General features: G+C 44.6%; 6 protein-coding genes across 7 annotated transcripts; 4 read left to right on the forward strand and 2 right to left on the reverse strand.

Moving 5' to 3' along the window:
* Nucleotides 1-240: 240 nt before the first annotated feature.
* On the forward strand, nt 241-12,791 carry LOC118687567 (embryonic protein UVS.2-like). The gene is made up of 11 exons (XM_054515246.1): nt 241-309; nt 464-488; nt 1,379-1,516; nt 2,769-2,886; nt 3,436-3,614; nt 7,222-7,303; nt 8,213-8,340; nt 10,049-10,164; nt 10,568-10,793; nt 11,876-11,994; nt 12,561-12,791. The coding sequence occupies exons 1-11, from the start codon at nt 241-243 to the stop codon at nt 12,789-12,791; spliced, it is 1,431 nt and encodes a 476-aa protein (XP_054371221.1).
* Nucleotides 12,792-17,123: 4,332 nt separating this feature from the next.
* On the forward strand, nt 17,124-31,508 carry ZFYVE19 (zinc finger FYVE-type containing 19). The gene is made up of 11 exons (XM_036384155.2): nt 17,124-17,308; nt 17,863-17,984; nt 20,443-20,496; nt 20,998-21,158; nt 22,371-22,516; nt 23,380-23,494; nt 24,041-24,250; nt 24,744-24,823; nt 25,507-25,617; nt 27,020-27,162; nt 28,572-31,508. Exons 1-11 carry the CDS (start codon nt 17,255-17,257, stop codon nt 28,642-28,644), a joined length of 1,269 nt encoding a protein of 422 aa, XP_036240048.1. The 5' UTR covers nt 17,124-17,254; the 3' UTR covers nt 28,645-31,508.
* A 2,332-nt stretch (nt 31,509-33,840) lies between these two features.
* On the reverse strand, nt 33,841-40,600 carry PPP1R14D (protein phosphatase 1 regulatory inhibitor subunit 14D). The gene is given in 5 exon segments (XM_036384157.2): nt 33,841-33,999; nt 36,006-36,038; nt 36,224-36,292; nt 36,294-36,320; nt 40,418-40,600. Coding segments are annotated over 5 exon segments (381 nt in total). The 3' UTR covers nt 33,841-33,930.
* Nucleotides 40,601-49,304: 8,704 nt separating this feature from the next.
* On the forward strand, nt 49,305-67,853 carry SPINT1 (serine peptidase inhibitor, Kunitz type 1). Of its 2 annotated transcripts, XM_036384836.1 has the most exons (11): nt 49,305-49,397; nt 49,543-50,029; nt 57,548-57,699; nt 59,093-59,231; nt 60,323-60,493; nt 61,171-61,197; nt 62,113-62,238; nt 63,132-63,182; nt 63,989-64,159; nt 64,825-64,881; nt 65,909-67,853. In XM_036384836.1, the coding sequence occupies exons 2-11, from the start codon at nt 49,600-49,602 to the stop codon at nt 66,103-66,105; spliced, it is 1,521 nt and encodes a 506-aa protein (XP_036240729.1). In that variant the 5' UTR covers nt 49,305-49,397; nt 49,543-49,599; the 3' UTR covers nt 66,106-67,853. The 2 variants fall into 2 exon arrangements, with proteins under 2 accessions (XP_036240729.1, XP_036240730.1); XM_036384837.1 differs by lacking the exons at nt 63,132-63,182; nt 63,989-64,159; nt 64,825-64,881 and having other exon boundaries at nt 49,570-50,029.
* A 20,601-nt stretch (nt 67,854-88,454) lies between these two features.
* RHOV (ras homolog family member V) lies at nt 88,455-92,653 on the reverse strand. Its single transcript, XM_036384367.2, has 3 exons — nt 92,458-92,653; nt 89,218-89,276; nt 88,455-88,895 (listed from the first exon to the last, which is right to left on the reverse strand). The coding sequence occupies exons 1-3, from the start codon at nt 92,651-92,653 to the stop codon at nt 88,455-88,457; spliced, it is 696 nt and encodes a 231-aa protein (XP_036240260.1).
* Nucleotides 92,654-101,842: 9,189 nt separating this feature from the next.
* Nucleotides 101,843-111,126, forward strand: VPS18 (VPS18 core subunit of CORVET and HOPS complexes). Its single transcript, XM_036384463.2, has 5 exons — nt 101,843-101,952; nt 104,870-105,011; nt 105,199-105,290; nt 105,986-107,856; nt 108,571-111,126. The coding sequence occupies exons 1-5, from the start codon at nt 101,862-101,864 to the stop codon at nt 109,297-109,299; spliced, it is 2,925 nt and encodes a 974-aa protein (XP_036240356.1). The 5' UTR covers nt 101,843-101,861; the 3' UTR covers nt 109,300-111,126.
* Nucleotides 111,127-141,389: the final 30,263 nt, after the last annotated feature.

Genomic DNA, 141,389 nt, shown 5'->3' on the forward strand with positions numbered 1-141,389 from the left:
TTTTCTTTCCTATTGCTCCACTTCCTCTGTTTTCTAAAGATAAATAAGAAATGAGAGCCTGGAAATTCTCTTGAGAGGTCCTGCAGCTTGTTTGTTTTGTGAAAATACTTCTTGTTATCTAATTTTGTTACGCTTGTTAACAACAGCAGCAGCTTTCCCATAAAACTTGCCCTAAGTAAACTAGCCACAATTTTGAGAACTGAGCTGCAGAGCAGAGAAGTTCATCTTGTAAATTTGAAGATGAAGTACTTTCTTCTGCCAACTCATTTAGCATTTCTCTGTAGCTTTGCACTAAGTAAACCTGTCCAGGTGTGTCCCTGCTCTGAGATGTTGAGAATTCATGTTGCTGCTGCTCTATCTTAAAATTAATTAGAAGCTCTTACTGCTGTGAATCTACTTGATACAAGTTTTCTGCTATGGAGATGAGCATGTACTAAAATATATGTACAATATTTTTTTCCAGATAACTACAAGAAAGAATGACTTAGGTAAGTTTGATTATAATTATTATATAAATTACTACAAGTTTTGGTGGAGCTACATCTGTATACTTCAATGTCATGATTTGGTATATTTTTCTCTTTGAAAATGTTTTGGGTTTTTTTTTCCATCATCAGTGGAAGGCAATTCACAGAACTCAAATGTATTTTAAAGTCACATTCATTGTGATTTTTTTATGCTGTTGTGATAAAGAAATTATGAAGAGTTATTGAACAATTGCTACATGAAATGTTCTTTTCTGTTTGTAGCTCTAGCAAATCAGAGTATTTTTCAGCTTGTTTTCTATCTTATGTGATATATGCTACTTTCCTGTCTGCTATACCCAAAACTTCTGTAATTTTTTTGCTTAATAACAGATAGCTTTTGTCTGTGAGAAATGTATTCCCAGTATTTTAGAGTCAGAACTGAGGAGCACATTACAATGTCTTATGTCAAATCCACAGTTAACGACATTAATAACTTGCATACATTCAATATGCATGATAAAAAGATTAATTTATTTAATAGTAATGTATTATAAATCCTGTTTTTGCAGAGGTCAGTTATGATTTTTCTTTAAATCCACAAGCTCTAGCGAAGAGGACAATGACTTATAACACTTAGCATTCCCCTCTGAAAGCTCCCAAAGCTTCTTAAGCTAAAGTTTATTTAGTCACAACTTTGATCACAGCTGCACTATGACATTATATTAATACTGAACTTTTCTATCCAGGAAGCAAGGCATACCTAACCAGTCTTAGCATACTAATCCTTCCTCACATTATTAGGAAATGAGCTCCAGTGAAAGGAATTTCCAAAGATGCAAAATCTCTCCCTTTCTGCACATGTATTTGCCTTCTCAGTGCCTTGTATGTTCTTTATTTTCTGCTCCTGCCAGGTAGTGAAATAGCCGTGTATGAAGGAGACATCCTCCTGAGAAGAGGGAGACGCAGTGCAATTAACTGTGAGAGTTGTTTGTGGCCCAAGTCACAAGATGGACTGGTCAAGGTTCCAGTTAACATATCTTCTGATTTCTGTGAGTGTATGCAAATGGATGCTCTAAAGTTAGCCTTGACTTTCCAGTCCCTTACTCTCTGTTACTTTGTTTTGTTGGCATGCACCAAAAGCAACCTTTGCACAAGTGAGAATTTATTGACGTGTCTCTTTTTCTATCCTGTTAGCCACATGGAAATTTGGCCAAGACTTCAAACAGATCACACTAAAATATGTGGCTACTTGGGTCAATAGTAATTAATTGTTATTTCAAATATTAGTTTGCTCCTGTTAGCCACAATGCACTTTGATATTTAACAAGTACATTAGATGAGGCATAATTTGTCCACATTATTAATGTATTTTTGTCAAAATCACCACTAGGAACATGTTTCTTTCATGCTATAATTTTCTTTTAAATCTCTCATAGAAATATTCCCACACTAGAACTCCTGTAGAGGCAAAAATGGAGCAAAAATCCTTTGTTGATTCCCTCTAGTCAGTCAATAGCTCTGTCCTATGCAAAAAGCTGCAGGAGTGAATTCCATACAGACCCTTCTTCAAAGAGCTTCCCTTGAGAGAAAATGGCATGGAAGTAAAATACAGCCTGAGCCTGATTCTTGTTCCTCAGGGAAAGGAACTGAAAAAGCTCAATCTCTGTGTTATCTGGGCTGCTTCTCTGCCCATGTGCCTCCAGAACTGCAGTATATACTTTTATGGATAGATGAGGGTTATTCCCTCTATCTGCCTCTCTCCAAAGTTTAAATATTAGGAAATTGAGATACAAATCAGTTGCAGATGATTCATAACTGAGGAAGCCAAATTAAGCCAAAATGTTCCAAAGTAGATAAACACTCTGATCTTTATTTGGTACCTGAGCCTTGGCTGTATTAAGTGATTCCAAGGGGGCTGAGGCAGGCATTTTCTCTTTCTGATAAACAGAATAGGGTTTTGATGCTTAGCTACAATCAGCTGGCTTATTTGGGATACTCTAATCCACTATTTGTATCTGAAACTGCCTCATTTCTTCTGTTCTGCCTAATGGAAGGAACAATGCCAATCTTTTGCTTTCCATCAGTTGTCTCCTAAATAATATGCATGTGGGATAGCTGTAATTGTTTTACTTCCCTATAAAAGTCCAATCAGTTTGAAGATCTCGGAATGTTTGGTATCCTTTTTTACTATACTTGTATAATAAAGAGCTAATGAGTGCTGTGAAGTTTTTAAGGAATGCAGCCCATGAATGTACCTTGCTTTTTGATTAACCAAGAAAGATTGCCCCCTTCTCTTTCTAGCAATAACAGAGAGGTCTTGGATTGTTGATGCTTTGCAAGAGATCTCCACGCTGACCTGTGTGCAATTTGTAAATCGCACTACAGAAACAGACTATGTTTATGTTGAACGAGGGCAGAGGTAAGCTTTCTGTCTCCTGACAGTGGCAGCACTCAAAAGTTCTTTTCAATTTTTTTCTGGTTTGTTTGGATTTAAGTAATAGCTTTCTTTTTTCACACTAGCAGTAAAGATTTAGAGACAAGATGCAATTTTTTATTTTTCTTTAGATATACTGGTAGTTACATCAGCTAATAGGCTGCAGGAATAAATGCTTGTGTGATTTAAAGATAATGGGGTATAATTCAAAATAAGAAATTTTCCTTAATTGTTGTAAAAATTTAAATAAGTATAATTGTTTCAGGTTTTGCTTAATACTTTATACTGCTTTGCCTTAGTTTGATATAGCCAATTTACTGGTTTAAAATTTGCCATCCTTATCACAAAGGCTTTATTTCCCTCCCACTATGTCATTTGGCAGCTTTCAGAAGTCTAGATATCTCATGCCAGTGACTATTTGCATGTCTCCTGCTGTGGCTGCATATCTAGAGAACCTTGGTGACATAATCAATACATCTATATATTTGTATTTGCTAAATGTGATCCTTTTGGTTATTGATTGCTTATTCTTAGCTGCTGGTCTTACTTTGGAAAGATTGGAGGACGCCAAGCAGTAGGCCTGGTGAAAAATGGTTGCATGGATAAAGGAGCAATTCAGCATGAAATGAACCATGCACTGGGTTTCATCCATGAACAGGCACGGAGTGATCGGGACAGGTTTGTCAAGATTATGTGGGAGCACATAGTAGCAGGTATGTCCACTAAATCTTAAGAGAAAATATATACTTACAGTTTAAGGAGAACATTTCTCCTGTGAACAATGCAAATAAGAAGCATGATTAATGCTGGCTGAATTGCAGCAGCAGCAGCACATTCAGTATGATGGAATTTCTTGTTCAGTGTTTGTACTAAGGGAATTTCTGTGGTTATACCTATGGCACTGTGAAAGATGCAGCCAGAAAGTAGCTCTATATTCTTATTTTGATTGCCATTTTGAGCCCAGACCCCAAAATACCAGGATCATCAGGATTACAAAATGCTGTTGCAAAGACTTGGCCAGGAGGCAAGACTATGGAACCCTTAACTGAGGGGGCTGAAGTGTGACATTCAAGATCATTTTGGGGATTCACACAACCATTCTATCCCAGGAAAGCCAGGGAAATAGTGGAAAGCAGCCAGTAGGCATCTTGGTGTGGGTGAAATGCATATATCCTAAAATGTATACGATCAAGGGGCTCAATGTGGAGGTATGGGAAACATATGCAACCATTAGCATTTCCAAAATTCTGGGACCTGGCTTGATGTGAGAGGAAAGACTGCAATTATTTCCTCCTCGTGGAGAGGATTATGGACACTTGAAGAGAAGGAGCCACGGGAAGCAATCGGGAGTGGTAATTCTGTAGAGGAAAAAGAAGTGGATACTATTTATGGAAAGGAATGCAGAATGAATTGTTTGGGCACGTGCCCTTGATCTGTGTGCTGGGAACATGGGCTCATCATACACAAGAGCTCCAGGCTCTGGGGAGGAAAGGGTAGAGAGAATGGCAGGCGATCCAAAGAAAAGTGAGAAAGTGGTACACAGAAGAAAAATACCAGAAGAAAGTATGCAGGGAGTCACTTGTCTGACAACTGTTTAGAGAGCTGAGTAATCCATAACAACTGTAAAAATACAATAGTCTATTTAGTTCATTATGGAAAATAATAGTAAATGAGGACAGACAATTGAATAGCAAATTCTATTAAGTCTCTTCAACAAGTAAGATACTCAACTACACAATATCATGCACAGCTAAAAATATATCCCTCTTTTTCTCCAGATGGAACTTGATTGTTTTTATTGCAAATTCCTAACACACTGCTCTCCAAACTTTCTTCAGCTATTCCCATGATATCTTAAGTAAATTCCATTTGTGTTGTTCTTTATTGAGGTTTCAGCTCCAGTGTTAAGGTGTAATTTTGCTGTGAGTTGTTTGCCATTGCACAACAAGGGTGTGCCATGTTTGAAATGTCAGCAAAGGATGTGCTAAGAAAGAGAGGTTGAAATTGTGAAGTTATATATGCTAAACACACATAGTCTTACAGTTTTGCAAAGGGAACTCCACAGGTTCAGATGTCATAATTCCTGAAGGATACCAATGTAACTAAACTGTGATTCAGGCACAGTCATGAAATGATAAATGAGGAAGAAGAGGTAAAGAAGACAAGGCTATGCCAAAGGAGATGAGGTGTATCATCAGTGGTTTGAGCGTTCACCATGGGTGGAAAATGAGATGATTTGTGTGGCAAGGGAGTTGGAATGCAGAGTGTGCATTGTAGGGGAAAATGCAAAGATATGCAGGGAAAAGGAAATGGAGAAAGAGTTATATTCATGAGGACTGTAATGTTACAACTTGCTGCTGTTAAGCCTGCTGATGGCAGAGTTCCTGCTGACCTTGGTGGTGCAGAACTAGACCTCAAGACCTTCTCCAGTGTCTCAGCTCTAATACAAAAGCAATTTTTCTCCTGCCAGGATTTTCATATTGTGCATGTTTTCTGGATTTTGTTTTTATCCGGCAATTTACCTTGGAAGCCATCCTACTTCTTTGTTTTGACAAAATGCAGCCTGATCGGTTGCTGTCCACTTAGCTACTTGAAACTCAGCTTGTTTTTCCTACATTTTTGGGAAAAAAAAATATATTCAGAGTCTTCAGCCAGTCTTCTCCTTTTCAGCTCTTCTGAGTCATTGTACTTAGATTCTGGCGGAGGTAGATTTTTTTTTTTCTTTTTTGAGAGTGGAAAAGAAGGGGGTAAGTCCCCAAACACGTGCAGGTCTAGACAGTCAGATCTCTTTGGCATGTGATGAGGTAGGTAGTAGTTTGCTGGCAGCACCTCAGTCCAGCTAGGATGCTGTCACTTTTTCTTTTTTTAGCAAACTAATTCAGCAAAGCAATTCTGTGCCAAACAGTAGCCATATGCTTCAGTGCTTCACCATGTTTGAACTGTGTTCTCTGTTCATCACCTCAAAAAAAGCTGCACACTTGCTGATAATTCTTTGTGAAGTTAGTATAGCAGATAAGAAGGACTGAGATTAAAACAGAGTCAGGAAGGCCAATGCTGTTGAGAAACAGTTTAAGCCTTAACTGACTTTTAGAGCTACAACAAGCTCCAAATTCATGTTTATTCCCAAATTTTCTATTAGTTGGGATTTCAAATATTTTTGCATCTCTTAGCCCTCAGCCCAGGACCGGTGCTGAAGGACATTACCGGCTGAGATTTGCTCTGGTTGGAAGCCTGCCAGCGGAGTTGTGTAGATCTCAAGGATATCTAACTCTGAACTCTTGTCCAGATGGTTTGTGGTTTACAAACCACACTTGTAGTTACAATAATGAAGGTACAGAACTGGAAAGGAGTGCTTAGTGGCTAGGGCTTTACTCTTAATGCCAGGCTGGCTGCATTCAGCTACCTGCTCTGACGGTGCTTATTTGCCTGTCTCGCCATGAAGAAGAGACCCAGCACGTAATTCATACTCATGATCTCCAGTCAGTGAGAAAAATAAGTGCCTTCTTCACATGAAACTCCCTCCAACTGTGTCTCTCTTTCTTTCCCTCTCCTCTGACTATCCTGGAAGCCATGAAGAATGCCTTCAGTGCCTAACTTGAAGAAATAAAGCTAGGTGACATGAAATCCAGTCTCTGTCCCTGGACTGGAGCCCTGTATCAGTGTAACATCTTATCTCATATTGGCTTTTTAAGGCTGATGAAAAGTGATGGGATGCTCAGCAGCTGTTCTGACAGAATTTGTTTTTCTGCTTCATGTGAGTCCTATCCTTTCACTCTAGCCACTGCTGATGGGTTTGACCAGAGACAAAGCCAGAACATGTCTGGTGGCATGGGCTCTGGGGCAAGTAACAGGGAAAATATGTTCCTTCTTTTTGCGCCATTAGGACTCAGTATGACATCACCCATGCATAGCTCCTAATTTTTCATCTAGGTGGTCAGCCAGATTTCCCACTCAAGGTATGAATGCAGCTTTGGGGACATAGGTTGGATGCTTATAGTATTCAAGATAATGCACTGAAATGTATTTGGAGACACCCTAATGAAGATGGACAGAAGAACACTTTTACTTGAAGAGTAGAACGTATTCATTGATTATATCAAAACTTATTTGATTCACTTTATATTCTGAAACCTACTAGACTGTAAAAATGGGTTCCCATGGATTTCAAAAATCTCTGGTGGTTTTGATAGGTCCAAGATCTCATTAGAACACGTATTAGTATCTTATGTTACTCTCTGGATTATGACAGCAGGCAGTGTACTGCCTGTATTAGACCAGTAATAATTGTTCTGACTGAAATGGTGCTTTCCTACTTTACAGGGGAACAAGGGAACTTTGGAAAAATGAATTCCAAAAACCTGGGCCTTCCCTATGACTACTCTTCAGTGATGCACTATGGCGCGTAAGTTGATGGTGGAAATATCCTTTCAAAGGAGCAAACAGCTTTCAGATCTTCTGCTCAGCTCTAGGATGAAGTTGCTCTGTGCAGGGAGTGACTTTTGCTGTTCATTTGAGTGCATGGACATAATTAAGGGTGAGCATACTTCCTTTTTCAGCAGGATTCCTGGAAAACAAGAGTTGATATGGATAGCAACAAAACATAGGACAACATTTTTTTTCCAATGTACTTTTGCCTCTTGCTAAAGGCCTTTGACAAGGCTCTGGCCCAAAGTCTAATTCTACTGAACCACTGGTCCAAACCAGTTCTGAAGTTTAAATTATTTCATGGATGTAGTAACAGCTGATCATAGACAACAACATTCAAGTGTAGAGGCAAGAAAGATGGAATTTTTTATATTATGGAGATGTTGTATGCTGCCTTCTGTTAATCTGGGAACACTGTCTAAGGCTGCATTTTAGTCCATAATGTACAACCTTGTATCATGTACCTTCTCCTTTATTTCCCCAAGCAAGTAAAAATTTCTGAACAAAACCATGATACAAAACTGGATTAGTGGAAGGCAGGAAATTGCAGATAGCAAATAGGCAATTAGTAACTGAGACAGAACTATTTCTGCTCCTCTGCCTTAGGTGCCAAGAAAGTGGGATTCAGTCCATTTTCCAGGACATTGGTGGAAGGCCTTTTCACTCAGGACAGAGCAGCTTTTTCTGCTTGCTTGCTTTCACCTACTGAACATCAAGTATCTGCCATGCTGGTCCTCTTCAGGGAAGGCTACCAGGTCCCTGAGAAGCTTCTTATCCATTTCCATTAAAACTCTGTTTATGTGGTACATGAGAAATGATAATGCAGTTAGAGAACTTCCCTGTCTATGAAAAGCAATCTAGAAATGTGATTTCCTTGTTTCTACAGGTATGATTTCTCCAGCACTCCAGGAAAACCAACTATTGTACCCATTCCTGACCCCTCTATACCTATTGGGCAGAGAGATGGGCTGAGTAACTTGGATGTAGCTAAAATCAACAAGCTCTACAAGTGCAGTAAGTGCTGTAGATAAAAGTTATATGAATATAGCTGATGTCTGAAGGCACTGACAGACATCCCCCAAAGGAATGTGGCCCACAGTCCTTCACTGCCTCTCACCCTACAACAGGAAACAGAACTGTCCCTGTGCCGAACTGCTGTCTTCTTGGAAAGGACAATTTGCTTTCAATAATTCACTGTCATTTTGAGTTATCCTCACCTAATCCCTGCTCTTTGAGATAAGCAAAATCCATCAGAAAACTCACGGTTGCTAGCTCTGTCAAATTCTCATTTCAGGGAAGCTCTGAAGGTAGCAAAGCATGTAAGCTCTTCTCAGCCATGAGTATAGCTTAGAGCCATGTTCATCAGAAGTGCCAGCAGATTTGTGATTTCTCTTAATTACAAAATGTCTGCAGGGCTGTAAGCATGGGTGCCATTCAGCCTGATCAGAAACCCTTGGAGGAGAAAACCATAGGCATTTTGTATAGATGTCTACTTTCTTGCCACATCCACTTCATAACTCATCCCTGTGGTATCCTGAAGTCTAGAAATACCTAACATTCCTCTGTAAACAGGAACTCTTCAGCCAAGATGCACAAAACAGGTATAACATCATGCTCCTGCACTGCATGGCTTTTGCTTTAACTCCCAGGACAAAGGCTAATTGATTTCTTTGGCATTTGACTTTTCTGAGATGTTATTCAACAAAACAGCAAGAAGCACTAACAAGATCTAAATATTAGTGTCCTAAATTCTGCTCTTGTGTTAGAACTTAGTTAAATAATTAGAATTTAGAAGGAATCAGCATTCCTTCAGTTGGATTGTTAAGTACAAAAATCATTGCTGAGAGTGGGTACTCCACATTCACAACGGCAGATGAGAATAACTTTACAATTTATGTGTCTCAAAGATAGTGATAACAAGTATTTTGTGATATTTATTCTTGACAGTGGGGCTGGGAATGAATCACATTTCAGTACCATTACTATGCAATTTCATAATTAGATCTGTATGTTTTGGAAGAAAAGCACTAAATTTTAAAAATAGAGAAAAACTTGGGGACTAAAAAAACCCTATAAAAAGTCTGGTTGTCTCAGGAAGAGTAGGAAGCAAGATGAAAAATGTCAAAAATTCCTATGAGCAGATGTCATATATTCATATTTTGTAATTTGGGAAATTACATAAAATGCAAAAAAATGAAGACGTGGAAAAACAAAAGACAGATGAGATCAGACTTTTTATACCAGTCCCTAGGTCTGCAGGTTGACTTCAGTGCTCTCTGTTACCATTTTCCCTCAGTGACTATCTGCCTTTGCTTTGACAAAATCTTGTTTTCAAACTTGATTTTTGAACACACTTATGAATACACACAGTTGCTAATAGAAATTTATATAGTGCTGGCATTGAATGTACTTCTGTGATTGAAGTTAAGGAAGTTCATGAAAGATCCAGGCCCCTTTTAGTAAGCTAATATATGTGAATGAAGCCCTATTGTCTTTAAAAAAAATAATATCTGAAATAGGCAAGTACTTCTAAGTACTACCTTTATTTTACTTGCAGGTTTTCAATAATTTTTACACCAGGAACAGCAATACAGTTGTAAGCAGTATAATTAATTTATACAAGCTTGACTGCTGCAAATGGTTGGAGAGATTTGTCAGGCATTATGGGAATGTTTTTGTGCAGTTTTCATTCTCTTCAATGCTGTTTGGTTCTTCCCTTCAGATTGCTGTAGCTCTGTGTTGCCTAAACCCAAGGGCTCGTTCTCCTCTGTCAATTACCCATCCCCATACCCCAACAACAGCAACTGTCTGTGGCTGATCCGCATCCGTCGAAGTAAGGTAATTTTTATTTGGAAGAAAACGGTTTGAAGCACAGTATCCAGACTACACAGCGTTATTTCATTACCATGAGTAACCCCTGGCAGTCAATTCATGCATCAAGACATTTATTTTGTTATGCAGTAAATGAAAGTCTCAACAATTTTCATAAGAACTAACACTGTTAGAGGGATTATTTCACTCAATTTTTGTCCAGTTCAGATAGGATGGCTTTTCAAAGACAAGCAGTAGTGAAACATCAGTCTCTGGGATCTCAGTTATAGGACAGCTAGATGAAATTCTGTGCTCTTTTTATATAGAAAGTAAGGCTTCAGTAATACATGGATAGTAAAATGAATAGGAAGGTTTGAGACTTTCCCTGTGTATAACATTAAACCCAACTTTTGCTTTTTTGTTTCTCTAGATCTTCCTGCAGTTTGAGGCTTTTGATCTCCAACACTCCTCAGGCTGTTCTTCTGACTATATAAAAATTTACAACGGAAACAGCAAGAGCTCCCCTGTCCTGCTGGACAAGTACTGTGGGAAGGGTCCACTGCCCTCCCTGGTGGCATCGGGATCCACAATGCTGGTGGAGTTTGCAAGTGATGAGAGCATTACAGCCACAGGATTCAGAGCTTCCTACAACAGGGGTATGAACACTCCTTTACAAAGCTTGGAGAACAGCATTAGCAGTATTAGTACAGAAGGACTGAAAACTTTTACTATTCACTACAGAGTAGGGCTTTTTGCTCATTCTTCACGCTTCCAGAGCACTTGGAAATGCAGAAGGCAGGCAATGATGTGTCTAAAGGTTCACAGGAAACAGAAAATGGGATGTCACATGGGTGTCATGTTAGTTATCCTGAGATCTCATTCAAATTCTTCTGAGAGCCTTCTTCATATCTCCAGAACGATGTCTTTAAATAAAAACAATGCAATGACTGAAATTAATAGGAGCAGTGCAGCCAAAGAGCACAAAGACTGCAGAATCAACAAAGAGACCTCAACCAACAAGCTGCAAAGCCAGTATCTGGGCAAGATACTATTCAAGGTTTTGTGGGATTTTATGCAGCAGCAGAGGTACTGACCTTGGGTACCTTACACCTTCTGAATTAAATACTTTATTAGAAGTTATATACACAAAACACTGTGCTTCCTGTAATCATGCGAGGGGTGTCTTTTTTGCAAACACACAAATGCATTCTGAACTGCCAGACCAAATTCTGTTGTCCTGTGTCATGCTTTCAGCAAGAAGGCAGTAGCCCAAAGTTGCCTTATTTCAACTGAAAATCCAAGCTTCTTTAGAGCATAAATTGAAGAAGTCTTAGAAAAATGTTATTTTTACTCTTTTTACTTTATTCAATGGAGTAATTTCTAGAAAGCACTAGATCTAGCTTGATAATGCAATCTTGAATACTTAAGCTGATTCTTTTCTGAAGGGCAGTCAGTGCCATCAGAATGCTATGCTAACATGGTAGCAGTTGATTGGAAAGTCAGATACAGCTTTGTTCTTTGTCCTCTATAGATTCTTTATCAGACATGTTTCTAGTTCCTTCAGTACGGCTGCTGATACGAATACTAAGTGAAGAAATAAAGTACTTCAGCAATGGGTTTTCATGGTAGCACATCTTTTCTTGGTTTGAAGAAATAATATATTAGGCTGTAAGCAGGCTTATTTCTACTGACAAAACGTTCTTGTTAATATACCTGGTTTTCTCCCTTTTCTCCCCAGTGAATTGTGGAGCCACTTTCAGAGATTCAAAGGGAGTCATCACCTCTCCAAACTACCCCAATAAATACCCCAAAAACCGAGCATGTTTCTGGGTCATCACTTCTCCAGTAGGATATAAGGTAAGGCACAGATGAGTTCATTTGTGGGTTTCATTACTGTTCTCTGATGAAACCTGTTTCCCTTGAAGAATAAGAGCTGTTATGTCACTTTTTCAGCAGATATCCTCAGAGTTAAAATCTGAAATCAAAAATTCATTTTAAGAATTTATGCTGAATCTTGGTATCTGAGGTGCCCTCCAAGAGAAAAACCTTTACATGTGCAAGTGAGCTCATGAATCTAGCCTGTACCACAAGGCTTTGTTCCAAATAATCCCTAGGCAAGGGCTCCCACTAGAAAACTGAAACATCACACAGGTGCTGATTTTATATTACTCTAGAGGAAAGAATGTGAAGCGTAGAAGATCAATCTTGTCCCTTGCTTATCCTTCCAATCCAAATACTGATGAACTAAGCAAATAATTTGCTACTAATTTGCATTGCCATATGGGATCAGGATGTGGTGCACACACAGAATAAAAAAATGGTGCCTGCACACAAGGAGTTTAGAGTATTTGTTGTTGTTAAAAATTGGGTAAGAGAAAAGGCTGCAACCTGGAAACAAAGTGCTTTGGTTGTATTTTCTCCAGATATCTCTCCAAATGTTATCCTTTGAGCTGGAATATAGCGACAGATGCATCTATGACTACTTGCTCATACATGATGGAAGCCGCCCTATGTCACCTGCAATTGGCCCTTATTGTGGGACAGAGAAGGTTGCAGACTTTACTTCCACTGGGAACTTTGTGCTGGTTGAATTCCACAGTGATTTAGTGTGGGAGTTGCCTGGATTTGTGATGAGTTATACATTTGCTAGGTAAATATAATACAGATGGGGTTTGAAAAACAGAAAGTGAGAGTCCAGCTAGCCTCAGGTAAAAGTGAAGATGCCACCAATTTCAGAAAAAAAATATATAGCCTGATACCTTTAACAAGCATGAAGTTTCACCTCTTAGTCTTACATGTACAGCGGTGTAATTTCCATGGTGAATCAAGGACAGAAATGTTCCTGCCCATGGGACGCTTCTGAGACTGTATGCTTTTTGTTATAGTATTCTCATTGCTGGTGTTGCAGGGCCAAACACAATAGCAGAGCTGAAACTATGTAAGCAGATTTTCAAGAACTTCTAGTGGTTAAAACTGTGCCCAATAAAAAATTTCAGAACATGGCTGTGTAGCAACTTTAACCTGTATTCTGGCAAATGCTATTACCCAGCCTAAATGTGCATTCCAGCATGCATACAGAAAAATCTTCAAACACATTTATTTATGTTTTGAAGCCAAGATCACAGTTTATATAGGCACCAGAGCTTAGCCTGGAAATCACCACTTGATCCCAAACAAGTGGTGTCATAACATAGTACGACATACAGTACCTCAACTCAAAGATTTGCACTACTCCTCTGTGAGATGGACCAGGTCAGGGAACAGATTTAACTAAAGAAACTAAAGTTAAGAGTAGCAGGAACAAGCACTGAGGGAGAGGGAATGGAATGAAGTACCTGCTGTTGTCACTTTGCTGTGGCCTGAGTTGGATATTGAAATTGTTCATAAGGGGTTACCAAAATACTTTTTAAAAATGAGGCCTGAAAACATAATGCAAAGACCATTGAATGTTCTCTTTGGAAAGCATTTTAGGTGTGAAGTACCTTGTCTGTAGAGAGAAATGCTCCTCCTCTAAAGAGATGGCTGGAGTGGAGAAAGAAATCACCACTGTAAACATTTAACACTTTGCCTTGACTTGATGTATTCAGAATTAAATACTAGTGCCAAACTGGGAGATGCCAAAGCATAATGAATAATAAAAGACTTTGCTGAAATTATGTCTTTGTGAAGAAGAGCATGTAGAAATTGCCAATTTGCTTTCCTGGTGCAACCAAAAAAATTTTGAATTATGATGACTTTGTAGCAGCGGGGGGGGAGGGGTTTAAAATCTGTAATGTTTTGCCTTTTAAGCTCTGGTTAATTTTCACCCACAGAAGAATGATAATTGATAAGTTGTGAACATCAAGGTTTAGAGCTTTCTTGCATCATGGTGGGAAAGTGCATGTTCAGCAGGCAACAAATTTTTGTATTTCTTACAAGCTCCAATCTTCTGGCTATAAAAAGATTTAGATTGGCATATTTTTGGAGAATGTAACCATTTCATCAGCATGTCAGAAAATTAAACTCTACTTCTATTTTTAAGCTCAGCTTCAGACTATAAAAATGCTAATTCTTCTCCTTGAGTCTGAGGACTTTGGAGGTGCAAAAGTAACAACCCCATGACAACTCTGATTACATAATGAAGCTAACGGGTCCCTGTTTTAAACAGACAGTGCTGAACAGCTTTGTAACTTGACTATTACCTTAGATTCCCTTCCCTTGGTCTGATGTGGAGCTCTACAGATGTGCAATGTTTTAGATGTTTACCCATACTTGGTAAAAGAACAACAGCATATTCCAAAAGCAATATACCACATACAGGAATACTGGTCTTGCAATTTGTCCCTAGAAATATGGTTTTAAGTAGGACATTGCCCATGTATAAATACACTCATATTCTGAACTATACGAAAGAAGAGTGACCAGCTAGTGGACACAAGGGACAGTGTAGTCAAAAGTTTAGGATTCAAATACCGCAATAGGAGGATTTTCAGAAGTTCTAACTAAAGTTCAGCACTCAACACACTTTTGAAATCCAAAATGTAAGGATTTAACCTTAAAACACAGAGGTATCTAGCAGTGAGGAGTGTTTGCATTTCCATAGATGTACATAACTCATGACATAAACAGCTATTACCTTAACTGCATACAAAGCCAGATGTTCTTAAAGAGAGACCCACTTCTAGAAGCCTGTGTGTCTGGAAGAAATAAGAGTGTTTGTGCCCACATATTCCTTTTTTACCTGCTTTGAGACTGTCCTGGTTCCTGCCTGGGAGACAAATCAGAGCCTTTGAGTGCTGTGTTTTTGTAGTCTGTAAGAACCAGAACAGAGATTTGTCAATTATTGCTGCAGGAGAAAGCCTTGAATAAAGCATTACAGAAGCACACAAAAATGTGCTACTCATAGGTCTATTTCTGTGTTTAATTTAAGATACATTTTCCTTACATAAACAAATAACTGTGGTTGAGATGACACTTGCATGACTACAGCCCTGGTTATTGAATCACAGAATAGTTTGGGTTGAAAGGGACACATAAAGGTCACCTAGTCCAAAACCCTGCAATAAGCAGTCATCTTCAACTCGACCAAGTTGCTCAGAGCCCCATCCAACCTGACTTTGAATGTTTCCAGAAGTGGGGCATTCACCATCTCTCTGGGCAACCTGCTACAGTGTCTCACCACCCACACATAAAAACTTTTTTCTTTATATTAGTGTAAAACCATTGTCCCTTGTCCTATCACAACAAGCCCTGTTGAAGTTCTTGCTCCCATCTCACACAAACCCCCTATAAGTATGAAAGGCTGCAATAAGGCCTCCCCAGAGCCTTCTCATCTCTTGACTTAACTCGACCTGACTCCCTCAATATGTCCTCATAGGAAAGGTGCTCCAGCTCCCTAATCATCTTTGTAGCTCTCTTCTGGATGTGCTCCAACAGGTCCTTGTCTTTTCTGTGCTGAGGACTCCAGACCAGGATGCAGCATTCCAGGTGGGAGCTGCCCAGAGCAGAGTGGCTATAACTTTGTAGGACAGAGAATGTACAACATACTGCACAACAACTGAGTTTGGCAAGAAGACACACAAACCAAAGCCCTCCCTTTAATCTCTCCTGCACTTCAAATAGAAATTGAAAGCCTTATAGGCTAAATCGTCACATAGGATTTTATAATCGAGTTCGCTTTACCATGGAAAACAGCCGCGGGCAAAAAAGAGAAATAAAGGAAAGCTGGGGCTGCTCGGCTGTCAAATGGCCTTCGGTTCAGGAGCAGGAGAACCGCGGGGGCCGGGCCCCCTCTGGCGGACACCTGCAGGGAACGGGAATGGGAATGGGAGCGTGTAGCGCCGCTTCTGCAGACAGGTAAGGCAGAGACATCTCCCGTGCCGGCCCGGCCGCGGCTCCCAGCTCCGTGCGGCTCCATGCGCAGCCGATGGGCTCTCAGCAGGGAGGCTCCGTTTCCTTAGCGAGATCCCCCCGCACTCCTCCATGGATGGGAAGGATCCCTTGGGCTGCTGCTTGTATATTCTCTTCCAGAGCTGCACTCCAAATTCCACCTGTCAGTCGGTAGGTTGCACTGTAACATCAAGACTGAAGTCTCCTGGTCCTGTTTTCCCATTGAGCAGCTCAATAGCAAAGACAATGAAGCCTTTTAGTTGAGTTTGTCCCGATTCCCTGCTTTATGCCTACAATACCTGGAATGTCCGGGTGGTCTCTAACACAATTGCTGGACAGGTACGAAGTTTAGCTTCCAGCTGTCTTTCTAATGTTTTTTACCATTAAAAAACCTAACCGAACAAAAACCCCAACAAGCACACAAATGCCAAAAATGAAAGACTCAGAGAGAACCCCCCATTTTTCCCTTTAAATTTAGCTCCATTCAGATATTAAGGAATTTTACTTCCTGGAATAAATCAGTGAGTTTCCTAATTTAATTGTGTGAGTCTTTACAACGTGGGCTTATATATTAAACTGGAAAGAATGCACAAGACACCTGCAAACCCACGCAGTTAACAGGATGACTCATTTGCACTCCGTGACTCTTTTTGCAAACACTGCAGGACACTGACTCCTGAGGGCAGGCGGATCAACACTGGCCGAAGGATGGCTTAGAGTTTTGCAGTTCGGATTCCTGCTATTCTGAGCTAGGATCTCACCACAGGTTTCGGACAAAAAGAAAACACCCAGAGTAGCTTGAGAGCAACACTGTCAGCCTGAGAGAATACACTTTCTTGTTTTATTAACACCCAACAACAGCTAATGTCCTCCGAGCCAGGGCGCCTCAGGCGGGGGCGGGCAGGGGCACCGGACTGCACGTACCACAATGCATCGCGCGGCGATGGTAGCCGAGCCGGCCGGCCACTGGGATCGTGTGGAGCTCTGGGTAGTGTAGTTTATTGCAGAGAGCCACCTGGCGTCTGAAAGCGGGGAGGGAGGAGCAAGAGACTACAACTCCCTTAGGGCCGTGCGTCGGCAGCTCTGTGTTGAGGGGACGGGAGGGTGGTGTCCGCTGCTCCCAGCTTGTGACAGCCCTGCTCGCCGCCGATCCTTGGGCCCGAGGCAGCCGCAGCACCGGGCAGACCATGGCGCTTGGGATAGCGGGGGTGCAGCGCCGTGTCTGAGGGCGGGCTGGGGCGCTAGTGCCATGGATAGCCGGTGCTATGGGTGCGCGTCCAAGTTCTCTGTCTTCAAGAAAGAGGCAAGTCCGGCTGCGGGGTCAGGAACGGGCCGGTGCCGCGAGTACCTGCCCCGCCCTGCGAGGGTCTGATAAGGGAACAGGGAGCTGCTTCGCCCGGCGCCGAGACACGCTTCCCGGCCAGCATCCTGGCGCTGTTGTCCTTGCTTACTGAGCTCTCGTAATGCCTAATTCTGATATGTCTTCAAATAAGAGAAATTACTGACCCAAAAACCAAAAAGTCATTGAATGCCATCCCTCTAATCCAGGATTCTGTCGTGGTCTCAGACAATTCACACACACACACTTCGCTAAACCATGGGGTGAAGTGGTGACTCTGCTCCCAGCAGGAGTTATCTGCTGGTGCTCCAAGGTTCTTGAGTCTCCATATCTTAGCTGGTGAAACAGTTCTTGAATCTCCATATCATAGCTGGTAAAACAGTTCTGTCACACAAAAATCAGTATAACCCCGGCATGATTTTGTGTGTGCCTCGGCACGGGCACTGTGCCTGCAAGCGGCAGCAGTGTGGTGGCGAGGTGGTGAAGCCCTGTCCTGCCCCTCTCTCCTGTCTCTGCAGTGTGGCTGCAAGAACTGCGGACGCTCCTTCTGCTCGGGCTGCCGGAGCTTCAGCGCTGTTGTTCCCCGCTGTGGAAACACTCAGCAGAAGGTGTGCAAGCAGTGCTACGGGAAGCTAACTGGGTAAGATGGGAATGTTTCTTCACCCAAAGACAATTTGCTGCTTTTTTCCTTCAGTTTACATTCCATGTGGTGTTGCAGATTTCTGCAGGAGAGCTCTGCCTTCCATATGTGCAGAGATGCTGCCTGTACCCCAGAATATCAGGACATTTCTGAACTTGTTGTTATATGAGCTGTGCAGTCGTAAAATAGGAATCAGAATTTGTGCCTGTTCTCTATGGTTGACAAAGTAGTTTGAAAGCATCAGGTTTAAATCGTCATGGATGGACCCTGAATTCCTGTGGACAGCTTAACTAGATGGGCTGAGGTTAAGCCAGGCTGTGTTTTTGCCCAGAAATCTATACCACTTTAACAGTTCTGGCAGTCTTCTCAGATGTGAATAGTTGAGTAGCCTGATGATAAGATGTTCAAAATCTTATTAATTCTGTGGGCAAACAATGACATAGATCCTCCTTGTTGAGGGATCTCTACTGTGTGTGGCCTGAAGACATAAAGTTTTGAAGCCTAAAATCTATAAAATTTTTTGCTTTTAAAAGAAAACTTTAAAAATTATTTGCAATCATAACCAGTAGACTTCCTGTTGAAAACAAAACATGTAATTCAGTAGCAGCAGGATTATAGACTTGAACAAGCAACACAAGAACACAGGTGTACACCCGAATTCCTCTGTCAACCAATTTTTTTGTGTCCTCCTTTTTCATTTCTCTTGTTCCTTTTCCTCACTTTTCTCCTATAGCATGGAATTTTCACCAGCAAGGGGGGAATTTTCTGGCTCTGTAGGTGTCTAAAGGAGAAGAGCCTCATTAGTAAAGGTCTTCATCTTCACAGGCTGCTGAAAACAGTGAAGGACAGTATTCAGTCTTTTCAGTTTTGAAATTTTCTGATTTCCTTCACAACTTCAAAGCCATTAAGAAAACAGGGCCACCTGTCTTGATGTTTCCTCTGGGTGTTTTTTTCTCATAATTTTAATTTCAGCACTAGGGAGCTACAGCAGAAAAACAATCTTCCCTGACTGGATAGCAGGTAGATTATAGAATCATAGAATGGTCTGGGTTGGAAGGGACCTTAAAAATCATCTATTTCCAGCTGCTGTGCTGTGGGCAGGGACACCTTCCACTAGAGCAGGTTGCTGAGAGCTCCATCCCACCTGACCTTGAACACTTCCAGGGATGGGGCATCCACAGCTTCTCTGGGCAACCTGTTCCAGTGTTTCACCACTCTCCAAGTAAAGAATTTTTTTTCTAGTATCTAATCTAAACCTGTGCTCTTTCAGTTTAAAACCATTCCCCCTTGTCCTGTCACTATGTGCTCTTCTAAAAAAGTCCTTCTCCATTTTTCTGGAAGTTTCTGGGAAGACCCCAGAGCTGAATGCAGCACTGCTGGTGGGGTTCCATGAGAGAGGAAGAGATGGGTAGAATCCCCTCCCTTGCCCTGCTGGCCATGCTGCTTTGAATGCAGCCCAGGACACAGCTGGCTTTCTGGGCTGTGAGCACACATTGCTGGGTCATGTCCAGCCTCCTATTCACCAGCTCTCCCAGGTCCTTCTCAGCAGGGCTGCTCTTGATCTGTTCATCCCCCAGCTTGGATAGATACTGGGGCTGCCCTGACCCACGTGCATCACCTTGCACTTTGTCTCGTTTCACCTCATGAGATTCCCAAGGGCCCCCTTCTTGAGCTTGTCCAGGTGCCTGTGGATGGCATCCTGTCCTGCAGGTAACACACATGGGCTGCAGTTCTGTAAGCTGCATATGTTGTTCTGCATGCAAATAGCTTTCAGAATTGAAGCCTTAGAACTTTGGAAAGTGTTCCAACAATGTTGCATTCAGTCATTACTATATGGGCCTTAGCTGTGATTTCTAAGAACAAATAAAATATGCTAACTAACTTACATAAGTGTCTACTTTAGTCCCTCAGCCTGAGCACAGCAAAGTAGAAGAGTTAGATGTGTTTTAGGTGTGCAGTGTTCAAGTGTTTTGTAAGATGTTATATAATAACTTCTGTAACACTTTGTTTTACTTGTATGTTATATAATTCTGTGTTTGTTGCATGCCCCAGCTCCTTCCAGAGAGTCCCGCTGCATGGTAGCTAATTACCCTGGGAGTCTTACCTAAATACTCCCTGCCTGCCCTCTGAACTGGGAGGTGCAGGCTGTGGGAGGCAAGGGTATTTCAACCCCACCTCCTTGGATCACTGGTGATGGTATTAAGTCACATTCTGTCCAGATGCAAAACAACTGGACCAAAGGACAGAGATGAAGGCTCCTGCTGTCCTGGACAGCTATATTGTCTTAATCCCTTGCATAAGCTGATTCCTCTCAGTATTAACGAGGTTAAGAAAGGGGCTGTACCAAGAGGTCAAGAAACACCTACTGATTCCTCTTGAGATGAGAGACTAGATGATTGTCAGTATTGTCAAGTATTGTCAGTATCTTGAGTTCAGAGAAATCATTTTTGTCTTTCAGAGAAGGATCTCAAAGCAGTTCAGCAAAATGGTCACCACCAGAAAACTACAAAAAGTGAGTTGCACTTGCCAAGCAGTTCTTTCTACTGCAGACAAGCCTTTTAGGGCTTCCTCTTCCCCTGTGGATACCAGGAAAAATGGGGCTTGTGGTGTGGGTATTTGCTTGTTCAGAGTTAGATTAAGGATGAACTTTTTGTTTTGCTGTTTAGGCTGTTAGTTTGTTTGGAGGGGTGGGGGCTATGCTCTTTTGAATGGACTCCTGAACAGCCACCTGCCTGCAGTTATCTGTGGCTGATCAGAGTTGGCTTGGATACAGGAACCTGGTGGTGAAATGTTCCTTGTCTGCTGGGGAGTGCTTCCGGATGTGTTCTTGTAAGCTAAGGTTTGCCTTACTCTTAGGAGTACTTTATTGTGCTGATATTGGAGAGAGTAATTTCATTTCTGTTCTGCCCTGGCATTCTTCAGATAGCCTGTTGGGTTCACAGAGGACGTTTTCTTATCTCCAGGTTAAAATCCGTGTTCTCATTGACATGTATTTTTTCCCTCCTTGTCACAGGCGTGTAGCAGCTTTTGAGGCTAAACAAAACCAGCTGAAAGACCAACAGAAGGCAGCTGCAAAACCCCCAGGTCGAGCAGGCTGCAGATACCAGGGGCTCTCAAAAGAGGATAGAGCTATTGCAGAGAGACTGGAGAGGCTCAGGGAGGAAAGGAAACCAAGTGAGTTTTAGAGAACACCATAAATACCATGGGTGGGAGCACTACTATTTGGGAAAAAATGAACCTGGAGGGAGAGGGAAGTGCTGGGCTTTAAGTGGCTGTGATATTAGGGGGATGGAGGCTTAAAATAGGACAGAGCATCCAAGGTCTGCTGCCACAATGCCCAACTTCTACCGTGATTTTAGATCAATGTTCCAGTTTAATTTTGCTTTTTGGGGTTTCTCTTGAAACTACTACTCAGTTTTGGAGCAGTGTCTTACTCCAAGTAAAATCACTTCCTCATTTTCCATTTTTTGGGGTAAAAACATTTGTCAAACCCACTTGGAGTAGAATGAAATTAAAGTCTTTGGCCAAACTATTTTGAAGAAGGTTTCCTGTGAGTCATCATCTTGGGCAACAGCAGTTCCAGTCTCTGTGGGACTATATTCTGACCAGCCTTGTCTCACAGAGAAGGAAAAGGATTTTCATCCCAGTCTACAACTGCCAGGTTCTGGGACTGCTTTGAGGTGCTTGCATGAGAGTAAACTATTTTAAATATTATGTATGGTCTCTAAAAGAAAAAGAACACTCTTCAGAGTGCTTACCTGGTTATCATAGAATCATTGAGTCAAACCGTCCACTGCCAAGTCCACCACTAAACCATATCCCAAAGTGCCACATCTACACATCTTTTGGGTACCTCCAAGGATGGTAACTCAGCCACTTCCCTGGGCAGCCTTTTCCAGGGCTTGACAACCCTTTCTGTGAATTTTTCCTGATATCCAATCTAAACCTCCCCTGGAATAACTTGCAGCCATTGCCTCTCATCTGTTATGTGGCAGGGGGGAGTTTCAGTCTGATAAGGCTGGGATTGCATTAGGAGATTGTGGGACCAATGGACTGAACTGCCTAAATTACACTAATTTCTCTGCCTGTCCCTAGAATCCCAAGTCAGCTGATTTCCAGATGACATCACCCTAATACTTGTGTTATGGCTAGGAGATAAACTGTGAAGAAGGGAAGGGCTTGGAAGAAAGGGATAGCAGTTAGCATCAGGGTAGTCTCAGAGTCACTGCAGTATGACCCTTCATTCACGCCCGGGCTGGGCAAGGTTTTTGCTCAGGTGTTCAGAGTCTGATTCCAGAAAGAAATACAATTTTAAGGAAAAAAAACATGTAGCTTTTCATTTTCAGTAAAAAAAAATCTCCTCCCTTGGGTTTTTGTGAATTGCAGAGTCCATCCCTACTCAGGCTGAGATCGAAGCTAGGCTGGCAGCCCTGAAGGAGGATGGCCGAGGACCTGTTCCATCCACACAGGAAATGGAGGACCGGTTGGCTGTCCTGCAGGGTAGAGATCCTCCTTCCCAAGCTCCCAGACCTGTAAGCTCCCTCAGCTCTTTAGTCAGCAAAAAACTGAGCTGACACAGTAACTGGTATCACAACATGCTAACCATTCTTCCTTCTTCAGCCTTTTTGTGTCCAGGTAGCTTTCTTCAGAAATCTCTGTTTCCTGATTGTGTCATTGCTCCAGAAGCAAATCACCAGCCTTTACTCATTCACTGCTTCAATTTGAATGCAGCATGTTCCTTTATGCCAGATGTAGTTTGTGTGTATATTTTTAACAATAGATGTTAAGGTTTTTTATTCTCAATTCATTTATGTACATAAGTGGTCATAGTTTTCCAGAGCTGTTTGTGTTGGAGGCTTATCAGCCCTACCTTCTAATTACATCTTCTAGTTGTTACTGCATACCAGCTGGGCAGAAACCTGTTAATTTTAACAGAAATGGAAGCCCAGCATGATTTGTCTGAGTTTGCAGAGGAACTGGTTGGATATATGCTTTGAAAGCCTATAGGAATGATCTTGTCCCCCAAGATACCATTTCCTTATGGTTCTTTCAGCTGCATGCCATCATAGGTCTCTGTGGGGCTTGCTGGCTGGCACTGTTGTGAATGGTGCTTTGTTTACACTGGAGGTAGTGGCAGAGCTGGAGTTGGGACCCAGCAGCACATATTTCTATACACTCAGCATCCCTTTGCCTTCTTTAGGTGACTGCTCTTAGGGCTGTGTGCATCAGCACCTCTGAAAATGAAGCCCTTACAAATCTTACACCACATAACTGTAAACTGAGATTCTCAATGTTAGTGTATAGCTCCCTTCTAGGGTGATCTTGATTGCCAAATTTGATTGAGTATGCCGCTTTCCTCTCATTTGCCTTTTCCCACACTGCCCTGGTTTCTTAGGTGCACCAAGCCCCGGATACCCGAAGTCTGGTCCAGCAGACAGATGACCTGTTAACTCAACTGTCTGAGGAAGTTGCCATTGATGAGCATTACAGACCAAGAGCTCAGCCTCAAGGTATCTGTTTTGGCTTCTAAAGATCTGTTTATGTCTAATAATGTATGTGCTATGCTAAGGGAGTTTGTCCCTCTCTATGTAACTTAGCAGGTGAACTGAATGTCCAGTTTGTCCATATCTTCCCCTTATAATCCCTTGCACTGACCAAGAGTGGCTCCTCGCTGGGTCTTGGTGTCTTTGCTTGGAGATAGTTCCTTCTTGTCAGGGTTGTATTATTCAGATTCTCTGTTTCTCTAGAGTGACTCCTCTCTGGGGAGGAGCTGTTGCTACTGCTAATGCACCTGTGCACTGTTACAAAACATCAGAATCTGGCATACCATTATCTTTCTGGCTGCATTACCTTCTCTGTAATCTCACTGTAAGCCACAGATTAGCTCATTTTCTTCTCTTCACGTACAGCGAAGATCCTACTGGCATGCCTTTTCCTCTCATTATCCAGTTTTAGGAAGAGCAGCAAGCTGCTCTCATAGCATTATTTGTCATGTTTTCTGTGCCCAAGGAACATGGCTGCTGAGTCACCAGTGTGTTCTGTGTGTCTGTCTGCAGCTGCTAGTAGCCAGAGTTTGAATGATCTCAATCGGGGAAGTGAAGACTGTGTTTGCCCTGCAAATCTGGACCCAAAACAGCTAGAGGAAGAGAAGAATAAACTTCTAGCAGAAGCTGCGGCTGAGCTGCAGGAAGAGAACACTAGACAGGAAAAGATCCTACAGGTTGCCAAGAGACTGGCAGCACTCAAAGGCGAGGACCCAGAGAAAGGTTGGTAGCAGATGAGAATACAGTGCCAAGAGAGGAATCGAGTTGCTGTGATAGAGTAAATTTTTTATTAGAGTTTATCCATTTAATTCTTCTGTTCTGCAAGAAACAGACTGAGATTTGGTTCTGTCTGCAAAGTAGTACAGGTTGATTTGTCATGAAATCATTATGAAAGATCTAAGTTGAGGGTAGGGGCTGGCACTGTAAGGTCAGACTGCTTTGTCTTGCACCCTTCTTTGGGATAATTCTAGCATGCTCTGGTGAGGTTAACAAAACTTTTAAAAGCAAAACACTGGTTTTGGTGGGGATCTTTTCTATCTCTCTTCCAAGTATTGAAAATAAACAGTAATGTCCTTTATGAGGAACCTGCACCTTAAAAGGTCAGAGCCAGAATGCCACAGCCAGCTCACACCACAAAGAATTGTCTCTGGTACATTAGTGTGCACAAGGCTTGAGGCAGGTGTGAGTCACAGTCTCACATTTCTTACTCCTACAGTTACCCTGGAAACCTATAGGCTCCCTGACAGTGATGAGGAAGTGGCTGAGGAGGAGGCCATTCGCAGAGTGCTGAAACAGGTCAGAAGTGGCAGCTGTGGCCTTGTTTTTCATCCTCTTGGTTATGTCTTGTGTGTGTGTTACTTGGTGAGTGTACAAAGGTTGTGTTTCTGTTCCTGAGAAGTTTCCTTCCTTACTTTCCTAGTGCTTTTCCAATACTAGCTCCCATGGCCCATTCAACTGTTTAACAGGCAGTTGAAAGCAATACTTCTAGTCTGTCACACTGTCTTTCTCATTCATGCTTAGTGTCTCTTGTGGTCTGCATGTGTCTCCTGTATAACCACACTTTGCTGGTATTTCCTCTCTTCTTATTCTGTTTTCCTCCAGCCCCTTAGAACATGGATGATGAGATGTGTGCTGTGTAGCTCAGCTTACACCTACATTTCTCCCCAGAATGTCTCCGAATTGTCTTGCAGGAAGACCTGAGCTTAGGTTTGTCTGATATGTCACATGTGTTTGATTAGCATGATGCTGATCTTAGCTTCACTGCAAAGCAGAGTGTGTGAACTGCAGACTGTCTACAATGCACACACAGTGTTCCAAGTGCAGAGTGAGCTTACATCTGTCTGGGTAACACCAGCTGCATTCAGACTTGTCATCTCCTGTTACTGCATGAGAGTATTGAGTGCAGGAGGTTTAGGGCCTGGAATGAGGCTCCTAGCTGTGTTTGAAACAAGAGACTTCTTGCTTTGTGTCGTTACCAGCTCACAGAGGAAGCAGCCCTGGATGAAGCAAGTGGATTCAACATTCCCCCAGATCAGACCACCCAACCAGGATCCTCACAACAGAACCTGTGTAAGCAAGCAAAGCAAAAGGTCAGTGAAATGGTCAGGATCTCTTGAACTGACGTCTGGAATGTTCCAGAGCGTCAGGAGAGTACGGTTCTGCATCAGAAGTTTGTTGTATCCTAGGCTTGATGCAGAAAAAAAAATAAATAACCAGTTTCTTCAGAGCTAGCAAGCCAAGCAGCTTCTGCAAGGCTGACCAGCTCTGAGCTTAACTGTGAATCATCCTTGTAATTATAAAAAGAATTGTTCCCTGGAATACAATTCCTTTCAATCTGGCTTTGAGTTGAACATTACAGAGTTGTGTAAACCAAGAGAAGTTGGTAGACACCTCACAATATGGATATTAGAGAATTATACATATATATGTATAGTAAGATCAACAAGGCCATGTACCATACATGTACCATACAATCTGAACCAGAATAAATGGGAGGTTTCCCAGTGCTTTCAGCATGTGCAGAATGGAACCTCTAGATAGTATTCTACTGTTCATGTTCTCATATAATGTCAGAGGAAGGAATTAGTAGCAGGATACCCTATGCTTAGAGTGGATTCTGGCCTACTGTGGAAATATATACATAATCTCTAATGTGTATTACAAGAATTAAATGCACCTGTGACTCACAAGCACCTGTCAGGCCTGCTCCCAGTGGAAGAAATGATATAATTGTAAACATTATCAAAAACATCCATCTCAGGTATGACACCTTGCATTTCTGGGATTACTGATGCAAAAGATAGTGTTAGGAAAAGATTGTGTCAGGAAGCTGCCTTTGCCAGTGTCCGGGCACAATGCCTCAGTGTGTTTTCAGCTGCACAAGAGTTCTCTGTAAGGGAGAAGGAGGCCATAGTTGGCTGTATGGATATGTTTAGATTATGATTTCAGAAGATCTTTTTGTCCCAGCCTCAGGTATGAATGAATAGTAGGGGCCTTTTGGCAAAGCACTTCCTTTGTCCCACAGTTTTCTTCCCACAACAGGGAGAAAACAATGCTCCCACCACCACATTCCTTTCCCTTCCCACAGAGCCCCTTTCAGCAAAGCTGTTTGATCTCTTGCTGTTGCAGCAGGAATTGTCACATGGTATTGTTGTGGTGCCTGCCAGAATATCTGGGCTGTGTGCCCTTAGCACACACAATGTGGATGTACATCACTGTAGACACTAAATGAGGCTGAATACCTGTTTACATTCCAAGCAACATAGATTTTAACCCAAATTCTAGAACCTTGGGTTTTTATTTAACAATCTAGATGCATATGGAGCCTGTCCCTGCACTCTGGGCAAGTTCATCTCACAGACTTAGGATCAACAGTGAGGAAACTGTGGGCTATGGGACAGGTCACTGTGGCCATCATGTATTACAGTTAAGGTCCTTTATTGCCCCTGCTGGGGTTTAAACTCTCTGTCTCTTGTTTTCTATGTGAATTAGAGCCACACTCCAGCCACGACAGCTCTTGCAAGGCCAGATGATAGTGATGAGGATGAGTTACCCTGGTGCTGCATCTGCAACGAAGATGCCACTTTGCGCTGCCATGGCTGTGACGGGGACCTCTACTGTCAGCGCTGTTTTTGGTGAGTCATCCGATTCCTCTGGGTCTGAGAGGTGGTCAGAGGTAAGCTTGGCCCCCTTTGTATGTTTTTGTCATTAGGCAGAAAAACAGGCAGTAGGAGGCAAGATCTGAGGAATCCAGATTTGAGCTGAATGCTAGTTGTTAGAGAAATACTTTGTGAGATCAGTAGTTGTCCCAGGCTTCAGGGACTAAACTGGTCCTAGGCAGAAATGCTTGAGTGAATGTTTGGGCACATTGTCTGAATGTTCTCTGGAGCAGCTGATAATGCTACATTACGTGGGATGGGATAAATGAGACCATTGTTCAGTGACTCCTTTGGCTTGTTAATGCCATTGATGGATGACCTAGGCTGGATTCCCTTAAAGAGGGAGATCAGATAGTATGAATTCCTGAGGGTTTTCTTAGGTTGAGACTTTGCAATCCCAAGCCATATTAAAAAATTCTTTGTTGAAATATGTATGTGTGAGCCTTTTTACACCAGTCAGGCTGGTGAAAGACTTGCAGCAGCTGTAGTCTTTGTTCTTAAGCACATGTGGCTAGATTTTTGACAAAATTTTCATGTCTCAGATTTGTAGGGTTAATTCATTTAAATACAAAGTTATTCCTGACAGGTTGTGTGACTTCTTTTTTTTCATGCCTCAGAAGTATTGGGTAGCTGGCTGGGTTCTCAGATTAGTGCTGGATGACATTAAGACAGCAGGTTGCTAAAAATGTGGTTGGGATAATAAGATACGCTTTTTGTGCATATTCTCTCATTTCCTGCAAATGTATTTGTAGGGAAATGCAAATGCAGTGGGGGAAATCCATATGAAAATGTTCAGAAAACATATGACTGGCAATGTTAGATTGTTAAAAACAAAGCATATGAACAAAATTATCTGACAGCAAACATCAGTAAAAGCAGATTTAACAGTCTGGCAGGTGAGTTTATCATCCACACACTGTGGATGCAGGCTTGTATCTTACTCAACACTGCCTGTTCCTGAGCATGCTTAAGAGAGCTGCCAATACACTGCATTATTTTCAGTTATTTTCCAGAGTTTTCTGGAGGAGACTCATTTTGTCTGTTGTCACAGTTGCTAATGTCCCTGGAATCACAGACACAGTGCTGAAAATGAGCCATGAATTACATGAATCTCTTCAAGAGGGAAAGAAACAGAAGGACCTGTTGTCATTTTCAAATCCAGCTGACAAGGATGAGTAGACCTTCCTATAAAGCATCTCAGAAATTTCTGTTGCAAGCAAATATCTTAAGTAGTTAGTCCACATGGCTGCCAGTCAGGTCCTCACAGCCAACCCTTGGGATAAGTTTCTGGTTAAGGGTTGCTGGGAGATATCTTGTGCAGTGGCTAAGGGTGGATTCCTGGCCTGGGTATTTGCTTCTGACCGCAATTTGTATTTGCTTCTTAGGGAAGGCCATGAGGAGTTTGACCTGAAGGACCACCAGACCTCCCGCTATCATCTTCCTTGCAAACAGAAGTGACCACACTTATGGGCAGAGGAGGAGCTGGAGAATGGGAAAACAGAGGAGCCAGCCAGATGGGAAGAATCTAAGTGGATTTGCAGCCAAAATGGGTGATGTTTTGGACAGTTACAGGATGTGCTGTAATTTGAGGAGGCTTGCAGGGCGTGTGACTTGGTCTTCACAAAGACACCTGAGAAGTGCAGGGTTTGCTGTGCATGCTTGGGGATAAATGAGGACTTGATATGAGGAGGTGGATACAAGTCCATAAATACAGATGGTAAAACAGTGTGGGTAACAGGAAAGATGTTTGCTTAAGGCAGTACTGACTGGCTGATAAATAACTTCCTGCTTTTACTAACAGCTTATACACTGGTTCAACAGGCAGCAAAGCACTTTGCACTGAGAAAAATGTCTATATTGTGATCACATGTGTGATGGGAACTTGCAAAGCATAATAAAAATTACTTACAGAGGCCTGTGGTTAAAGTCTCTCCTGAAAATGCCTGATAGCCCTTAACAAAGTGTTGGTTTCTTATAATTGTATGTTAGTCCTAGTGTCAAGCAGCTTAGGGAAAGAAATGAAGAATAGTGAAGTCATCAAAAATGTTTCTGTGGTGTGTCTGGAAAAGATGCAGGGCAGTGTTGCTCACTGACATGAAAGAAAGGATCCTTTGTAAAGGTAATCTGCTACTGATACAGTGTTGTGGCCTGCAGTGGCTGTGCCAACATCATGTCAGCTGTAAGAGCAACATGTTAGTCTGAAATAGTTGTGTATAAGTCTGACAGCAGGGTTTGACTTTGTTTGTTATTATTTGGTCACCTGGTAAGATAAAAATGTTAGCTGTGTGATGCTCTTCATCTGGTTAGGAGAGAAGCTCAGTTGCATATGTCCATATCTCTCCTGGGAGACAATCCAGTGCAAGTGGAACTTGCCAGTGCCCAGAACACCCAGAATTGCTTCAAATACCCAAGTAAATTGGCTGTAAACATGCTCTATTATTCTGTCAGGATGAGCTCTTTCCAAATAATGTGACTTCTGAGAGAGCTCTCTAAGGCTGACAAATTCCAATTGCAAGAAAATAAAGGATTTGCCCTTGACAGGGAATTTCCAATGAATCTTGCCTGTCTGGTTTGACATTGCCACTCCCAGCTGTCTGCCTTGCCCCCGTGCTTAAGGTCAGTGCCTCCGAGGTGAAGTGATGAAACAGTGTTTACCTGCACCTCTGGTCAGAGGACAGTAAATGAATTAAACCACTGTTGAAGGTGGGTTTCTGCTAATGTGTTGCTCTGGATCAGACTCTTCAACAAAAACCTGATTCAAGCAATGTAGAATAGTAATACTTTAGGTCAACACACTAAAAATGTCAAGGGTATCCAGCAGTGCCATCAAAACCTTTTCTTAGGAAGGGGTGGCAAAATCCGACTTCTGTGGAGGATCTTCTTTCTCCTGGCAGCCCTTGCTTCACCAGTGCCTGTCTCCTTGGGACAGGTAGATGGGAAAATTACTTGAGTTGTTCTGATGCAAGAGCTCACAATTAACCCTGTGACACACAAAATTTAAGTAAGTTATTTAAGTAAGCCCTGAGAAGCTCGCAGTCTTAAAAATCAAAACAAAATGCTGTTCTTTATTTATGTTATCATGACACGTTTTCATTGCTATTTGACATGGATAATTAGTCTGATAGTAAGACACCCAGTTCTATCTGAGGTTAAAGCCTTCATGTTTTATGTATACAGGGGAAGGTACAACTATCTGTTTTTATTTCTCTCCTAAATTGATCCACTGCTTTGGGCTTCAGCCAGTGTCTTCCACAAGCAGTTAGTAGTAATTTTGTTTCTTGATTTACAGCTGCTGGATTTTTCAATATCTTAGTATAAGCTGGTATGATACTTGGAACGTTTTGAATACTTCATCAGCCACAATAAAACTTTGAGCTCCCTTGCAGTTAGGCAGCCTCTGTCTTGTAAGCCCTGCCCTCTTCACATCAGTAGTAATGGAGCAGGTTGCAGCCAGAAGCAGTTTATTTAGATTCCCAAATTGGTTTCTGTAGGGCCATCCCAAGGAATCCAGAAATGCACCCAACCCATTACCTGAAATAGAACTTAGTCATATATGGAAGACTCTCTTCAAGTCATACAGACACAAGCTACTATTTTCCCTGCACCACTAATGGACATTTTTGTGGCTGCTGCACTTTCTGCATGTAATGGGGCATTTTAGTAGTAGCCCAATCACTTTCCCCTGAAAAGCCATTCCCACTGTAGCTGTTGCCTCAGTGAACTCCATGTAGGAGGGGCAGAGGGGTATCCAGATGGGCTGTCTGCAGGAAGCACACCTAGTTGAATCTGTGTTGTGAAAGAGGAATGCTGCATGACCTTTAAGTGGGCAGTGCACTGTTAGCTGTGTTACTTACTCCTATCCTTGTCTTTGAAAAGGTGCTGGTAAACAAAGACACTGGTAATCAGTCAATTCCTGACAGGCCAGATCAACTTCAGTCATAGCTGTTCAAGCACAGAAGACAGCTTGTCATCTTCCAGAAAGAGATTCAACTTGTTTGCTCTCGTCTTTGTAGCAAGTCATGAGGGATTTTCTTTCCGTCTCATAATGTTTTGTACGTGAATTATCAAATGTGGGCTCCACTCCAACAAGAATTCAAATTAGAAAAGCTCATGAACTTTCATGCATTGGGTTATCTTGGTATAATCAAGAGGGCAAAGTTTCTTTCAAGCAACATTCTTAGATAGAATCTACATACTTATGCTAGTGGTGGTGCTGAGAAACAACAAAGTTTACTGGAAGATGTTTGTAACGAAAATTTTTCAAGCATTGATTTTAATCTATCCTTGTGGTCTAGTGTGAGAACAGTAAAATGTAAACCAAACCAAGTGTGATTTACTACTGTTTAAGAATGAAACAAAAAAGAAGTTACTCTGATTGCATTACATTGCTTTTTCTTTTGCACCAGTGAGCTGAGGAACCATCTAGCACTGGCCACATGTTGCCTTGGTCCCCTGATCTCAGTGTGCTCAGCTGAAGTGCTCTCAGGTATCATTATGTATCAGAATTCCTTATGTATCAGAAGCAACTGCACATGATAGGGCCTATAGCTTAGTCTTTTCCTGCTACTTGAGAATAAGCATAAAGACAACTTTGGTCAAGCAGAGTTTTCAGAACCTGCTTTGTCTTTGATTTTAACAATGTCTACCTTAAAGCACAGACAAAAATTCTTTTTGCCTCACTCCATATTGAGGAAATACAGAACAGTTCCCAGGGGAAGAAACTGTTTCTCTTGGGCCAGAGGAGAGGCATGTCATATCTTTGTGCTGTTGCAACTCAGCAGAATAAAACAAAGCCTCTTAGTGGGGTATGTAAGTAATCTGATCTCCTATACTGCCGTGCAGTAGCTAATTGCATCTCTAGCTTAGGACACTCTCTTCATATCCTGTCCACCTAGCTCTGCCACCTGAACTTCTGTTTGATCCTAGTCTTTGTTTTACCAGTGCTGAGAGCTTTTTGTTGATATGCTGCTCTCATTTCTCCAGGGGTGTGTTACATGAGTATTAGCAGGTGTCATCCATAAGCCAGATCTGCAACCATTGCAGGTCTGGATTTTTGTTGTTATTTTACTGATTGAGATTTCATGAGGGTAGGCATGTCCCACTAGCCCCTTATTAAGCCAAAATTGGCATGTTCCCAGAGCTATCAAAGATCTGTATTGGACCTGATAAAGAAAGACCGTTTTCCAGCCTAGTGGGTGAGGCTTAGAACATCTTGGAGCAGCCTTAGAACAAAACATGAGGTCCATGGCTTGCCAACTTCCAATCAGATACAAGAAAAGCATGTGAAAGGAAGCAGGCCCTTACATCACAGTTGTTACTGCAGCTTGGATTTTGTCTTCTTAGAGGACACAACCTACAATTTGTTCAATGACAGCTGGAAAATAGGAGGGAAGAACAAGATAATAGTCATCACACTGCTACTGATAAAGATGGAAAGACTACTGTGTTTAAGATATTACTGGTCCAGCCCAAGAATCCTTGTTTGTCTTTGTTAGCTAACCTGGATGCCCCTCTGGTTCCATAGTTGGTCCCTTCTGCCTGGCTCACCAAACAGACAAAAGATTACTCAAAAGCTGGCCTTGAATATTGTGCTCTTTAGGAGCTCCTCTGGATGTGACTCAGACTCATCTCTTGTGTTTGTGTGGCCGGGTATCAACGTAGGGACAGGGCATAATGTGAGAGCACTTTGCCTAAGCAATCAGCTTCCATTTGCTGTCTTATTTCCTAGTCCATGTGTCAAGTTACTGACTTGCTGAGAGGCTGGATGTAGTTTCCTCTGTATTTTTCCAGGCAAATACTAGTTGTAGCCAGAAGAGTTTGTGCAGCAAGGTACTGTGTCCCACTTCCCTGCTCATTTGTGAGACCTACCTGTCTGCAAAAGACTCGCTCCGAGATGCTCCCTGAAGGGAAGTTGGGAGCAGGTATTTTTAACTTCAGTTTTTCTTTAGAATCTAAAGAGAGAGCAAAATCAAGCACTGCATGGCTGGTTTTCTCTGTTTTAATATAAAATAAGTATTTTTCCAACATCTTTTTGAACTAGGAGAAAAATCATTCCCAGACCTTGTTCCTTTAGAAAAGGCTTCTAAGTTATAAGTCTTAAATTCCACAAAATGGAAAAAAATAGCCATTAGCTGTAGCAGTTGTTTCACAAACTTCCCTTTAAGTAGACCAGGTGCACTCAAACTATCATATCATATATTTTCTGTCCAACCTTCATAAATAACAGAGGCTTAGTAAGACTTACAAAGTATGTGCCATGCTGTAGAGTCAGGTACAGCAGTAACAGGCAGGAGATCACAGTTGGGTTTAAGCCAGACTAAAATGAGGTGCAGCTTAACAGTGGCTGATTTTCCATGTTGATGAATGAGGGATAACCAATGCCTTGTTTTCCTTGCAGTGGACGAAAAAAAGAAGTCTTGATGAGCTCCTGAGAATTGTATTCAGTACTCCTTGGCCAGCATGGAAATTCCTAGAAGAATCTAAAAGAGGGACATCTTGTCCTGTTCCTCAGGTTAACACACTCTTTAAGAATCAGGAAAATGTACAATCTAGCTCCTTGCTGTGTGTGTAGATCTGGAAGGAGTGGAGACTTCAAACCACTGGTACAAAGTTCACAAACTCGGTGAAGTTTCTCAATAATAATAAGTCCTAAACATACTCAGAAGTTCTGTTGCTGATCCTGGTATTTGTCAGGAAGATACATATTTCCTTGTAACCAAAGCTGGAGTTTCCATGTGAGCAAAGTCATTTCTTCTGAGGATTGGTGACTCTTCGGAGACCTCTCAATCGACTGAGCAATTCCGTGATGAAGTCCTGCAGTAAGAGTTGGTTGAAGAAGGATGTTGTATTAATTCCAGCACTCACCAGCCCAAAGCAACTGTGGCGTTTCCATCATTCCCACATTCACCCTTACATTGAGCAGAAACCAAATTTTGACATGTATTGAGCAAACATATCTTTTAGCTTAGGAAAGGAGACCTTGTGATGGATGAGAAGGGTCTAAAAGCTCCTGTCCCTTTCCCTGTCTCCCTTTGGAACAGCCATGTTTACTTTCTCCTTAGGAACTAGCCTGACCCTCTTTATCCCAGATACCTGCTTTTCCCACCGTGAGATGACCTCAGGATGCTGTTGTTCTCTTTTAGGTTCCACTGCTTCCTGTTGCCACCATAACCTCCTGCCCACTTCTGCTGCCCTCCCAATCTAGGGCAAAGCAAGCTGTCCCTCTTGTTGAACCAGTAGAGCTCTATGTTGTGAATTGCAAACCATCCTGGAGCTGTGCCAGTTCTACAAGGAAGTGGCTGGCAGAGAAGAGGTGGAGCAAAACATGTAGGACTAATGATAATGTTGAGCAGGGGTTGAGGACAGGCAGAGCAGATAGATGAGCAGTTAATGGAGACAAACCCTGACTACTTTGCTGACACAGCCAAGGACTATGAACTAAACTGGCCTATCTGGTTATTCCAAGCAGAAGGCAATGTGCAAACTTTACCCTCTGCATGGCAAGTAACACCACCATAAAGAGGTGTGCAGCCTTTCTTACCCAGAGACATCGCTACATGTTCTTGTAATTAGGCAAGGTCACTGGAAATACTGCAGCTTGTTACCATTTGTCCTGTGCGGAATCCCAGCATCCTCACTTGGGTGATCAGAGGTTGCCACAACATGCTCTGGAAGTAAATGCCTAGGATCATACCTTTCTTTTCAGTCAGTCCTTTCAGTTTCTTGTCTGCCTTCTGCAGTTAAACTCCTGAGATCTTTCAAGGGGACTGGATTCAAGATCCCCAGGGTGAAAGTATGTGTTATTGCCAACAGGGCAGCAGTATCTGTATTCAGCAGGTACTGTGCTGTCCACAAGACACTTTCATGGCTTCTGACTTAGCAGAGCAAACTCTGTTCAGTTACCGCTCTGGGAATGTGAGATTCTTGCCTCAGATCTGACATTCAGACACTCTGAAAACTATTTCATATTGCCAGCTTTGCTGAAACCCCTGGTGGGAGAGTATCTGTGATGATTGCTACAGCCCAGTTTAATTTCAGTGATACTAATATTGATTCAGTGATTGAACTTCAGTCATGCATTCATCTCATTTTCTGTGTGTTCAGCACTGCACAGCCACATCAGCTTGACAACGCGTGGAGTCTGATTGATGATGTGCAAGCAGAATGTTCACATGCAGTGCATGGGGCTGAAGCAGTGATGGGAACATATTTTGCACAGGTGTGCAGTGCAGCAAAGGCAATCCCTGTGTGGTGCATGCACACAGTATTACCTCCAATTGTCTGGACATTGTGGGATTTAACTCTTTAATTCAAAGTAAAAACTTCCAAAGTTATGTGGGGAAAAAAATCCATGCGTAAAATTAACCTACATGGCCACTGCTCAGCAGTTATCTGCCCAGTCTAACCTAAGGGCCATTCTACATCCTTGTCACTCATAACCCTAGAGTGTTTTAAGCTAAGAATGCGTTCAGTTAACAGTGTAAAAATGGTTATGTGAGCTATGGCACTGTCTATGGCTTTTCTACACTGAGGATCAAACAGCAGCTCAGACTGATCAGCTTAGGATGTCTGAAACATGGAAAGAACTTCCTCTGATTGTAAAGCATAATTCCTTATTTGCTCTAGTGCTCTGCCTTCAGCTCATTCATGTGCATTTATATGTAATTTTACAATCACAGAATGAAGTGGCAAACACCTCCCATTATGATTAAACAAATCTGCAGCATGGTAGTGTCTTGGCTACTCAGCCAAGCAGCAGCAAAGACACCGTAACAGAATAGTATAACATGTATACATGTAAATTTATATGCTTTGCTCACCTCTGTGGGGCTGGAGCACTCATGGAGGATTTCCTAAAAAAACAAGGAGTCATCATTTTAGTATTTTATGAGTTGATCTAGTTCTCCCCTCCCTACAAAGAGGAAGGCACAAGAAAGCATCATGCAACACTACCAACACCTATTCTCTACCCCATGTGCCACTAGTCTTTACGAAGAGAACTTCACTAACTTAAAATCACCAAGTCCCTCTATCTGACCTGTAGTTTTATTTTCTGTTCTTCATTAGGGACCTCCAGGAGATCTTCAAGATCAATTTGTGGTTCAGGGAGCGGCTGCCTCTGTTTCCTCCCTTAGCTAAAAGGGAAAAAAAACCACCAGAGTTAATTAACCTTCAAACTTCTAAGAACTCTAGAGGCCATCTTTAAAGAACTAAGCAGCTGAGTTACAATAAAACTATGCAGCAAAGTTCAGGTCAAGATATAAATAATCTCAAAAAAGGGAGGTTCTTGTAATGAGGGCATGGATTCCAGCCCCTATGTAGCAGACAGGCACACATCCTGCTGTAGACATTCTTCATCTTTTCCAACCACTACATGGCTCAGGGATCATCACCCACCATTGGAAGACCATTTCAAGGATATCAAAATGCAGTGCCACATATACCAGCCTGTGACACTCTTCCTCTATGAGGAGTTCACCAAACAGAACTCCAACAGGCTTAATCTTGGAGAGGCATAAATAACAGAAGGAGATTTTAGGGTTTTATGCTAATTACACTCATCTACTTTGTATTTATACTAAGGCTTTTGGCAGTAATGGAGAGAAAATTATGCTGTTGAAAGACCTAACAATATTTTGCCATCTTTCTCTAATAGATATGAGAGGGATATAATAGTCTCCTTTAATGTAAGAGGGACTCCAAGTTTTGGTGACTGGAGTGATAATCTTGTACTGCATTGGGGTGTTAGTTCAAAACATTTGTACACTTTATCACAGACACATTTTAGCTTCACAAATCTCTGCAAGGAAACCAGCCTGTGTTTTTCCAGTGTATTTGCAAAATTAATCTTTCACAACGCAACACTAGTGATATTTTGGCATAGTAATCAGTAGAATAAGGATACTGGGTGAACAGCACAGTTCCTGATTGCCAGGTTGTGGCATTTATGGATGTGTCCGTAAAACATTAAACATTAAAGACAATATTTACAGGAAAAAAAGAAACTTTTCCTGGGCAGTCACTGATACTAAGCCAGAGAGGAAGTAGAAAGCCCTTGTTTAACTTTGATACACAGCTAACTTAAGAATAAATAATAAACCAGAGTTAAATATATTGCACTGTGACCCACACACTATTTCTTCTTAAAAGTAATATTTTTCATGTGACTTTTTAGAAAACAGGTGTTGATCCAGGCTGACTTAGTCTCTGGTTAAGAAACTAAGTAGGCTGGGAGGGTGAGATAGGGTAGGAAATCCCTGTGGCTTTTAGTCCTAGTGTGGATGTTCTTCTGGATTCCATATGCAAGGAATCATCTCAAAAATGAGTCTTAGTTTTGTTGCTAAAAAGCCTCATGACAGTAAACATCATAGCATTCCCTGCGTCAGGAGGTGATGTTTGAGCTAACCTTGCTGTCATTTGAATCTCTGGAAGACACCCAGGAACTGCACTGCGAAGGGCAGGTGGAGCAAAGTAAGAGATAACAAAGAGACAATTGTAATGGAAGTTGAAGGATACAAGGAAGCCTAAAGAAGCAGGCCAACTAAATAGTCTTGTCACAATGCGCAGAGGAGAGCAGGATGACCTGCTGGACATCTCCGTGATTACAAGTAATTTACTGTGGCACATGTATGTATTTGAAGAGATCCTGTTAACAGTCTCTGACCTGGCACAGCATTATGTTATGTAGTTCCTTGTAGCAAATCTCTTATGCTGGCCTGAATACATCAGGAAGCAGGGAAATCTCTTGTGCTGAAGAGATACTAGCAAGGGCAATCCACTGGCAATCTGTTCCTGTAAGGGCATGGCTGGGTTTCTCACTTGTGCCTGCTGGGATTTTGCAGTAGGGAAAAAGAATCCCCTTTGGGCATCTGCTCTGATGACAGATCATCTTCTTCCAGAGAATGATCATCTTCATTCTCTGGAAAACAGAAGAACATAAACTGACTTGTTTTTCTGACACCCTTGAAGTGTAAAGGTGTATCTCTGTACACTTCAGCAAGTAAGAGTAGCACATGGAGGACCCCATCCTGGGTCATGTTACTGGTCATACCAAGTGCTTCTTGTCTGTCTCAGAAAAAAAAGTGACAAAAATGTAACTCTTTAAAACTGCAGTAATTCTCCAAAGGGCAAGATGTTCTGTTACTCAAAGCAGCAGACATTCTCCTTGCTTGTCTCTAGCAAACCTCAACAGTCAGGAAAAGGACTCTGAATTGAGCTACCAACTCCAGGGACAGTCCCTCAAATGCCAGTGTAGGATGGCTGGGAAGCAATATTGTCACTGCCACTCTTTTGAACAGCCTTCATTCAGCAGGACTACCATGGTAGCACTTTGCAGACACACTGAATTTTGCCTGTCTGACTGGGTCTGCTGATAACTTCTGCTCCCACGTGCACTATATAATGTTTTGTAATGCATTGTGAAGAGGCCTAAGATACAGGTAAGAATTTCTTACTATCATTTTAATAAACTATAGAAAACAACTGGAAATTCACAACTAACTTGAAGAGATTAGTAATTTTTACTGAGCAAGCTGTGTTTGGGAAATCTAAAACAGTTAGTTAACTGAACAGAAGCAGTAATATACTCATTTTCAGAGAGCCATGCATTTGCAGAAGAAGAAGGGACCTTTTTCTCCATATTTGTTTTCTGCCTGTTCTTTGCATAAGGCATAAATTAAAACAGAAATATTTTATCTCCCAACATGGCATGAGAATCTGGCACATTCCCACACAAATTTCAAATACACGGTCACACAGGAAGTCACACAGAAAATTATTATAATAATGATCATAATAATAAAAGCAACAGCAACAACAATAATAAGGACAGACTTAGAAGCAGTTCCTGAAGTCTGGGTCTTCAGCTGTGAAGGTGACATTATTCTATAGCTCTCAGGCCCAGAAAATCAGCCTGGGCAGGCAAAAAATTTTCTCATGGCAAGTAGCACGAAACCCACCATTCATGGCCTGTTCTGAATGTCCACTTCGGTGTTGATTGCAATTTGAAACTGCTGATGCTCAGAGCGGAAGGCTCTAAAAAATCATCAGCTCTTATTTCCTTGTGTCTCAAAAGTGTGCTTAACACTGTGCTGGGGTGCAAATACAGAGTACAGGGCAGAAAGGGCCTGGCAGTGCATTTAGTCCATCCCCATCCAGGACATAAATAAGCAGTTTTACACAATTTGTTAAACCCATTTGTGTCATCTGTTGAAGATGGAGATTCTCTGTGAGTCAAGAAAGCTGTATTTTCTTACTGTATCAGCCGCTGCTCTAGAGAGAAAAGCAAAATCCTTAATCAAGCTATTTAAATGTATTTAAGATCATGATGTACGATGGGGGAAAACCTTTCATCTTTTACTGTACCACACTCCAAAGGATTATCTCAACCACAGAAGAATGCTATTGCTTCTGAAAGTACCCAGCATAACTATCATGCATCTAAGGACAATATATGAATAGAAGTGATAGTACAGGGTTAAAATTTCAATATACCCTGGCAGTGCTGGAACTTGAATGTCACTAACCCAGCGAAAAAATGCAACAGCTGAAGTAAAATCATGTACCATTCAGATGCTGTAGGCATTCCTGGCTCTTTCCTACTGGGACAGCTCTCAGTCAGGCAGGAAAAATTTGGGAGAGACCGTTCCTGGTGCAAAGGAAAGCTCAGGCAAGGGAGACAGCTCTGAGGATTGGTGAAGATGGAGGCATAAGATTTCTACATGTGAGCAAAGAGTTTTTTTCCCAATCTTCCCTGTTGCCAGTAGTGTGTGCAGACTCTGCAGTTACAGCACATTCTGAAGTGTCTCATTCAAACAGCAGGTAGAGCCTCACTGTTGTGTCCAAAAAGAACAGGGATACACTGATCACTCTAACCCAGGTAGCCTGGATACTGCTCACCACAAAGCCACTCACCACATGGAGCTCAGCAACAGGAGTCATCCCAGGTTTATACATCTCTCTAGGTTGTGCTAGTCATGCTGAGCAATAGCTACACCCCCTCAGTGGGTGCAGCTCCAGGCAGTTCAAAGCCAGTTGGATTGCATCAGTGCAAGCTTCCCTGCCTGCCAACACACCAGAGTGCTGCAGAGGGGGCATGGAGATAACCTGCTGCAAGCTGAAGACAAGGAACTATTTCCAGGGAAGCAGAGCAAGCAAACCTCTCTGCCAGCACACAGGGCCTCTAGAGCCATTCACCTGACAAGCAAGTGGTTCATGTGCCCCAGCTACTCACCCGGCACTGGTAGAGCTCCTGCAGCTGGGCGTTGATCCATTCCTCCAGGTCTAGCCAGCGCTGTAGGTCTTTGCGGTTGTACTTTATGGTCAGCTTGCCCAGTTTCCTGTGTGATGATTCCTCCCCAGGTTTCTCTGGTGTCTGGAAAGTCACCCGGGGCAGTGCACTGGAGTTGCTGGCCATCCTCAGTGCTTCCTCCTCTGACAGCAGGAGCTCTCCTTCCTCTGGGCTCCCTCACACCTTTTCTCTGCTTCCTTTACCAAAGCCTCTCTGCAAGCAGTGCCTCCCAGCACAAGCTAGTTACAGGCACCAAGGCTGGGAGGCATTGGTGATCCTAGGGAGAGAGTTAGGGGTGGCCACAGGGCTGGGGCAGCAGCCAGGCTCTGCAGGCTGAGTTACAGCTGCAGACTCTTGGGTTTCACCATCAGATGTGCTGACAGGAGCAGGGAGGCAGGCAGAGTTGTTGTAATAACATCTGTTGTTAAAAGAAGCCAAGTGAACCAGGGAATTGATGAACCATGTTTGTTAATATTTAACACAAGTCAGGTCCAAGAGGTGGGGAAGAAGGAGGTTTAAATTACTGTTTTCCTACAGGCATAACTTACATGCATGTGCAATTCCAGAGGGCTGAACCATACATAATGCATTGAATCCTGCTGCAGTTCATACTCAGTAAACTGCCTGCAGCTACAGGGTTTAGCTCCCTTTGAGATGATATATTTGGCATTTTCCAGCTAAAGCACTGGACCCAACACAGACGAGAAGTGGTCTGGAATCAGGCAGCTCATTCATTATTTTACAGCAGTAGGTCAGGAAATGACACTGCAACACAAAGTTGGGCTCAGCAGCTCCATTTTTCATTCTATATTCTCTAAGTTAAGTCCATCTCTCTCAGAAATTTCTGTAGAAATCCCAGTATCATGAATTTGAAATTATTTGTGCAAGGAAATTTTGGGATAAAAGAACATATCTGTGCTCAAAAAATACAGTATTTGATGTGATGGCCCTGCAGGGGAAGACCTCACTAGGGATATAGCACCATCTCCCTCCCACAGAAGAGTATCCATGGTAAGCAGGTTCACCTGCTGAGACATCATAAACGGCTATCAGACTGTATATTATCAATGCTTGGTTTACAGTTCCTCCCCGCCTGGTTAAAGGTCTGCAGCATTATTGCCCTATGACATTTAGAAGGATATGTGTGAGAAGTGCACACTGCTGTTCTGTTCAGAGGAACAGAAATCAGGCTGGCTGTGATTACAGGGTGCCAGGACACCTCTTTTTCCAGCTGTTCCCAGAGCCCTCCAGCAGCCTGCCCAGAGAGCTGCCCCACCACATGGACAAGCCAACTGAGACTTCTCCATCCTGAAGCAGATCAAGCACCTCCAGTCTCATGATTCATGGGGAAAAAGCAAGTAAGCCTCTGCTGTCAGGAACCAAGGTGTTTCCAGTTTGGAGGCCAAGAGCTAGATAAGCCAAAGGAAAAGCAGCTGACCCTTTTCCTGCTGAAAGGTGCTGCCAGACAGCATGAGGCAGCCTGTAGAGGGGCTGGTCTCTCAAAAGCTTGCCCAGTCTCCCTGGCACAGCTCTGTCCCCATCCCCAAAGGGATGGTGATACAGCCAGCCAGCAAAATCTTGTACACAGGGTAGTAGAAAAAAGAGTAGGGACATTACAGCCCTTTTCATCCTTAACGTGGGCAAAAAAATAAAATTAAAATATTTTTTTAAAACCCTTTTCAGACTGGAAATTCTGCAATTTGCTTTCACATACAGGAAGAATAAAGTGTTAAAGTATACCTGAAACTGATATTATCTCCTCTGTTTCTCTGACAGCCTAAAACTTCTGTCCAGAAGACAACAGTTAACTATTTAATTTTAGCAGCTTTACCCATTTTTCCTTACTGCTTGGCTGTATCCCTGCTCTAATTCCACTCCTAAAACTTTCTTATTTAGATCAAAGTTACACAGAAAAATCTGTGTTGAGAGACTTGTAGCACACTTAGTGAGTGCAAATTCTTCAGAGATTCTTAACCAGTGGAAACCTTGTAAAACCCATTGAACAACTTATAATACCTTTACAACTATTGACTTTTCAAAGGTTAATATGGCCTAAAATGGGCAGATATTCACAAAGTAAGTCTGGACCAAAGGACACAGATTCAGGTGATAAATTCCTGTTTCCAAATAGAAGTGCTCTATTTTGGTGTTCAAGGATTGACATATTTGAAGAGGGGAAAGAGGGAGGAAACTGTACTTCTTTGGTCCCAAGAATCTCCAGAGAGGCTGGCATTAAGACCAGAGAAAGAGGACCAGACTTAAAGGGGAAGCTACTGGTTATCTCTGAGTCACTCCGGATGTCTGCAGCGGCTGAAGGGCTGGCAGGGAAGCCCCTTTCTTCCATCCCCTGTGCTAACTCTGGTGTTCTTGAGCAGTTTAGTTAATCTCTACATGAAAGGTAGGGTTTGGCCTGTTAATATTCTGCCAGCATGGTTGAATTTATGAAGCAGAGGATCCAGAAGTCACAGGGGAGCTGTGAAAATGAGGAAAAAGGGAACATAACCTGCTCTAGTGGCTCTTCAAATCACTTGAACTGCTGTTAAGTTGTAACCTCACCTGAGCTGAGATGCCACATCTGAAAAGGTCCACAGGCCTGTTCATTGACTACCAGACTCACCCCAGGACCTGTACTCCATCAAAATGTAACAAACAAGGGGCACAAGCCCTCCTGCTACTCCATCAGTGCCACCCTACAGCTGAACAAGACGTTCAGAGGATGATGTCAGAGGCCCTCTCAGGAAAGCTGCAGGCCAAAATGAGCCAGATTACAGGATGTTCATCATACTGCTTTGGCTTATTTCAGCTTAGTCATGAATTTGTTGTAATAAGAAGGTGGCAATATAGAAACAAATGTTTACTGATAAAGTAGGCTTCCTCCAGTAATAAAATGTTTTAATCTATGATTAAAGCAAGAAGAAGCAAAACCAGTGCAAGATCAGTGGGTGTGGCAGAAGTTCCTGCAGGAACAGGACTGGATGCCTCATTCAAGGTAGGGGATATTGTCCCCTTGAATGAGGCAGCATCTCCTACAGGTGCCACCTGCCAGTGCTGGTAAATGCCAGCTGCCACCAAAACAAACACAGCTCCAAGACTTCCTTCATAGTGCCACACCCCATCCAGTCCTTTGCTTGCATACAGCAGATTCACATGGCCAAAGGGACAAAAAGACATTCAGCATTTTGTTTGGACAGAATCTCAGAGATCTCAGGCATGGCTAGGAGATGGAATCTTATTTTCAGCCTAGTTATTTCTCCCTATAGCCTCAGGCATACAACCTGGAGCAAAATTTCTGGAGTGAACACACATACTTGGGCAACTAAGTCATCTAATCAGACAATCTGTTTTTTCACAAGAGCTGTGCACATGTAAGCGCCGATGGACCTCTGCTGCAGCTGCTTGTGATCATCTTCTCTGCAAATCTGCGTATATTTATGTTGGTGAATAAAGGGAGTTTAAACCTGGCCAACATATTTGAATTGTTAGACTGAAAGAAGCACTATGCCTCAGTTTCCATGTGTGTGACCTGGGGTTGCTGATCCTCCAGGCCTACCCTAAAAGTGAGGTACCTCTGAAAGGAGGGGAGGATTCAATACTGTGGAGTTGGACTTTTATGGCTGTCTGTGGTGCCAGAGGGCCACCAAACCAAGCTGAGCATAGGCATCATAGTACCAAACAGCTCTGACATTGATCCAGGCAGCAGAGCATCCAAGGGCATGAGTCAGATCCAGTTACACTCCTCTGTTCTTGAAGCTAATAATCTCCATCCCACACCTGTGACCTAAGCTAGTGCTTCTCTTTCTTCCTGAGCTGATGACTCTGGTGTGTGCTTAATAATTCAGAGGGGCCCCAGCTCATCTTTCCACAGAACCAGGTTGTCCCCTTTCCCTTGAGTCCCAGCCTAGTGAGGAACATTCCCTTCAATAAAGCAGAAGCCACTCTCCAGCTGCTTTAGAAAATAATCACTTTCCCTGTGGTTGCAAGTGTGATAGTTAACACAAATTGAACTAGAGAAGCCAGCAGAGGTGACTGTATCAATACTACAGTGACACCACAAGGTAAAGAGGTTCTGTTCCTTCCTGGGAACAGGAATAGGCACAGAAAAAATGTTGTGCTATAAGACAGTGTAACCAGGACTGGAGATTAAAAAATCCAGAGCCCTAGGTGAGCAAGCCCAGTACACCCAGCACCTTGATGTCCATCATCCACTTTCTTTATTTTTCAGTTATCTCCATGAGAGCATGGAAACCAAAAAGCCTGCATCATTGCCCTAGAGTTCTAGCAAGTAGAGGGAGAATGCATCATCTCTCACCCTCAGCTTCTGGAGATATAGGGAAGCAGAAAGGAATATCCAGCTCATAAAGTCCCCAACTTCACCTGAGAAGTACTACCACCTTCCCATCAGCACAGGCTGAGAAGCCAGGTGTCAGTAAGCAGCCTTATTCCTTTCTCCTGACAGGCTCACCTTTCATAAGGCACTGAAAGGGCACTGGGAAGGAATAATGACAGGTGTCAGAGGAAAACATTTCCCAATTTGACTGATTGACCCAAATTGCACTATTTGGCACTGTCTCACAGAATAGAGAGGTCTCAGCAATAAAGAGGTCAGGTAAGCTGGCCTGCCCACCTGCCCTTCCTCTGGCCTCAGTTACTGGCGGTCAAGTGAAGCATAAAGGCTGATGTCTCATCAGCAGTTCAGAAGGGTAAATGAGAAATAGCTGCACATCCTCCTTTGGCACACCAATTTTCCTTGTCTGTGTCCATCCACAGACTGGCTGGAGGTAGCAGGTTGAGTAAGCATCTCCACTGAGGAAGAAGACCCCCTTCCCCTTGAATACTTAGAGAAGCTGACAACATGAATTAGATGCCAAAATAATTGTTTGGAGATCTTTGAAAACCTGCCCATGTTGTTTGTTTCTATCCCTCTTGTTTGTTGCTCTCCCTCATTACACTGCTGTTTCCCTAGAGGAAGAGGTCTGAGACACTGATAGCATAACTGACATGTTACATGTCTTCATGTAACACAGAAGTTTCAGCAAGTCTTTGAATGAAAGCACTATTCAAACTGAATAGTTGAAGGGGATCTTCCTTGTTTTCCAGCCTGCTTTCAACATTTTAGGCTTGCAGAGGTTGTACAGCTCTTGCACCAATAAGTTTATTATGACCCAGTCCCCTTGAAAGGGTAAATTCCATTTGCAGGGACTGTACTGCTCAGACCTGCAGGGAAGATGCCATCTACAAGCAGAGGGGAGAGCAGACTTTCCCATGAGGCACTGGCAGCTGGCCTGAAGGTGTGGAAAGAAGATTTCTGGGGATGCAGTTGCTGTAGGAAGTAATGGAAGAGAGTCTATAGGGAACCCTATGGCCAATCCTGTTCCACCCACTGGTGCAATGAAGAACAAACCAAGTTGTCTGTGAGAACTTCAGTGGGAAAAACTAGAGCTTCCTCTAGCTCCTGCAAATTGAAGGTTTTTTGCTTCACATTTTCATACCTATGTGCCTGTAAAAGCCTAGCATATAAAAATGCAAATACTTTCTTGGTGTAACCAGTCTAGACACTATTTCCACCTCTTCCTTTCCCATTGCTCCTGCCTTTAAGGGTTTATCTTGACCAGCAACATTAAAGTAAAAACCAGTGCCATGAAACCGTAGACAAGAACATCCCCAAAGAAACAATATAGCCTCATTGTAACTCCCTCCCCAAAGCTACCTCGATGCAATGGGAATGGCTCTCAGGAGGACTCAGCAGGCTATCATCCTTTCTCCTGCTTTGTTCCACAGGACCAGTGGTTAGTCATAGCCTGATGAGATCCCTTCCTGTCTCCTTCCTTTGCCACATCTTTGTGCCATCCCTTGCATCCAGGTCTCACCCCTAAACCACACCAGGAGCTTTAACCTGAGGCAAATACAACAAAACAAGCAAGCAAACCTGTCTCCCAAGTTTCAATTACACATGGAGCAGTTCCCAGGTAAAACACAGCAGAATGGATCCACCTGCAGTAGCTGGTAGGACAAGCTGCTGTGAGGAAGTCATTGCAGATGATGATGCCATGGAGCTGGGCTGCACAGCGGGACAAAGGGGAACCTGAATCAAGCCTTCCTTATTTTTCTGCCTGTTGGAGTCACTTCCTCCTGGAAGGTGAGCATCCAGCTGCCAAAGGTGCTGTGGTCTCAAGAGTAATCACACAGAAAGAAGGGAGGTGATAGAGGCTCCTGCACTGCATTTGTTACAAGGCATGCATGTCTAAGACCTCTTTTAATCTTAGTCAAATATTAAACTATGGTGTGATTTACCCTCCTGAGTCATTGTCGGAATAGTTCTTTCCAGACTGAGAGCAGACACTTCAAAGACAGACAAAAGTTAACAGTGACTCACTGTTTCAGGACCCCTTAAAAACACTCCCAAGTTATAAAATCACACACCCTACTTTCCCTTTACGCTAACATGAATAATACATGTCTCAGCTGAAGCCATGGGAATTTATTCATTTTGCAGAAGATGAGGTCTGTAATGGGATTTTGAGGTTAGGAGAGCTAAAATGGAGTTACTGAGTTGGAAGAAAAGCTGCTGCCACAGAGAGGGGCACTCCTAGTAGAAGTCCTTGATCTTGGACCCAATCTCAATTAAAATTTTAATTACTGAATTCCTCCAGAATAAACTGGGCATATTTAGAAACTGTGCTACTGTTACTGAATATACTGAATAAAACTAAGTATGAAGTGACTATAAAGACAGTTAAGGTGAACAGCAGAAAACCTTGCAGCAGAATTTAGCACAGCCTTCTGCTAAAAGCCAATAAAAACACCTATTCTAAAGGCTAGGCTTCATCTTCTTATGAAGGGGCTTTTATAAATATTTTTTTTAAGTGGTGGGAGACATTAGAGATGCCAATGAATCCTCACAGTTCTGTGTTTGTAGGAATTACATTACTCCTGTATTGTTTGGCACAAGCAGAAGAGACATCATGTCCTTCAGGTTTGCAGGAAATCTGTGACAGATTCTGTAACACAACACTACTGCTGAGGCAGATTACATTATTGTCAGTGAGACAAAAATACCAAACTGGAGTGTTTAGGCACAATTCTGCCAGTGGAGATATACAAACACAGTCACTGGTTTGCCCTGGGGCCAACTGCTCCCTGCTCCTCTGTCAGAGAACTGCACTGAGTCTTACCTGGCTCCACTCTGAAGGCTTTGAATATTTATCCAGGAAAAATCTATTCCAGGTTAAACACAAGAGAGAGTTCCCAGCAGAGCATCTCAGGCAGTGCAGAACAGAAGGAGACAACCTTGTTGCCATTTTTATTTCTTCTGCACATATTTAGATGTTCAAATACAACAAAACAAGCAAGATCAGCTCCCCCTTTACTGCTTGCATGGTCTGCAAGTAGGTCCAAAAGGTCTGGTTTGTAAATGGGGTGGGAGACACCCATGCTTTTTCTGACAGACTCATAAAGCCAATGAGGAAAGAAAACATCTCCTTGCTCTGCAGATATTCATGTTTTCTTTATCAATTTTCAAGGTTTATTTTATACTTTATCACTGCCAGATCAAAGCAATTCCTTTTTCCTAACAGATGTCAGTACTATACAAATATCAACATCAGGCCATAGAAAGTCATTAGAGGTAAGGAAAAATTATATTCCCACAACATTATCCTCCTATCATGCTTGTGACAGCCAGGAGGCAGAAAACATGTCTCTAAGGACTCCCAAGAAATCCTGTGAGGATTCCTGAAATCCTGGATCAGAGTTACAGAAAGAAACAGGAAGAATTTAAATGCTGGACACCAGAGTGGTCTCACATACCACAAAGCCAACTGTTGTTTGATACATAGCTGCTGCTCACCACCTCTTTCTGAAGACATACCATGGAATGCCATCTCAGATTTGCTGTTGTTATTTTAAGTGATGAAGTATTTCATTATAAATAATGTCCAAGCAAATTACCAACATTCCCAGCCTCCCTAAGGACAATGACAGAGGGATAAGAGCAGTTTGCCCAGGGGTTTTAGGACTGTTTACACATAGAGGGGTGGATGACACAGGTGTATGTGTTGAACAGAGGAATTTGATCATGGATCTGCAAGTAAAAGCATGAAGGGGGGAAATAAATATATGGACAGGCAGCCTTTGCATTCGTGTGGCCCCAAACAGCACCGTCCTGCAAGGCAAAGGCACTACAAATGGACCACAGCTAACCTGTAGGAGATTGAGGAGAACAATGAAGTGCTGCTCATGAGTGGGGGGGGGGTGATTATTTTAGATTTTCACTGCTGGGGTAGCAGGGGTCCTGCCATTCAGGCAGCCTCCAGGTACGATCCCAAGGGCTTTCGCTGTAAAAACCAAAAAATACCGTGTCCCAAGAGCAGGGAATTCATGATTTCGGGATGCCTGCACTGAGCACAAAATCTCTTGCAGCAGCAGCGGCGGTGAGCACTGCAGGCAGGGCTGCAAGGCTGACTCATTTGGGTTAGCGAGACACGGGCTAATGGTGCCGGTGACCACACCGAGCACAAGGGCGACTGCCACACGGCACAGATCGCCTGCTTCTCGGCTTTCAGTTCCTCTGGAGCATCCTTAGCACGGGGATGCAGCTAGCACCCAGCAGGTGGGATGCTCCTCTGCAGTGGCTGCCCTCGCACCTGCGGCAGCGAGAGAATCCATCTCGGCTCTGCTCCAAGGGGAGTAGAAGATCGTATCAGCTTGCCTCTCCTCCCCTTCCTCTTACGCAATTCAGCATGCAAGGGAGTGACTGGATTTTTTTTTTTTCCCCACTCTCTCAGGGAGTTGGTTTTCACTTCCTGTGCTCGCCGAGCCTTTGTCTCCGCTGGACGCAGCTGAAGGCGCACCTGAGGGGTGAAGGCACAGCGGGGCGGCGGGGACACCCCGCTCCCTCCCGCAGCAGCTGAGCGAGAGCGCCCAGGTGGGGCTGAGAGCACATGCCTGGGCTCAGGGGCAGGGGCGCCCCGGCTACCTCGGGGCGAGCCGGAGTCCGGAGCGCAGCCTCGGCCATGCTCCGGCTCCCTCTCGCCCCGGGTGGTCATGCACCTGAACGCTGTCCCTCTTAGCTCCATATGTCTTCTCCCTTCCTTTAGGAAAGGACTGAAGTCTTAAGTCAAGCCAAGATGGCCAGAAGGAGTCCGGGTCCGTGGTTTGTACCCTGGGTCTGCCTGGTGCTGGTGCTGCACTTGGGCGAAGGGCAGAAGGAAAAACCCTTCGGTGAGATGTGCCTGGAGGACTTCACGGCAGGGCTGCCGGACTGGGTGCTGGACACAGACGCCTCCGTCCAGAATGGAGCCACCTTCTTGTCGTCCCCCATGGTGCATCGGAGCAGGGACTGCATGCGAGCCTGCTGTAAGGACCCCGCTTGTAACCTGGCTCTCGTGGAGCAGGGCCCGCGCTCGGAGGAAGACCGCATCCAGGGCTGCTTTCTCCTCAATTGCCTCTATGAGAAGGCTTTCGTTTGCAGGTTTGCCAGGAAGATCGGCTTTCTCAACTTCTTGAAGAAGGACGTGTACGATTCCTACCTGGCAATGCAGAATCACAGACCTAGTGGTAAGGTGCCCGTAATGGATCCCTGCAAGCCAGGTCTGGAAGAGTATTAATGGTCACTTGGTGCCAGCTCCTCCGGCCATCCTATGAGCATTAATGGTCACTTGGTGCCAGCTCCTCCGGCCATCCTATGAGCCACAAAGGTTTTTCCCAAACCCCAGTGCTCATTTTTAAGATCTGTGCCTCAGTCTACTTGTTAGTAAATGAATAAGGAATCTCTCTTTAACCTGTTTGAAGCAGGTGGAGTGTGTGATTAACCAGTCAGAGTTTTTGTTAGTAAATGAATAAGGAATCTCTCTTTAACCTGTTTGAAGCAGGTGGAGTGTGTGATTAACCAGTCAGAGTTTTTGTTACTTGACAATGTAGAGAAAAAGGTGTTTTTCTTCTCCCTTCCCCTGGGCCTTTGAGGTTGGAAAGTGAAATCTTCTAAAAAGCTACACATCACCAGGTTTTAAAGGGCTGCATTAATCTCTTAATTGCTCAGGGGCTGGAGGCAGGATGCAATCCACTTACCTTTATTTAACAGCAGCCTGGATGGTGAGGTGCGTCTGTACTTCTCTGCTTGTTGGGGCTGTTTCTGCTTGTTGCTTCTGGGAGAGGAGCAGCTGGTCATAACATTTCCCCTTTGGAGGTGGGTTTCTCTTCTGCAATCCCTGTTTCCCTGCTCTAAAAGATTGCACCCGGACGCAGAGAGCCAGGCAGAAAAGGAACTAATCTGAAGCTGGTCACCTGTCATCTCCAAAGAATTGCAGTGTGTTCAGAAACACTAAAACCACAGCAGCTTCTCCTTTTGTCCCCTCCTTCTGTTTTGGTTGAAGCCTAAGAAGGCTGGCATGTTTCTAGCCTGGCTGGGTCTTTGGCAACCATAACCAGTTTATCATTTGTTGGTCCCTGGGCAGGGCTGTTAGGGATATCTCTATAGGTAATCCTCCTCACACCCCCTCCCAGCCCACCTGTGGGAAGGAAAGGATCTGTGAAGATGGCAAGGGGAGCATCTAGGTGGGTGCAATGGCTTGATGATGTGAGCTTTGTTCTTCTGCTGGGATGTGCCAGCCTGAGGCCTTGTGGGTGCTGGAAGTGGGAAATGGCCCCAAACTTCACAATGACCACTTCTCCATCCTGAGTAGCAGTGTGAGGGGGTTTGGAGCAGGGCACAACTTCTCTGAAGCGGCCCTTGGGTGTTGCTGGTTTGAACAGCAGTGTGGCAGAAGTGGTCCTCCTGATCCTCTGTCTCTGCTCATGGCTTCCTACTGGATTTTAGGGTTTTTTGTCAGGTGTCTGACTGTTTCAGTATTTCTCCCACATCTCTGTTCCAGGCTCAAAATCCTTTTCACAGGAGCTGCAGTTAGGGAGGAACTGAAGGCCACATCACCAAGACTGGAGGTGGCATGCTGGCAGCTATCTAAACTCCTATATGCTTTGCTGTAGGAGGAAAAGGGAATACATCATCTCTAGTACATCCTGATTTCACAAGATTAGATTAAAATACAATGTACTCTTGAGCAATTCAGCCTCTTTACCTCTGTGGAGCAGTGCCTCATACAAGAAGACTGCAAGCCCCTCGTCTCTTGGCTGGTCCCAGGACCTGGCATTCCATGTGTGCAGATCTTTAGAAAGTGTCCCGGGGTCACTGACCTCTCTGTGGGACCAGAAGTGACATGTTTGCTAAAATATGGCACCGAGCTGCAGCACCCCAGAATATGAAGTTGCTGTCTTGCAATCCACCCCTGGTGCTCCTTTCACCGATCCTGGCATGGCTGCGGTGGAGCAGGAAGACCCAGGAGGGTTTATCAGTAAGAGGTGAAAAGCACTCCAGAAATGCAGTTTGGGTGCCTCTCCTTACTCACATGGGGCTTGTGCCTCGGGCTGCTGTGGGTGTAGGAAGGGCTTGGTCTCTTCTAGAGCTGTCTTTGTCTTTCAGAGGGTGCTGGGTGCCAGGCAGGTCTCCAGCTGTAGTGACAGACACTGGGCACTCACCGCTGTTATTTGGGTCAGGCTGCAATGTCCGTGCTGTGCTTTTATTGGAAATGTGTTTCCCTCCTCTCTGAATTTTTTAGGCATTGTCTTTGATACCAAAAGCTTTTTGAATAACGTTGAATGACGTTTGAAAAACGTTTGAATAACTGGACGGCTAGCAGGGGAAAGAGACCAAGAGAGTTATGTTACTGGAGAAATAACTTAGTCCTCCTCCCTACAGCAGTTGATGAGATACTTAAAAATGTTGATGTCCATTTTGATTCAGATATAAAGCAAAAAAATCCAGAGCAAAACCCCAAGCCCTTCCAGCCATGATTCTGGAATTGGGTCGATGCAGGACCTGTCTGGACAGGAAGGTGGATGCCTGGCTGTCAGTGAGGGGGAAAAGGGGAAGGGCACAATGGGGCAGGTGCAGGAACCTCTGGGCACTGAGCATGTCTGCCTGGAAGCATAAGGAAGCTCTACAGCCTTTTTGCTTCTGGACCTTTTAGGGATGCCTGAAGAGGCCGGGTGAAACAAGCGTTAAAGGAAGCTGGTTTTGGCATGTCAGGTCTTCCTCCCAAAATCTTGGCCCAGGTTTTGGACTGGAGACAGAACTGTGTTGTTTTCCTGCTGTTGCATTGTATCACTGCTAAAACATGAAGTTTTGTGACTACTCTGGATCCCGGGTTACTGTCAGTCCCCTGATTCTGGCCCTAAGGGTCTGCAGGAAGCTTATCTGCTGCTTTATCATGCATTCCTTTCCTGTATGCCTGCTGTCAGGTGTCCTAGGAACCTTTACCTGTATCACTCTTTCAACACCCTCTGCACTGATAAGAATTAAATGCAGTTTTTTCTAGTGAATAATGAAATACCCAGTTAGTGATTCCAGTGGGTGACATTAAACAAAAAAGTCACAGGTTATAAGACCCACACTACTACTGCTACTACAGGGAGCAGACCTGTTGAATTAAGAGGTTTATATATGTTTAGGAGGAGACTAGGTAACACTTGAAAGAGAGCACACAGCTGGGGGCTGCTGAATGGACAAATTTAATCTTGGAGTGTTTCTAGAGCCTGATGGAAGTAGCTGGAAGAGCATATTCTTGCAGTGCTCTTGCTTCTCTTCAAGCATCCACAATGATGGATGGCAAGTGAACACAGGGACAGGGGAACCTGCTCTAACCCACTCTTGCCACTCTTACATTGTTATGACTTCAGAAAAACCTGTGGGGACAGTCAACAAGGAATACAGCTGAAATCTGGATTCTGCACATCTTCTGAATGTATTTTCAGTGTTTTGCAGAGCAAGAGCTTCTGAGTTCTTCATAAGCTGGTGACGACAGCTTGGCACTGTCTCTTGCCTGTTTCAGCTAACGTACAGCCTGAAGTCTCTGATGTTATTGTTAAAAGGCACAATCTTCTTAAATGATTCCTGAGCCTGAACTTTGGTGCGAGTTTTCTGCCTGGCTCATCCGGGAGGGGCAGGCTCACCGTGCACTTTATTGGTTATAATGGAGCCCAGTGTTTAAGTAACTAGCCCAGCTTATTCTGGTCTAGGCAAACCAGTTTTGGGTGTGAAACTGGAAAATAACCTCCCTGAACCTTTGTCCATTTCTTGAACTGAACCTTTTGTGGTTGTTTTGAAATGCTCAGTGATGCTCTCCTACTCCTGTTGAATCCAAGGCTTGTGAGTGGGAGACAGAAAGAACCACAGGGCTCTGATCAGATATGTCTGCTCCTGCCTCACCATGGAGGGAGATTCGCAGGCTAAAACTTTGGTAATGCAATTCAAGAGGAGAGCTCCCCAAGAGTAAAGCTCATCCCTCCTCAAATGTTTGGTCCTATGCTGGTTTCCATTCTGTGGACAACTAAAATGAGCAGCAGTGGTATCACAGCTGGAGCTGGGACAGGTCCCCTTTGGGTGATGCTGTTGAGCCCTGAGCCAGCTGCTCATCCTTAAGCTCAGGCCAGGAGATGGGAATTTGCAGAGTCAGTACCCACAGCACAGATTCAGAGGCTAATGTGTTCTGGAAGGGTCCTGGAAGACCAGCTGGTCCAGATCCGTGCTCAGTGTGGGTGATGAGGGCCTTCCACTCCACTTGCTGTGAAATAAGTATTTGTCATGCAGCATTTACTGAAGTGGCTACATCATGTCCTGTCTCCAGAGCTCCAGTCTCCTCAAAGAGACTGGAGGCACAAACCAATCTTCACTAAAATAGCATAAATACCTGTGGGAGAGTCTTTCCCTCTGCCTGCCAAAGCAAATAGGAGTGGTTTCCCACACTCTGAGGAAGGATGAAGGGAACCTAGTGACAGCAGCATTTTATGTTATTCTGAAAATATAATCCATGCAGTCATACTGTATTGTTTTAGAGAGGTTAAGTTGATCTGCTCTGTGCACCACTTACAAACCATTACAAAACCACTAGAAACCAATGCTGAGAGCTGCTTGGCTGTGCAGGAGTTGTTAGAAAACTGTATGGCTTTATCATGACTGTATTTGCTGCCCAGCCAGGATGAAGCCCTAAAGAAAGAGCCTGTATTTCTCTTTCTCCAGGCACTGCATTGCGTTGCCTTGTTCCCTTTTCTCTCTTTCCACCTCAGGCAAATTAATACTGTGGCAGCAGTGTCATCCTTCATTACCTCTGCCCATGGAAATGGAGAGTTTTCTAGTGTGGATGGGTGAGGAAGCTGTTCACTTTTAAATGACTTCCCTGGAAGCAATGCAGCAGCAGAAGTTTAACATTTGTGGGAAGAGCCACACTGCTGCCCAACTTCTTTTGCAGCAGACAGGTTCTGCTGGCTTCTGACACTTGAAATCTCCAAGGTCCTGTGTCTCATGGATGCTAGAATTTGGGTGGCCTCATTTTTGCTCCTGTCTCTGCTCCTGGCCTGGTCAGTGGCTTCAGCAGTGGCTTTTGTCCCTGGTGCATACCACACTTGTCTCATTTGCAGGTTGCTCCTGCAAAGCAGGAGTCAGCAGTCAGCAGAGGGCTGTAGGGCCCCTCAGTCACTATGAGAAAGCTTTCCTTCTCTTTCTAGTGATAACCTCAAATCATTCTGAGGTATTTTTAAGCATTGCTGTGTAGTCTCAGCTACTCAGGGTGTATCTGCATGAGCTCTGGAATGGAGAAAATCTGGTTTTCCATAGATCTCAAGGGCAAAAGCTAATATCTGAATTCCAGAAGAGAAAAACCTCCAAACTGTGAGCTTTGCAAGTACGTTCTGCCATGGGATTTCAATGGTGCCTGCATAGCAAGGTCCCTAGTGGGGTCTCTCCCCCACTTTGATGCTTATTTTTGAAGCCCTTGTAGAAATGAATATCTTTTAAATTCCAGTTCCCCCATCAATTTTGGTTCAAGCTAACTCATTTGAGGTGAAGCCAGACAAGCCACTGACTGCATGAGCTTTTAAACAAGAAATTTTTAAAAAGTAAAAACCAGGGTCTCGGGTGTGAATAGAGCATGAGTAATAAAACTTTTTTAAGCAATTTGGAGTCCCTCTATCATGCTTTCCTCTGGAATCATAAAGAAAAGCTACATCCCCTACTAATGTGTTATATAAATGGGAGAGGAAATTGTTGCTTACAATGTGATTCCAGGAGAATGTTTCACAGTAAAAAGCATGCCACAGACAGCATCATAAAGCTTTAACCTCCCTGCTAATTACAGACTTTTACAGCTGAAACTTTCCATGGTCGAAAGAGCATTATAACAAAGGTTACTTTCATTTTTCCTACAGACTTTCAGAGCAAAACAGTGGAGTCTCTGTTGTATGAGCAGTTTGCTGATACTCACTGTGGGTCGGTCAGCACTTGCTTCTAAAGCTCAGGTGGAAAACAGCCACATTGCCAGGGAAGGCTTCCTGCAGTCAGTGTGGCAGAAATACTCCAAAGTCACTGAACTTTCAGGCATCCTAAGGAGAAAAGGGATAGACTTGAAAAACAGGTCCTTAAATTCTAGTGAGCATTATTCCTTGGCAGTCACCACAAATCAAGAAATACTCTTGACTCTTCTTCTGGGTGTGAAGAGAGTCAGTAAATTTGGCTAATCAGAAATGGGAACTGGAGAAGTTGCTGACCCATTGAATAGAACTGAGCTTTTACTTGATCATGCAACCCACAACCCAAAGTAGCTGGATATTTGGCCTGCGATTTTTTGTTCAAAGTGTACATGCTTACATATGTCAAGGAAAAACATGATTTGGAGTCACGAGTTAAGGATCAGCCCCTGTGTTGTTGAAAAACTGGTCTTTTCCTTGTGCAATTGCACCCACCTACTGGGCTCACCCTGGCAGGACAGTGGCAGGGAGTAGGCTGCCTTTCTCCCTGCTGGGCTCCTGGTGTTTGCCTGGCAGGAATGGCAGGAATGTGACCCCTTTCCAGAGCTTGCAGTGGTGTGTACAAGGTGACAAAAGAACTAAGTGGCCTGTTTTAATGTCAGGTTTGTTTGTACATATGCCTTGTATTACATATGCCTTCAGTAGACTGCAGCAAGAGTCAGCAGCTGGGATCTGAATCCAGACACACAGAATTCAAACAGGAAATTAGGAGCAAGTCTGCATCAGTGAAAATAATCAGCTAATGGAGTAATTTTCTAAGGGGTTTGGACACTAATCCTCTCCTTCAGTCACAGTTGATAGAACAGTGTAATGGCAGAGTGATTTCTATCTAGCTTATGAATGATAGTTGATGCCTTTACAAAAGACTCAGGCTGAGCTGGAACACTGAATCTTGGACTTGGTACAGGTGCTACCAGGTGGAGTTTTATGGGCTGAGCTATGCACAAAGCCTGCAATCAGAGACGTTCAGGTCAGAAGGAATTATGAGTCAGGCTCAGTGGTGTCATTGTATAGCCTGTTCTTGCTGGCATGGGCAGGGATCAGTTTACACCTCTTGTACTTCCAGGCTGGAAAAACATTTAATAGATCATGGAAGTTACTGGTAAGATAATCTGTGAAACAGTACAAAAATAACAATCTCATGAATGGTTTTTTGTGCAGTTTTAAAAGCATGTATGTCAGAGAGTGGGGTGGAACATGAGCTGGAAGAGAAATATTTCCCATCCAAGTCCCACATTGTATAGCTCTGGCTAAATACACTGATGTAATGCTTAGAGATAGTGGGAGGAATGATGGGAGTCAGTCCCACATTCTTCAACACCCACATCAGGCCATCTGGCCAAGTGAAGGGTGGGCATTCCTCTGTGCTCTTCTGCAAGGATGTGGTCCCACTCTCAGGAGCACAATGGCTGTAGCCACAGGGCCACCCTCTTATGGTGGTTCCTGTGGACAGAAGTGCCCAGGGAGCCAGCTGGCTCAAAGAGACTGCCATAGTGGGTTGTGGACTTATTAAATTAGTGAGGGCACTAATAACGGTACTGATTGCCTATTGCTTGCTCAGGCCGCAAGGGGTACAGCTGTATAAATATGTTTTCCTTTTAGCAGTTAAAGTCTGGATTGATTTAGCCTGGAAGAATCCCCTTCCCTTGTCTTCCTGTAGTGGAGACAAGGACTGGACCCTTCAGCCTCTTACCCAAGCCTTGTTCTACATTTCTTCTGCAGATGACCACCCTCCAATAGCCCGTGCTGTCAAGGACATGAGGGTACAGCCAGGGGAGCCAGTGATGCTGAGAGGCACAGAGAGCACGGATGACCATGGGATAGTCAGCTATGAATGGAAGCAGATCCTTGGCGACCCCTCTGCGGAGATGAAGGTAGGGAGCTGCAGGGAATAAGCAGCTTGCTCATGGCACCTGTGTTCTGCACTAGGTTGATCAGTCAGAGCCTTGACTTAAATGTCACCTTAAAGCTTGACTTAAAGTTCACCTTGTCCTTCCTTTTTCAAGCCAGTCCATGCAGGAGCCTGTTTCCAAAAACTATGGAGCGATCCTTGCGGTTGCCCTCCCGGTCTCACACACATTTAGAAGTGTCATTTTTGGCCTCATTAGGTCTCAGGCTCCCTGCACAGGATGCTGTCACAAGTCTTCCTGAGCAACACCTGACCTGCCTGGGTGGGAGGAGCTGAGAGGGCTAAGCTTCCATGCAAGATCTGCCTCTGGTCCCAAGATCCCGTAGTTAAGTGAAGGGCCTTCTCTTAGTTTTACTCTGTCCACTTTAGTTTATTTCCTCTTCTGTCTCTGAACAATCTGGTCTCGGGCTCTGCTTCTGTTCTCCTGGGGCTTTTCCTGGACTTTGCCTCTCTTGAAATTGTTTTCTTCCTCCTATTCTATCTGAGCTGGAGCAGAAATCCAAGATCTCTGGGGTGTGAACGCTGCCCATGTGCTAGATGTTAAAAGTGAATTGTGGCTTTAGAAGGGCAAATTATTTATTTTAAACTTCTGCAAAATGCTTTGGGAAGCCATGGGGTTGATGTGGAGTTCTTGCACCTTTTGGAAGAATTAGCAAACAAGTACATCAGGCCCACAAGTGATTCGGAACATCAGCAGTGATGAGCTCTAAAGTGCCAAGGGGTCTGTGTAATCCAGCAAGTGCTCCTTTCCTTTTCCCTTTGCCCTAGCCCAACCAAAGCAACTTCCTTGGAGGGGGGGAGGTCCCCTAATATTACACTGTATTAACTACATAAAAATTATATATGGCAAGGCTGTGTTCTTTTGAAACCTAATCAAAACCAGAGATAGCATGGAAATGAATGTCCAATTCTATTGTAAATATAAAAGAAAAGTTTGTGTCAATAATATTGTAGCTTTCTCCTCTGACAAAATAATTAAATACAGCTACCTTATTCCCTATGTACTAAGTAAATGATTCATAATAGGTTTTGAGTTTTAAAAAGTTAAGTAAAAACTACAGGTATTTCTGTTCTCTCTAAAGAGTTTTATTTTCCCTTGTGCTTTCACAATGCCCCAAACCATGAAGTATCTGATTATGCTTGTGGTACTTGTTCTCTCTCCATTGCAGTTGGGTACCAGTCCGTGGGTTTGAGGGGATTGTCTAGTACTGAGACATTTTTCATGCCAGACATCTGCTCGAAGGTTTCCATCCAAGTTCCTTTCTCCCTAATACAGGAATATGGACCTTGCATAGTTTCAGTCACTTCTTCCTTAGAAGTACTTTTCTCCTACATAAGCCTTTCTTTTGCATTCTCAGAAGCACGAAGAAGATCAGGTAGAAATCTCCAACCTCCAGGTGGGGACTTACGTCTTCCAGCTCACTGTCACAGACACTGCACAGCAGCAAGACTTCACCAACATCACCATTGTGGTGCTGAGCTCTGAGCAGACAGAAGGTGAGGCTGAGCCCACACATGTCTACCTGGAGTCCTCGAGCCTGGGTGCTGCTCTGGCCTTACTGGTGCTTTTCTCAGAGGGGTGGATGGGAGAAGAGCACAACCAAGAGCCTGGACTTGCATGTCAGCTTTTCCCAGTAATAGCCTGCACTAGTAGTGCAAGGTCTCTGCATTCTTAGTGATCTATTTTGGAGTTTTCATGGACCCTTGCAGGAGATGGTGCCTGCAATAACCCCATCTGCTCTGCCTGTCGTTGCTCTCTGCTGGGTGACACCAGAGTGGATGAAGTTTGGGGTGCAACTGAGGTTGCAAAACAGGAGAACATGAAAGGTTTTGTTGACTCTTGGTTTTGCTGTGAAGGCCCTTAGCTTGCAGGGTAGGTGGACTCATCTGCAGGACATTCAATGTATCCCTGGATTTTTTTTTTCTTTAATAGCATTATTTAATGATGAAAATGTTTAACATTTCAAGTGTATTAGGAGTGAGGAGTTCTTGGACAAATGGTTGACTAGTAGCTAAACAGGGGATGTCTCCTACCTCAGGTACCATAAAAATATAAGAGCAGTTATGTCAAGTGATGCTAAAGGTCTGACCAAAGTCCAATACACTGCCTTCAACAGTGTGCAGAGGTTGGTACTTTGGAAAGAGTGCAAGAACATTACATGCTATCAGTAAATCTCTACTATGCTTGAGTAATCCCCAAGGATTTTGCAGCTGGGAGATGTTTTTAAGCAGAAGATGGTGTCTTTGTGTTCAATAACCATGTAGGAATCCCTTTTTGGCCTCATGTAATCTTTGAAAAGCAGCAACCTCCTGAAGCAAGGAGTTTCACAGCTTAACTATGAGCTGTGTGGGGATGCAGCTCCTTTTTTTTTTATGGATGTACCACCTTTTAATTAGGTTTTGTGACCCTCCCTTTCATATAAAAAAATGAATTCTGTGATTTCCTACTCTCCTCCATGTTGATCAAGATTTTATAAACCTTTCAGACATGTCCTTTGGAAGTTTTTTGTTTGCCTTCACATATACAAAACAGAAAGTCTTCCAAAGGACTTATCTAACCCAGACCCTTTTGTTAACTTTCTTGATAGAGCATTGTTTGACCCCAAAGAAGGTGGGTTGGTGTCGGGGATCTTTTCCACGCTGGTTTTACAACCCGAGCCTTCAGCAGTGTGAGGAGTTCATTTTTGGTGGCTGCAAACCCAACAAGAATAACTACTTACGGGAAGAGGAGTGTGAACTCGCCTGCAAGAATGTCAGAGGTGAGTACTTCAAAAATCCAGCATCCCTCTTTCTCATAGGATTGGGATGACCCTATGGATAAGTTCTGCAGCCTCTTGGCTGACACCTAATTAGAGCCCAGTAAGCTGAGGAGACTGGGCTAATTGTGGATGGGCAGTCATTGTCTTGGGCTGCCAACGTATCTGAGCCAGCTCCTAAAGCCCTGGACAGTGTCCCTGGTATTCCTCTGGCTGCAGAAGCCCTCATCCAATCTTTGTGTTGCATCTGAAGCCTAAATTCAGAGAGCAGCATCTTGCAGTTGGGCGCCAGAAATGAAGTTAATCTCCCTCATTGCCACCCTCAAGCCACTGAGAACAATTTAGTGCTGCTCAGATAAATGGGCTGAGCCTCTGCCAGGCCCATTGCAGTGCACAGCTTAAGAAGGAGGCTAAAGCCTTGGAAAAGAAAGACAATTTGGAAATGGTCTACCTTGTGGTAGGAAGTTCCCCTGTACTTCTCCAGGCTTGCCTCACATAGGTACAGGCTCATCCGGATCTTTGAGTAGTAGGCATCCATATTTCACCTCTGTAATCCAGGGCCCCCTTCCAGAAAATATGCTCTTCTCATGTGATACATGAAGGCAATATAAAGCTGATCTTAAGCTGAAAAAATGCTGTGGTAAGTTTATTTTATTTTATTTTTCCCCTTGTCTCTTCAGGTTCTGTTGGTGGGCGACAACAGCCAGGTGAGTCTCCCATAGGCCAATGTAATCCTACTGCAAGCTTGGGCTGAGTGTCTCATGTCCATTCCTGTGGCTTTTGATTAGGACTCTGTGGAAAGTGAGGCACTGGAGAGTAATTTCTTTAGTAAGCCTTTCACTTTCATGTCATAGGATAATTTAGGTTGGGGATTACCTCTAGAGGTCATCTGATCCAACCCACTACTGAAAGCAGGCCCAGGTTTGAGTCACACTAAGTTGCTCAGCTCTTTATCCAGTTCAGTTTTGGGTATCTCTGAAAAAGGAGATTTTACACTTTGTCTGGTCCAACCATGCCAGTGTTTGATGACCTTCATTATAATTTTTTCCCCTTATACTGAATTGCTTTCCCTTGTTGCAACTCCTGTCTGTTGCTGCTCATCCTACTACTGTGCTCCAAAATGAATGTCTCTTCTATAATCTCTGTCTTCTCCTCATGCGAGGTCTTGTGCCCCAGGCTCTTGCTGAGATTTATTCTAGTATGCCAATGTTTTTTGACACTGGGGAGCTGAGAACTGGGCACAATACTCAGCACTTGGGACCACCTCTAGAGCAAAGTGGCTTGAAGCTTTTGCAGCCCAGTGTGCAGGTTTCAGTTTGGCTTTCCTAATTTAATCCCCCATGCTTGGGCAATGTCTCCATATTCTTCCTGAGTAACTTATTCTTGCTTTCACCTGCTATGTACTTCTTTCTGAGAGGAAACATGGCTGTTTCCAGAGTAATGTTTCCTTTATAAACAGGAATTTTTTGGGGGGGTTTAGGGTGGCATTGAGAAGAGACCTTTACCAGTCTGCCTTGTTTCTTGTTTGCCAGCCCTATCAGCAGCTTTTAAGTCCTTTGTAAAGCATCTGGCAGGGAGAAACAATGAATTTTAATGAGCTATCTGAACTGTTTCTGGTGCAGTATGCAATGGGAACTGTCAGGCCCCCTTCTTCAGATGCAAGGATGGTTGCTGCATTGATGCCTATCTGGAGTGTGATGAAACTCCCGACTGTGCTGATGAATCGGATGAGATGTACTGTGAGCAATGTAAGTACTTTAAATTCTGGCTCAGACAACTTTACCATCTGCCCAGGAATGGGTCCAATGTAAGTTACAGGTGCTGAGTCAATACTGTTTGATGTCCTCTGTTCTTAACTCCTGACCCTGCACTATCTCTTTCCACAGTATTACTGTTTGCAGGTTCTGCCATGTCCTGTATCTCTGCTGACTGCAAGAGATGACCTTCCTTCTATGATGTTTCCTGCCTCTTAAATGGGCTTTGAGTCTCTTCTCTGCACCTATCTGTAAGACTTCAGGCCTGTCTTTCTGTCCCCTTTCAATATTTTTCTCACTGAATGTCCTTACCCGCTCTCTTAGAGTGGGGAAATGGGGAAGGAAACCACTATTTCTCCAAGTCTGTCCTGTGGCACAGTCCCCTTAATATCTTCTTATGCTAATGTAAATGCACCCTATCTTCTCCCTTCTTCCATCCCTCCTCACCTCTTCTGAATTCCCATAATCTCTTTCCTATGTGTGGGTGTTTTGTTGCCTTTTTAGATTTGCAAGCCTATGATGCATCTCTCGCCTTCTTGTATATTCTGCACTAGTACTATTTTATAGTTCTTAAAACCTGGACTGGAGTGACTCTTTCCATACTTCTTGATGGAAAACAAAAATAAGAAAGTAGCCTTTATTTTCCTTAGTTTTGTCTCTGTATATATGAATTGAAAATTAGGAAGAGTTTCTTGCTACTACATTTTATTTTTCCCATGTTCCTCTCATGGCTTTGAGATACATAAGAACATCAAATGATATCTCCCTTCCTCTGGCTCGTGATAGCAAAGGAAGGTGCAGGAAAGCCCTGTCTGCCCATGTCTGCATGGACAGAGGCATTTCTTTTCAACTAGTGAGAAAAGCAACATGAAATGTTTCCCTTGCAGATGCTCGTGAGTTCAATAGGCTGCAGAAAATCAATGTCACACATAAGCAAGGTATGTATGTGCCATCCAGAGTACTTAGGCTGACCTCTGCCAGCTTTTGGTTTTTTCTTCAGTTTGTTGTTCCATGGTAAAACTGCTTCCCTCTATGAATTCAAAACCAGGTGTAGCATCTGGATAGTCCCTGTACTGAAAATGAGCAAGGGCCTGTTCTCTCACCTTGAGGACAGCTGTTGGCAGCAGGCATTCACTCTCCTGCCTAAGCTTTTTCCATCCAGGTAGGTCTGATGCATGTTGCTTGCTGGGCACAGTACCTGGCCTGTACACAAGCCTGCAGCACAGTTTGCTTTTTTTTTGTTTTAAATAGTGCCAACCAAAGCAGTGTGGGGGACACAGCAATGTCTGTGCTCAATCCCATATCTTTGCCTTGTTTATTAAACTGTAGACAGTAGACCTATCACAGGGCTAAAAGAATATATTCCAAGTCACTTAAATGCAGCTGGGTTGTAGAGGTGACCTGAGCTGATCTGTAGTTTCTGTGTGTCTAGGCTCTTCATGTTCCCTTCTGCCTCCCAGGGAGGACAGGTCATTTCCACAGGGGAGTGAATCCAGGGTTTACCATGGCTCCTTACTCTGAAGTTCCTTTTTCTGCTTGCTAGTTGGATTTATGGCAGGTGCCAGCTCACCTTTGCATTGCAAATTTGGCTAGCTGGCAACTGAGCAGTGGGGACCTGAGAGCCACTGTTCCAGCTATGGATTTCCTCTGCCATGGTGCTTGTGCCCTTTTGTTGTGAGCAGAAAATTTTTCTGCTCTGGGAAGACACTGCTTGGGCTAAAGCACCTCTGCCTTGCTTTGCCAGGCCACTGTTTGGACTTGCCTGATACTGGACAGTGCACTGAGAGCATCTCCCGCTGGTACTACAACCCATTCCTGGAGAAATGTGACCCCTTCACCTATGGGGGCTGTGGTGGCAACAGCAACAACTTTGAACAAGAGGAAGAGTGCATGAAATCATGTTCAGGCATCACAAGTAAGCATACATAGTGGGGGCTGGAGTTTTACTGATCAAACTGGGAAACCCACTTCGGATTAAGTTCTGTGGTCCCAAAGAGGCAGTGCCTTGGGAGCTTTCAGTCAAAGCTGCTCTGCTGTCAAACCCTGGCCATGACCCACAGTATGGTCTATGGAGGATCTACAGCATCTTTCTGCAATGCAGCCTGTCATTTCACAGAGCTGGAAAGCATTTTGGGTGCTGATATTGAAGAAGAGACAAAGGAAGATAACAAAACTAGCCAGAGATATATCTGCTTTGAAGAGAATCTAACCTGGTATCTTGGCTCCAGGTCTCCCCAAGTGAGAGGGGAGAAATTGAGAAAATCCTCAATGACACATACTAGCCTGAAGCTTTAAACAAAACAGGGAAAGGGTTACACTGTACACTTGGTACATATTGCTTTGGAGGCCAACAGGAAGAATACTGCCAAACTGTATCTGCTAAGAGGCAAACTACCTCCCTCAGCTACACAGGGCCTCACAGCCCACCCTGAGGGCTCAGTACCTTGGCTGTCAAGGAGGGATGCTGTGTGCCTTCAGTCACTTCAGAGCACTGGAAATATGCTCCTCAGAAACCTGTCTTATCCCTTGTTCCAGCCTTCTTTGTAAAACCTTTTTTCTTTCCTCTGTGTTCCAATTCAGAAGCAGATGTCATTGGCCGAAGATGGGAATCATTTGAGTCCCAAACTGCTATGCTAAGTGAGTAACAATTCTCCCAACCAATCTTTCTTGTTGCTTCTCCTTGTCCTGAAAAATACTTTGTCTTTCCTTGCAAAGAGTAGCCTTCTCTCCCACACCCCTTTTGAAGCTGGGGGAGCAGTGTGGGATTTGTGGGATGCTGGCAGTGGCAAGAGGTGCTTCTGTGCACTGTGCAGCTGTGGTCAATTTTTTCCTGTAGCTCTTACAGAGGCTCCTGTTTTTCTTCCCATCAACTTGCATGAATGTTCCACTGTCCAACATCAAAAAATGGGAAGTAAAACTCTTCCTAAGGACCGGTTTCACATAAGGACTACGAACTTCTACAAGAAAGAAAGCTCAAGTGGATATGTGAATAATATCAAGTGCTAGACTGTGGGGAAATGTGATGACCTCTCTACAGCACTAAAAAAGCCCAATGTTACTGAAATACAAATTCTTTTAAAAATGTCACATGAAGGTTATTGTTCTTAAATCCTAGAGATTGATTTAATCCTTGAATTCACACTCAAAAGCATCATGTTTGACTGTCTCCACTGATGAGGCAAGGGTTTGCTGGGTTGGAGAAGTCCTCACACCAATGCCAAGAGTACTTTCCCACAAACTCAGCCTATCCTCCATAGCTCACTCCCTCGGTGTTGTCCCAGCCAGGAGGTGCCTTCTGTGACCACCCTTTGGTGGTCTCCCTGTTGAGGGATGGCACAAGGCTGCTGCTGCAGAAGGATTTGATATTCCTAGGGTTGTCAAAGGGCCAAGCCTGCCAAAGTCGCGGAACAGCCTTTAGAGGGCGTGGTGCATCTGGGAAACGATGATGGGAACTATCGTTAGGGAGCCACAGGCTGGCTGTGGCATGCAGCTGCCTCTTTCTTCTCTGCCGGTTGTGCAGTGACCACCGTGCTGCCATGTCAGCTGTTGCCTCTTTGCCAGCACAATTACTGCAGTGGCTTTTGTGCTTGCCTCATCCTGGCCACTCCTGCTGCATCAGAGTTTGTGGAGCATCCCTTCTAATTGTGTTCATGTATTCCTGCAGGTGCCTTTGAGGTAGTGATTGCTGTGCTCCTCGGGATCTGCATCATGGTGGTCCTGGTGTTCATTGGCTACTTCTTCCTGAAGAAAAGGAAGAAGAGCAGCCACCGCCGTCAGCCTCCCACTGCTACCAACTCAACCCTCTCCACCACAGAGGACACTGAGCGTCTGTTCTACAGCAGTGGCATCAAACCAGTCTGACCTACAGCCTCTTTCTCCAGCTCAGCACTAGGGCACTCCCCAAAACTTCTGGGGCTCTGTTTTTAGACACAGGTCTGTGCCTGAAGGACTCGTTCTCTGAGAAGACATTTGGAGCATCAGGCCAAGATTCAACTGTGATTTGGCAGTACTACTATTTGTGATTGTCTAGGCTAAATGGCTGCTCTGCAAAGTGAGGAACTGGGAGCATTCTGTTGCTCTCTGACAGCCATCCATTCCTAACCTCAAACAATCCAGTGAAACTCTGAATTACATCTTTCTTCCTGCTCAAACCTGGGGCACTTTGCTCAACTTCCTGAAGGAGTCTGGAACTGGATCTGTGTAGCATTCATGTTGGTGAATGGTGCAAGCTCACCAGAGCCAGCAATTTGTTTTCAGTGTCACTTTCTGCCACTCAACTTGTATTTTCCTCCCCTTCTGCAAGGTGCCCTGCCTTTCAACAGTCTACCTGGTCGTGGTGCATCCCTTGAGGTCTGTGGGATTCACATAATCATTCAGACCTGATCCAAGGGCTCTCTGACACTCTCTGGCAGTTCCTGTTTTCAACATGGACAGAAACAGAAATACCTGCTTAAGTCACTAGGCTTTGTTTTTTAACAGAAAAGCATACCTAGACATTTTGCTGGCTGGCTGCTGTGTTTCAGTCTCCTGTGTACAGTACACGTTCACCATTTTTCTCTCTGTGAGTTGCCCTGGTTACTTTCCCAGTGTTCAGTCTGAACCCAAACACATTGAGAAAATATCTATTTATTCTCACATGAAGTAAATGTCCATACTTCTCCTGCTGATTGTGCAGGAAAGCTGCAGCTCTGATTTCACTGCATGTTCCTGTGAGCACACTGCCTGGCCTGAGTCCCTGGTGTCTCCCAGAGCACAGGAGTGGGCTGGATACCACCAGCTAATATCCACAGGCTTCCTTGCTCCTGCTGGCTTGTCCCTTCTGATGCAAGATGAGCCCAGCCCAGCTCAGGCAGGTCCAAAGCTCATGTCTGGCCCCAAGGCAGCATGTGAAATCCCCACTTTGCCAATGTCCTGTTCCCAGTCCTGGTCCTATATGTTCTCCTGTAGTCCCTTTGCATTGAGATGCTTCTGAGCTTTGTCCTGCATCTGCTGGTCCAGACTTGTACCTCAGTGAGCTGAGGATTTCTGTTGAGGCAGAAGAAGCTCTTTGTGAAAGGCCTGATGTGCTGTCAGCTGTGGGGCTGGCATCAATCCCTAAACTTCCAGTGCCTGCTGCTCTTGGAAAACAGCTGTGAAGAGAGAGGAAACCAGTGTGTGTGCATGTGTGTGTGTGTGCGTGCGTGTGTGTAAGAAGCATAGCATGAGAAGCATAAATCTATGTACAGACTTTAGTTTAAATGCTTGGGACTCTCAGGGCCAAGGGTAGAGTGGTTCTGGAATGCTCTGGTGAAGGCATTCCCAGCTCAGGACATGGCTCAGGTCCTCTCAAGTGCAGTGGCAGGGGAGCTGCCTCCTTGGTCTGATGCCTGGGCTGAAAGGAAAGAAACTGCTGCCCAGAGTCTGCTGGCATTCTGACTGCAGGCGTCTCCCCAGCACAGGCATCTGCCTCAGCATTCCTGGGTCAGATTCCTCCTTTTTGTGACCTGTCTCATATCATTTCTTCCATCTCTTTGTTTTTCCCACAGCCTATCGTGGCCTATGCAATAAACCTAATGTCTTGATTTATTTTTTTGTGTGCTTACTCTGATAATAAAGAGATGTTTGTCTTATCTGGCTTGGGAGTGGTGTCTGAAGAGCAATGGCCCACAGAGGGTGCAGGTACAGTTCCCATGCCTGCTATCTCACAGCCTTTCATCTGCCCCAGCTGTGGGATCTCGGGAGAGCTGCTGCAGCAGCGGGCCCCTGCCGTGGGGAGGGCTGCAAGCGGGGGTGCAACATATGTGGGTACCTGAAGAGGAAACTCCTGCAGGAGGTGTTCTGGGAGAAAGATTATTACCCACTAAGTCACCCAGAGAGCAAGGCAGGGTGTAACCTGAAACTGGGTTCCAGCTGGTCAGACTGGTTTGGGCTTTGGGTCTGAAACCAAAAGCAGACACTATTCTTTAGACAGGAGTTGCTCTAGCTGTGTCTTCAGGCTGGTGATCACTCAAGAACTGCGATGTAAAGTCAGCTAAGTGTTACTGGCTAATTGGCAGTGAGTTTGCCCAGCAGCCAGGTGGACCTGCCCTGCACCACTGCCCCGGCCACCCTGGCTGGGCTCCGAGTGCTTGCAGCAGGAACGCTTTCTGCCCGCACTCTGCTCTGGGCTGTGGGCTTTGCTCTGGCATGAGCATGCACTCTACAGCAGCCCTCCCATCGTGCCATCTCCAGCCACTTAGAGGTGTAAGTGCAGACATTATCCCTCCTGTCCCCTGAAGTGCTGCTCCGGGAGCTCAGCTGGGCCGATGGGGTCACCGCTCCCCTCCCGGCGGTGACCCCTGGCCTGGGAGCGCCACTGAAACCACGAGTGCTTCACTCGTGACAGTCTCCAGAGACAGGCAGGTACGTGCTTTGCAGTCTCTTTCGCTTACAGCACACCTTTGTGTCCCCTGGTGTTGGACACAGCCCTTTGGGGGCTGCAGGTCTGGCCTGAGCCCTCCTCCGTGAGGCTTCTGGGCCTGCTCCCCCCAGATCCCACCTGCCTTCAGCCCCTGCACCCCCACCTGACACAAGGGCTCCTGCTTCCCAGGACATCTCAGCTCTTGGAAATTTTCAGATTGGAACAAGAGCCCAGAGTTTGAAACTTTGCAAAATGGGAATCCCACTCCTCAGGGGCCAGCAGTGAGGGGAGGCTGCCTCACTGCCTCACTGCCCAAGCAAGAGCAGTGTTCAGTGACAGCTGAGCTGCCCCATTGCACTGGCTGTGTCAGACAGGGAGCACATCCTCCATGTTCCCCAGCTGCCAGGAACATGCAGCTGTGTGAAGCTGCTGGCTGGTTCAGGGCAGGAGGCTCTGAGCTCTGGACCTGCCCCTTGTCCTTGCAGTGTACACAGACAATGCCTTGGTCAGTGTTTTCCAAAGGGTTGTTCGCAAGCCTTGAGGAGTCAGGCTCCTGCCAGACTCCAGGAGCTGCTGCCTCACTGAGGAGAAATTCCTGCTCCTTCACATTGTCCAGTCTGCCTGCTGGTGGTGCCCACCTCTGCAGAAGGATAACTGTGGAACTTCTCTGTCCTTCCTGACCAGCAAAGCTGTTTAGTCACCTTGCTTGGATTGTCAGGAAGGAGGATTCGCCTCCTTCTGAGGCTGAGATTATCCCAGCAGGCTGGAGAGGACCTCACGGGTTTGTGTGGCTTACTGGCCTGGATACAGGAAGCATTAGCTCACAGCTAAACATCGTGTGTGTGTCTCTGGCTTCCAGGGCACCATGGTTCTGCAAACCAATGCAGCAGCTGCCCTGATACAACAAGGGATGGCTCCACAGTGGCAGGCCAGAGTACTGTTCCACACACAAAAGCTGCAGTGGGGGGAAACTTTCTGATAAGTTGCTTTGGCCCTCAGGCCTAATTTATTGCCTAAGGAAGAAATTATTTTGGTTTTGAGACCAAACTGTTTTCATTCTGGTTAAAAAGAAGAGTTCTAAAGCTGGGGGAAAGAAGGAACAGTTTGATGCAAGCATTGCATAATGTAAAGACAGATCTTGAATCTCATTTTTGCCCACCTTACTTCAAGCAGTAGGAATGACCAGACTTGCTCCTACTGGAGCTGCTTTGAGCTCCTAAATGGCGCACATGCAGATTTGAAGTCTAGTCCGCTTTGTGGTAAGCAAAGCCTTGCTCACTGAAGTAATGCCTGTGTGAGAAATAGCCTGTGAAAACTTCCCAGACAGTTTTGTTTTTTTCTTTTCCTCCTTGGAATCATGGAGAGAGAAACTGTAAATACTGTCCCTTGGTTATCAAGCATAGAACTGAGTGTTATTGTAGTAGCTTGTAGTCACAGAGAAATACAATCACCTCTAGAAATTCTAGCAGCTCTGATCTCTTCTGTAGCACCTAACAGGGCATGGAGGAACCTTTCTGCAAGGAAACCTGGCTGACCAGTAAGTGTTTCCTGGGCAAGGTGCCACATGAGGTGTGACAGAGTTTGTGTGGCCCTTATTCAATAGCTGCCTCTCTGAGATGTCCTCATCTCCAGCTGTGTCAGGAGTTTTGAAACTAACCATCAGTTCCTGTAACAGGTTTAGAAGATTTTGCAGAGGCCACCCAATGTTTAATTACCATCTTGGCCAGGTTGCCCAGAGCCAGCCTACATGAGAGGATACACAAAATGACAGTGAGCAGCTGATGAGAGATGCAGAGCAAGAGGAGCCCTGCTGGAGCCAGCCAGGTGCTGTGATAGGAAGGGAATTTTTCCACAAGTCTCAGTGCATACAAAGAGCCTGTGTCTTTGTTCTCTGCCCTGACACACCTGACCCACATGACAGCTGCTTCAGGACTGTTAAAAAATATTTGTGAGCAGTTGAAGAAAAACATAGGTCCAGAAATTTGAGCTGCTGGGACTCCCCCAGCCAGAAACTCTTCTTTAAATGAAACGATAATGTCCCTCTCATGTAGGCACTGTGGGAGCCCTTCCCTCCCTCAGCTGCATCCCCAGGGGCCCTAAGACTTCTGCCTCTGCCATGGGCTCCGGGCTGCACTGCTGCATTTTTTATTCAGTGTTGGGTGTTGTTCAGCCAGAGCAGCTGCCCAGAGTCGTTTGCCAGCTCCTTTTGAGATGTCCACAAGAGGGGGCAGCAATCTCTTAATATCCCTCTTGGTGTTGCCCTGGACACTGTACTGTCAAAGCAGCAGGGACATGGTGCACTGCTGGAGTTGGTGCTGAGTGTGAGAAGTGAGCTCCATAAGGTGTGAGGTCCTGTTCCCTTCATCCCCATCTGTATCATGGTCTAATGTTATGGTCAGTATTATGCTCCCCCAGGTCTCAAAGCATCATATCCACCTGCCAGACGGGGAGAGGTGGTAAAACCTTCAGAAGAACAGAGGATTGACTTAGGGTCTCCCACACCTCTTGTGGGCATTCTGTGCCCTGGGTTTACTTCCCTTTGGTTTTGTATGGGTTACACAGAGGAAGCCCCAGATACTGGGGTCACCAGTCCAGCCCCAAAAACTTATCAGTGTGACTTTAAAAAAAAAAAACAACCCACATGGGTGCTTCTCTTTCTTTAGCTATTTGGATCAGTTTCCCAGATTTCCTTTGCTCGACTGCTGTCCCCAGCTTACACACTACACTTTGAAAGAAATAAGAGACTTTTTCCCGGTAATTGGAGGACTTCAGGCAGTAGAACCTTCATTAAAACAAAAACAAGCCAAAACGGTTCTTTTACTAGAGTGTCATCAAATTTGGAAGCTGGTAGCTCTGTCTCCCAAGCTTCGCCATACAACCCTTCCCTGCAAATCTACATTAGAGGACGATGGGGCATTTGTGACACACTTGAGGTGCCTCAGCAGCTCTAGGGAGCTGTGGGGTCATTGCCTGGACCATGCAGCTCTGCAGGCGAGCAGACAGGAGCTGCTGGCGAGGATGCATCGCTCTTATTCTAATGTCCTCGCTAGAGGTTTTTGGTGCATGGAGTTTCTGTTAAACCAGTTTGAACTGGTTCTCTCTCATATTTAGAAACTATCCCTGCTTATGCTGTAGAATTACACCCTGTCAACAAATTTTCCTTTCCCTCTCCTCTTAGTATTTTGGGATGGGGGAGCTCTTCTCCCCTTTACCCCAAAGTCTGGGCTAATCTGACTTAAACGGAAAATGAATTTCCCCAGAAATCGCTTCTTGCTTGCCATGTCGTCAGCTAGCTGATCCATCTACCACTCCTCTGCTGCTCCGCCGTGCAATTTCCATCCTACTTCCATTCAGCGACTAAGGGACTGGCCAGACACAGAATCTGTGCAGAGCACAACCCCTCAGGTAAAGGGAAGAGATGGCACAGGGTGTATGTGCCCAATGCCATTCTTCCCATCCCCTCGTATATGCACATTCTCAGCCAGAGAGGCTTTATCTTCTCTCTTTTCTCTTGCATTCCCATCACATTACCACTGTCTTAAGTATTCAAGGCTGTAAAACCCATGCAAATACCCGGCCATCACAAAATGAGTAAGCATCTGGAGGGCTCTGCTTGGAAATAGTCAATGTACCAGACATTGCAATTTAAATATTAAAGTGTTGTGTACTGGGGCAACTTCCACTGCTGGCAAACCCTGGGGCAAGTGGGTGAGGTACAGAAGGAAGTCCAAGTACCAAGAAAATAGCTTTTTGTTTTCATCAGCATTTTTTCACCACTAGGCCCCTCTTTCTCCACAAGGCCCTGGATTCAAAGAACTGATCTAAGACCTGACATGCTGTACCTCACAGCAGGTGTTTCACAATCCACTGCAGCTTCTTCCAGAACATGTGCACTGGAGGTGAGCTGTGCTCCTTCAGATGGGCAATGGTCTTTATATTGCCAAGTGTCAGGCAGGTCCATTTGGTGGGACAGGCTGCAGGGACATGGTTTCTCTGCTGGGTGAGCTTTCTGCTGGGCTGTCCTGGCCCTCTGTGTGGTGGGAGCCTCCAGCCAAGGGTGCAGGGCAGGGTAGGACCCCTGGGTGAGCAGCAGCCTGCAGAGTTGATGGTAAAAATTGAGTCCAATGGAGCAGCTCAGCATGACAACTCAGTCTGTCCTAGAGCTAGCCCCTGCTGAAGGAGTAGCTCTACACTCATTTAGCTTTCCTCACATTAGTGCTGCTGGCCCTGAAACGTCTTGGAAAAAAGCAATTCACTTTTCAGGAATCTGTTTTCTGCTAGTACAGCTCCTTGAACCAACACCCCAGGGCACCAGCTGAGCACCAGTGCTGGCAGAAGAGAGCCTACAGGAGCATGGCTTGGAGAGCATCTCTGAGGGAAGCTACCCATAAACCTCAAACTATACCCATCGGTCCTGACATCCCCCCATGCCCCATATGCTCTGGCTCTACAGTGCTGGACTGAGGCTCTAGGAAACTGCATCTGTTGTCCTGCAAGTCATGTTGCTCTTGGCCCTCCCCATGGTTCAGAGCTTTCCCCTACACCATTTGCTGGTGTTTGGGTAGGCAGCTTCCCTGCTGTCCTGCTTTGGCCCGCAGTGCTGAAGCTGAGGGAGCCCAAGTGCTGCCCTAAACTGCCCTTATCTGCCCTTTCACATGGACCCGCAGCAACCTCATGAAAGGCTCCTGCTTCCCCCATGCCTCCGGGCTTTCTGCAAATTGCCTCATCCAGCTGCTGAGAAATGGGGGCTTTCCCAGCTTTCTTTTTCCCCCACTACATTCAGGTTTATGTTAATTGGGCGTGATTAACTATTCCAGCGGTAGGCTGGAAACTCTTCTGACTATCTTTTCCAAGGAAACCATGAAGGAAGAGCCAGGAAACAGTGGTGGTGAAACCCACATATGAAACTGCAAAAGCTTCTCCCTTGAGCCTGGAATTCTGCAGCAGGAGAGCAGGCTACAAATGCCCAGGAGTGCAGTGTCAAGTAGAACCTGTCTTTGGGAGAAAAGTGACCAGTGATTTTGCATAAGTCAGAGAGAGCAGGCCAAATATTTCCTGGCAGGGTTGCATGTGTGACCATCAGCAGGTCAGGAGAAAAGTTTTTTTGGTTTTTTTTCAGGAGTGCCAAAAAGCTCGTCAGGTTTCTAGGCTGGAGGGAACAAAGCCCTTTGTCCCTGCTCCCCCTTCTGTGCTCAAGAAAGTTCCTCCTGAAGTTTTTGTGGCTGAGTTGATCACAAATCTCAGAAAACCTGCAGACTGGGCTCTTGAGTCTCCCTTTACTTGCTGTCTTCAGCAGAAGCAAAGCAGAAATGCATAGTGGTTGTCTTCAAACCTTGAGAGGAAACTGAGGAAATGAGATGGCAGAGAGCACAGGATGCTTGTCCTTCCCTGGGAGATAACTGTCTTTCCTGACTCTGTCCTCCTAATGCCCTTTTCACTTCATAACTCCTAATGAGCTTTCCTTCTGAGATGGCATAATTGATATGTAATTAATGAAATTCAGAACAGTTAATCTCAGTTTGTAATTGGCTTTGGAGTATGCTGTTTCTGTTTCAAAATGGAGAAGAGCTTGTGTGCCATCGTTTGCTTTGAGTGCTGCCTCTTCTTACCAAGCTCAGAGCTTGGTCAGACCATACAAAGATTGTACTTTGTAGGGTAGGAGAAAGGCAAATGTTCTGGATAGGGAGGGTCGTTTGTCTTCTGTAGAGAGAGGATCATGTTAAACTGCAATGACTTGTGAATCTACCTGGTCCTGTAGCCAGGGCCTCCTCTGCCATCCCTTTCAGCAAGCATATGCGCCTTGAGATGCGCTGCAGAAATCACTGAAACCTCCTCTGTCACCATCCACTTGCTTCCCAAGTTCTGCAATGGAGATGCCACATGTGGATGAGTGTTTCCTCTCCAGAGCCATTTCTGGTTCCTGCACATGAACCTGTGGCAAGGGCTGCCAGCTGACTGGCACACTCATTGCAGGGTGGCTTGGCCACCTCTCCTCCACAGGAACACGACCAGCAAACAAGCCCCATGCTCTGTGCTGCTCAGCACCCCAGTTCCCACTGCAGTCACTGGGCAGACTGGGCTGTGGTCAGGCAGCAGACAGGTAGAACCAGTACCTGAGTCATGACTGGGCTTGTTCAAAGTCTTAACTTCCTATTGCTCCTTTGCCCCTCTCCCTGTTCACTTTCCCATAAACTCTACCTTTGTTTGACTCTCAGCACACCCTCCTTTCCTGTTTTTCTGTTTTTCCCCCAGAGACTTCTGATATGCATTGCAAGATGTCTGGAACTGCCAGATTGTGTGGCACAATCTAAATATCACAGCATCAGGCAGGAGATAGCATCTTTCTCCAGTTGCAGAAGCCCCATGTCTCTCTGTATGTTCCTGGACACGGTAAACCTTCTGCACCAGATGTAAGGGTGTCACAAAAAGGAAGTGATAATAATTTTTCCCAGTTTGAACCACTAAGGGGATTTTTGGCACTGTGCAAACCACTGCAATAGCTGTCTGGGTGGGACACTCGCAAACTTTGCAGAAATCGCTATGGGAACCCTAATGATTGAAAATATACCTGTCTGTAAAAAACAAAAAAAAGTGCCTCTGATTTGAAGAAAGCCAACCTCAGTTGAGCAAACAGCAAAATTCAAGATAAGGAAATGTTCACCCCAGTATATCCACACTGGACCCACACTCCAGCTCCTATCTATGGGCAATGTCCAGCAATCGTGTGAAGATAAAAACAACCTGACTGTTCTCTCATCCAGCATAATGGTGCTTTTCAGCAAATATGAACCAAAATGTCCTCTCCAGAGTGCCTTTCATCTTCTTAGAGCAGAAGACGAAACAACTCTTCCTTAAAATGTTCAGCGCTTGACTAGCCACCTCCTTGTGACCAGACTGCTGCTTATGTGGCACAGGTTTGGGGCTATCTGCTGAGAATGTGCTCATGGTGTTTTGGGTAGATTTTTGTGAGTCCAAACCTGTTGGGGGGCAGAGTCCTTGCCCCAGCTGAAGCAGTAACTAAATCAGCTCTCTGCCCAGTTTTCCCTGGAAAAAAGTGGCAATCAGGAGCCCAGGCTCCTCATTAAGGACGCTGTTACAAGGGAAAAGATGATGCATGGTGCATCTTAAAAGTGGCCACTGAAAGCACTGAGACAAACCATGCTTGGTTCCTAAACAGGTCAATGCTCGTTTGTGCTGCAATTAGAGTGGAATAATACATGTTGTATATGGTACAGTCCAAATTTCTCATAGAGATGAGTGTTGTGGAGCTGGGCAGAGTTCAGGAGCCAGCCCCAGCCTGATTGTAATTGTGAGGCATGGCAGTCCTTTGAAACTGCTTTCGGTGCAGGACTGGAGAGGGCCTCCTGACTCATGTCCACTTACCTTCTATTTTAGACAGCTTTGTCATCTAGTAGTTTTCACAAACAGTACATGTTTGGTATCCAAGGGAAGGGGTTATCCTTACAACATTCCATCTGCTAAACTCTCCAGAACCTCCAGGCTCTGTGATGAAAAAAAATCTGCTTTCTAACCTGTCATGAATTTTGTCCAGCTCATACTCACCTAATTTTTGTCCAAAATTGCTCTTTTGTTTATAAAGCTTCTTTTCTATTCCTAGCATCATGAGCAGGCTGAGAATCTCATGATGAGGTTATCCAGTGTCTGTGCTCAACTTCTCCTTGCAGTTCGTCCCAAACTGCAGTGTGTAATCGTTAAGAGCATTGGACCTCCTGGGTCCATAGTATTAGCAGTGAATCTCACAAAATAAGAGAGAATTCAGAAATTCTTGGGGTGTCTAAAGAAACTAAGACTACTGATCAGCTCTAGGACAAATTAGAGGGACTACCCTGCTGTCCCAGCATCGCTGCTCCTCCCAGGCAAGGGCTAGTATCCAAGAGGATTCTGCCATGGCCAGTGACTCTGTCTAAGTCACTTGTTTGCCAGCCATACTTAGCCAAGGTTTAGACAGGGTGAGAGGAAAGCAAACCTCCATGTTTTCATGACGAAATATATTTTAACATAGCAAGACCTGTTTGCTTATTTAGTTTAAAAGCCCATCCGTTTTCAACCTCCCCAGACTCTCAGGAAGCACCCCTCCCCTTTGCCTCTCCAGTCCCCAAGCCTAAAGCCTTGCAGGTTGTCATTGCTGAATTGAGACAGCTATTTAAATTAGGGATGGGAGCTCCATTGATGCTCTCTGCTTCACAGATACAGAAGAAAGAGATCAACCCAGCTCTGAGGAGTTTATTAGCTGATGCAAGCATGACCCCATGCCATCTAAACCTCCAGGAAGCAAGTCAGATTGATGCTCTGCTGATAAACATATCAGCAGCTGAGGAGCTGAGCACGGTGTGGCTCCCATAATTACTGACTCTGGTTCAAAGGCTTTTATGCAAAGGAACAATGGGCACCAAAACAGTTTTGTAGCCTGTTATGCACTGCAGTGTTTTGCTGTGAAGGAAAGGCTTGCCCCGAGAAGCCTGCTTTTAATGTCCCTGTCCTCTTACCTCAGCACAGAGGTAATTCCTGCTGGTAAGGAGGCTATTGTCCACTTTTTAAGAACAGAAGCCAGGGGTTGTACCTGTTGGTTAAGGAGATGAAAAAAAGGGTCTTTGTAAAAAGGGAAGTGCCAAGCAAAAAAATGTTCTTCTCATTGCAAATCTGTCCCTATTATCAGAGGATTTCCCTGTCACCAGCAGTGCCTGGGATGGAACTGACAGCTCATTTGTTTTGCCTTTGCTGCCAGCACAGGAGCACATCTGTGCATGTCATTAAGTAGTGTGCAGAAGACATTTACATTTTTTTCCTCATGTCCATTTTTCCTCTTTGCTCACTGAGGTTCTGCCTTTGAAATTAAGTCTGTGTTCAGCATCATCTGGGAAACTGTGGGATGTGAGATGCTGCCCAGCCAGGCCCTGCCATTCCAGGGTGCTCTCAGAGCTGCTCTCACCTACGTCAGAACCAGCTTCTTCTTGTGCAACTCTGCAACCAGCCATGGATATTATGGCTGGGCAGCTTCCTTATACCCAGAGCAGTATTTACTTTGCAGAGGAATGCTTTGTGTAAAGCATTCATGCCCTGCTCACTCAGCAGTGCTGAGGCAGGACTCTCTGTGCAGCACCTCACATATGGAGTGAGTCCCTGCAAGGTGCTTTCCAGCCTTTATGAAAGGCAGGCCTTTTTCCAGTTCCCTGGGTTTCTTAGAACTCTGACCCTTGTACACAAAACTAGATTATCCCTTACAGTCTTTCATCTCTTTACTGGGATGTGGTTTATTTTCATTCAGTTGCTTTTCTTCCTGCTCATTTTTCCTTCTTGACCCCAGAACAGCAAAGCAGTGTATTTACACAGCAGCCAGAGCTACAGAAAGCGCATCCATGCTATTGCAGAAGAGCAGAATTCTGTCCTAGATGATGGATTGCTTGGAGGGCAAGGGAAGAAATAAAAGGGCAGTGATCTGCATGGAGTTATCCCAGCGGGCTCCTAACACCTGTACTTTTCCAACCTCATTTCATAGCATGACAGGTGTGATGTGAAATGCTCTGCTTCCTGGCCAGCCAGAGAGCTTTTGCTGCAAGTCATGATGGAAGTGCAATTTTAAACCAGCAGGCTTCTATTGCTCTCCTGCAAATGCTTGCTCGGATCTCTGGAGGTACAGGCAGGCTGGTAGGCCAGGGTCACCTGAGTGTTTATCTACAGTCAGGGTCTCTGTGAGGTTGGCACAGACTTCGGCTGTAAGGAAGCCTACAGCCAGCATCCAGGAGTGTGTGTTGGCAGGCTGAGCTGAATAACAAAAACATGAATTAGTTACTAATAGTAACATAGTACCTACTTCATATTGTGCATAATACTAATTTTCACTTTTCTTCCATGCGCTGCTGGAACTCAATTTCTTCTCTGGGGCATATATTCATACTGCTTTGGAATATTTCTGGCAAATATTCCAATGCAGATTTTTGTTATAAGATACACTGAACCCCAGGATTTCTGTAGGACAGAAAACTTCCCCTCTAGGAAACCATGAATTCTTTCTCTCATAAATGAAAGAAGCAGCATGGTGTGTTCACCTCTGAGATCTCTTTTCCCACAGACACAAGGGATCTTGAAAGAGATATCCTTCCAGCCAGGGCTCTGATGGTATCAGAGCTGCAAGGGCTGAAGGTGCAACTTGTTTCTTTTCAGCAGGAAGGCAAGAATCCAGAAGATGACCAAATCAGGAATGGTCAGTGTGGCTGGCTTTTTTCCAGGGTTCATAAAGACTCACTGCTGAGAATAGGCCTGTAATGCAGCAGCCCTGGTTGCATTGCAATGGGTTATCACCAAAATGGGACTGTTCCACACAGATCTATTGGAAAAAAAATACTTGATCAAAATGTGAAAATGTTGGTTAGATAGTTCCTGGCCAGTACCAGCCTGTAACCCTTTTATCAGTCATGCTGTGTGAGATGAAAAGACAGGTATGCAGAGTACATGAGGCTGTGTAGTAGTTGGTGCTTGCTCCCTGCCAGGAGAGTTTCCCAGGAATAGAATGACCAAAGGCAACAGCTGAGGACTCCAGTCAAAGGAGATGTCTGGAAGAACCTTGCAGGGGGAAGCGATCTTGCAGTGAGTCACCCTCGGCTCAGGTCTGATATCCCTGCCCAAAGAGGCAAAGGTAATTGCCTCTGATTAATGCTGGCAAACTTCTGTGAACTCCAATGAGGAAATGAAAGGACTGACATGCCTCTTTGAGATGGGGGTAAGATAGAGTACAGCCAAGTGTGGGAAGAAAATTAAGCTGAGATGTAGTTTTTAATTACCAATAAAGCCATGCTCTAGAATAGAGGGTTGAGAACAGGACTCGGTCTCTTCCTACTCTTTGTGATCCTTGATGTATAGAAAGGAGTTTAGGGAAGAGCAACCCAGGATTGCTGTGGAGTCCCATTTGTAGCATTTAAATGCTTGTGCTGCCCCCTCACCCTTTCTTGCTCAGAGGCTGTAATTATTTAGACAACAGATGTAGCCAGAGATTTCCAGTGGATGCCAATAAAACACGGAAGGGCAGCATCAGTGAAGTCAGCACAGATATTTAGCAGAAGAAACACTACATCTTTACTGGCTATTTATGTGGAGGAGGCAGGAAGAAGGCTGCACCCCAGAGTGTGCTGTTTCCTCTTGGTGAACATCCCAGGTGCTCAGCAGCCCCACTCTGGTCTCACCTCTGGAGGAGGGAGAGGGGAACGGTCCAAGCAATGCATGACAGCAAGTGGCAGCACAAGGCTTTCATGCCCCTTGGGCGCATCTGTTTGCAGCTCTGTCAGGAGGCATGGTGAGAGCCTGGTGGTGCTGAGCTCACGTTGTCCAGCCACGCCGAGTGTCGTGACAGCAGCACGGACTCCAGTGTGGGTTTGGACATGACTGCCCAGCCACCAGCTGCTTACCCAGAGACCTTGGCCTGCTTGGAAGCCTGTGCTGCTCATCAGCTGCTCTTGTCTACTGAAGCCCGCAGAGGTGTCTCAGTATTCAGAATGGCTCTTCCTCCTCTGCCCTTCCTAAAAATGATAGACTCAGAATGGGATGCCGTTTCTACACCCATAATTAAAGCTAGTTCAGACTCCTGTTCTGGAAGAGTTCCTGCTGCTGCTGGGCTCCTGGACTTTCTGTGTGGTGTCCTCTCATCCACATGGGCTGTGGCTATGCTTAGATAGTGCTGCCTGTGCTAAAGGCATCACATGAAAGAAGCAGAACAGACATGAATGTCCCACATTCTGCTCTTGGGCCCATCTCTTTATTTGAACCAGGGACTTGATAGCTATGTGAAGACACCACATTTGAGTCTTCTTCCTCTCTCACCACATTACCAAGGTGGCATATGCACTATTAAGCACATGCACTATTAAGCACATGCACTATATGGTCTGCCATGTGATTCATGTTTCCTTCAGCAATACTAAAGATATTATAAATATATAATATTATAAAGATAATATAATATTATAAGATATATATTATAAAGATATATTGGAGATAATTGCTCTCAGAACTGGATGTATAACCAAGAGAGTTTGATTTTCCAGTTCTCTCTGGAAACTCACAGAGGGCAATAATGGACATATTTCAGGACTTTTATCCCATTTTAAGGACCATGAAAAAAAGCATTGTCATGTTCCTGGCAATAACCTTTCCCCTCCTATGGCACCCTCTGTGTACCAGTTCATAAATGTTTATCATACTCCATGAAGGGGAAGGAACTCCATTTTGCAAATGGAAAAGGGAAGTTGTTCACCCAAAACTGCACAGGGAGATTATGTTAAAGCCTGGGATAGCATTTCCAGGTTTCTGATGACCTAAATTATACTTAGACTTACCTTCTCCCTCAACACCTAATGCAGTATCTTTATTATCCAAAAAGAGATGTTTGGAGATAGTGAATAAGTGCACTGCATGTAAAGCTAGGATACTGCCATTACTGGTACTCACAAGGCAGGCAGGTACTGCAAGAAGTCCTCTTCCTCCCAAAGTATGGTTATTTTATTTATTAGCACAGAGTCCCTGTATTTCAGGTTCAGCATCCTTTGACAGGAGTTTTGTACATATAAGACTTTACTGTTAGATGCTAATAATTTATTGCTCTACAAATCTATTTGGCTTACAAGAAAAAAACCAAATCATACTGCAGAAGATATCACAACATTAGACAGCCTCTCCTACCCTCCCTTCAAATTATACACTGCTGCCCAGATAATATTCCAGGGTGGCTAACATCTTTCATCTGTTCTATGTTATTAAAACCCCTTAGCAAGTGGAATGAAAGTTCCTCCTTGCTATGTATAGCACCATGTGTACAACTATTCACATCTGGGACTACAGCCTGGGTACCCACACTTGGATCTTTATGGTTTGGGTTTTGCAAGCCTTTTTGTCTCCGTGCCTGCCAAGCCTCTGGCTGGCCGGTGGCATTGGCACTCCGCAAGAAGCCTGCTGCTCTCCTTTCCTGGCAGAGGTTTCACAGGGTTTCAAAGTCTCCCTCCACTGCGGTTATTAAAGGCTTTTGTTTATCTTGTGAAATCTGCCCTGTGAATGCTGACACTGACTGAAGTGCTGGGAGAGTTTCCCTGACTCTTCCTCTCTCAGTCTCTCACGGGTCTATTCCCATGAAAATGATCTCAGGTGTGCTGTGCGTCATCAGCCTGCCCCGGGCGCTCCCTGCCTCGCTGCAAGGGAAGATGAATGCGCTCTTTCTGAAGCTCTGCCCGTAGCTGGGTGCTCCTGCTGCCTCCTCACTGCGGAAAGCCATCCCAGCGGCTCCGGCCGCGCAGGCACCGGCTCTCCCCGGGCACAGCCGCTCCCCAGGCGCGCAGCCCTGCAAAGGGCTCCCTGCAGGAGAGCAGCGAGGGCTCTGCAACACCATCGAAACCCATGGGCACTGCTTGGGCAGCATTTTCCCAGCCTCTCTCCCATCCAGCCCTGCAGGGATGCAGCCTCTGACGGGAAAACCAAATCCTCCCACGATGAGCTCTCCTTCAGCACGTGATGCTGACTTTCCCTTTTGGAGGAGAAAGGCTCTCCAGTCTGTAGGGCTGAGGTGTTGACCCACCTTCCAAGGGAGATCCCAGCTAGATCCTTGGCAGATTCCAGCTACATCCCTGTGTCCCGGCTGCCAGTGAGCAATATAACCAGGTGTTTACCTGGAGAAGCAGAGAGTTAAGCGCCGTGGCAGGGTGAGATGCTTATGAGGATGGTGGAGGAAGGGACAAGCCCACGGCTTGAGCGCCCTGAGCTCCCTGCAGAGTTTAACATTTGTGATGGCACCACCATCACCACCATTCACATGTCGGTAACTGCTTGGCAATCTCCAGTGCTGTCCCCACCAGGAAATTCCACCATGCCAGCAGCACAGTGACTGGCAGTGCAGCCACAGGAAGGGGGCTTTGCTGTCTGTGATTGATTCGCTAAACTGGGCTCTCTTCCACAGGAGGTCGAACCCTTCCACCCTCACGACCGGCAGAGCCAGGTCCCATGGGTGGGCTCCTGCTGCCAGGCTGGGGGAGCAGCAGGCACCAGGCCTGGCTCTGAGGCTGCCACTGCAGTGCTTCCTTCTGCGCTGAGAGCCTGGGGAAGGTTTCAGCAGCGCCTGGCTCACTTTCTGAGAAAACAAGGAAAAAGAGCTTTACCCCAGACCCTGGGAAGCCCGTGTATTTTCATTGTATTTTAATTTTAAGAGATTGTCTGCCCCGCCCAAGATTATCTCATGGGAAAGAAAAGCCTGGCTCAGTGACTCGTGGTGAAACTTGTCCAACAGCCAAATTTCTTTGCACCTGATGTTCCTCCATAGCAGCAGAAACCAGAGTATTTCAGTTCACAACACTGCCCTAGGGGCAGTGCTGAGGATAAGGGGTTGGAGGGGGAGGATGGGACCCACATCTCCTCCTGCTCCTCTAGAACAAGTCCTGCAAGTTTGGATGCCAAGCAGCTCAGTCTGGGAGCTGGAAGGGGCATGGTGTCACCCTGGGAACCAGGATCACATGGGGCTGCAGCAAAGGGAACCTGTCTCAGGGATAAGTTGAGACATACCCTGCCCTCTTGTGCAATAGGTCTTTGCAAGTACAATGCTGTACTTATACGGTGGGAATGGGGAGCCCAGGGCTGGACTCTGCGGAGGCATGAGTAAGCAGCTTCCAGGAGACCCAGGTGCCAGCTGGGCCAGCTCTTTGATTCCTTCTCTGGGAGCAGATGCAGACCAAGTGCTGGGCCTCAACCAGCATTCTCCACTACAGGAAGGACAGTCTTACAGCCATACTGTAAAGTTCAAGTGGTTCCTTTGGAAAAATGCTTTAGCTCCTAGGCTCACTACAGAGTGATTTAGCACGGTCAAAGAGAGGCAATGATGTAAACTGACTCAAGATGTACAAGCAGACCTTGTGGCCAAGGGCAGCATCCTGGGCAAAAAGGACTCTCAGCAGAATGGAAGAGCAGCAGTTCAGTTAGCACACAGGCTGTGAGAGGAAAAACATGCCTTGTGGTGACAGCATCTGTTTGAGCAGTGCCTCTGCTCCCTTCTGCTCTTATGCTGTTCCCACACTGCTCTTTGAGAGACTGCAGAAAAGACCATGGGAAAGGACCAATCTAGTCCAAATTAGGGGCAGGAATATATTAGGAGCAAAGTTGAAGCAGGTTACTTATCTGCCAGTACAGCTGAGAAAAGTCAGACCCTGCTTCCAAGCTGGGCCTAATTGATAAATAGCGTTAAACTTAGAGCAACCTGAAGAAAAAGCCAGTTAGCACCTGAGGATTAAATTGGGGAGTGTTAAGAAAGTGATAAGGTTGTCAATGTAATCACACCCTCTCAGGAAATGGGGGGAGGATGCCATTCCGAGATAATTGCATTTCAGCAGGGTTCCTCCTGCTGGGCTCATGTAAGCTCCTGACCTGGTAATAGTTCAGCCTGTCCCTTCAAAATAAATAGGATGTAACCTACAGAGCATAAAGATCTCCAGAAGGACTTTCAGACTTGCCCTTTTCGTGCTGGAATGAGGATGTGCTGAGTCAGATGAAACTTGGTATTATTTTGGGGTTTAGTTCCCAGTCAGAGTTCAGTGGAAGCTGAGGAAAGTGTTTTTAGCTGGAAACCTTTTGGCACAGCTAAGCCCATTCAGGGTGCAATACCTACAGAAAAAGGAAACAAAAGGGTTCTTTCCATACTGTGTCCGTACTGTTGCTGACATCCAAACTCACGTCCTTTGGCAATGGCAGCAAGCACACTGGCTTCTAGTGGATTTAAAAAACATGGTGTGTACCTGTACTGAAGTACTTGTACTGTTACCTATGCTGAGTCTCAACCAGCATTCTTCAGTATAGTAAGGACAGTCTTCCTTATCAGTTACTCTGCTGGATGCAAGAATATGCAGGAGTCTGCTACCCAGGATCCAAGTCAGAGCCCTGAGCAAGAAAGAAGGTACTAGAGAATTTCTACCCTGTAGAAATGTTGGTGCTTTTAGCATTTAATGCTGAGTTTTTGCTATGGAACAAGTCGGATCAACTGATCATAAGAATCCTTTGTGGAAGAAACTAAGCAGCACTTGTGAGGAATTTTGCTGCCCTACCAATGGACTGGGCTAACTTCACCCAGCCTGGTGGGGTGGCTTGTGTTAGCAACAGTTTCCCAGGAACTCCTCTGTGCTCTCAGCAGCATCTGAAAATACAGGTTGGTCAAGCAGCCCTGCAAGACAGAAACAAGCCCAGACTCTACCAAAGCCAGGTAGTAGCACAGATCCAGTACTGCACTATAAGAGGATGAGAGCAAGGCTTTACAGACACCTCAGGTGGCTTTGGTAGGAAACTCCATTTAATGAGATAGATTCACCTCCCCACACCCAGGAGTTCAGCTTTGTTCATGGATTTCAGGGAGTTTAGAGTGCTTATTGTGCATATGACAGGATATGGCTCAGTAGAATGACTCACTCCCTGTAAAGTTAATTCACACTTTGCTGCTATTTCCATTCACAGGTGCTTCTGTAAGATTTAGTGCCAGGAAGTTACAAAGCTGGGAGCCAGCTCCAAATACTCCCATAGGTTAATTTACACCTAGTAAACAGTGGGTCTGTAGAAGGAGAGTGTGATTGCAGACTTGGTAAATAGACATGCCCCCTCCCCCCAGAAAAAACCAAACAAATCCTAAAAATCCCAACAACCTCCTCACCCAAAACACAAGTTCCCAAATCAGGTTTTATTGGTAGTGATTTCCTATTCCCTTCTAATTTCTAAATTTGCCCATTACCTCTGCTACTCTGCTTTTTTGTCCATTTTCTTTCCTAGCTCTCTGCTGAACCACCACACTCCTCCCTCAGCAACCTCACTTTCCAGCCCTCTGACTCTGGAGCAGCTATGGGGCCCCACATCTGGACAGGCAGGAGCCCTGTCCTATCTGTAATACTGAAGACAAGGCTAAAAGGGTTAGTCCTGTGATCTGTCTTGGATGGAGCCTTTGCATCCTATGTGGCCCAGGCAAAATTTTTCAGCACTTAAGCTGTGTTTAACTGCCAAGGTAAGTGAAGTAAAGCTGGTCCTAAATTACCCATCAGCCTAATGACAGAGCAGCATGCTGTCATCAAGGCTCCAAATGCAAGTCCTGCATGAGCTTGGCTCAGTGAGTGCTGGGAGGGCTTCCTGACTGGTCCCTGGAGAGTGGCTTCTGGGGAGAGGCAGTGAAAACCCTGGATGTTTGCTACTCCATCCCCCTCAGCAGCCTCCATATTGAGTGGCTGCTGAGGTAGAGAAAGATTAACTGAGGCAAGAGAAGGAACCTGGAAAGTTTCAGCTGTGAGGGGATTTTTACCATTGCTAGTGGGGGTTAGGACACACAGTGAGAAGTGGGGCCATTTCCCTGTTATGCTTTTTGTCAGCAAAATGGAGTAACTCCCTCTCCATATTAAAGCCCAACTTAATTTGCACTGACAAAATTACAAACACAAATTGTGGACATTAAAAAAATTTATTTGAACAAATTTTAGACACAATCACATAGAACAAAATTAGCTCTCAGTACAGTTTCTTTTCCAGAATGAAGTAACCCCTGTTTCATACCAAGCTACTGCAGGACAACCCTTGCTGTTCTTGGCAGGAAGGAGGCTGGTGTCCTTTCCACCTGTGGATTTGCTCCACAGGGATGTGGCATGCTCTTTGGCAGGTCACACCACAGCCCTTGGTCTCACAGGCTAAAGAAATGTGTAAAGACCCAACAGACAACCTGAACTAGTGATACAGCAAAGGTGCCTGTACAGGTAGGATATGCACACAGGGATGCATTGCTGAGTGAGAGCTTTGTCAGGTGTCCTACCTAGACCTGTGTCAGATATGTCACTTCTAGCTACTATCTCTGTGCTCACCATCTCTTGGGACTCCTCACTGGACCCAAATAGCATTTCAGTTGGAGGAGTCCTTTCAACATTCAGCTCATTTTGCTGCACCATCCTTTTCAGGTCTCTGAGCCTTACCCTAGAAGCAGCTCCAAGGCTGTGGGCCACTTCCCTTCCCAGGAACACTTCACCTCTTTCATCCTGCAATACTGCCCAGGGAGACAGCAGTCTTGTCTCACATCCTGGGAACTACATAAGCGGCAATACAAAACCAGCCGGCTGTGAGAGCTGTTGGGAGGCATTTGTTTGGAGCCAGACTGCATTAGTCACATTTGCCTTGCTACAGGCTCACCAGCTCACCTGTGCTTGCCTTTGGTCTAGGGCAAACCATTCACAGCAATTTCTCTTTCTGTCACATTACTCCAGAGCGTCCTCAAAGCGATGGGCTGTGGCCAGATGCAGAGACCCCCTGAGTATCAAAAGCATCTCTTGACAGACCTGTCATGCTCTCTGCTACATAAACCAAAATGAAATGTCTCTGCAAAAGAAGATTTAGAAATTGCTGCAAGTTCTGTAATAATAAAATGTGAATAGACTCTCTGAGGTGTTAATCCCCTGAGAAACTGGTGAGAGGGGAAGGGAGTGAAACCAGAGGAATTATTTTCTCCAGCAAAAACTTCATGGATTTCCTTTGCTTTTGATTTCAGCAGATCAAGCAGTGACTTTTAAAAAAAGGAAGCATAACAGAAAGAAGCCCTGAGTCCTCTGTTCCTGTTCTGCAGCCTCAGGAAAAACAGTACAAGGTAAATTCCATTCTTCTGTGTAGATCTGAAATGGAAGATTTTACTAATAAAGAGAAACTCTCTTACTACAACCCTCTCCTTTTGATTCAGAACTGAATGTATTGACAATATTACTTTGAAATTCATATCACTAGCAAAATTTTCAGGTCCCTAAAGGTTACCCTGCATATTAGCATCTCAGCTAAGTAGAATCACAACTTTAATTTAACTACATTCATTCTCCTTTCCTTCTCCATCTACCTTTCTTCATTCCATCTTTCTCCATTCTATTTGCTTCCTTTTCTTCCTTCTCCCTCTATCTACATTTGACCCCTTGGTAGTGTTATAAACCCTTTGCTGACACAATTTTTTCTCTGCTAGACAGAGCCACACCTCACTCTTCCTCACCTCTTCTTTCTTTCGAAACACCACACACACAAAAGGCCTTTCAAAGTTGGTCTCCAAGCCCACAACTACCTCTTAGGATAGGACTGTAACACCTACACCCAGAGGACTAGAGAGTCCTCTCAGAGAAGGTTTTGCTCAAAGTATTACTGTAGCTCCCAGTGCATTTTCTCTTCAGCCTGCTAATGGCCTTTATTTAGGAAATAACTTCTCAAGAGTACTCCTAGTACAGGACCTTTAAGAAAGAGCGCTGCTTTTTCACAGCCAAATGAATTCTACCTATTTTGGCAAATGGAATCAGAGGGGGAACCCAAGTCTCATGTTACAAACTCTGCACCCCATGCCTGACCACATTGCAGTTGCATGTAACTGCCCCTGCCCTACTCTCTGCCACGCCTGTAAATCAGCCAAAACACAGGCTGATTTCAGAAGTCCCTCATGTTTATTATGCTGCATCAGAACTCTGAAAGTGTGTGAGTTTCAACCAGAGAACTGGTCATTTTGAACAAGGTAAGGAACCTGCCTGTTCTGGGGTACTGAGTCTTGATGTACTAACGGCTCCCATTAGTCTGGGACACTACAGACATGTCCAGCAGGTATTACAGCTGCCTGGACCATTCCACATCTCAGCACCATGGAAATCTAGTTCATGTCTCCTTGGCATCTGATACTGTACCCAGCAAGAGACAGGTTTCCAAGCCCAGCAGCTTATCATACCCTCCTTGCTGGGGCCATAGGAGCAGTCACTCCAAGAAGGTGCAGAGCCAATTCTGGCATTGGGTGTTTCTTTTCCCCTCCCTCAAAGCAGCTTCAGACAAAGCAAAAGAACTTCTTCCAGCGGCACTTAGAGAGAGTCTTGATGCCTTTGGCAGTCATCTTCTTTTCCTGACGTGCCTTGTGCTCAACACCGCTGACAATGGCCATGTCAAAAACTTCTTTAAGGTTCTTCTGGGTCAGTGCTGAGCATTCCAGGTAGGCTTCAGCCCGGATTTTGTCAGCTAGACCTTCTGCCTGAGGCCGGGGCACGGGCTTCACGTGGTAGCGATCCAGGCTGATGAGGACATTGACGTCGTCCCGCAGGTCTGCCTGTGTCCCCACGAGCAGCACTGGCGCCCGCGGGTTGTGAGTTCGTATCTCAGGGATCCATTTCTCTGTAATGTTCTGGAAGGAGCTTGGGTTTACCACACTGAAGCAGACAAGGAAGACGTCGGTGTCAGGGTAACAAAGGGAGCGCAAACAGTCAAAGTCCTCCTGCAGAAAAGGGAGGGGAAAAAAATCTTCACTGGACTGCTCTTCTAAAAGCATGATGCTCCAGTAGCTTTTCTACAAGTTAACTAGGATAGCAACAGAGGCAGGGCATTGTACTGACTTCATGGTCATGCCACATTTCAGACACAAGTTTCACAGTTGTGGGCATCTGTCATTCACTTGTCTGTGACTGCCATACCAGCAAATGGCTGGTGCTGGACCAGTGCATTTCCTCTCTTCCCAGTTAAACACCTCCTTCCTCAAAGCCTGAAAACAATGCCTGTCCCACAGGACCAGAGTTGACAGCTGCTTTGATAGAGCTTACCTGTCCAGCAGTGTCCCACAGCTGAATTCGGACTGGGGCTCCATCCACGAGGACCTGCACTGTAGCAGAAGGAGAGTAAGGATGAGTCTAAAGCAGCTGGCCAGCATACACACATAAAATCATACAGGCTTTTCCTGAGCACTTTGCTTCATACCCTGCTGAACAGACTCACTGAAGTTACTCACATCTCCTCCTAGCTGAGCATCCTCCCAAACCTCACTAAGACTTGAAGTTTACACTGGAAACGTTAAGAGAACCGCAGCAGACCTGTTTTGTTAGCTCTCAGGTGTTTTGTGCTCATCTCCAGAATTCTGAAAGAATAGTTCCATGTTACTGGACAACTGCTCCTCTGGATAAGGAGAGCCCTTAGCCAAACAGTTCCCTGGGAACCACTTAAAACCCACCTTTGTAATGAAGAAACTATTAAGGAAACAGTGATCGGTGAAATCCCTTTCAGACTATGCACACACCAAAAAACTGCTGAGTTACACATGTAAGGCTTGCTCCCATTTCTCTCCCTAATCACAGTAAGCCTTCATGTGGTATCAGCTGACTCAGACTGAGGGCTGGCAGGACCTCTGATGGCAATCAGGAATGAAACTGTTAGATGTTTAAGTGCATAGACACCACAGAGATTAGGCTAGGAACTGAGGAGAGGGAAAAACGGGTTGTGGAGCTGGAAATCACTTGAAAAGTCCTGACGAGGTGGATGGGGCTGTGCTTGGATGAACAGAGGCAGACATCATGGCTAAGGTGACAATGGCTGACACTTGACATGAGTTAGCTCCACTGCTGTGTGCAGGGAGGAGGCGTTATTGTCTTTTTTGTTAAAAAAAATCAAAAACGAAATCAAACCAAAAAGCCCCCCAAAACCCAAAAACAAACAAACAAAAAAATCTCACAACAAGAAGCAGAATAAATCTTTTGTGATTCTTGAAATAACTTGTCAGGTGAGAAGTGACAGAAGAGAGTTTAACACAAGCTTTTGAAGGAGAGCGCTACTCCCTGAAAACAGTCTTGGGGAAAAAAGGGGGACACAGACAAAAATATGAACTGAAGTTTGGTGGGAGACCAAGACTGGAAGAAAAAAGAAGGGGTGGGTGCGTCCACCACAGAGCCACTCCTCACGGCGTGGCTGAAAGTCATTGCTTCTGTGTGACTGGGAAACAGTTGGGTTGTTACCATATCTGCCCCAGAGGAGGAAGAGAAACCTGTTCCTGATCAAAGAACCTGCTAGATCCTGACTTGATCTTCAAGGCAGCAGGCATTTGACTTTCTAGTATCTGGTTTTCTCTGTCTCACAAGTGCATTGAGAGAAGGAATTAGCATCTCTGAAATGTCTCGCCATCTTCAGAAGAAACTCGCCACACATATTACCTACTGCTCCAGCGTTTGCACAGAGTTTCATCCCATCTGCTGCTAGCTTGAGCTACGTTAGCAACTCTGCAACAGCCCTCCAAATACCGCCCTCACAAGGTCCACACCCTCAGGATGAGGGTAGATCATGGTACAATAGCGAAGGGGCTGGCAAAACAGGATAGCCTGGTGGAGAAAGGTCACCGGGTGCACATTTCACTCAAGGCTGCTCTAGCTGGGAGCGACACCCAGCAGGAGGTAGAGCCAGACTACATCTGGATGTGGCTGGGTCGCTATCCCAGAGACGTCCCCCTGACAATGCAATACCTTCTCCTGTCTTGTTATTGGCATCACAGTCCCATGACCAGGATTAAGGTTAGAATTTAAACTGCTGAGTTCTGCAGGCTGTTTCAATGGCAGGTATTCCCCAAAAGTGGAAGGAATTGGATTGAAATTTCTGAGCTGGATCCTGAAGCATAATATTTGACTCCAGGAAGGGACTTTCTTCAGGCTTACCCAGGGTAAGAGTAGGAGTGGGAAAGGAAACTTGTCTGTTCTTCCATTTCCTCCCAATAAGCAGAAAGTGAACTTCACAAGACACATTTTTAATGTTTTTGATTTATATCATTACAAACCCTACGAACCTCTGAAGGCAGACTCAGTACTGGGACATCCAGACTGGAACTAAACCCACGTGCAGCTATCTTCAGAATACCTGCTTTTAAACAGGGAGTCTCTGCACTCATCTTGCCTTCACCTTTCTGGACCATTTTATTATATATTTGCACTTCCAAAAACTTCCAGTCTAATAACTACAGTAGGCTTAACTAATGTTAAGCCTCTCTTAGTCTAATCCATACACATTAATGCAAAGAGAGCAGAGAGAGCAGTAACCTTCCCCTGGGAGGACTCATGATTCCTTACATCTGTTCACAAAGGGCTTCTGGACCATGAACAGCAGCGTGTTCCCAGTCCAGCTCCTTCGAGTAACAGTGGAATAGCTTGGAGAAGGTCAAGGTAAATCAACATCTCTCAGAGTGAGCAAGTGAGGGGGGACATTGAAACAAAACACTCCCTCTAAGCACCCCTAAGACTATGACACATTAGATGTCTCATTCCTGGTCTGACTTGAGCACATCTCTAATCTACCAATCTACATTGCCAAGTAGTGCTGTGTTTCTTCATATCAAATGAAGATAAGAAGTCTTTCAAAGGGCTTTGTATTCTCCTGGGGTTTATATTAGAAATTGGAGTCCAAAGGAAGAGGAGTGTAGAACAAGAACAAAGATAGCATTTACAAAAGTGGAAACTAATGAGAGTTCATCAGCTTGCAATTCTAGCCAGACTTATAAAACCCATCAACTTTTTGACAACCTCTATTCAATGCAAACTTCACCAGACATGGAGAGAAAAGGATGGTTTTCCCGAGTACCAGTTGAAGCTAAAATCATAGCCTTACACTGTAGGCTATTTCTGAAGCTAAAACCACCACTAACAATAAAAAAATTAAAAAAAAAAAAAAAGACAAACAAAAAAACCCAACAAACTAAGCCCCCTTCTATTTAGTCATAACAACACCACAAAACCAGGAAGATGCCCAAGTTCATAGAACTTGCAAATCAACTTGACACAGATGCAGAACGGAGGACCTCCACCTGCTAAACCTCTCAAAACGTCGGAGGGACTCGGTCCGAGTCCCAGAAGTCCTCTCGGGCTGTGTGCCCGCAGGCTGCGCTGCCCGCAGAGCCCCCGGTGCGCAGCCCGTGGTCCCGGGAGCGCTCGCCTCCACCCGCGCCGGGACCCCGCCCCTCCCGAGCTTCCCGAGGTCTCGCTGCTCCGGACTCGATCCTCCCGGCCGCCCGCGCAGCCCGGGCGGGCACCTACCGGAGAAGGTGTCGAGGGCGGTGGGCTGGTACTCGTCGGGGTACCCGTTGGTGGTGTAGCTGACCACCAGGCTGGTCTTCCCCACGGCGCCATCGCCCACCAGCACGCACTTGATTCCCAGCTCCGGGCCGCTGCCCCGGGACGGGCTGTGTCTCCGTAGGGCAGGCGCGTAATCCAGGAGCTCCTGGGGAGGCATGGCAATGGCACTGACGGTGGCACGGCGGACTCGACGGGGCTCAGCGTGGGGAGCGGCGCGGCGGGGCCGCTGCCATGCTCCTGAGAGCGGGCTGCTGTCGGAGCTGCCGTGCGGGGCCACCCTCTCCAGCCCGCCGAGCCTCGCTGCTCATCACTGCACCTGCCACCCTGCGCACAAAACCAGCCCCCATTTCCCTAGTCCCGCCCTGCCCCGCCCCGCCGGGAGGCGGCCGGGCCCAGCCCTGCTCTGCCCGGCCCGGCCGCCTCCTCCCGCCGCCGTCCCGCGGGCCAGGGTCCCGCTGCTGCACCCCCATCCCCCGCCAGGCCCCCGAGCGGCGCCTGCCCTTGGAATTTCGGCAGGTGTCACGCCGTGCTCTGAGCCGCGCACACACGGGAAAGCCGCGCTCCATCCAAGTCGCCCCCACTTGCTTTTTGAAAGAAGCAGCTCCACTGTGCCATTTGGGACATCTGTGATTTCTGCCATGAAATCAGGACAGAAGTAAAGCCAACAGTGCTGGTCAATATTGTGAAGGACAATATAAAACAAATGGCCAAAAGTCATCCCATCTGTTAACTACATGATTGGCATTACTGGGTTGCTGGGGCCCAGCCAAGCTGTTCCTACCTGCTGGCAAAAGCTGCCAAGTGTATTTTCCCAGCTGCATAGACAAGTGCAGGAGTTCCCAGTCTGGTGCCTGTTTTTCATATTCACCTCTGGTAGCTCCCACACCACACTGTGCCCTTGGCAGCTAAGAAGAGAGCTCCATCCCTGCCCTGAGGAGCTCGCCGTCTAAAGCAGTATGACTAAACACAGGAGTGGGAACACACCACTTAAAAGGAGAGATACAGCCACACTATCTCAGCCATCACTGCACACCAGTGTAGCACCTCCAAGTGATTGGAAACACTGGAGGGAAAGTATTAATTCCTGCAATACCCAATATTGCAACATTAGCTTTGAATGTGAGCTGCTTCCTAATGGAGGAGCTAAACTCAGGCTGTCAATGAACAAGACTCATTTAGTTACCATGATGTCCTTCAGGGTCCTCTCAGCAAGGCGGACCTGTCTGCACTAGGCAGGTTTGTGCTGCAAGCAGCTGCTGATTAGCAGTTTGTGAGTTTGTCTTGCTGTAGTTTGCATCCATGCTGAGAAAGATACAAAGATGTTCCCACCTACACTAATGTTGAACTTGAGAAGTTGAGAAGAAATCTTAAAGTCAGGCACAGTCTAGAGTGCTCTTCCCTGTGGGTGACAGAAAGTCATGAGCACTGTAACCCTTCAGGTTCAGTGGACAAAGCATGTCCTCTCTTTGGAGACAGCCAACAACCTTCCTGGGAACTGCAAGAAGGTTTTTCCTCTGCAGTTTTCTCTAGCAGTTTGTTTGAATCAACCCCTTATATGTTTTTACACATAGCACAGCCTTAAATTTCTACAGCTACAAAAAATGGGGATGGTATTAGAAACTAGGATGCTGCTAAAACCTGTGCCAGGTAGTCTTGCTAGAGCAAGTGGCTGTTATCTCAAGGGACTGGCTTGCATTAGACTGGCTTTTTTCAGTGCCATGGTCTTCAGTGCTAGTTCAGAGGCAGGTGACAGCTGAACTGCTCCAGAAAAGGCAGAATGCACTGGGGCAGGCCATACTCTGCAGTGTGTGAGCTGTGGCAGTGCCTCTGATGGACACTCTACACTGCAGCTGGGACAGGGAGCACAGCAAACAAGGATCTTACAAAGCTTTCCCAGTGCATTTCAGACTCTGGCTGACTTTCTGTGAACTATGACATTTCCATTTAATCAGAATAAATGAATGTAAATGAGGGATTATTCAAAAAATTGTTCACTGTTGGCAGGGACAAGAGATGAAGAGAAGTTGACAGTTCAAGTTCCCTATTTGCTGTTTGCTTAGGAATGTATCTCCCTTAAGAAGATACACTGTTGCCCCACTCCACAGATCCAGCCTTTCTTCTCTTATTCCTTACCTAAAATCTCTTCCTTCTGGGACTACGCTCCTTTTTCCTTGCAGTTTCTGACAACCGTTGGTTGACACACACTTAATTTGTCAATGAGCTTAAGTGATTTTTAATCTATATTTAAACAAAGTGATTAAGCAAACAAACAGGGCCGCTCCCATGGATTAGTTTCTCAGGTCTTTCCTTGGTCCAGACAGCTAACAGTGGATGCAGGTTTAGTTTCACAACGCAGAGAGCAGTCAGATATTTTGGGTTTGATAGATTTTTTTCACAGTTCTGGCTTTTTTGCAGTGAAAGTCTGTCCCATTCCCTGAGCTGCTGAACCAACAGCTCTGGGGACTGGCTCTGCCTATGTAGGCAGTCGGTACATTAGGAGAGCCCCGTCGTGTGCTGCTTGCCTGACGTGCTCCTCTGCCAAAATCAGTTGTGCCTGAGTGGGAAATACACAGTCTGCAAGGCTGTATTTGGCCTCACTCCCAGGAATTATAATTAGTACAAATTATGATGGTATTTCTCATTATGTGAATTCCTATCCACCAGGAACTAAGTGCAGAAGATCAAACTCTTTCCAGGCAGATCAGATACAGATTTCAGGTCCTGTTAGTTTGTAGCCATTACTCAGCTGGGCTGCACTATCTAGGCTGCTCCATTAAAGCGATTTACAGTGGAAATAGATTTCTGTATTCAGGCAGTGTGTGACTGTCACCACCAAAGAAATTTTATACATCTGTACAAAGTCCTGTTATTAAAAAACACAGTTATTTAGAGGAAGACACTTCCTGTTCTGCCCATTCCTATTAATTATAATAACTTTTCTCACCACTGCTGTGGCAGGAGAAGTCCACCTATGGACCAAATCAAGAACAGTACATAAGCCAATTTGGATGAGGAGGACACATGGGCTTGTCCCTTGTGTGGATGAAACTACAGATCAGCTCAAACTATTCCATATAATTTCCATTCTGAAGTGCAGTACTATAATATGGGGAAATGGTGACTCTGGGATTTTTAGCAGATAGTGGTCCTGACTTTCAGTGGGTCCTGAGCGATACTTGACCTCCAACAACCTTGTATTCTGTTGCTCTGACATCACTGTGTTCTGCCTCCTTGGATGATATTCTGCTTCCCAGTCTTGTCCGAAACTCACAGAGTGAAAGCCATTCTCATTTTTGCAAAGCTTAGCAAATTACTCATGTTGCCTCAGAAAAGACATTGTATGTTATGGGAGGTGGCAGTTTTAAAAATAGCATGGCTCCTTTCTCACCAAGGGAAAGGAAAAAAAATTACCAGCCCCTCCTAACATGGTAGTGAGCAAACCCAGCCTACAGCATTACTTGCATTTGTACAAGTGGGCTGCATTTGTCAGTATGGCTCCCTAGCAAATGGTGCCCTGGGATCCCATTCCTGAGTCTGTTCACAGACTGCACAAGAGAAACCTAAACCACGAGAAAGGGGGGCACAGTGAGAACACGCGACAATGCCATCACACACAGAGCAGGTGGGTGGGGATCCACATTGAGAGGGGGGCTAAACTGGAGTGCAGGTGCCAGAGCAAACTGGATCCAGTGATGCCAAGAGACACTGAAGAAATCGAGGTACAGCCGCTGCCCAGCTGGTCGAATTCGTAATTGCAAGCAATGACACAACCAGTTCTGAGTCACCCAGTATTTGTCATGCACCTGAGTGTGCTTCCTCCCTGGGAAAAATCGAGCTAACTATAATTACCACTTAAAAGGAGTGACAGACAAAAGGGTGAAGACAAGAGCCCGAGCCTGGTTTTCCGTTGTGGTGTGCCTTGTCTAGTTACTGTAACCTTCGGGAAGTCATGTCGAATGCTTCTTTGTATCATTTTCTATCAACTTCCTGCGGCAGAAACAGACACAACACAAAGTCAGTGAAACATCAGGCTGTACCCATTCATAGAAAAAATTACGACAGGAGAAGTCTAAGGAAGAATTATTCTAGTACTTTCTTTTCCTTTATAGAGATTTTGATTAATAGGAACTCCATAGTTTCTGAGTCTCCAGCAATAAAAATGCTTTACAGTTCTATAGCAGTTAATGGATACTTCTGCTGTGAACTGGAGATGTGTGCTTTCAAAACGCCTTTGGGGAAAAAAAAAAAGGAGAGAGAAACAATATTAGAATACAGCTCCCACTATCTTGGCCTCTGAACTAGTTTATTGCTTTTTGGAAATAAAGACAATGTCTGAGAGATGCACAGAGAGGTTCTGGTTCACCTGTTCACTGCCACTCTTGTTAAATGTGGAGGCAAAGAGCCACAAGAACAGTATTATACTACATTTTCAGAGTAAAGAATAGTAAGTTTAAATGAAAAAACAATGTTGCTAGTTTCAAAAATATTTTCTTGAACGTTCCAAAGGGAGACAAGCACCATATTGCACTAAGTCCCTTTCTCAAACTCTACTTCATCTCCTGACTTGCTTAGGAACTTGTCCTACCTCTCAGACATGCTGTGAATAATTTAGAAGTGTGTTGCCATCTGCTGGAGAAAGTACACATTTTAATACCTGAACTGCTGAATGTGAAAGAACAGGCAAAGTTTAAGGCGTTCAAAGATTTTGTTTAAATCTGAAAGAGAAACAGCAAATTTCAGACTAAAGACGGGTTGGAAGGCAATGGTCTGAGCTTAATTTAATTACGTCACTCAATCGGACGTTTTACACCAAAAGAGGCGCTAACGTTTAACGGGAATGGGTGAGGGAATTAGCAAGAGAAAGGTGCTAAAGTTCACATACCTCCTGTGAAACAAGGAAAGGCAGGCAGTTAACACTAAACAGTGAAGGGCTGGGTTTAAGCGGGATCGGAAAACCATAAAATGCTCTAAGATCACTGTCTCTGCCAAGTTATCAGTTTCAGTTCTCAGGCTTATCATTTATGGATCTCCGTTGAGGATCAAAACTGAGGGATTAGCCACGGGGTGCTGGTGATGGGAAAAAGGTTTTCTCACTGCAAAAGCATGTTCCCATCCTGCTTTTTTCACACTGTAGGACAGATGGGTTATGCCCTAGGGTTTCCATGGGGGCACTCGGTGGGTTTACAAAGGGCAGCCTGCTCTGGAATGCACATGTAATAGCAACAGACATTGGTAGTTCACCTGTGGGAAAACAAAGTGTCAGGGGAGCCGCGGTCTGCAGGTCTGCAATTGCTGCTCGGGCACGATACAGTTCCACCCAGTGTTTACCGTTCTGCAGGAGTCTTTTTCTGACAATGGGTTTGAAGAGCTTGGGAGGTTGGTTAATGGTTAGGAGGCGGGCTCTGGCAAGATTCTGAGCTTTGATCTCTTCCAGGGTAAATTCTAATTGTCCTATGGCTCCCCGCGTAGATTCCAGTTCAGGTTCTCATGGGTAACTGCGATACCCAGGGTACACAGCCACTGAAATTCTGTTTACTGCATTAAATTTGTATACAGCATTCAAAAGGTCACTCAGAAATGCTGTCCCTTCTTCTGGGACAAGGTCTCTTGATTGAGTGGGGGACACAAGTATCTGCAGCACTCTCCTCAAAGCAGTTACAGGGGTGCCTCATAGCCTGGAAACATGTTACACCTTTGTGGGTATCTTACGGAGGTTGGTGCATTTAGGGGGTTACACCTATTTGCCCACAGCTTCTAAGAATATAGGGTATTTTTTATGCTGATCAATGTGAAGGAATATTCTAAATAAAGTGAGGTGGAGTGATGATCAGTACCATCTGTAGTGAGGAAGTCCAGAGTTTAATTCAAATTTTAATTTTGTCACTAGATTCTGCTCTTATTTCTTTCCACAGCCACATCTTCCTGCCCTCTCCTCTGCACCAGCACTCATGTTTACATCATGGAATAACAGAGTCATCTGCTGCAGGGCAATGAACTATCTCACTCTGCAGTCATATACAAACTGTTGTGCACCAAGAGGGGGTTGGACAGGGCAGTCAGGAATGACACAGACAGCATTGAGGAAGCCCAGATTTAGACAGGGTTTATCTCCTGGGAGTCTGAACCTTGGACACATTGTATGTTTGTCAATGTAGTTATCTAGAATTACCTGTTTCTCTAGGCATTTGAGGAGAATAACATGCCATGCAAGACCTAGATGTTGATAGCTGTGTCCACAGCTTGGAGAAAATGTTAACTGTTTAAGTCAAAATTACTGCAAATTGCTGCTGTGACCACAGCCGTACCAAAGCAAGACAAGGATTTAGGTTTCCAACCCAAACATATCACCAAAATCTCCTAAATTCTCTCACACAAGTCCCTCTTATAGACTTACACCACTGCTACACACAAAATGTAATCATCTGATTCTCCACACATTCCTGGTGAATCAAAGAGCTGATAAATCTTTCCTCTGCAACCCTTGCTCTTCTCTTATTTTCAGAATACCAAATCTGTGAATGTAGCACTGGGATATAATTATTGCACATGTTTGTAAATTAAATAATCACAGCAGATGATACTGCAGATGGATGGAGCAGGCTTGTGGGCTTGGGTTAGCTTTAGGCTGATGTTTTATTTCCAAATAAGGTGAAAATCTGGCTTCCAATTTAACCACATTAAAATCAGACACAGGTTTCTCATGAGGTATTAGCCCTAACAGGCAATAATATCTGCCAGAACGAGAACAAAAATCTCTTCCATTTCTAGACCTGACCAAGAAAAAAACAACTTATAAAACATGGCCTGATCTAGGCTTTGAGTTGAAACAGCCCACAGAGCTGCACGCTGAGAAGTTTGTGCACTAATGTCAATTTACCCTAATATCCAGATATATTTCAAGACAGTTTATTTCCCCCTTACCAAATAACCCTTCAGTTTTCTACTGCTAAAATATGACTACAAAGAGAAAAAGTAGAAGCATCATTGCTGAAGACAACAGGGGGAGACCTCATCTCAAATGCGGGGTCAACTATGCTCACCCTTGTGACATGAACACGAGCTGAAGCTGCAACCAATGTAGAGAATTGTAGGATGCTCCAAGGAACTAATCACCTCCTCTTTTTAAGAGAAGTCAAGAACTTCTTGGTTTGATAAATCCTGGATTTGGTACCTCCAAATGAAGGCTATGATTTGTGATGATTTTGCAGAGGAAATGAAAGCTCAGTAATGCCCTGTATACTAAAGATCAGTGTTTGAACAAGAACAAAAGGATTCAGACTAGCCACAGCTTATGTTAGACTGGAAATCAGAGCTCGAAATCATGGGAGCATTTGGAACAGATATGAGCTAGAGCAGTCAGGGGAAAAAATACTCACACTATCAGACAGAGCTTGACAGGAATAGAGAAAGGACTACTATATGATGTGGTATCTACAAGAGTGGGAGAATGGATCTGATAGTCCAAGAAGTCCCTTCCTACCTCATTATCCTAAACCTAATGTAATTTGTTTGTGCCTTTTGAGATGCTGAAAGAGAACAGTCACTGCTTATGAAGATCAGGATGATTAGACAGCAAAAGAATGTGGTTTTGCTATTTTGGCTCAGAGCTGCCATATAAAGAGGGTAAACAGCAGAGGCTGGGACTGGTGCTTGCAGGCAGGCTAGGTCAGCAAAAGCCATGTTCTGTTTTTAGCAAAGCGGGCAGAGGTGACCCTGTGGAGGCGTGCCATGGGAGCCTCCAGGAACCCAGCTAGCGTGGGACCTGCATGTCTGGCTCAGCACTGGGGAGAAGGCCTGAGGCTGAGGGATGCAGACCACAGCCCTAGTTTATGAGGGTGTGGTGTCCAGTAAGAGCAGAGAAAAAGGAGGTGTAACTCTGTTTGTGAGAGGCCAACCACATGGAACTGCTGCTTGTGGTGCCTCACTGCCACCTGATGTGCAAACTGAGTTTGGGAAGACCTCTTGTGTCTTGTAATAGATCCCTCTGTGTTGCAAGCTGTCCTGTACCCTGAGAGATATTTCTCCAATGCTTCCAGAAAGTGAAGCTTTTATCTAATATGCAGTATACAGTATACTCACACTGTGGTGTATAGCACACATACAGTGTATGCATATACACCTCTGCTCATTTTATATAGGATGAAACCCAAAGGGTTGTGTAAGAGACTAGTCTTTTTGGTTAATGTCATTGTTATAAATTCTGCTAGTTTAAGCTAGAGGGTAAAACTGTAAATAACAGTTGTTGGCACACCAGAACATAAGAAAACTCCAGGTTATAAATACTATTTAGCGACACAGAAACAGGGTCCAACACAGAAACCTGGGATAAACTTGCAGAGCAAGTCTAGTGTAGTTCAAGGAGTACCTTACGCTGGATCCCCTTATGCTGTGCCTCAATGATCATTCTAGTGATAAAGCCAAGATTTTGCTACCCAATGCTACACAGAGCCACAACACAGGAGATTTTACAGAGTGTTTTAAACCAGATAATTCCCAGTTGCAGTCAGTAGAATTGCTCTGGCAATCAGGACTGATTCTAGTAGGGCACACTGCTGCATTAATGAGGTAATTTCTCACACATGTAGCTGCACACAACAGGACAGTGTCACTGAAAACTGGGAAAGAAAACCTTCAAACCAGAGTTACAGGTTGGAAAGCCACCACTACTTTGTTACAGTGCCAGGTTAATGGGGGGTAGGGGTGTCTCTGCCTGTTATGCACACTAAGATTCACATTTCTATTACCTATATACAATTTTTTATATGAGTATGTATTTACATTCCAAGAAGTTTACAGCTATTTCCAAGCAGCCTTCTACACCTGCTAATTAATTGTGTAGGTCTTATTACGACGCTCATGTACTAGGGAAGGGTTAATTAACCCTAGTGGTCATTTGAGGGATCTCTAGTGGCCGTGTGGGACGCCAGCCCATCTCTTTTTAGCCCTCTTTGGTGGCAAATTCAAGTTTTGATGTTATATTCAACAACAAACCCAGAGCGTACATCCCACCTAGAGGAACTTGTGGTTATTACTGGCGTATAAAAATGCTGACTTTGTTTATTCGAGTGTGCCCTTTCTTCATTCGACATAAGCCTTTCGGTATCCGCGGCAGTGAGCTGAAGCGGCGGGCACCGCGCGGAGCCCAAGGCCCGGCAGCAAGGGCACAAGCCGACCGGCCAGCTCCGGGGGAACACCGGGGACAGCAGTGTCGGGGACAGCAGTGTCGTGACACAACCAGGCCGCCAAAGTCCGGCCGCCATTGCTGTGAGGCAGCGGCCCCGCCGCCGGCTCCGCCCGGCCCGCGCATGCGCAGGCGCACGTGCCGCGGGTCAGCTGAGCGCGCCGCGCTCGGGCCGCGCTGGGCCATGGCGTCCATCCTGGACGAGTACGAGGACTCGCTGCACCGCTCCGTGTCCGTGCCGCAGAGCCGCGCCACCGTGGGCATCCCGCACTCCGGTACGTGTGCCCCGGGGCCTCCCGCGTGCGGCCTTCCTGCCGAGAGGGGGAGGCGAGGCGGCAGCTCCGGGTGGGGAGCAGGGCACGCCAGGCTGTGCTGCCTGGAAGAGGTGTGTCACTGTGTGCGTGTGGGGCAAAGCATTCGGCTGCGGCTTGTCTTCCCCACGGCTTGCTGTGGGAGGTGTTTGGAGACGGGGAGCGCTCCATTCCTGGCTGGGCAGCGTGCTGATGCAGGCCAGCCCAGCGAACCCGCGGTGCTGTGCTGTGTGGGAGGCTGCGGCCGGAGGGGCTGCGGGAGCAAACGCTGAAGGGTGCGTGGAGTCGCAGGTGCCCGTGTGTCACAAATTACACCAGCCACACCTCAGCCCTGTGCAGCTAGAGCTGTGCTAGAGGGTTATGAACACTCCCATCACTTCTCCTTTCTGCTCCTCTCTGAGGAAGCCTCGCTTTACCGTGTTATGGATGTGTGCACAGCTGTTCCTGCACGGAGCTCCTTCCCTAACCCAGGCGCAGTTTACCAAAGACTTCGTTTCTCTAGAGTGGTTCCTTTGGCTGACTACACGATGGCGAGGTGACCAACAAAGCAGTCTGTATCACTGCTACACTTTTCTGTCAAGGGATGTGAGGCTTTGCTATACTGTACTTGCTCAGTGTGGTGTCCCATCAGTGTCAAGTAATGGTGTGATGACCAGTCCGTTTTTTCTTTCATGTCAGAGAAATTTATTTCATTATTATTCCATGATAAATTCAATATTTATTAGGTTCAATAACCATTTTATACTAGATGTCACCTCTCAATGTTTTTTTGGTGTGCCAGGGAAATGTAGGTTATGAGAGAATTCTGTTGTACCTGGTATTTTCATGGTAGTACCAGCTGCTATGCAGAGCTGGTGGTTTTGGGTTACAAGTTTGGAAATACCTGGACACATTCTTTCAAGTTTTTTTCCTGGTATAGTGTTGCCCACTGGTAACCTCTGGGGAAACCAGGTTGTGAGGTTTATCTATGTGCTAAGGATTTAACAAAATTCTGCCATACTATGTATATTATGGAGTATAAAGACACTGACACAGTTACTCTGAGTCTAGATATTGAAGTAGGTATGTTCCCCTTGTTTGTTTTGACATGCTTGGTTATTTCATTGTGCAATGTTAGATACAGAATAAGTGGCCTGAATAGGTGTTGTGCAGAACAGTGTTAGGACAAGTGGTGTCACGGAAAATAAATTTTTCAGGACTCAGCTTTTCTTCTTGACAGCTGCAACACTGTCTTCAGTCATGGCTGTCTTACAGTTGAGAAATCTGCCTGTTTGCTCACAGTTGATATTGGCAGAAGAAGTTTGGGAAACTGCTTAATTGCAAAGGCACAGCCTAATCAGGATTTCAGTTATTCTTAATTAGACCACACAGGCAATCTTTAATAATATTTGGGTTGGTAAAAGTTGTGGGCAATCTGAAGTGTAAGTAAATTTATATTGTAAAAAGATACAATAGTTACCTTCCTGAAAGCAGTCCTTAATGTTAGGTTTGCAATTTTGGAAGATGTTGAAACTTATTCCTCAGTTTCAGGGAGGCATTCCCTGTGCTTGTTTAACTGCAGGTACTGTTTCTCGAGGTTGTAGATAAACAAGCAGTGACTCTGTATCCAGCCTGAAGTCCTGCTGCATTGTGAACTTCAAGTACTGTAGCTCTAGCTTTGAAAAGCCTGCTTTGACCCACTAGACCATACTGGTGATCTTAGATCTTTGGACAGATTAAAAGGTCTGAGGAAATCGGTAGCTTTGCCCAGAAATCAGGGTGTGAAATGATGCAGTAGAATCTTGATTAAACAGAAGAGGGACATTGGGGGCAAGATGAGGGAGGAGACTGTTTGAAAGGAATGAATGTTATAAAATAGTCATCTCCTTTGTATAGAGAACTGTATATTAAGGAAGCTCATCCTTCTCCTATTAGGGACAATAGCTAAAATCCTCATGTTAATGGTGATGATCCTATGGCTGTTATAAATGTAATGGATACAGGCCTAAAGAGCCCAGAATGCTGAAATCCAATACTTTGGCTTGAACTATGACAGAATTAAACCATAAACAGCTTATCCTTAACTCTAAACCCTTACCTCTGTACAGGTGCTATTTGTTCCCTTTCCTTCCTGCCTCTGAGATTCTTTGCTGAGTCAACCTTGCTTTGCAAGGTGACAGTCTGAAAAAAATTTGAGATTACCTGGATGAATGTGACTTGATGATCTGGTAACGTGGATTTTCCAGAGTAATCCTTTCCTTTTATATATATATAAAAATAGGTATTTATTGGTTAGCTGTGATATCATGTGAATCTGTACTTTGGGAGCTTTTTGTAAGTGTTTTGAACTGCAGTTCATACCAGCAAATTTAAACTATGACATTGCAGCTCCCTAATCTGGAAAGAAGAACATCAGTTCCACTTAACTGGAAATAAAGGAATGCACACTTGTGTAAATGGGTAATGTGTAAGGTGTGGATCAATGCATAAGAAAAAAGCACATGCAAAAGGCTGCCTACTCAGGTTGTGATTGCTTTGTCTCTTCCTGCATGTACACCTTTCTTCTGGAAAAAGTGTATTTTAAGGATTCTGCAGCTGGTCTAGAGGAGAGGCAGAGGCAAGGAGAAAGCATTGGTGGAATAGACAATTAAAGGATTTGCTTACTAGTAGCAGGCTGCTTTCCATGACTACATTGTCTTTCTCAACACCAGTAGGGCTGGAATTAGAGGGTTTTTTTCCCTCTGTATTCCTGCTCCATGGAGCACACTTCCTTTTCAGTAAAACTTGGAGCAGGACACAATCCTCTTAGTATTTTAGACTGTATTTTGATGTAGTTTGGGGTTGTTGTTATGGGGTTTTGTCTTATTCAGTTTCTAAGTGTTCATTCACATTCTTTCTCCAGGATATGTCAACGCACGACTGGAGAAGGAAACACCAATATTTAACAAGCAGAGGATTGATTTTGCTCCTCCTGAGAAAATTAACAGCTTAGTGGTCTCCTCTAACCAGCTCTGTATGAGCCTTGGGAAAGACACCCTTCTCAGGTAATGCTGCCTGAATCCTGAAGTTATTGTTTGTTTTTCCCCTGCCTTCTTTTTTTCCCCTAAGTTGTTAGAGAACTTATGTTTGCAAACTGGATAAAAAGCCGCAAGCTCAATATGAAAAAGAGGTGAGGAGTTACAAGTATGCAAACTTTTGTTGGTAGCATGGTTTCATGGTTTCTCTTTGCAGGATTGATCTTGGAAAGCCAGATGAACCTAATCAGGTAGAGCTGGGACGCAAAGATGAAGCCAAAGTCTACAAGATGTTTTTGGACCACACAGGTGAGGCAGTGCGTGATGGATATCAGACAGTGAACACAGCAGAGCAAGTGCTGGTGAAGGAGTTCTCTTTCTGCTTTGTGCATAAGGAGAACAGATCAATCTTCCATGAGCCAGAGTCTTTTCCAGGGCCCCTCCCCACTGGTTTGCCCTTTTGCTATTAGTAAAGCACAGGCTTGTGCCTGCGTTTTCAGACTCTGAAATGAACACATGCAATTAGGCTGTTCTAAGCAAGGCTAAAACCAATCAAAGGAAAGTTTGCAGTCACTCTCTGCTGTATGGTTTATATAGGAATTTTTAAAAAGGGCCATAAAACATCTACAGTTCACTGTAGCCTAGACTGATTTTAAAAAACTAAACAAAAATTTGGAAAGAGATGCTCATATCTCTCGCCAACTGCCAGGGATAGGAGGGAACTCTGGGAAGTGTTTATCCTTAGAACATTTATTGAAACAGAATACCTTCTTGCTAAAGCATCTGGTACCAGTTATTTAACATTGCAACATATGGACTACTGTTCTGATCCAGCATGGAAATCCCCCACATTCCCATGAATGCCTGGGAAAGTCTTGGATTAAGTATGTTGATATTGGAATTTATCAAATGTTAAGATTAGAAGCTGCGGGAATTTGGCTTGCTTAGGCACAGTCTTGATTTGTTCTCTCCTTCTCCCTCCCGTACCCCTCTGCTGTTGGCAGGCTCTCATCTCCTGATTGCTCTGAACACCAGCGAATGCCTTTACCTGAACAGAAGTGTTCAGAAAGTGCGGGCACTCTCCCGCTGGAAAGGACACTTGATTGAAAGTGTGGGCTGGAACAAATTTCTTGGTTCAGAAACCAATACAGGGCCTATCCTGGTGGGGACATCCCAGGGGCAGATCTATGAGGCTGAAATCTCTGTCAGCGAAGGAAGCCTCTTCAGCACTAACCCTGACCAGTACTTCCGACAGGTCTACACTCTGGAGGAGGAATCTGGACCTGCCCCAGTCTGCTGCTTGGAAATTGAACGAGGTCTAGAAGGGAAATTTTTTATTATAGCCACCACTAGGAAAAGACTCTTTCAGTTTGTTGGCAAAGTGCCTGAAGGGACAGAGCAGCAAGGCTTCAGCTCTATATTTGCTGTGCATGCTGACCATCTGCCCAGCTTTCGGGAGTTTCCAGCCAACCTGGGTTTCAGCGAGATAGCCTTTTACACTCCGAAACTGCGTTCCAACCCACGCTCCTTTGCCTGGATGATGGGAAATGGTGTTCTATATGGTACCTTGGATTACAGTCGTCCTGATTCAATTCTGAGTGATGAACGGGTCTGGGTTTATCCTCCTGACATTGACATAACTGTGAACAAGCCAATATCCATTGTGCTTACCCAGTTCCACTTTCTGTTGCTGCTGCCTGACCGGGTGAAGGCTGTCTGCACTCTGAACGGACAGGTTGTTTTTCAGGATCTGTTCCTAGAGAAATTTGGCTTGCTGACACGCATGATTAAAGATCCCACAGTCCAGCAGATATGGATCCACACTGAGAAAGTGGTGTTCCGCTACCATGTCCAGCGGGAATCCAGAGATGTGTGGAAGATGTACATGAATATGAACAAATTTGATTTAGCAAAAGAGTATTGTAAGGACCGTCCAGAGTGTCTTGACATTGTGTTGGCCAAAGAGGCAGAGCACTGCTTCCAAAACAGGAGGTATCTGGACAGTGCCAAATGTTATGCACTGACCCAGAACTACTTTGAGGAAATTGCTCTGAAGTTCATTGAAGCCAAGCAAGAAGAGGCCCTGATGGAGTTTCTGATTAAGAAGCTAAGTAACCTAAAGCCTTCGGAGAAGACACAGACTACTCTGCTGACCACGTGGTTGACAGAGCTGTACCTGAACTGGCTGGGCATATTGCAAGGAGATCTCTCACAGCGGAATCTCTATTTGGATACACGGGAGAAGTTCCGCACTTTCCTGAGCAGTCCTAAAAACAAGGACTGTCTTTTTAATAATCGGGCATCTATTTATGAACTGTTGGCAAGCCATGGCGACACAGAGCACATGGTCTACTTTGCAGTCATCATGCAGGATTACGAGCGTGTAGTAGCTCACCACTGCCAGCATGACGAGTACGATGAGGCTCTAAATGTGCTGTCCAGGCACAGAGACGAGAAGCTCTTCTACAAGTTCTCTCCGGTTCTTATCCAGCATATTCCCAAGAAGGTGGTTGATGCTTGGATTTCTATGGGCTCTAGACTGGATGCCAGGAACCTCATTCCAGCCCTTGTTAACTACAGCCAGAGTGCCAGCACCCAGCAGATCAATGAAGCCATCAGATATATGGAGTTCTGTGTGTACCAGCTGGAGGAAACCCAGCAAGCCATTCACAATTACCTGTTGTCTCTTTATGCTTTGTGTCGGCCGGACTCGTTGCTGTCATACCTGGAGCAAGCAGGAACCAACCCAAACAGGATCCACTACGACCTGAAGTATGCACTACGCCTGTGTGCAGAGCATGGGCACCACCGTGCATGTGTCCACATTTACAAAGTGATGGAATTATATGAGGAGGCTGTGGATCTCGCCTTACAGGTGTGTGTGTATCTGTGCATGCTGTGATACATAGGAATGTAGCTTGTTCAAGTTACCTTGAACAGCAGAGCATTGAGAGGAGCTGGACGGACTCACTGGTATCAAAGCGGTGTAGCTGAGGCTTGGAAAAAAGACCTGTCTCTGTTAACATTTTTCTGTGCTTTCACAACTGTTTCAAGTAGGCAGCTGACTGGCAAGGCATAACTGAGGGTGGAGGCATGGATACTACAAGGAGGAGCACTGTCTGTCTCAAGCTCAGTCTCTGACATAAAATACCTTCAACATATCTGCATTTATGCAAGATTTGTATAGCTATTGCTAAGGATTCTAATTACCTATTCATAGCTTTGGTAATTATCACAGAAGTCTTTGTCAGCTCAGTCTGACCTTCAGGGAGATGCTGGATTTTTTTTTCCTATTGGAATTGCTGTGTCTTCGCTGAAATGTGGGGCCAGCAAAGATACTATAACATGAATTTGCCCTTTCTGTGCTGTGGGGTAGCAAGCTAATCTTCAGTGAGGAGTGCTGGTAGAGAGGAGAGTTGTTTGCCGTGGAAACATGGAGCAGGCCAGTAGTGCAGTCCTAGGCAGTGAGATAGCAATAGAGATAGCAATTTCTAAATGCCTCTTAAAATGGACAGCAGGCTTTGAAGTTGAATGGTGGATAAACAAAGAGGGAAGCTTAACTCTGTTTCCTTGTCTGTCCAACTTCTAGGTGGATGTTGATCTTGCCAAGTCCTGTGCAGATCTTCCTGAAGATGATGAGGAGCTCCGGAAGAAGCTATGGTTAAAGATCGCTCGCCATGTTGTTCAGGAAGAGAAGGATGTCAAGAAGGCAATGGCCTGCCTCTCCAGCTGTGCCCTGCTGAAGATTGAAGATGTGCTGCCATTCTTTCCAGACTTTGTCACTATTGACCATTTCAAGGAGGCAATCTGTAACTCCCTGGAGGATTACAACAAGCACATCGAGGAGCTGAAAAGGGAGATGGAGGAAGCCACGCAGAGTGCCAAGAGGATCCGAGAGGACATCCAGGAAATGAGAAATAAATATGGCTCTGTGGAGCCTCAGGAAAAATGTGCTGCTTGTGACTTTCCACTTCTAAACCGCCCTTTTTACCTTTTCCTGTGTGGGCACATGTTTCACTACGACTGTCTCCTTCAAGCAGTTTTCCCTAACCTTCCTGCCTATAAGCAGGCAAAACTTGAAGATCTTCAGAAGAAGCTGGCAGCTACCAGCCAGCCATCCAAGAGCCACCATCGTCCCAAGGATGCAGACACCATTAGCTTGGGGAAGGGGCAGCAGAGCCGGGAACAGATCAAAGCTGACATTGATGACATTGTGGCAGCTGAATGTGTGTACTGTGGTGAGCTGATGATCCGGTCCATTGACAAGCCTTTTATTGATCCCCAGAAATACGAAGAGGAGATGCAAAGCTGGCTGTAATTTTCCGAATCTTCAACTGTCAAACAAATTGTGAAGCTTCTGTGCTGGGGATATAACCTCCAGGAGCAGGAACACAGTGACTTCTGTGCAACTCTAAACAAAGGGTAGTGCAGTCTTTTTACCAGGGTTAGGGAGAACTAGTCTTGATAACTGGGGAGATATAGCTATGGCTGTCTAAGAACTTTAACAATACTTAGAGCTAACCTACTGGAATATATTTAGCAGATGTTTCTGCTTGCAGTTCTTCTGAGGTTCACAGTGTGAAGCTAAATGGTGTGCCTTGTTGTCCAGAAGGAATTAGGAACAGCCTGTGATTTATCTGCCCTGTTGTGTGGTATTTGTTTTGGTGAAGACGAGCTGAAAGAGAAAGGTAGTGAAGGCCACTAAGCAATGTAGTCTTCGTTCGTAATTTTCAAAGCTAAAATTGCCCTGTTTCCTTTTTGTTGTGAGTCTATAACCACATACATAGAAAGAACATGAAAGGACAGAAGCTCTTACATATTAATATTTTGTAAACATCATGCTACACAAATACATGTTTCTACACAATGTGATACAAGAATGTGTATAATTTTCAATTATTCAATTATACAATCTTACAGGAAAATTATAAAAGTAATTTGCCTGCAATTCAAGGTGTATCATTCTCTTTCTCATAAGCTTTATGCATGAGACCAGGCACATTTGGATTTTCTGTAGGTACTGTTTCTCAAAATGCCTGTTCACCACTCCTCTTTCCATCCTATTTCTATTATAACTGCCTTTGTATAGTGGGTCTTGGTTTTCTCTTCACCCCAAACCAAAACTGATAGATGCAGTAGAAAGGTTTCAACTGACACTCTGCAAGCAGGAGCACAATCTGTTTGTGTATCTTGCTGTGGTTCTCTTCTGCACTTGAGCATTAGGCTCAGGATCTAGTCAGGGGTTTGCTCAAGGGTAGTCTACAGAAGTGTTCTGTTGGTGTGAAATTTGCTTTGCCCTTTGAAGCTAGTACCTTGTGCCTAAACAGTCTTTTGCCTTCCACTTTTTGGAGATGGCTGCATGTCAGTGCATCTATTTATTACTCCAACTTGGAAAATTTTTCCCAGAAGGTAGCAATCACTATGTTGTGAGTGAGAGAAGAAAAAATTGTCATTAACAGTTTAGCAAGGATTCCTTGTTTTGTTTTAGGAAAATAAGATTTTAATTAGGTTTTGCTGTTTGGGACTGAATCACAAAGGTAGTAATTGACAGAAGAATTGAATGTTCTAAAAGACAAAATACAATTCTTGTAATTAAGGCAATAGAAAACACTGTCTTCTGAAAAGCCACCTCAGTTCTTTCACATGAATATGTGTGCTTGTCTTGAATACCTCTCTCAATCTCCTAACCACTTACCCTGCTTGTAGGGTTGTAGAAATGGGTCTTCATGTTATTGTAGGAGAATATGTATTGGTTTCCTCAAGGATCTGACCTAAGAATTCTGAGTTGAGAGCTTCAGAAGAACATTTATGTTTTTGTTGGGAGCATCAGCCTGGAACAAATTAATTTTATCTGTGTAAAATGACACGAGTAATAAAAAACAGATATGAAAGTAGGAAGACCTGAGGTTTCAAGATCCTCTGTTCTTTGATGGAGCCATGGGATAGGCAGTCCCATTAGCACCTCGTGGTGTGTGTTTGCTGGCTTGTCAGAAAGCACTTTTTCAGAAAACCCACATGCTGTAGTTTTCTTTGGCTTTGCATAGCCTTTTGCTTTAAATAAGTTGGTGGGTCTGGCAGAAGGATTTGTGTTGAAAACTAAATGTGATGTCTTCTGAAGTTTACCATTAAACCTGTTATAACTGGCCATTCTTGTGAATCATCATCTTTTCCTGTAAGCAGTGTGATATTTAAGGTTGTACATGTCATTGCAAACCAACAGTAGCCTCCCACCCAAACCAATTTCTGGTCAAAGGTAAGTGGCTCTTTTTCTGCCCTTTAGCAGAACATGGGTATCAGCTCATTCTGATGCAGGGGTAATTTCACACTATTTTGACATGTTCTTAACACTAGTTCCATCTCTTTTGGGTTTTTACAGGATGCTTTCTTGATATATTAGAATTACTATAATCTTCCATTCTTTTCCTGTTTGTGCTAGAGAAGTCACATCACTAAATAGACCATTGCAGAGTGATCTGCTTGTCCAGAGTATTGGAAGAAGCTGTGGGAAATGAGGCATAGCAAGTAAATAAAAACCCTCTAGTCTTTGCCTGAGATTGGGTGGTGGGGAAAGGCACCTCTGATTCCAGTCATGGGTATTAATAGATCTCAGTTAACAAAACTAGAACTATGGATTTTGTAATGACTAGTATGCAGTATTCTCTGAGGGCTGTAGGCACACGCACTAGATACATGTACCACAAATCTCATTCTTCCTCACCATTGTTAAGTGAAAAATCATTTGATTTGTTGTCAAGGTTATAGAGAGTGTTACTGCTGGCAAAGACTGCAGTAGTGATTAAATGACTAGTGCCAGTAATACAAAAAGGTACATAAAGGTATCTTCCAAACTTTCTTTACATTGTCACATGCTTCAAAAAGTTTCAGTAACCACTTACCTGTGCTTCTTGGCAATTTTGCAACATCACTCAGTGAAAAAGGTAAGAGGGTTTATTTTTTCTTGGGAGGGGTTGGGTGGGTTTGTGGTGGTGGAAGGAAGCGAACTGCTTACTGTTCTCCCATAAATCTAATCTTCAAGATCTCTTCCTCTTTGCATTCAGAATAGCATTTTTATCTTTTCTCCTTGTAACTTCAGCACAGTTACATTTTAGAACTTGCAGTCCTTTGTATGTATTTTAAACTATGAATGAACTGTACCAGCTGTTAAAAATTGTGGCCTTGGGTCTTGTCCTTGTCTGTGTGAATAACTCCTACCACTTGGCCTCATGCAGCTGAAGAACAGCATAACCAAAAGGGTGTGGGGAAGCCCCAGCCCTTTGTACCCAGAACAAATATCTGTAGCTCCGTCTACACTGAAGAAATTCAGTAGTGTGGGCAAGGCCTAAAGCAAACTTGTGCCTACTACATGGCCTCTCCTAGGCTTTGAGCAAGGGATAGGGGGAAATGCTCTGAGCTGGGGGAGACAGTGGTGTGTGTTTTGAAAGAGTTTGTAGAGAATTTCAGGTGCACTTCCTGTAGTTGGCCGCAGCTAAGTGAAATGCTGAAAGGAGTAGGTTCTGTCTCCTTTCTAAAAATGGATGCCCAGGCTGGGAATTTAGAAAGGCAAATTGTTAAAGGAGCCACTAGATGTCATTGCTGTCCATTTAAATACTGGGGTTTGCTGCAGACAGCTGAAAGCGTTCTGTAGCAGAAGGAAGAATGGCACAAAAGTGAGGAACTGAAGCAGGATCCCAGTGCTTTTGGAGAGGTGCTTGGAGACACAGCCTTTGGTGTAAGGTAGCTTGGATTTGGTGTGAGGATTTGAGGTAAAGATGCTAAAAAAATTGTCTTTAACTAAATGGCAATTTCAGCTCACAGATCACTGATTTTAATGTTTTGAACATCAAAAGCTAGATTTACTATGTTTATAAATGAGTATAATAGATACTCATTTATTGGAAAAGACCTTTAGATCCCAACCCAGCATAGCCAAATCCACCACTAAACCACATCTCCAAGTGCCACATCCACGTGCCTTTTAAATGCCTTCTGTGATGGTGATTCCAGCCCTTCCCTGGACAGCCTGTTCCAGTGCCTGACCAGTCTTTCAGTAAAGAAATGTTTCATAATATCCAAACTTAATCTCCCCTGGCACAACTTAAAGGCCATTTCCTCTCATCCTGTTGCTTGTGGCCTGGGAGAAGAGGCCAACTGGCCCCTTGCTACAACCTTCTTTCAGGTAGTTGTAAAGAACAATAAGATTCCACCTGGGCCTCCTTTTTTCCAGTCTAAACAACCTCAGTTCCCTCAGCCACTCCTAAGACTTGTGCTCCCGACCCTTGTTGCTCTTTGGACACCTTTTGGTGCTCCAGCACCTCAGTATCTGCCTTGTAGTGAGAGGCCTGAGACTCAACATGGGGTTTGAGGTGTGGCCTCTTTTGTTGAATTGTATTCTAGTGTAAGTTCCCTTTAGACCTGGCTGATTTAGTAAACTGCAGAGAAATCATCCCTGGGCTTGGAGTTGCAAAATCTGGTGGCCTTGGGTCTGGGGTCATCTTTGCTTGCTTCTTCTTCATACTCTCGTGACAGCAGCTCCTTAGTTGCCTGAGTTCACATTTAGTTTGTCTTGTTAAAAGCACCAGTAAAGCTGGGTTTGTAATGTGACATTGGACACTGACTTGCACAAACAGGTAAGCTAGTATGTTTGCTTTTTCCTTTTGAGTTGTAGCATCATAATCCCCGTAAAACAGCAAGTGGGAGTAGGTACATCTTGTACTCTATCAAAATAATATGTAGTTTGACTCAGACTGTAGTCATGTATTAGCATGTATTTCTTGGAATTGGTAGTTCCCATTCACCCCTGCCCTGTCAATGCCAACATATAGATTGTCTATGTTTACACAAGTGCAAATTCTTAGCTTCTAGTGGGATTTCATGGGAGGTCTGTTGTTCCTTGCTTCACTTCGTCCAACAACTCTGTACTGAGCTGTGGGAAGACAGACCAAAACTAGGTTTCTTACTTACAGTAAGTGTGCTGAGCTGAAGTTCGAGGTTTGAAATGTACAAGATTTATGGGTTTTTTGAATTTTAAGTTGTTATTATTGAGATGGATTAAGTATTTTTCTCCAGAATAGAGGGAGTAAGATGTGATTCACTGTGGTATGTGTAGTGTTTATGAGAGAATCTTATGGCATCTACAAAGAAGAGAGGGGCTGTCCAGGGTCTTCTGTTGGTTTTGTACATGAAGGTAGTGATGCACTAGAAGGGAAAGGGAATGTTGGTTTCTGTAAAATAATTTGGCCAAACTTCATGTATCTGACTTCAGGGAAGCTTCTGCAGTGAAACTGTGATATTGATGGATCTGTACTTCTCGTGCTGAGGTGATAAAGAAGAAAAATAATTTCCTTTGAAATCAGGACTTTGTAAAATTGAAGAGCTTAGGGCTTGGAAGAGGCACATTACAGGCATTCCTTAAATTCATTGTGAATTATGCATGCATTCAACTCCCAAACTGTCTGCTATCTCTGATTATGCCCAGTCCTGACTTTACACCTTCTGAATCCTTTGGGATTTGCATTTTATGGTAATACTGTGATTTTGGAGACTTGTGATACTTCCCCTCAACTCACTGTTTGGTTTTTTCACTCCCAGATCTCATGGAAATGCATCAGGCAACTTACTTAGGGTATGAATTTCAAAGCGATCTGGCCTGTAGCTGCTTTCAGGTGAAAAGAAGGGGGAAAGGATTAGATGAACTTGTTAGATCTGCTCGTTGAAACTTGTTGGGATGGAGAGAAAAAGGGGCTCAGGCATTTCCTCTCTGTCATGGCCAGAGGTATTGGAGGCAGTTTGTTTGAGTAGGACTGGTTGCTTAGAAACAGGGAAGCTACAGGAGCACTCTAAGGTTACAGTACGTCTCTTAACTAATCCTATACACTGTCTTTGCCATGGAGGGGCAGCTCAGTAGAGGATGTCTGTATTGGGTTCAGACTTGCTACAGTGCCTCTAGGTCCCTGTGGTGATGGGAGAGCTGTTCTAATTCAACACTGGAGCAGGAGAGCTTGGTAGGTGTGGGAATAAGCACAACTGATAAACCTGTATGATATCAGGCTGCCTTACTGCACAGAGCTTTCCATCATATGCCTCCTAGCACCACAGAAATACCCTTGCTTTATAAAGGGGCATACAGGCCATACCTGATGTGTAACAGGTAGGAATTTCCCTACTTTGCAGGAGTTCATATATTCCTGCTGTGCTGCTGTGTTGGCTCTGGGCTGTGTTGTCTTCAGAAGAGGATTAGATTCAGCCTTTTGTTTAACACATGGTTTGTTTGCTTCATCTGAACTGAGAATACTAGTTTTTGGTAGAGTTTTATTACAGTGTAAGTGTTCCAGAGGAGCTGAACTATAGCCTGTCCATCATTTCATGATCCATCCTGAATGGTTCATTGTAGGTGATGGCTAAGAGGAAAAGGATTGAACAACTTGTTTGGTATCCAAAACCAGATATTCCCTACTTCATGTGTGCTGGTCACTTGGCATGGGGCATGATCTTCAGAACACAGCTGAACTTGGAGGCTGCTGGATTCTGCTTAAGCAGACATCTGTGTTTTCCAATTAGTCAGTTATTCAACAGTCTTTTTTCATCTCTTTTTGTGTACATGCTGAATAGATTTTCTAGTAAACAAATTATTACTGTGAAACTGGGTTCATAAGGAAGTTGTTCCTATCTAAAGATTCTCTTTTATTTTCACATGTTTATTAGAAGTGAGGTACACAGTATGGTTTTGAGGAATGTCACAGGCAAAGAGGAGCACAAAGGCTGATGGATTAGTTTTTGAGGACTCTTTTCTACAGACTCTGCGTGACAATTATTAGCAGCTGCCCTGGCTGTGTTTGATGGCTGCTGCGTGTTTTTCACCATGTGAGCAAGACACTTATTCTCTGCTAAGAGCCTAGGAAGGCATGGGTAGTAAAAAATTGGTCTTTGACTAATTACCACAGTTTTAGCAAAATATCTGTTGTCCAATTTTTCTCACAGTAGCTATCAAGATAACAGTATCATTGATCTAAATAAAAAATTCCACATGAAGCTGAACAATATTTTGCCATCCTTGATAACAGGACTGTAGACTTAGATAAGCTCATATTGTTTGAGAGAATTGAACAGTGGTTGGGTGAGGAAGAGAAAGAGACTTGAGGCTTATGCTCCTGGATGCGTCAATTCTTTGTTGAATACTTGCCTGTGTGTCACAGTGTGACTGTCTCAGAGTGACACCTGCATTTGTGTCACAGTGGTACATTCTGCTGAGCAGCCTTTTGGGGAGAAACACATTTCCTTATGTTCTGCAGTCTGTTTCAAACACTTGCCTGCTTGCCCAGTTAACGAGATTGGAACAACTAGGACCATGTTATCTTTCTATGTTCTTCTGATAAGTTGCTTATGGTAATCCTCAATATATTCTTCAAAGACTTGCAGTGGCAGGATTTCCAAAGCAAAAAGTATTTTAGTACAGGAAACATCTAAGGGAAGGCGAACAGAAATGTCATCTTCTGTGAACTTGAGGAGGTGCAAATCAATTAATGTGGACTTTTCTAAGTAGCATCTTCTTAAATTTGTTGTTGGCTGTTGATTGGGAAATGTCTTGTGACCTGGATGCACGTAATATTGGTACCTACAGCCAGCCCTAGGAGACAGTGTAGTGGAACAACATGTAGCAGTGTTCAGAAGGCAGCAAGACTGGGCTCTGGCAGTAGTTTCTTTGCTGGTGTAGAATCAGAGTTTTCTCCCTGAAGACTGTTTTTCTCTGCAGTATGGTTACAGAAACAGAAGGGAGTTTTCAGAAGAATCTTGAACAGCCCTTGTACCCTTATGGAGAGGTTACCTGGAAAGTGGTAACTTATGGAATTGAGTGGTTCAGTATGGTGTTTTAGCAGCTGTGAGTTGCTTGCTTGACGCTGTGGCAGCTGAACCAAAGGTAAAGGTGTGGGTTATTTACCTGCCAGGCACCTTGTCCTGCTCTCGGTTATGCTCTGAATGAAATAAACAATTTGAGAAATTCATGTTAAAATGAAGAAAGAGGAAGAATTTCTGCACACAGCATAGATATTGCTGTGAGTTCTTCTGCACATCTGCATTGTTTAGGTCAGAGCAAGGTTAAATGCTCTCTGTAGGTCAACAAAAATCTGTAGGTAGGGCCTTGGGCAGAAGTTCAAAGGGCTGTCTTCTTCTCCTGTTCTTCAGAAATTAGGACACTGGTGGAGCTGACTACCTTCATTTGAGACCCTGAGTCAAGAGTGATGGCTAAAAAATCATTTTAATTGATTCTTCTATCCTTGGGACAGGCACCATCTTAGCAGACACCTTTGTCTCTCACTTAATTCTTTCACCTCCTTTGCTCACTGATTTAGCAAAGAACTGTTTGATTCTGGCATAAATAGAGGAAGGGTTAATACGTGGGGAGTGGTGAAGCTCCCTGACACTAAGCTGGAAAACTAAGGAAGAAAGGAAGAGAATTATATGAAGAAGGTAACAAGAGGCCCTCTGGGTTTCAGATTTCAGAAGGATGAAATGTGGGATACAGACCAAAGCTGTGCCAGGGTAGTGTGATGTGTATTGCAATGCTTATTTCAATACAGCAGAATTAGTACAAGCTGTGAAAATTCTTGCTTCTGGCAGGTCTCTCTTTTCTGAAGAGTGTACTACTTTTCTCTGAGTCATAGACAGGAACATCACAGATTTGTGAAGGGAAGAGTTTTAGATTTTATAATTTGCAGCAGGCTCAGAAGATGATCTACAAGCTCCTTTATTAGTGAAATGAGGAGTTAGAGAGTAGGACAGAGCATACTTTGGATTCAAGAGGGTGTATAAACAGCTCTCCTAGAGGCTGCTATCATAGCTGGCTTTTAGTGATTTTATTTCCTAAACAACACTGTGTATATATGAAAATACTCAGGATCTTTAAAATGCTCTTAGGTGCTTGCACAGCTGAGTCACTCCTGAGGTGTCAGCAGGACAATTCAGTGTCATGTCTGAACTAAAGCCACCTCTGGCATGTCCAGGTAGCTGTGCTGAGATGTCTCAGTAGCAAAGCAATGAGATTGCTGTTTTAGCAAAGGTTGTGGTTTAAGTTTGCAGAGATTGCCCACAATAGCATAGTCATATTGAATAACTGAGTCTGGATTTTTTGGTGTTTTTTTCACTGCTTTTTCAGTGCCACAAATGACATGTGAAGAGGATTTGTGCTCTTTTCAGTGTGCTTCCATCTTTCTGACTTATACTATTAGTGAGTATGGGAGGCTCAAGATGGCTGGAGAAACTATTCCTCCCATTGACAATCAGGAATCTGATCTTGCAGAGTAGTGACTGAGTTGTTCTTCCCTGTTTCAAGATGGGCCATGCAATATCTCCCTGAAAACAAAAAAAGCCCTCCAAAAACAGCTCTCGACAAAAAAGCAGTGTGGCAAATCTCTCTCAACCAGCTTTATTTCTGTTCCCTCTCTGAAAGTTTTAAGTTAGCTAATTTGGGTTACAAGCTGTACAAAACCCTTGGGTTTTGGTAGCAGTCCAAGCTGGTAACCTATGAGAAGTTATTGTGTTCAGATGCCTTCTGAGTGGGGACGTAAACACAACATGTTGCAGGCTGCAGCTGTTAGATGGAGATTGCAGTAATGTCCCTGAAACATTGAATTAAAAAAAAAAAAAAAAAAGCAAAGTTGTTGGATTTGAATAAATGGGGGTGTTGCTCTCTGGCCTTATGTAGTCCAGTACATATCAAAGGCCCCCTTCCTTTAATAGCAGGAAGGAAATAAGATCTGTATCTCTTGGGAACATGCTTCTAAAACCAACTTTCACTTGCATTCCTATGTCTCCTTTTAGTCCCTCTGAATATTAAAAATTCACATTGTCACATTTTAGTCACCTCAGCCTGGATATTAGATCACTTGAGGGTGTTGGTTTTTAGTCACAGTCTTACTAACATCTTAATTTGGGTGTTGGTGTTCCTCTCCCATATTCAGGTGCCTACTATGGATTCTTATCACCCCAAAACAGTGAGATTGGATCCCAGCCCAGCATGCGTGGGCATTGGCAGCACTTGGATATTTATAGGGATTTCTACTTCCTTCTTTTCTTTGGGCCACTTTCTTACTACAAGAATTCCTGATTTCTTCCATGCACCAATGAATGCAACCCTTCTAGGGTGGTGTCTGGGCAGAGGATGTTATGTATGTACCTTCCCAGCTGCCAGGGCCAGTGCAAGCAGGCATAGCACAGCACTGGCCTGAAAGGCGCTGAGGGGGAAAAAAAAGTACCACCTTTTTCACACCCTTAGATCTAGTTTTGGGAGATTACTTAGCCTTGTTGATTTATTGTGTCATTATTAAACTCAGGTATCTTGACATCTCAAGCACCATTACAATGTGGTTAGAGAGGGAGAGAGAGTCAAATGCCCTGAACATTTTCCTGGTTGATAATTTCCTCTGGATCTACAGAGTGGCAGAAGGGTGGAACTTTCAAACAGTACTGTACTGGTTTTGTTTTGATCCATTCTTTGAAAGATGAATCAATAAAATCTGATTCTTACAGAAATCTTTACAATTGCCACTTGAAGTTTCATCTTACTTCCTAGGTACTCATGGTAGAGAAGGAGATCAGCAGAGGTACCTGCTTGACAGGTCCTCATGTGCAGAGTAGCCCAAAGCATTTTCTGACAGACCAGCCAGGTCATAATGGGAATGCAGAGCAGCAAATTCCCTTTTCCTTTCCCTTGCTGGTGATTCTGTCTGGGTTTCTCTGTTCCACTCAGATGTCATTTCCCTCAAAAAATTGTAGGAATCTGGTAACTCTGCCTCATTCTGAAATTTCAGTTAAGATCTGTCAGTATGTCTCTGGGAGCTCAACACCAGAAATAGGATTTTAGAAGCTTTGTTTCCTTTGGAAGCCAGAGGAATAATGTGAATATTAGATCTGAGCTGCTGTAATCAAGACTTGGGACTATGTGGAATGGAGCAGAACCCTGAATGCATGGCTGGAGAAGGAAAACCTGCAGTGGACATATTTTGAGCATTTCCTATCAGAAGGCACTAGATTAGGAGCCCTTACGTGAATGAGTCCATAGCATCCTCTGTGTCTCATTAACAGATGGTTCTAAAAGGCAACAGTGGAAATGCAAACTCATGCATGTTTGTGCTTGCTCTCCTTGTGCCTCTCCTGGCAGCACTTGCTGGCATAATCTGTCAGAAATTAACCTTTTGCTTGAGGTATTGTTACACAGGCTGGTATAATTCATCCCATTGCCTGTGACAAGTATCTGTCTAACCCAGCCACACACTTTCCACCTAGAAGGAATTAAGTCAGAATGGTAGAGAAATTCTGGGTGTAGGATCTCACCTTTGTAACGGGCAACTTTCTTCTCCCACTCCAAGTTTTTCTGTGCTTTCATTGCCAGGATTGTCCACACAATCCTCTACCCCAATTACCCATTGATTAGGGCTCCTCTGGTAATCTGCCAGATGCAGGTTTGTTACCAACAGATGGCAGAAAGCATTTGAGGTAATGAGAGAAAGGATAATGATTGCTGATCTGCATAATAATCAGCTTGTGAACAGGTTTCATGGTTTTTTTCCATTTCCACTGGCTCAAAGATTGCACTGTGAGACAACCAGCACCTTCTCTTGAGTTAAAGAAATAGTAAGGGAGGAACCAATTTCTTCCAGCTACTGTTAAGATTTCTAGAGGTACACACACACACTCCAGAACACAGATTAAGATTTTAGCCAGAGTCAGAGGCTGCATCCAGAGTATTAGGAATGAATGCTCAGTCCTCTTATGATCAAGACCTCTAACTGACCAATCTGGTCAGAAATACTTTCCTTTTTCTGTTTTCTGAGACAATTTCCCCCAGTTGTACCACAAGGCAAGAAGATCCCCATCTCCCTTGGACCAGCATCACTTTACACTGTCTAATACCTAGTATGAAAAAAAGACTTCCCAATTCCCTGTGTTTTGGAGTTCTTCAAACAAATTCTACAGCTTTGCACATTGACACAGCCTCACACAAGTCTACATCTAATCTACTCCAGAGTCCTTGCAGGAAGAAGTCTTCTCTGGAGCACTCTAGAACAGTGTTATTGGAGTTATATATCTTATAACACCAGTTTCCTGTGCTGCACAAGATCTGTAGTACAGATTTTCACTGTTTGAAATCTATAGGGTGCTTGGACTCTGTCTCTGTCTGAAATGAGCCCTATAAGACTCACTCAAAAATCATTTTGGTGCCATTTACTGTGACTTTTGGCAAAGGATTTGGATTGAAGAACTTTTCTCAAAAAACAACCTTACACATGTGGGTGTTAATGCTGGGCTGTTCTCCAGGTGGACTGGCAGACATGACAGACAAGTTTCCATCAAACCTCTTTTACTTTGTGGAATCCCTTCCTTGGTTTAAGATCTAGATGGAGATTTCTGAAATTCAGACTTGATTCCATAGAATAGTAAATGCAGATGTTTCCCTGATAAACCTTTCTGTTTACTCTGGGTACTGATAATGCAGCAGCCTCCTGCCAGTTCTTTGCAAGGATGATATTTATCACATTCTCAGCTGTATCACTTGTCACTATTAATTTCAGCATCTGAACCTTACAAGGCAATCACTATCTACTCCTGTCCATGTGTTGCAGCTGTATCCTCCCTCTCCAGGAGAGGGAGGATTTTTTTTTTTTGAGCTCATACTCTAAAGGACAAGGATTTACTATTAAGTCTTGAGGCCTTGCCACAGACATTGCTGTTGGTTACAGGATTTTCCTGTCCTTTGCCTGGTTTCTAAGGAAACAATGCCTGGGCATCTGAGCTTGTGGACATTTGTTATATCCTTTTTTTCTGTGTCTGTGTTTTTTCTCTACGCTTTCTGAATTTATTTGCCAAGTGCAATTTTATTTGACACATACATTTAAAGTTACTGACTTACTGTAAGTTTCCTGAACATAGATGATGGGGAATGACTCTAAAGACAACACCCATGGTGTAGATTCAGAATTGGAGATACTAGAGAATCTATATGAAAGAAAAAGAGGGGAGGCTGCGGCCAGAGGAAAAGATGCTTCTGATGCTGGAACTTACTAGACACATGAGAGTTCAAATGCTAATTCATATAACAGCTGTCTTCTTTAATTTGACTTCTGCAATTGTTAGTGAAAACTAGCCCCAATAGTCACTGTGAGGGAAAAAACCCAAGTTCCTTGTATTTTTCAGAGACTGTCTATGACTGTCCTAATTTAGCACCACTGCAACCCTACAGGCCATCCTTGTAGATGCCTGCAGGACACTTATTAACATGTTCTATTTATTTTCTGGAAAGAGAATGGCTGAACCATGTCCTGTGTTAGAGGGTGATGTTTGTGAAGAAAGATGGAGCTTTTATCCATTCTGTTGAACAGGTGATCCCTGATTAAGTTGGGTCTTGCCCAGAAGCCCTGCAGGGAGAGAGAAAAGCCTGAGGCAGAGACTTCACATGCATCTGAGCTGGCATTTGATTCTTCTGGCTTGTGGATGACACCAGTGGGCAATAAGATGTGACAAGGTATGTGTAGGGACAGAAGAGGTGAGAAAAGGGGAAAGGACTTTCATCTCCTGGTAACAGTGAGCTATTTAATTTACTGTGTCTCAGGCTGCTGAGAGTTTGGATATGTAAAGATAATGTGTATTGCTAAGGCAGGAGCTCTCTTGGTGGAAACAATAATCATGACAAATGGGAGTCAACTGCAAGACTGTGTGTATCCTGACAGCAGCATGCTGGGTGAAAAACAGACTTCTTGGAACTGATGTGTAAGTAAAAACAAGTGTGTGAGGGGTGGAGGGGAGCTGGTTTTGGGTTTTATGTTTCTCCCAAATAGCACTGTGTGTTAATGCATCTTTCTTTACCCAGGGACCTGCCTGGTCTTAGCTGGTTGCAGTAGTGGGCAGATTTTAAGGTGCAGTGCTGGTGCAGGGTTAGGTATTCTCTGCCAGGGGAAACAGAGGCACTCTGGGGCAGGACTTGGGTCTGCACAGGCCACTCGGGAGACAGTGACAGCACAGGCTGCTGGTAATGGGCAGAGCTCTTGGGCAGAGCTCTGTGAGGCAGCAGAGGCTGGGGAGGTGTCCTTTGTGCTTAAAGGGGACCTCTTTAGCAGGGTTATGGGTATCTGCATGTGGGGAAGGGGGGTTTTCCAGGAGGAGAGATGGGGTCTGGACTGGGTCCATCTCCCCCCATCCCAGATTTGTTGATCTTTGCAAGGACAGCTGCATTTGTTAGCTGGGAGAGCAGAGCTCCTTGACTGCTGGCAGTGGGTTATGCTGCTGAGCCTGCTCCTTCTGAGGGAGGTTGAGCAGAACTGTTTCTGCCACTGAATTCCCAGGGACCATGCATAGATTGAGGCTGTCACACTAGTTACAATGATCCACAGAGATACTGGAACTTCTGCACCAATCTTTTGAGTCAAGAAATGGAGAGAGTGAGGGTTTATTTAGGGGACAAATAGAAGTGCATCTGGAATTCAGAAATAAAAGCAGAGGGGCTTTAATGTTTTTAAGAGCCTCCCTCTCCATAAGTTTCCTTGAAAGTGTTCTCCAGGCTGCTGTCACTTCAAGCCTATACAAGACCAAAATCACTTCTCTTTAGCAGGTGAAACAGATGCTCAAATAAATGAGGCTATATTGCTTAAGGCAGTTGTGTTCAATGAAGTAGTATTCAGGACCTTTCCTGCTGGCAAAAGTGAGGCTAAGCTTAGGAGCCACTGAACTGCTGTTAATAGCTTATCACAGTTATTTTCTCTCTGCTGCTATCCTGGCTTTGACTCCTGGCTTTGGTCCACATAATAATACTGTGCATCTCCTGTGGAAGATGCCCCATACACTATTTTTTCAGACAGCAGAGAGGTGCAAAGTTTCTTGTTCAAAAGCAGTTATTTGTCATTGATTACAGATATCTAACTGCTTTCTCTGGCCTTAGTCTTTTTTCAGATGAAGATAACCAAAAGGACTAAGAAGGAATAGGGAACTCACATTTCTAGATGTCTCTATCTCATCCTAATTTGCATGGGTTTGTTCAGAGTGCTGCTGAACACCTATGTTTGCTGCTGCTGAAATTGCATCTTGGGAATTTTTGGAAATAAATTGCAGGGTTTTGTTATTTATCCAGTACACCTGCTTTTACTTTCTTCCTTCCCTGCTTCTCCAGGAAGCCTCAATGCCACTTCTAAGGCTTCAGAGACAAACTACTACAAAAATATTGCCAGTGGTTCCATAGAAAAGAGTGGCTGGCATAAGGCATTTCTAATTCCTTGTAGTGCTTAACTAACTAGTCTGAGAATGCTGAGCTATTCATTAGCACACATAACAACAGTACTGTGTGCTACTTCAAAGAGGGAATTTAAGCTCTGCAACAGTCCTACTGAGATATTTTATTGCCTTTGACTTGAGACCCTTTCTTCCTAGTGAAGTTGTCTGGCTTCTCAAGTGCAGGTTGCTTTATTTACAGATGGCACACTTTTAATTCACCTTTAAAGGGGCTCATTCATAGCAGCCCCAACTCTAGAGTGAAACTGATTGTGTTCTTGTGTCATGAGGTGGGTGATTCTGAGAGAGGACTGGACACTTGTAAAGGCTAATCTTTAATAAGAGCTAGGAAGATTTGCAGCCATTGAATGGTGTAAGTTTTTGGGTCCTCCACAAAGCATTCCACTCTGCTATACATCCTGAGTCTTGGTCAGGCCATCATCAGGCAGGACACTTCATAAGTTTGTCAATGCTCCAAAGCTCCAGAGAAGTGCTAGAGCTGCAGAGTAGGGATTCAGATTAAGCTGAGATGTCTGAACTGATTAGGATCCTCAGCTGTTCTGTCCCTTCCCAAAATGGTTGCTTTGCAGTGGTGTTAGCTGGGGAAGATCTGAGTAGAAGAGAAAAATCAGTGCTCACACTCTTAGAGAACAACTTATCTTCTTGAACCAGCCTAAACAGCTCTGCTAAGTAGGAAAGAGGACCTGGTGGTGAGGAGTATTTTACCTCTTGATAATTAGCAGCAGATAGCAAAAAAAAAAACCTCATTGTGAACTTGGCTTTGATACATGATGGTGGTACAGAAGCTGCTATGGCACTTCACCTGATTGCAGCTGATGTTGCAGTTAGGGTGCAGCTCCCTGCTTGAGGGAGACATGGTAGATGGCTGCAGGAAGAGATGGGGGATTGTTCCATAACTATCACAGTTTAATCTGCCACCACACATGAGAAGTACCACAATTCTAGGTTTTGTTCAGCAGGGCTCCATTTTCTGCTCTCACTTTACAGGGTTGACCAAAAGAAAGCCTATTTTGGGGAGAGTCTATTTTTAACCGAGTACTGATTTTTTTTCTCTTCCCCTCTTATCATAGTATATAACGATGGATTCTTCATGCAGTCAACACCTTTTTCTTAAAACTGGTGCAAACCAGAACCAAATAAAATAGTTCATGATAAGTTACCATCTGCTTAATGCTGTTGTTCTCTGAATGTGTAAAAAACTTAGTACATCTTCCTGGTTCTGCTACTTGCCTGCTCTGTGGTTTTTGAGTCACATAGTGGTATGATAAAGTGAGAAGAATGATACCTGTGGCAGATGGCTGTGTGGCTATCTCAGGCTCCCAAAGCCAACAGGAGTATAAAACAGGCATATTTCTGAGTCAGAAAAAGCACTCTCACCATGTCTGTGAAGTAGATAGGGAAAAGAAGGCTCCCAAAGAAAGTCTGTTGGACGTTTTCTGTCCTCTGCCTGGATTGCTGCCAGAGCTGGTGATGGAATGAATGCTGCAACAGATTAAAGTTACACTAATCCAGATCATCCAGAAATGCGAGACCTCCAATCATGCATGGGGAGGCCAGAAAATTACACTGTTGTCATTCTAAAAAAGAAAATACTCTTTCCTAATGTTCCACTGGGACTATCATATTGCAATCCAGTGACCTTACAGTGAGCACCTAGGAAGTCCTTGGTGATTTCTTGCTGCTCCTGCTTCATGTCTTTGTTCCTCAGGAACTGAGGAATACTTTGAAGGCTGCCTTGTGGGGGCAATATACCTATTCAGTATTGCACCTTGATTAATACATACTTAAGTCTTTGAAAATTGTGATTTATAAAAGCAGTGCCTGCAGTGGTTCAGGGTGCAGATACATTGCTTGAGCATTATCAAACAATTGTGAGCACTTAGAATTACGGAGTACCTCTGAGGCAGGCAATGCTTGTATAGACAGCTTTATTTCAATCACAACACATTTTAAATTGTGAAACAAAATTGGTCCATACTGGAATGGCACCAGCTGAGCTCCCTTTCCCTGCCTAAAATACAGGCTTGTGGTCAGTTTTTCCAGCTTTTTTTTTTCCACTTACCCTCTTCTTGAGTAGTTTTCTGTATTACATCATGATTACATCAGGGCATCACTTTGCATAATCTGAGACATCCCATGACTGCCTTTTTAAATGTGTCCAGTAGGATTATTCTCTCTGGCACGCAGAACAGTTTGGGCTTCAATTTGGGCTGATGCTACAGAAGAAATGCAATTTTAGTGAGTCAAAATAGAGTAAGGGGGAGACCCTTCTCTGAGGATTGGGCATGCCGGGACTGAAAAACTTTATGCATACACAAGAAATAGCACTGAGTGACTCACTTGTAGTCAGTCATGTGAGTTTCTTTGGCAGTCTGCTTCTGTTTTTCCTTGTTATAAAAAGTAGCAAAGGCACTTCCACCAAAAATCTGTGCAGGAGTGGTTAACTTTTATTAGACCCTTAGGTCCAAACAAGAGCAACAATACTGTGGAAATGTACAGATTTTTCCCCTCGGAAAAACAGCCCTCGTGGAGAGCTAGACTATTCACCTCTCTTGTTAGCCTTCATAAAATATGTATAATTATAGGAGCAAAAATTGTAGGAAAGCAATGAAAGGATATGTTCCTGCATGTTTGTCTAGATGTTGCAGGTCAGGCAAGCTCCTGAGGAAGAAGCCCTCAGGGCTTTCATACAATCTTGCCAGCTAGAGACCATGAGTCCAAGAAATTTTGACACTTACAAAATGAAGTTCTGCTGCTTCTGTTTTGGGTCTCCAGCATTTTTTTGACATTCTTCTATAGCAGAGAAGGACAGAAGCTAACTTTGAAAATACAAGTATTTCATCGTCTTCTTTCAGAGCCTGGGCTTTAAAACAACATCTGAAAAGAAAGATGTGAGAGTTGTCACAGTGACTATTCCAATTTGCTTTTTCAAGCTCTTCTGTACAACTGTCACATAGAGAGACACAGCTCTGACCCAAAAGTGAAGTCATAGTGCATATTCACAACTTTGTCACATGGCACGGCTGCACATGCAGTCTGTGGCAATGCCATAGGGCTCTCAGAGTTACTCAGGCTTTTCTACTGGGCCCCCATTCTCAGAATTTCATGTCTGTTTTCTGTGAAACTGATATCCTTTGCCTTTTGCAAGGAGAAAAGTTAATGCCACTCCTTGTCTAAATCAGTGCCATTTTTTCCTCTAATGAGCCCCTGCCAAATGCTGTATCTGAAAAGAATCTTTATTGTGTGCAAATATACATTTGTAGTTGCAAGCTGATTGATCCCCTGTGGGTCAAGAGGAGAGTGCCAGGAAAGGGAAGAATTCGATTCTGCCTTTTCAAGACTAATCCTGAAGCACAAGTGTTTGCATGCTGGAAAGTGTTTCAGTACATTTCTGAGAATTATGAATATAATCCAATACAGCTGTTGTGCTAGCGTGTCACTTCCTCTCCTCTGGCACAGATGTGGGCCCCTGGATTTTGGAGACCTGTATAGGAAACCTCCCTACCTGGTTGTACAAAGTGTTTCTGCTGGCCAGTGAATTCAAGCAGGACTCAATACTCTGCAATAGTGTTATTGCCTTTTGCGCTACAGAAAGTCCTGGTAAACTTTGGCCAAGTGTAGGGGACTCAGTTTGGCTTCCTCTAAATTGTCACAAAGTAGAAGGAGGTGCTTAGTAAAAAAACCCTCACCTTTGTGTTTTTGGGGGCACTGTAGCTCTCAGTCTCTATCTGGTGTTAGGATAATGCTAGAATTGAGTGTTGTTCTGTCTGCTATAGACTTTGTCCTGAATGAGATTGATTTGCAAAAAACAATGACACTGGTGGAAGAGGGGAAGATAAATAATCCGTGTGTGCTATTTTACCAGGTTGTATTTGCTACAGTTCTATGGGAATTTCTTCTTGCTTTTCTTGGAGAGAGGAAAGGGTGGGGGAGGGGGGCTTGGGGGATGGAGAGTAAAAGGGAATATCCACCATATTACTTTCATTTAGCCATGTTTTTTAAGCTAAAAGAGAGATTTGAAAAACCTAACTGTCCTTGCAATCCCCACTATAAAATAATTCAAGCTGCTTACAAAGCTTACAGACTCCTCTACCTCTCCAGTGCTGTTTTTCAGTCATGGAGAAATCTATAGTTCTGGCCCTGTGGCATTTTTTAGAGGCATGGGGATGTTAATGCCAGAATCTTGGCAACTTTCCAACCAGAGTAATTACATTCTGCCGACCTGAAATTCTTTCTGCTTCTATACAAGGTCACTTTAGGCACCAACAGAGCCAGTTGGTTACAACCCGGTGCCCTGCTTTGCCCTTCCCTCCATCCCTTTGGTCAATCCTTCAGTCACCTTCTCCTCAAAGGCACAGAGGGCTCCGTACTCACCCTAAGGTAGCCAGTGCCCCGTAAAAATTGGGCAAAGGAAATGGGTCTGCTCAAATCCCCTGGACTGCTGTCATTAGGTTTTGAAGTATGACCTGATATCCCGTTTCCTTTGATAAGTCAGGGGCTGGTATTTTAACAGACAGTGGCTCTTTTCTTGTTTTCCCTTCAACCCCTTTGGAGCCAGTGTGGCACAGCTAATTCGTGCAGGAAATTACATTTATTACTTCTCTGAGCAAATGCGCCCTCTCTGCAATGCCGTTTCGTGCAGCGTAGGGCAGATGCAAGTCAGCCAGCCCATTTTCCTAATTTCATTTGGAGGGATCAAGAGACACCATGCTGGTCTCGCAGGCTGGGGGCTCAGTCTAGAAAGAAAAGGCGCAGCAGGCTCCCGCATTGATGGAATCTATGGCATTGCCCCAAATGTTGGTTGTCCAACAAGAAAAAATCTCAAGGACAAAGCATATCCTTCCAAGACCAAAACAAACTGCCCCAACAAAACCAAACCTGCCTTTGTGACAGCCCTGACTGGGAGGAAGGGATCTTGAGTAGAGGCAGTAACTCAGTTCTTGTTTCAGTGTAGATCTGCTTGTGCTGACTTTGCCTTCCCATCCTGCAAAGCAGAGCTGAAAAAACCCTTGACCAGGAAACTCTGATATTCAAGGCAGATCTTTTCTCATGCCCTGCCTGCACAGTCTCCACTGTGGCTGTGACCAGACCTAAATCTCCAGGTACTAATCCCATAGGTCTTTGTGTATTAATTCTTTACAGTGCCTCCATGCTTGCTTTCCTCTTATGCCTGGACTCTCTTTGATGTCCCAGCTTGCAGGTTTTTAAAATGACACAACCTAGGAAGGATTTGGGGAGAGGATAAAATATGTGAGAGACGCATATTGGCCAGGTTTGGAGCTGGTTTTGTTGTAAGAAAAAAAAAAAAAAAAAAGAAGTTTTCCTCATCTACACACTCTGTTTTCTTTTTAGCCTCCTTTTACCTCTGTTTATTTTAAGGAGATTGTGCTAGAAGAGACATGGTAATCATGTCTGATAAAATTATACAAAGGAGGTTTGAAGAGATATCAGGATGGTCCTTCAAGCTTTCTTAATTCAGCAGTGCTGTCAAAACAAATATTACAGGACTTGTTCTCAAATTTCTCATTCTTATTTGAAAGTGGTAAAAAGTGAACAATTATTCAGAACAAATATTCTCACCAGCTTCACCTCAGAGTGAATTTAACACTTGTATGGGTTTAAAAAAACTTCTGTAAAGAGTCAGGAAAAGAAAGTATAATTGCATTTCTACTTTAATTAAACTTAAGGCAGTTCTCTATGACGGTTTCATCTTTTCAGTGGATGAGGCTAGATTTGAAGCTGTCTCTCGAAACACATAAGATAGAAGTGCCGGGACAAAGTCTGGTTTTCAAATAACTGTGAAATCTCATGATCAGCATGCAGCTAAATAGCATAGCTAAAGATTAAAAAGACTGATCTAATAGGGAAAGCAGATGACCACCTAATATTAAAGCTGTTTTTAAAAATGTATTAACCCAGTTTCTAACCCTTCAGTCATCTGCCTCAAAATTCTACTGCGTTTGGCTTCAAGCCAAAGCATCACTGTGCTACACAGAATTACAATAACCTATGGACAAATTTAGAAAACAAAAGAATAACAGAAATCAGCATATTTGAAACTCTCCTTGTGATCTCTTGCTATTGTGTTTTTATCCTCAGTATGCAATACCATTCACCATGATCCAAGGCAGAGATAAATGGTATGTCATTGCTCTGGTTCTGGGGTTTTCAGGTGTGCCCAGCTGTGCCTCTGGGGTGCCAGTCAGAGGTGGGGTGTGGGCAGGCTTCAGCACATCATGCTGTCTTAATCTCTGTAGCATTTGGCCCCTGCAGCTCTTCCCCTGACGACACCATGCTTCAACAGAGAATTTGCTTGATAAAAAGCACCAGTTTAGGAAGTGGTGGGGAGACTGCAAGACTGACTAGGTAAAGAGAGGGCATGTCTGCTGGCAGGCAAGAAAGCAAGGCAAGGAAAAGGGTGAAGCCTGCAGATGGGAGAATTAGTGCCTGCTGTTTGTGGGGCAAGGGCAGAAGGAGCTCCTGCCAGAAATCTGGTGCTGGCAGAGGGATACACAGGCACACGCACACACACGGAAGGAAGCGTGTGTGTATTCATGGGTGCATATGGCTGGGCCCATGTGCTTAGACATGTGGCATGTTTATGCAGATTCCCTATATGTATAAACACACCAGGAACAGGTCTGCCTTTTCAGAAGCGATTCACAGTTTGGGGTAAGCGAACACTCTGCCTCCATGCAGCTTGCTTTGTCGGGAAGGGTCTGGTTCCCTCTGGCCCGCAGTTGCGGCCCTGCAGGAGCAGCAGCAGTTGTGGGGTCATGCCGACTGTGCTGGGCCCGAGCGTGGCCACGGTGCCGCTCGGTGCCCGCCGGAGCCGGGCTCCTGGGCCCTGCCGTGCCAAGGCTGACTCCGTGCTGCAGCCACGCTGAATTTTAAGAGCAGCCTCGAGGCTGGGCCTGAGGCCAAATTTGCTGACTGCCCACACGCGGGACTGGGTTGAGGGTGAACCAGTGAGTGTATTCAAGGCAAGAGCCTTGAATGAGCTCTGCGAATTTACTCATCGCACAGGCAGGTCCCTGCGTGCCGTGCCTGCCCCATCTGCTCTTGTGGCGATGGCACATGACTGACAGGCACACAAAATACCCCAGTCTCTGCCTCAGTTGTCACCTGCCGCAGGGGCAGCTGGGATTAGAGCTCCGCTGCAGCTCAAGGCTGCTCGGGCTTCCATGCCCTCCCTGGCTGGGCCTGCTGAGGTGCACGTTCTTGCAGCTGTGTATTGTCAGGGAATGCTTCTACCCCTTCTGTAGTTCATTCACCCCTCCAGAGCCAGGTTCCTACTAAGTGCCACTGCTGGGACGTTTGAGGTTGCCAGTGGAGGTCCTGGGTGGGACAGAGCTCTGTGTCCAGCACCATGGTACCGAGCTGTACCTGCACACATGTGCAATGCAGTACTTGAGTGGCAGGAAGCACTGTGCATCACATAATCTCCGCTCAGACATGCTATAAAGTTTTCTAGTGGCCCAGTAGAAAAGTTTCTACTATTGAACTAAGCATAGAAGCATAAATATGATAATTTACCCATAAGATGCATGAACTGGAAAAATTGCATGTCAGCCAAATCTTGTCTGGCATCAGCTTGAGGTACTGCATCAGCAAATTGCGAAATAAGCTTTTTTCCCTCTAAAATTCAGTTTACTTTGAAAAAATAGGCACCATACATCTGGCCACAATTATACTATTAAGAGAGCAACAAAACAGATTTGGATTTTTGTTTTAGTTATTTGGGCTCAGAAATGATCAGTAGTTTAGGTGCCCCACTTTTTTTTAAATCTTTGAAGTTCTTAATGCCATGTATCAATGTGCATATCAAAATGGCATTGCAGTGTTACACTGGACAGGGATCAGTCTAGAAGAAGTTTACTATACTGTGATTTATGGCCCCACTTAAAGTGCTTGCATTGAAGTACTTTGATGAAATGGGGCTGCGATCAGTTTTAAGTCCTCATCCTACAGATGTCCTCAAACTTTTCTTATTGATGGATTTGCCATGTGAAAGGGGACACCTTGGAGCCAAACACATGGCACAAGTTAAAAAACACAGACCTGAGCAACACAGAGCTTTTAAAGAGCTACATCAGCAGTTAAGCACCTGTAAGGCAGATAAAAATAGGCAGGGATGGCATAAGAATATCTGAAATATCCCTTTCCTGCCCTGCGATGCACCCTCATCTTTTTCCCATGCCGAAACGGAAGCTTTGTCACTTGTCAAGAATCCAAAGGATTCTTGTGTGCTGCAGACACTTACATTGAACCACTTCCACCAGAGTTTCAAGCTGATTTCAGGATTGCAGCAAAACTGTAGACTGCAAACTCTTGCTTGTCCATGTGGAAAGTGCAGCAGCAGCAGCTTCCAGGGTCTGAAGGAGTGCAGAGAGACACGGGCAGCCCTAACATGTGTGCTGGGTTGTTGCTGGCTTGTGGTATTCCATGGCTCTAGAGCTGATGGATGATTGTGAAAGAGCTGTTCCCTCATGGATGTAGGATGCAGTACTGCCTGACACACGGAGTGCAGAGAGTGCATCCTCCAGCTTCTCCTCTAATTTATGCACATTGTAAAGCCTGTCCTCCCCAGCATCTGAGAAGGCAGTGGCCCCATATTCCACTGAGGACAAAAGCCCCAGAGCACCAGCCTGTTCCTGTGACAGTAGAAAGGCTCAAGGAATTCTGTCTGTCCATTTTTTGGGGGGTAGAACTGGATTTTCTGTATGAGTCCTGGTTAGAAATTTATGCTGCTTGTTTTGGTTTGTTATAGGTTCAGCTGCAGTATGGATTTGGCCACATTTGTTGTTCTGGGCACAGATTTTCTGGAGGACTCCAAATGAGAGGGTGCAAGAGAAAGAATTGCAGATGTTCCTAAACATCTCCTTTTACTATCTGAAGTCCCGAGGGTCATTTGGAAATCTTGAATTAAGGTCTTTGTGTTTTCTGTGCCAAGCCTCAGTTAAATTTGCCAGCACGACCCTCTGCTCCCTGGATCACAATAGCACTAAAGTTGTTAAACCAGCGTCAGAGTGATTTGCAACACTATCTATGTTATACAGCAGACTTGGAGAGAATTCTACAAAATTGGAAATTGGAAGTGCTGTAGAAACGGTGAAGAATATTGCCATCCACCAGGCAGTGGGTAGAGTCCAGTTGCTGTTTCTGGCGCCTGGCAAAACAAGACAGATGCCCTTTAGCCTGTGGGTTGGGCTTTGAATGCACAGGCATTAAAACTAATTTGTGGCAAAAAGGAAAAAATTAAAAAACCCCAACCAAACAGGAAATATCTTAAGAAACTATTACAAAATAACTACCAGAAAAACATCTTGCCTGTATTTAAACTGGGAGAAGAGGCCAGACACTAGCCTGGCAGAGGAAGACATCAGACATGCAAGAAGCAGTGGGAGGCTTAGCAAACTTTAATGGCCAGTGGGCTGGGGACAAGGCTGGGCTGAGGACATGCCTCCAGCCCACCTGGGAAAAGAGCAGCACATGCTTCCCTGTAAAGGGCACCATGGGCTGGATTTCAGGAGAGGGGCCAGAATGGAGTGCTGCCTGTATGGTTTTTTCCTACCTTTGAGTGCATCAGAAGAAAACCATCTGAATCAGTCCCCTTCTCAGTGATTGCCCTCAAGTCGGGGCTGCAACAAGGTGATTTACTACCCATGATACGTGTCATGTATTTCCCATCAGTTCCTCCTCCTCTTTTGCTAGGCTCCTGCCAGCTGCATCCACGTACTGGGATCAGCCAGCATGCCAAGAGCAGCTGATGTGTTTGAGCACATGTGCTCCCCTCAGCAGTCCTTGCTTGGATGGCCCCCAGCAGAGGAGGGGATGCAGTGCTGAGAAGTTCCACATCACCAAAAAATGAGACACTTCCATCCTGTGTAACTAATCTTATGTCAGATGGGAGGGATGAAGGGAAATGTGTACACCAAGCACAGGTAAGTCTGCAAGTGTCTGCATGACACTCTCCCTTCCTCCACAACACATGCACAAACTATTCCCAGATTGCAAATATAGCTGATTAACTGTACTCATTATTTGTTTGGCCTAAGTAAAGAGTTAGGTGTTTGAACAGGTTGTTTGGCAGAATTCAGGAGGTTGAATTCAGGTTGTAAACCCAAAATTCTTACTCTCCTCTCTCTCACTTAGCACCTCTTTTTTTTTTTTTTTTTTCCATCCTCAAAAGAAATCACCATGCCCAGAAAAACTTTGTTTTTGTTGTTCTGAACAATTTAGTACCTGTCTTCCTCAGAGCTTACCTAAACCATTCCCAGGTGTGTATTTGCTGAGAAAAACCACTGGATGCTGGGGAATAGTTTTGATGGCTCCTTTTAAAAAGTTTCACTGTGTGGGGAAGAACCCAATACCCATCGAGCCAGAAGACGAGTGCAAGAGGGATCCTCACTCCTCATCCCCTTGGGAGCCCAATCCCCCTTCTCTGCTGAGCTGCCTTCCTCTGTGGGAAGTACACACTTCCCCTTTAGGCAGTCTGGGGGATCCCATTTACATCTGCAAGGCAGAGCAGTCTTGTGAGGAGACTCAATGCTTCCCCCCAGCCTGTGGATCTGGACTCCTTTCTGGATGCTGGGCATCAGGGAACCAGATGTGGCTACACCAAGTCCCTTAGCTTCCTTCAGGTGGGGTTAAAACTTTTTGCACCTGGTGTTGAGTATATACCCTGGTGGCATTTCAGCTGTGTTTTTAGTAGAATAGAAGTAAAAATAAAGTCCAAATATTCCCTTGACCATCTTTTCTTAAATCTGATCTGTAGGACCCTTCATGTCTTCCTTGGCATTGTCAACTTCTCCTGCTCTCTCTCCCTATTAAAATCCTTCTCCCTTTTGCAGTGGTTTGTGATGAGAGTTTGAAGGGGTTTTCTCATTTTAGAATGTATCTTGGATAGGCCCTTCTCCTATCCCAAAGTAGCCTTAAATCAGGCATCCAACTCCACCAGGTGAATTTGGACATGAGGAATGTCACAGAGCCAAGCTCAGACACTGGCAGGTCTGGAGCTGACTGAACCTGTCCAGAGCACCATGGTGCAAGGGGAGCCCAGGTACAGCTCTGTCCCCCTTTTCCTTTTAGCAGATCCTTGTTCTATGCTCATCTGGTCTATAATGTGCTTGTGGCACAGCAGCAGCACTGTGTACACACCTGATAGGTTGGAGAGTGCAGAGCAGCATTTCAAAGCAATGAGGGATCATCAGGAACACTCTGGCTAAAATCATGCCAACTCCCAAAGCACAGAGCGGTGCTACTGAATTTCATGTGATCCACTGTGTTCAAATCCAGAAAAAAGCATGAGACAAATATATCTAATGGTACTAAGACCAGGAGGATGTAGCTCAATCCAAGGTGAAACCTGGTGGAAGAAAATACAGTAGCAGTGGAATATGAGAAGGGATTTTAAATTCTTGCAAACAAAGATACCTTTTGTGACCATGGCCCTTCCTTCTGCTATATCAGCACTTTGTCGGTAACAGCTTGGGAGTCTGAAATCAGCTTCTAAACCCTTGACCTCTTCGTGTGAAAAAGCAGCAGCAGGCGGAGGTGGATTTGCTGTGGATAAAGCTCTTTTCCACAAACTGTTTATCATTTAATATCAATCTAGGGACAAAGATAGCCATAAATTTATGTGAAGCATCTATATACTGTGTCCATTCTAATACTGAATGGGATGTGTGCCAGGCAAGTGGATGTGGGGTGGCTGGGCTCTTACTCTGTGAAGGGTTTTGCTAGAAAATTGGGAAAATTAATTTTAGGCAAAAAATCAGATTATTCAAGTAGGTACTATTACATTTGTGTTTATCATTAAGGCTCCTACTAAAATGCAAAGTATGTCATCAGCTTTTTCAATTTAGGTTACCTTTTAAAAATTGATACATAAAAGGCAAAGAAAACATGAAACATTTTGATAGATGTGATTTCTCCTGCCTTTATTCCTACTTTCTCCTCTTTGTCTGAGATGGCCTATTTGCAGATACAGTTAGGAGAGAATTTCTTTCTTAATTTGGAAGGATAGAGACAGCACTGAGAACTGGAAAGTTCAGCATCATCAAGAGATCACTTTTTTTTCCCTTTGCTCTGCTGCATTTCTTGCTTAAGAGTGCTTTTCTTGGTCCATGTGGTGTTCTAAAATGTAAATCCCAAGGCAGGTCTATGGCTCATTTTTCCTTACAGGCTGCCTACAGAAATTGTTCTGGGGACACAAACCCCCAGATGATCAGGTCTGATCCTCTACTGGAAAATTCCAGTCCCCCATTTCTTGGAGACAGTAGCTAACTGCACAGTGTCCACCTCCAGCCTTCAAAGACTGTTCCCTCTCTCAGGATACCTGTCTATCTCTGTTTCTGGTAGTTTTTCTAGCAATATCAACTACTCCACAGTTCTGAGCCCTGTACCAAGGAGGCCTGGTTAACTGGTCTGTTTTGTGGCTGCGTGCCTGAGCTTGATGGAAAGTTCTGTGCCAGAGAGCAGGAAATTTGCAGTTCTGGTTAGGCAATGTTGTGCTTGTGGCATTGTAACACGAATGTAGTGCTGCTCTGAGGCTCTGCTTTCTTGAAGGGAATTAGAGCCTCAGAAGAATGGGAATGAAAATTTTTGAATGCCAGCAGTTTACAGCTGATTATAGCAAGGGCTCCAGGAGCCATCTTCTTCAACACACAGGAGCAAAAAGTTCAGCAGCAGTCTCCAGCCTCCCAAAGCTCTATAACAGTGACATCTGGGTCTGATGGGAAGTAATCTGAGCCTCAGGTGTTTCTTGAAGCTTGGTCTTGCCTTCCCCAGTCATATTTTGGTTTTGTTTTGGTGGGGGGGTGGCGGGTGGTTAATTTCTTATTTCCTCCCTAGCGTATTTCATTGCATTGCAGGGAAAATCTAAGCAAAGTGGGTCTCAGTGATCTTCCATGCCAAAGCAGGGTCATTATAGCCTCTGCTAACTTTGGTGCTGGGCAGAGTGATTCCTTGGCAGCATGGATGTCTGCTCTGACCTGCTGTCTCTTGACACTTGTACCAGAGCATTTATCTGCCCCTATGGAGTATGCTGAGGCAAATACTTGCTCTTACATTGCCCTGTCCCTGAAATGCTGCCCTAAATTGTGGAGAAGAACAAATTGGTCATCTGAGGAGAGTTCATGGCTTTCTCCTACTGCAGCTTCCCACCTCACATGACAAAAATCCTTCAGCTCTTCCATGACACTGCAGCAGCATTCACCTGCCAACTTGTCTGTGACCAGTGCTGCATTCTTGTAATGGCATTTCACCAGCCCACCCTGTCATAACAAACAGGCATCTTTGCCAAATAAGCCATGAGACTTGTGATCTGCCTAGGGCTATGTACATCTAGCTTTCCAGGGAGCCTGCAGGATTTTGTCTCACTATTTTCTCCAAGCAGCAGCAGACGTCCTTCAATCCTATACTGCCCCAGCTGTTGCACTTTCTTATCCCGGACTCACCTCTTCCCTCCAGGGCTTCACATGACCCCAAACATCTGGACCATCTGGCATACCCATGTTAGCAAGACAGGACAGTCCTGGGCTCTCCAAGGCGAGTGAGTTCCTGACTTCTTGCTGCTCAGGAAGCGTGGGGCTGAGCTGCTCAATGCCTTGTTGTCTGTTGTCTGCAATGCAAGCAGCATCTCCCCCTCCCCACACCCAGACAGACCCAGATGCCAGGGTCGGCAAGCGAGGGCACCACGAGGGGACCTGCCAGCTCTGCCACTGCAGCTGCTCCCTCTGTTGCTGGCAGCTGGGCTTGAATATTCATGGCAACAAAAGATTAGCACTGTGTATGCTTGGCACTGGAGACAGATAAACTTTCTTGAGGTGCCGGTGGCTCTGTTCTCATCCCATTCAAAGAGCTTGCTCCCTCTCCCCTGCTCCACTTGTCTGCTGCATCGACCAGCTGATTCCCTTGCTCTATAAATGGCCTCTGTTGGGAAAGGGAGGCGAGCAGCTTGATTAAGTATTCAGCAAAGTGGCTCAGAGTCCAGACAAACCAGCGCGGATCTTGCCAACACTTGCACTCAATTGGCACTGAGGAAAGGCAGGGAAAAAGCTCATTTATAAATAGACAAATTTTTGCAAGGTGTACTTATCAGCTGCTATCCCTGATCAAGTAATTCAGACTTTTAAGACTACCATTACCTCTGATTTCCTCTGAGGTTTAGGGGTTTTAGTAACTAAAGAGCATTCAAGGGGACTTAGACCTTGCAGTGACGTAGAAACTTTTCAGTTTCATCTCACACCATGACTGATAGGCTCAAAATACTGTCTGCCACTTCTTCCTCCCTTCCCTGAACTGGTCTGGAAATGAGAGGGGGAAAAAAAAAAAAAAAGGGAAACACAAAAATAATGATTGTTCCTTAATTATTGACGTTGGTCAGAACTGGAAAAGGAGAACTTTGTTACTCTCCTCCTTTTATCACCAGGTTATTGTTTGTGAAAGGAGCCTGAAGTTGTGAGAGCACAGGACAGTTGGCAGCTTTGAAAACTGTCTCAAATGAGGGGATGACCGACCTGGGCAGACAGAAAATGGGAGCTGCGAGTGTGATGTGAGTGCTCATGTGACCATCTAGGAGATGCCCTTACTTACCCTATATTTGAACTACTCTTTGATCCTTTCTTGGTATATGCCTTGGCAGTTTTCAGTCCTCCATGGGCCAGCAGGGCTGGGCCATGTTTAGCACAGAGCAGATTATTGCTCATGCTGAGAAGGGGAACCTGAAAAGGTTACAGACAAACAATGTCTGGAGATTGAAGAAGAATTGGTTATGGATGACCAGGCAAAACCATTAGCATGATAGTGGTAGCTCTTCAAAAGCATTCAGAAGTTACAGAATCACAGAATCTCAGTCAGAAGGGACCCAGAAGGATCAAGTCCAATCCTTAATGAATGGCTCACACAGGAATCAAACCCACATATGCAGAAGTGGTTTGGCTGTTGGGCTACCTTGCTCTTTCACCCAGGACTTCTTCCTTTTCCCACCCAATAAGGGTGGTGGCAGCTGGAGGCAACTGAGGTGCTTTGGTGCTTCAGTGGTTCTGCTGGGGCTGTGGTGCTGCAGCTCTCCTTTGGGAAGCATGTTGCTCCCATCACATTTTGTGCTGAGAGTCAGACTCCCCAACTCAGGCTGATCTCCCTCCCCCCAGGACTTTATATTAAATGTCACACTTTAATATAAAGTCACACTGTAATATTATTCTGACCCCCAGATGAGTGCTTTGTCAGAGTCAGCTTTTGGTAAATAGAGCAAACAAACCTATCTCCCCAAATCTGAGACAGTATCTTTTCAGTCAGTGGAGAGAGAGCAAATCATCTGAGCTCTTCCAGCCCTCTGCTTTAGGCTGAGGTGAGCTATACATTAGAAGTGCCTGAACTTTTCAGGTGTTAGAAGGGAGTCCAGTCAAGGAGATCAAATATGGACATCTGTGCTCTAGATGGGTACAGCAGCTAAACTGATATCTTCCTCAGCCAGGGCCAGTAATATCCCAAGGATCACCAGCATCCCCAAAACTGTCTGGGGCCAGAGGGATGGACCCTGTTCATGCTCTGAAGAACTGTGCATGTAATGGCTCAGCACCATGTAATGTAGTCTTGTGCTGACAGTGGAGAGAAAGGAGTTTTCCACCTCTTCCCCAGGGCACCATATAATGAGGCTTTGGGGACCCAGCAGTAAATGAATATCACAAAAGGCTACCTGATGGTGTCTGCTCAAAGTAGCCAAATAATTATCTCACTTTGGCAAACTACACAGGTCTTCAACTCACAACAATATTAATAGTTTATTATTTGCTGCTGTGTGGGAAATGAGAGTAACTTTGAATTTTCAATAATTTGCTAGAAAATTAATTTCTGATGCCAAAATCAAGGCTGCTGCATTGATAACCATTCTCCAAGGGTGACAGTGGGGGAAGAAAAGAGCTTAAGGCCATGGCCGCCTGCTCCTTCTTCATCTGGCACTGCCTTGGCTTGACAGGTCTCCGGTGAGGATGGTTGGAGCAACCTTATTAGAATACAAGAGTAAACTGTTGAGAAATGAAAGGTAAAATTTGTGTCTGACAGTTTCATGGGGCTATTTGGAAACAGGATCCTTGCAGTGCATGAAGTCATGTTGAAAGGTCAGTGCTGTAGAAAAGTCCACACGTGTTTTTTCTATGAGGCAAAATAGTTAACGTTCTCAGTCGGACAGGTCTGTTCAAAGCTGATGTTTTCCTCTCATGCCCTCATGAGTTAATTCCTGGTAATGATGATCACCCCTTGGCTTATTAACTGGGAGGCCAAACCACACTTCTCAGCTACATATTGCTCTCTTGTTTTGAGAATTCACTTGAGGAGATACCATATTACATTGTGCTGCTTTGTTCCCAAGCACCAGAAGGACTTTTCTCACCTCTTCCATATTCGTTTTTTTCCTCTCAAGCCCCCAGTTAGGATCTCACATGTTTCCTTCAACAGATTATTTCCTTCTCCTTTCGCTGATTTGAACAGAGTACTTCATTCTCCATTTGCACACACAAAGCATTTCCCACCCTGTGCATTACCTGGAGCCTTCCCCACTCCCAAATTGTCCCACAGTGCAGCATTTGTCACTGTTCTGTTCTCAGTCCTGGAAATAATGCTCACCTTCTCATCCATGCTGTGTGCTGCTCTGACTCTTGTATTTCCCTCACAAAGGGAAAGGAAAGCTACCACTCAGCACACCAATTTTTCTTGCATCCAAACACATGGACAAGCTGGAATTTACACTCTTTCATGCCAACACAGAGCAAACTGCCACTTCTTTGCTTCCGAGCTCCCTTGAACTGTCCATCTCTGGAGTCACTGTATTGGTGAATGTAGATGACACTGCCTCTGTGGATCCCAAAGCCAAGAGCATGCCCAAGCTGCTCACTGCAGCATCTCAGGTGATATACCATCATCTGGCTGGGCACCACAACATTTTCACTGCCAGTTTCATCAGAAGAACAGAAACAAGAAAGCATCCTCTCCATGGCAGCACTGGGACACTGTAGCTCTTCCCCAGAGAGCAGCATCAGGGCATCCATACCTCTTTCCTACACAGAGTCACAAGAGCAAGTGTGTGATTCATGTGGAGAGCAAAGCCAGCTCAGCCTGGCTCTTGCATGAAGA

This window comes from Molothrus ater, chromosome 6 (assembly GCF_012460135.2).
Source record: "Molothrus ater isolate BHLD 08-10-18 breed brown headed cowbird chromosome 6, BPBGC_Mater_1.1, whole genome shotgun sequence".
NCBI lineage: Eukaryota > Metazoa > Chordata > Aves > Passeriformes > Icteridae > Molothrus > Molothrus ater.

Bases quoted from the DNA above. Each gene is read 5' to 3' on its own strand.
- LOC118687567 (XM_054515246.1), top strand. From the start codon at position 241: ATGAAGTACTTTCTTCTGCCAACTCATTTAGCATTTCTCTGTAGCTTT. The intron at 3,615-7,221 runs GTATGTCCACTA...CCTACTTTACAG, and splicing joins GTGGGAGCACATAGTAGCAG to GGGAACAAGGGAACTTTGGA. The intron at 10,794-11,875 runs GTATGAACACTC...TTTTCTCCCCAG, and splicing joins CAGAGCTTCCTACAACAGGG to TGAATTGTGGAGCCACTTTC.
- ZFYVE19 (XM_036384155.2), top strand. From the start codon at position 17,255: ATGGATAGCCGGTGCTATGGGTGCGCGTCCAAGTTCTCTGTCTTCAAG. The intron at 20,497-20,997 runs GTGAGTTGCACT...TCCTTGTCACAG, and splicing joins CCACCAGAAAACTACAAAAA to GCGTGTAGCAGCTTTTGAGG. The intron at 27,163-28,571 runs GTGAGTCATCCG...TTTGCTTCTTAG, and splicing joins TACTGTCAGCGCTGTTTTTG to GGAAGGCCATGAGGAGTTTG.
- SPINT1 (XM_036384836.1), top strand. From the start codon at position 49,600: ATGGCCAGAAGGAGTCCGGGTCCGTGGTTTGTACCCTGGGTCTGCCTG. The intron at 50,030-57,547 runs GTAAGGTGCCCG...TTTCTTCTGCAG, and splicing joins GCAGAATCACAGACCTAGTG to ATGACCACCCTCCAATAGCC. The intron at 57,700-59,092 runs GTAGGGAGCTGC...TTGCATTCTCAG, and splicing joins ACCCCTCTGCGGAGATGAAG to AAGCACGAAGAAGATCAGGT.
- RHOV (XM_036384367.2), bottom strand. From the start codon at position 92,653: ATGCCTCCCCAGGAGCTCCTGGATTACGCGCCTGCCCTACGGAGACAC. The intron at 89,277-92,457 runs GTAGGTGCCCGC...CTTCTGCTACAG, and splicing joins CGCCCTCGACACCTTCTCCG to TGCAGGTCCTCGTGGATGGA. The intron at 88,896-89,217 runs GTAAGCTCTATC...CCTTTTCTGCAG, and splicing joins TGTGGGACACTGCTGGACAG to GAGGACTTTGACTGTTTGCG.
- VPS18 (XM_036384463.2), top strand. From the start codon at position 101,862: ATGGCGTCCATCCTGGACGAGTACGAGGACTCGCTGCACCGCTCCGTG. The intron at 101,953-104,869 runs GTACGTGTGCCC...TTCTTTCTCCAG, and splicing joins CGTGGGCATCCCGCACTCCG to GATATGTCAACGCACGACTG. The intron at 107,857-108,570 runs GTGTGTGTGTAT...TCCAACTTCTAG, and splicing joins CTGTGGATCTCGCCTTACAG to GTGGATGTTGATCTTGCCAA.